Raw genomic sequence first — 140,878 nt, forward strand, 5'->3', positions numbered from 1 at the left:
AAAAAAAAATAGAAGTAGCTGAGACACTGGTCTCAGACAGCACGATTTCTGGGCTGGGTAACGATCCCCTCTGGGTTACATCCAGGGCTGACGCGTGATGGATGGAGAGGCAGCAGCGAGCGCTCAGCACCCTGCAAACACGCAGCACGCAGCGAAGATCCCAAAGTCAAGTGTAAATTTTTCTTAACCCTGGCTAATGGGTCTCCTCGCCTCCTCTGTTAGCAGCAGGATGGAAATGTAAGGCTGAATTCAGCTCCTCCATCCTCTTCATCCCTCTGACGAGGGTTCCTCCAGCTTCAGCTCACTCTGCAAAGAGTCTCATCAGCTTCGTGCTCCCCCTTCCAAGCTTCAGCCAAGGAAACCAAGCCCACTTAGAGCCTTTACCAGAGCCCCACGCTGCGCCACGGGGCCGGGATGTGACCCCCAACCCATGGACCAGGGTTCCTGCTCACCAGCATCGCTGCAGCGGCAGCCCATGCGCCGTAATTCACAGGGTTGTTTCAATCAGGGGATGATGGAAATCCTGTTTGCAATGTCCAAGGGAAAAATCAGGACAGCTGCGGGGAAATAAATCCCTCCCTGCACACAGAATTTTGGTGGTTTAGGGATATCTTCCAGCTACGTGCCCGGATCGACTCCGTTCCTGGGCACACCGACACTTTCATGTTGCCAAAGATGCCAGAAAAACATAATGTGGCTGGATATGGCAGCGTCACGTGGCCGAGGAAAACACACTCATCTCAATCATAAAGAAGAGTTAATTACATCTCCCCATTCTCCCTACGTTTTGGAGCAATTATAAACAGAATGAATCATTATGTGGCTGCTGATAATAATTTCCATTCCGCATCCCCGCTGGAGTGCAGGGTGCCCAACTGCTCTGGTGCTTGCAGCTTCTCCTAGAAAAAAAAAAAAAAAAAAAAGCAGATTTAGCTGGTTTTGAGCATCGTGGCACCCAAAGCAGAAGGATTTTGGGGAGAAAATCATGTAATAAATGGGGATGCCACCTTGGTGAGAAGCTTTCAAAGGGCAAGAGGCTCCTGCAAGGTGCTCAGCAGATGGTGGGGAAACGTTCTCCAAGGGGGATGGAGGCAGCATCAAGGTCACTGCTGACATGCTGAATCCTGAGCTGCTCACATCCCAGCCACAGCTATGAAAAATTAATTAATTTCTTCCTTTCCATCCACAGAAGCTCCGTCAGCTGCTATTTTGCCCTGGTATCTCCGGTTTGTCGGATGTTTCCTTTGGATTCGAGGAATAAATGATTAAACGATGTGGATGGGGAGGGGGGCTTGGTGCTGGCAGGGGGGTACACGCAGCTTCGGCTCCTTGGCCAAACCAAACCACGGCTGGGAAATGGTGCTGCAGCCTCCAAACTTGGGGTCCGCTTTGGTTTGGGGGTTGTTTTTCATCTTAGAGCAACAGGAGGCTCCAAATCGGGATCTGGGGAGGCAGGGGGTGAGGCTGGATAATGATATCCCTCCTGATTAATGCCTTCCCTTGGCTGGCTTCGTTAGTGTGATTACACTCGGGCCGTAGCATAGCAACAGCTAATTGTTGGTTGGATGCAGAGTGCATAATTCCCCGTATTAAAATTTTATTAAGATATAATTGCATTCGTCTTGCAGGAGCGGATGCTTCAAAGATGCCGCGAAGAAGCAGCGGTGCTGGCTGGGGCTCTGCTGGGCTCACCCCGAGCTCCGGTTCATGGGGTTTGGGTGACGGTTGGTGGGTTTTGGGTGACGGTTGGTGGGTTTTGGGTGATGCTTGACTCTCAGGACATCAGGTCTCAGGGCTGGGATGTGGGGGCTCTGGAGCGGGGCTCAGTGTTGGAGAGGGTTGGGTGAGGGCACCCAGTCTGTGACACCTCTTGCACAGAATATTGTGTGCAGAATATTCCCTGACAAATCTTCAATATAGAAATTTTCATCCTTTGGCGGATGAAAATGAGGATTCGAGAGGTGACGAAGCGCTGCTGGGGGGCTGCAATGGGCGGCTGCTATTGGCATGGGGAGCGGTTTGCAACCTGGTGTTCAGAAGAAACTAAAATAGGAGTTTGAGGAGGGAATTTTTTATGCTGAGGGTGGTGAGAGCCTGGCCCACGTTCCCAGAGAGGTGGTGGCTGAACCATCCCTGGAGACATCCCAGGCCAGGCTGGACGGGGCTCTGAGCAACCTGAGCTGGTGCAGATGTCCCTGCTCATGGCAGGGGGGGCGCTGGGGGGGCTGGGGAGGGCCCTGCAACCCAAACCATCTGTGATTCCGTGATTTACGGCTGCTGAAAGCCCTTTGCTCCCCTCAGCTCCCTCGAAATCCAGACAGAGAGGGAAACCTTAACGCAACTGTATTTATTACCAGTATGATCACGCTTGGCATATTCTATCACTAAGTGGTCCTGGTACATAGATATTATTCACTTAAATAATCAATCACTGCCAACAAATTACAGGATACAGGGAATGGAATTAGCAAAGTGAACTATGGATGTAAAATTCATTTGAAATTCAATTTAGGAGCAACATTAGCTTTCAATTAGTCTGCCCAACTGTTTGAGCATCATTTTGTCTATCAGATTTTTAAATAAATGTAATTAACCTTTGCTGTTAAATTGTTGTTGATTTCATCAATATAATTATTATGCGACTCCTAATATTTTGCTTGGATGATATCTCATTAGTCGGTGGTTTCTAATTAGGGAAACGAAGGACCGGTGGTGATTTCTGGGTCGTCTTGGTGGGGCAGGGGAGGGAGATGCTCCGGAGACGGGACTTTGCATGTGAAATTTTGAGTTTGTGTGTGAAATTTTGCACAGGGAGGGGACGTGACCAGCCCCTCCTGTCCCCAGCACAACTGGTCCTAAAGTGGTGGAGCTGGGGACCGAGGGGGGACAGGGACAGGGCCATGGGGCACAGGACCACGAGGGGGACGGAGGGTCCTGCAAAGGAAAGCAGCAGCATCCAGATGTTTGACACCCCCTGGGCACAGCTGGAGGGGCTGACAGCACCTTTACCCTGGGTTATTTGCAGAATGAAATTGATTTCTTATTTTCAGGCAGGAAAAGCTGTTTTTAAAGCCGGATTCCCCACAGGGAGGTGGGTTGGGCAGGGGGGAGCGAGAGGCTCAGCCCTGGCCACCGGATTCCCCTGCCCAGGAGATGGATGAGACGAGGAGCTAATTAAAGAGCAATAACTCGTTACAGCCCTGTTTGGAGCGCGGGGCTCGCCCCGTCATGGGCAGCCCCCGTCACAGCCAACAGCCCCACTATTGTTTTTTCCCCCTGAAAAAAACCCACCTTTGACAGTCACTCAGTTCCCACCAGTTATTTTTAACAGATGCAGTTTTTCCCCTTCAGCTCCGCACAGTTCTGCGAGGTTATAACTCAAGCTAATATCTGATCTATAGGACTAATTCTGCCCCTGTCAAAGCCGATGGAAACATTTCCATTGACGTCAGCGGGAGCAGGATTGATCTCTGCGCGCGGACTATTTGTTCCTGAGGTTTTAAGAATTCATTTCCTCCTTGCATTGCCAGAGACAGATAGCAGCAGTGGAGGCAGAGGAATCATCTAATAACCACATATTAATACATGAATCATCAGCTTAGAGCCCAGCGCGGGCGGAGGCTGGAAGGAGAATAACCGAGCTCGATAACGGGCTGGCGAAAAAACAATAAGGATTTTGCAGACAGGGCGCAGCAGCTAATTGGGAACATGATAATAATTGCAATGTAAATTTTTTTACGCTAGCATCCCAACCGCATCTTTTAAGCTCTATTTAAATGCATTACGGCAGACAGGGCCTCTGCTAAAATCCCTTATCCTGGGCTGAAACGAGAGCACCTGCGATATTTCGTTACCATACGCCTCGAGAACATTATTTACCTTTGGACAGACCCCGAACAGCACTTAAACAACCCAGGATACCCAGCGTGGGGCAGGCAGGAAGGGGCCTTGAAGTTTTACCCAGACACCTTATTTTACTTTTGCATTTTAATGAAGGAAACTGTCTTTTTTTTTTTTCTCTTCTTTTTTTAACCGTGCCTCCTGTATAGCACTTCAAGAACTTCTCACATGAAAGCAGAAAGATGTATTCTGCTCGGCCTATTATATCCACCAAAGGATGTAAAAGCATCGGTGGGATGTGGAGCTCATTTGCAATGGAAATTTCCCGGTGCGGCTGGCTCGGGTCGCCCGCTCCCCCCGCGCGCAACCAGGAACAGCGGAAGGCAATAACCTTCCATTATCTGAAAACCTCTTTGCATTTCACCCTATGATTTTGTTTTCACGGTGTGTGACAAATAAGACTAACGAATAACTTAGACAAAGGAGTGGGGTGTGTATGTGTGTTTATTGCCATGGAAACAACCTTTAGGCCAAGCTAAAAGAATAATTCTTTGAAGGCTATTCCTGCCCTGCAAAGCCACCAGAATCCCAGCGTTTGCAAGGTCCCTGCAGCACACGACCTCCCCCAGCTCAGGCAACGTAACCAAAGGTCAGCAGCCAATTTTGTGCTTTTTATACCCATTCTTGCGTACTGAAGTGCACCCCCAAAACGCACCCAGTGAGCCCCGCACCCACTGCTGCTTCTTTCCCAGACCGGCACCCCGTGTGCTGGGGCTCTTGTTGTGTTTGCACAGGAGACGAGAGTGAAGGACGGTGCTTTGGAACTGCGGGGTGAAGCGGTGAAGGTGGCGCAGCAACGCTGAGCCCTCGCCGCTAGTAATTACCTTCCTGGGTTTGCTAATGAGCGGTGAAGATAATGCTGTAATTAAGACACTCGCTGAGTGTCTTCTTACTTGGTTAATTTAAAAAATCAGTGGAAGGTCAATCCACCCTTTCCACTGGAGATCCTGAAACTTGGATTTTAGCCCGGGGAGTCTGTAGAGGTAGAGAAGACCTGGAGGCAGGTAGGCTTGGATGATGGATCTACGTGGAGTTGTGCAAAGCATCTGGCACTGTCCCACATAACATCCGTGGCTCTCAGTTGGAGAGACGTGGATTTGACAGGTGGACACTCGGTGGATGTGGAAGTGGCCGCTGGTCACGCTCAGAGTTGCGGTCAACGGCTCGATGTCCCAGTGGAGACCAGTGACGAGTGGTGTCCTCAGGGGCCAGCACTGGGACCGGTGCTGGTTAACGTGTTTGTTGGCGACATGGACAGTGGGACCGAGTGCCCCCGCAGCACATCTGCCCACAGCGCCCAGCTGAGCGGTGCGGTCGACACGCTGGAGGGAACGGACCGTCCAGGGGACCTGCCAGGCTGGAGAGATGGGACCGTGCGAACCCTGTGAGGTTCAACAAGGCCAAGCGCAAGGTCCTGCACCTGGGTCAGGGCAACCCCAAGCACAGACACAGGCTGGGCAGAGAGGTTAAGAGCAGCCCTGAGGAGAAGGGCTTGGGGGTGTTGGTTGGGGAGAAGCTCAACGTGACCCGGCAATGTGCACTTACAGCCCAGAAACCCCCCGTGTCCTTGGGCTGTGTCACCAGCAGCATGAGCAGCAGGTTGGGGGTGCGGAATCTCCTCCTCTGCTCTGCTCCCTTACAGTAAAGGGTTGAGGTGATGATTTCTGCATGGTGAATAGAAACAGGTAAAATTTAGTTCCCATAGTAAGTAGTTACCTTTAGTTCAAGAGAAAACTAGACAAAAACATGCAATAAAATTTGTAAAAGGTGAAGTTGGCAATTGCTTTGGAAACCAGGCTGCAGCTGCAAACCAGCCCCCTCCCAGGTCTTACTGACAGAATTCGCACGTAAAAGGAGGAGAGCCTGGGAGTGGGGAGACGTGTCCGCATCAGTGCACAGCACAGGTGGGAGATGTCAGCTCCTCAGGAGGAAATCGAAGGCCCCGCTGCAGGAAAACAGCTTTCTGCAGCGATGCTTAAAAAATGACAGATTATTTTAATTTAAAAAGACATTACAGATTATTTTAATTAAAAAAAAAAATAAAACCAAAGGAGCGGGCTGAGCAGCTGCTCGGTTTCTCGGCCCCGCCCCGATCCGCCGACCCACGTGCTCCGGGCGCGCCCCCGCCACGTGCGCGCGGCCACAGGGCGGGGCGCCGCGCAGCCAATAGGCAGCGCCCCGCGCCCCACAAGCCCGCCTCCCCGGTGCGCGCACCCCATTGGCCAGCGGCAGGCCCCGCCCACCCCCGCCGTTCTCGCGGGAAGTAGGGGCGGGGCCGGGCCGCCCGTTCCCGCCGCTCCCCCCGCCGGGGTTCCGCTGCGGTCGCTCAGCGCTGCCCGGGAGGCCCCGCCGCCCGCCCCGCCCCGCCCGCCACCCACGTCGGCGGCACCGCGCAGGTAGGGGCGCGCCGGTGGCTGGAGCGCGGTGAGCCCGTGACTGAGTGGGAACGGAGTGTGGGCAACATAAAGGGTGCCCGCGGTGTGGGCGAGGCGGCGGGAGCGGCCCCGCCGCAGGGCCAGTCTCCCCGGTGCCGCCGCCCCTCCCGCCCGCCGCTCCCCGCCCCGCCGGCGCCGCTGTCACGGCGCGCCGCGCGCCCCGCGCCGCGCTCTCCCATTGGCCAGCGCCCTGGCCGCGCCCCGCCTCCCTCGCTCTTATTGGTGGGAAGGCGGGGCGGGGCGCGGCCCCTCCGTGCGCTCCCGCCGGCGCGTTCCGCCGCCAGCGAGGCCCGTGCCCGCAGGTACGGCCCGGCCCGGGCTCCCCGCCGCCCCGACACCCCTGCGCTCCCCGGGAGGCCGCTCTCAGCCCCTCCGGAGGAGCCACGGCCCCGCGCCCCCTCCTCGGCCGCCCCTTCCCTCAGCGGGTGTCCGGTAACCGCGGCCTCGGGGCGCTCGGGACGGCGGGTTGTGGCATCCAGCGGCCCGGGGGGGCCGGGGAGGCGCCGGGGCCGCCCGGGGGGCTGGAGAGGGGGCCGGGGCCAGCCGGCCTCGCCCCGCGCCGTCGCGTTCGGCCCCCGTTGGGAGGTTTGGGATTTCTGGTGAGAAGAACGCAGGAACAGGGGCTGCGGTTTGCGGGGGTCCCCGTGCCTTCCACCCGCTGGGAGCCCTGCCGGGAAAACCTCCAGCTCAAGGTGAACCAAACTCTAGAGAGGAGTAATTACGCTAATTGCGGCCTCCCCGTCCCGGTAAAACCCGGCGTGTCCCTGCGGGGGAGGCGTTGTCTGCGTGGGCTTGGGGAATAATCATTAATTGTGTTTAATCACGCCGTGCAATCCAGCTTCTGCCGCCAGAGCGGGGGCCGGTGTTTTCGGAGGTGCCGGCCGCGGCTGGGGCAGCCTGTCCGGATGGATTTACAGGGCGAGCGCCTGGTCGGGCGCCGGGTTGTCCCCGCTCGGCTGTGGATGCTCTTCTGCTCCGCCGAGGCGTTCTGCGCATTTGTGTCCGTACCCAAGACGCCGAGGTGTAACAAAAACAACATGAAGGCTCTGGCAGTAAGGCTGAGATGCTTAGTCCGGTGTCCACAAAGCTCAGCTCAGTTCAGAATACTTTATTGTTCTGTAGTTTTTCACCGGGAGCTTCAGGTGCGTCGGACTTTGTCAACCCAAGCTCCGAGGCTGCTGCCACACCAGCAAACAGCGGGTTCCCTTTGCTGGGATCAGCAAACAGCCACCTGTACGCTTGTTTACGTGAAGCGTCGGTGCGACAGGTGAAATTATCTGTGTTCGGCAGGCTGCAGCTCAGTGATTTTTTGCGCTGGAGATTTGTTAGTACGTACAGTCACCCTCCTTAATGGGGCTTAATTCGAAGGGACACGGCCTGTGTGCCCCCTTCGTTTTGCCTTCTGGAATTCACACCCACTTGGACAGTGTGAACAGGAGAAAACCTCATCAACGTGCTCTCTGGGAAGGGGAAAATTAAAATAATACCCGTGGTTTTTGTCAGAGCTGGGGTGAGCGCAGGTGACTACTCGGATAATGAGGACAGCGCGTTCCAGGATCATACATATTGTGTCTTTTTTTCAAAATACAGCATGCAGATCAGCTGCTACAGACCTTGCATGTGAGATTGTGGAAAGTCTCTTGTAACGGAAGAGATTTTGGGTGCCGTGTTGTCAGGTGAAGTCACGAGAACGCAAATAAGACCTGCTTATGCCGCAGTTGCAGATTTGAGCGTCCGCGGGCTGTTCTGCTTCTGCATGTTTTGAGAATCCTAAGAAGGATGCACGACGGTACGATGTGACATTTCAGCTCGTGTATTATGCCTTAGAGCAAAATGTTAACGTTGCAGAGGCAAGTCCCTGGTGGGTTCCCAGGCGGTGAAGAGGATCAGGGCACACGCAGGACCGTGATCTTCCAGTTCTTCACGTGAGGCTTTGGGGAGGGCAGCACCTCCGACCCAAGAGGCGTCTTTGGCTTTTTAAGCCTTTTGGCTTGTTCATTCGATACAGGAATTGCCAGTAGTTAATAGTTCTCCTGGTTAGAGCCGGCCAAACAAGAAAGGTTTTTAAGGGCATTATGGACCTCTCAGCTTGGCCAGCTATCACAAACCTTAACAATATTTAATGTACCTGTGGAGGCATCTTGCCCTGCCACGATGTTCTTTGGCATATTGTGAAATCTGGGTGAAATACCACACTTGGTGTTTGTCTAAAGGCATTATTTTCACTCTGGTGAACCACTAACCCTTCTGATACAGCTGGTGACCGATAAATATAGTTAAGGTCAAAGGCATCTTGATTATCCAGGTGCTCTTTGTACCTTTTGGGAAAAAAAAAAACAAACTTAATCCCTTTTTTACCGAGTTACAGTGTAACTTCCCCAACTATTTTGTTGGCCCAGCTTGTGGGATGGCTTTTGATGTTGAGTTTAATAAGGCAGGAAAACTTGCTTTAATGAGAAGATAGCGGCACATGTCCCTTCAGGTGCTACCTCAGGAGGTTCTTTAACTTTTTCTGAGGTATGATGTTTGGGATGGTAGCTATTTTTTTTTTTTTTTTTTAAAATAAAAGTGTCCTACGGCTCCGCCTGGATGAATCTGTCCCTTTAGTGTCACGCAGCGTGTTACACAGCTAAAAATTAGTAGAGACCCGCAATGATTAGTACCTGGCTGGTGGCCCAGAAAGAGGGAAAGCCGGGGCTGGCCGCATCTGGCAGTAATTTTCTGTAAGACAAGCGTCCTTCGCTCCTTCATCGTCCTATTGATCCTCTAACAGCAGTGATCCCGTTTGTAACGCTGGGTCTATAGTGCGGGAGAAACAAGACGGGCACAACGCACCAAAAAAACCCCCACCAAACCAAAAAAACCTGCAACTTTCTGCTCCTTTTGCCCAACAGTCTTCAGCATTTTTCTTCTTTCTGTTCAGGATCTCCACTCCTTTGGTTAAAAAATAAAATATATATATATATATATATAATAATAATAAGTTGGGTTTCATGAGGTGACATTGAAAGTAGCTCGTTCTCTGTGAACATTTAATTGAGCCATAAGATAAAAAGGGCTGTACTCGCGGTGTTTCTCCGGCCGGTCGCTTTAGCGTCGGGGTGTGTTTTTAATGAAGGTTTCGTGTCTGAGCCACAGTCAAAACTTCAAGGTCTTGTTTCTGCAGCTTTTCAAAGTGAGTTGACTCATCGGTTCAGCCTTTGCTGCAGACCTAAAATGTCGGGAGATGTTCCCCGTTCACAATATTGCCGTTTTGTGATCCTTTCCCTCCCTCCCAACTCTAAAATTCTTATACTCCATAATAAAATTTGGGGAATAAACAGGGTTTGGGGAATATTTGCTCCTTCAAGTAAGCCTAGCGCAACTTTAGCTTTTCCGTAATTGCGCTGGATTTTTCCAAAATGAAATGTAAATGTGTTTTCTTATCAGCACTGGCTGTTTTCTGTGCTCTCCCCACTTCGTGCTCCAAAGTCGCAGCTTTTCCTTCTGTTTTTTCACCGTCTCCCCACCTGGCTGCTGTGTTTTAAGTGTTCATACTGAATTTGAAATATTGGAGGTGGCGGATGAAGTGCACGGTAACGAGATTCTTCGAATGAAAGCTCACCGCTAATTCCAAAGGAAATGAACTTTTAATTAGTGTCTTATCTCAAGTATGCCACCTTTTCTTTTTTACCTCGTTGATATCGCTTGTGTTCCCTGATACGGGAACCGGTCGGCTGGTGTCACATTATAAAATCTGATTTACAGCCTCTTGATTTCTAAATAAATTGCTTCAGCTGTGCTCTCAGGAGTTAATGTTTATTGTTTCCTAAAGTCGCACTTTTGGAAATGAAGATGTTCAGGGAATGCCCATGTTGCTGCCTGTGAAATATCTACGGTATAGATAAAAACTTGAGAGCGTTGAATATTGGCTCTTTTGGGAATTATATATTCCCTGTTTAATTATAATAAAACCCTTAGCGCAGAAATTTCTGAAGCAACTGTAAACGCCACGTAAAAAACCCCACGAAAACCCTTTTATGACCCCGGTAAGTTTGAGGGCAATGCGGTTTATTTTCGATTATGTTTCTTTTCAAATGGCCTTTCCGCAGCAATGTTAGTGTAAGAACAGGTAAACCAACAGGTCGGGGTTTTAAACTCGTGCTTTGGATCAGACGTGTGTGGGCGGGTTGGGTTACGAAGCAAAATCAGCCTAACGAAGCTGGTTGAGCAAAGGGGTTCGTGTCTGGCAGGGTCCCACGTTTCTGCTCGCAATTAAAGCTTTTCTGTGTCCCTCATAGGGCCATTTTTTTTGCTTAGTTTAGCACAGGAAACGAGGCTGTTGGTGCGTTTCTTTTCCTCTTTTTAATTGCGTTAAGGGATGCAGGAAATTCCGGAAGGTTTTGAAACAAAAGCGGTTTATCAGGAGCTCTTGGAGCCGCTGACGTTGTGGGGCTGCCCCGGGAGGGGAGGATTCAAGATCTTTATTTGCACTTCTCGGTGTTGGAGGTAGGGAAGGTCGACCTCGCCTCAGCGAGGGCGTTCGGTGTGTGAAAAAGCAAATTTGGTCCCCTTGAACTTCGGTTTCCATGCTGAAAGTGAAACGATTTCCCCATTTCTTCCTGGGTGTGGTTTTCCCGAAGTGCTTTTGCTGTTTTCCTTCTCGTGTAGAAAACAATGAAGTCTAAATCTGAACAGAATGAGCTTATTTTACCAGTTTTTATAGTTAATGAATATTTGAATGTCCTATAGAAGTCTTCTCAACAATACCAAAAGATGCCAGTTAATTCTTTCAAAAAACGCTTGAAGAAATAAAAACTTGTTTCTCTTGGTCAGTCAAAATAGGCTTCCCGACCCGGGCAGCCGGTATTTCCATTTAATTTCTGAACGCTGGTGGTATTCGCCTCATTTTTAGATAGAACGGGGTTGTTTAAATGGACCTGAAGGTTTTCCAGTCGGGTGGCCTTCGCACAATATTTAATTTTACTTCTGTATGCGTTCCAATTTTCCTGGACAGCTGTTGGATCGCCGTGTGTAGTTTGATGTTATACAACCTGTCCAGATACTGTTTTGACTGAATAAGAAATAATGAGTGGCTGCCAGCTTAATTTTCCTTCTAATGGTTTGTTTTAAGCAGCATTCGAACAGATATAATGATTAATCGTTGAGTTGTTTATTGAGCTGACTGTGGTTTGCATTTGCAAGGGGAAAAATGAGTGACCTGACGGGACGTGTTTAGTTGCTCAGCGTCTCAGGACTAAATGGAGAGAAGATGTGGAATGTCGGCAGAAGCCTCTGTAGAACCGATGTACTCTTCTGAAAATAGGGTTCTGCCTTGTGCTTTGAACTGGAAGGGACTTGGAAAATACGTTGTTTTTTTTTTTTGATAAGCGGAAAGATTTTTCTTGAGCCTATGTCATTTAAAAAGGTCGACTTTGATTTTTGGACAGCTGAGCTCCGACTTCAAGATGTATTTATTCACCGAGCTCTCCTGAATGCAAAGTTGAACACAGAAGGTTGTTGGTTATGTTGTCTTAGCTGATTTTTGTTAAGTTATTTTTTAAAATGAATAGGGAAAAAAAAAAGTTAAAGTGTAGTGTGTATCTCGAGCTGGAGGACTAATCGGCTCTTGCCGTCCCTGCTGTTTAATGTGGGCTTTCTTAAACACCCTAAGAAGCTTTCCTCTGCTCGCAGGGCTTTCAGATGTCTCGTCCTAATGATAAATGTCAACAAATGGGATCAGAGCATCTTCTGCTGCAGGAAGGGAGAAGTAATTTTCTCCACGTGTTGTGTGGTATATTTTTTTTTTTATATATATATACGTATACTCTTTCTCCATGTAGCTGAGGAACCAAAATAGGTCACACGTGGCAAAGATGACGAGTGTTTTGGCGATGGGCGGTTGCCAGTGGGATCCGCTGGCTGCTCTGGCACCGTCTGGTTGTGCCGGGAGGAAAATCCACGTACGGCAGCGCAAACCCAGGCCACGGTTGTTCCGGGGCTGAAGAAAATGAGACGCCTGGGGAGGATGCTGAGTGCGGCTGGAACCGTCGCGATTCTTTTAATCTGTTCTTAAACAGAGTTGCGCGCCTCTATTTGACACTATAACCGGTTTTGAGCGTGTTTTTTCCTTGCCCACGTGAGGTATTTGCGCTGGAGCCGCCACACGGAAGGTGAATTTCGATAAAATCCCGGTGAGATGCCAGTCCCACAATGGAGGTGTCGGAGACCTGCAGGTTTTGTGCGATGACAGCCACCGTCCTGCACATCCTGGTGGGTTTTGCTGTGTTTTTCATGCACTGGGTGTTCTTCCAGAAAAAAAAAAAAAATCTGGATTTCCCAGGAGGTTAAACTGCCAGAAAATCAACTCGCTTCTGGGGGGGTGGGGGAAGAGCTTCATCCTGCTCGGCCCTATGTGAGCGGGAACCTAAAGCCAGCAAGGTTTTGGGATTGGAAAAGGGTGAGAATCATGGAATCGGAGATGGTTTGGGTTGGAGGGCCCTCCCCAGCCCCCCAGTGCCCCCCCTGCCATGAGCAGGGACATCTGCACCAGCTCAGGTTGCTCAGAGCCCCGTCCAGCCTGGCCTGGGATGTCTCCAGGGATGGTTCAGCCACCACCTCTCTGGCCAACCTGGGCCAGGCTCTCACCACCCTCAGGGCAACAATTCCTCCCTCAGAGAATCTGGTCACCTCCACCGGCTGGACAGACCAGGATCTCCAGCACTTGGTGTTACAGATTTATTGCTTTCGCTTGCAAAAATGCTCCTTCCTTCTTGCTCTTTCATTTTTCCCACGCATCGCCACCTTGGGCTGTTTCTCACCCGAACGTGCCACTTTAGCTCCAGCCTGCTCTTGGGTTCGTCCCTCTGCTTGTCCCAGGCTTTTCGGGCACATTGCATCCAAGGGATGTGTTGCTCATCTCTCTCTTTTTAAAGCTATTTCCAGCGCTTCTCCCAGCAGACAACGAGCTTTCTGCACGTCCCCGCTCTGCAGCTGAAGCTTCGAGTATCTCGGTGCGTAAGAACGTGGCACCGCCACCAGGGCCCGCCGGGCCACAGCGATTCCACGCGATGGAACGTGGCGGGGTAACTGGAACTCCCTGCTGGGAGGCCTGGCGAGACCCACCGCGGCGTTTCGAGGGCATCTGCCGATTTCGGCATCCCCACAACGCGGGTTTGTGCCGCGAAATCTCACCGCGTTACCAGGGGGGCGATTCGTGGCGTGGATGCCCGCGCGCAGCACGTCCTGGGTGGCCGAGCAAAGTAGGTCGGTTATTTTTAAGTGTTATGATTAATTTATAAATGCCATTATTTCGCAGAGGTAAGGCAGGTCTAAATACTCAAATCCTGCGCGATGGGCGGCTGTTTGCGGCAGAAAACGGGTGCTTCGCAGCCAACACTTTTGCAAGGGAGAGCTTGAAGTAAGCGGAAAGGATTATTTTTAAGCTTTAAGCCTTGCGTGCCTGGAGATTTTTCTTTAACATGAAATGGTTTTAGAACAGAAAAAAGTCTTTCGTGGTATGTAATGCTTCCAAAACCCTTGGCAGATGGGGAACTTTGTTTCCAAACATCGAATGTTTTAGCTGTTTAATGCCTGTTTTTGAGCATGAGCAGCACTCTCAGAGAATGTTCATATGAAGCCTATGGAGAATTAGACTTTTAAAAGAATTGTTTCCGTTATCATGAAAAGTGAAGAATTAAGGAAAACTTAAGAGATTTTTTTAGCATCTTGCTGGGAGGTGAGAAAAGGCAGAGTTTTGGGTTTAATGTCTGTCAGGTCCTTTCCTCAGTAGTTACGGATTTTATTTCCATGAGATGTTTCAATAGTCTGGACGGGAAGGTGGTGTGTCCCTGTTGGTGTGACCTGGAGAAAGGCGGTCGCAGTGCACATCTTGCCCTTAAACTCATGTTTGATCTTTGAGCTACGTCTACAAGTAAATATTTGGTGCTTTGTATCTTGCAGAAGATGAATTTCTTCCCGAACTTTAAGCGGAGCAGGTCGCAGAGCTGAGAATTACAGCAAACACCACCAGTGAATGTTGCTCTTTAGACAAAGGATTTTGCCCGGTTCTGGGTTTTTTAGAAAGGCAAGTCTTGGCATCGGCATTCAGTAACGGTAAAGTGTCCTTGGTATTTGTGGAGTGTCAAATTTATGGAGTAATAGCTATGCAAACGGGCTGCCGCGACACTGTACGGTAATGCAGAGCCGTGACGCGTTCTTTGCTGTTGGCAAAAATTGGCTTATCAGGTCCTTACCTTTTAAAGATTAATTCTCAAGCCTTTTACCTAAATACGTTGAGGTGGGTGGTGGTGGTTGTTGTTTGTGTGTGTTTTTTTTTTTTTTTTTACACTTTACGGTATTAGTGGCTTGGGAAGATGAAAGCTCACGGAACCACCACGTTTTGATGACCGCTGTTCACGTTCAGAAGACTTAAGGTGATGCTGCATTTCTCTGACACTTCATAAATTGCCTCATCTCCTGACAGGTGTGTTTATAAGAAAGGGCACAGTATCAGGAAGTCAAAAAATTGATCTTTTCCGTGCCTGGAAACCCCAGGAACAGCCAGGTTTGCTGTTTCAGTGTTTGCTGGGGGTGTAGCGCATGCTCTTGCGATGGTGAAGCGGCACAGCGGGTTCTGGTTTCGTCAACCCAGCGTTCCCATTTTGCCTTAAATTCACCCCTGTCATCCTAAAAGCCTGTTTGCAAAACCTATGTAAATGAAAAAAAACCCACGACTATCAATCTTCCCCCTTTTTATAGGTGGTGTAAACGTTTGTGTCTTCCCTGACGTGGGTTATAGGGCGTGCGGGTCCCATCCCGTGTGTTTCACACTGCGCGCAGCCCAGGGGCACAGCTCGTGGCGCTTCCTTGGAGGCTTAATCCTTGTTCTGACAACCGCTTTAAAATGAACATCTGTAATGCTCCGTGGTAAAATGTTCCTTGCTCCAGAAGGACCATTGGCCAGTTAAAGTTTTCTTTTCCCACCCCCAAGCAACTACAATTAAACTGGTCCTACCAGTTCCAGTCCTTACGTTGTTTTATTTGAGCAAATGGAGTTTATTTTTCCCGGATTTGACCTGTGATGTGCTGCATTTTAATACTCATGGGATTGTTAGCAACTTCCCTGCCTGCTTGACAGTAAATTTCAAATTTTGCTGCCCCTTCTCCAAGAAGATTTAAGCTTTCTTTGCAAAATGTTGCAGCGTAAAAAATATCTAACAAGACAGATATCTAGATCAAAGATATCAGAATGGAACCCAAATCGGCTTCTTAATTGAATATTGATTTAAAAAAAAAAAAAAATTGGGGGGGGATGGTACAGTATTAGTGCAGCTTTGTTGCGTGTGGGTTCAGAAAATTAAGAATCCCACGTCAGCTTTGAATGTCTCATGAATATTAACGCCGTCCTCCTACTGAGCAGTTAATTGGGTGCGATCACTTTAACTACCTTATTTAAATTGAAAAGCGCTCTTAATAAATGACAAATGCCGGCGTGAAATTCGGGGTGTTTGGGGCACTGAGAGCAGGATTTTCTCCTCTGCCCTCTTCCAGCAGTTGGTATAATACGTAATAACCCCAAGCCCTGAGATACCAGGTTGCAGGTTCCGCGCCGCTCATCTGCGTTACAGAATAAATGTTGGGTTTTTGACTTGGATGGGAAAATGTTTAAAGGCAGCTGGAGGAGGAACCGTCCTGCCTGTGGTCAGTGTCAGAAATGTGCAGCAGCTGGAGGTGGAATGGAGATTTTTTTTTTTTTTTTCCCCTCTTAGTAGTTGTGGGTTGTAGAAACAACTCGCAAAATTCTGTTTTGTGGTTCACCGAAGTAAAATATGAGGTTTTATTGTTCTGTTTAATAGAAACCAGATAAAATCTTCCTATCAGGGCGTGAAGAGAAAATGTTATTTTTGTGGATTCATGAGAGTAATATGAACAAAATTAGTTAAACTGGTTCTGGACCGTCTCGTGGGGTGTGTCCTGAGCGCCTTAGGATGAGATTCTCGTGCTTCTCCTGTTTCGAGTCCGTCCTGGGGCGGCTGCGTCCTGGTCTCCTCAACACCGTTCGTCAGGCTGTGCCCTCTCGGGGAGCTTCGCCTCCTGTCACACCTCCCGGTATCAGAGATGGAAAAGTCTTTTTCTTCTGTGTGAGGCTCCCTCCAGGGAGCAGCTTCGAACTCTGTGCCAAAGCGGGATTTACGCCATCGTCCACTGGAAAGGCTGTGCCTCCTGGGGCAAGCTGCGGGCAGTTACAAATAGTCCTCTTTTTTTTTTCTATTTAGAAAAAAAAATTAATAGTAAAAAATAAATAAAAACCCACAGCAAATCCTTGCTGCTTTCATTGTATTTTAGGGTACTGCGTTCCCACAGTGTTCTATAAAGTGCTAGCCTGTACCCAGAAACAGAATTTCAGCTTCGGTCGGGAGTTTGGAATCGTGTAAAATCGGCGCGTTTGGCTGTTTGTGTTGCCATTCCGAACCCCCATTGCTGTAACACCATATTTAGCCCCAGCAGGTTATTAACACGTTATCTGATCGTGCTGCTGCGCTCGTGCTGAAATTGCAGGTTGCCGGCGAAGGCTCCTCATCGCCCGTATGTGAATTAACGGCTTGCCCAACTGTGCTGGAATCGCTATAATCTCAAAAATACAGCAAAAGGCACCCAAAGCTTTGTTTTGGTGCCGAAGCTGGGTTTGGAGACGTGAAGCTGAGTGGAGCAAGGCTTAAAACGAAGCAGGTGCCTTGGACCAGAGCGCAGAAACTTGTCTTTGCCGATGGCTGGGAATCTTTTCTGGATGTATTCGTAGAAGCTCTTGGTAAATGTGCGGCTGCTGAGCGTCCAGCTGCACTGAGATCTCCATCCCCTTCGGAGGCGCCGCGGGGGGTTCGGTGCCGTCGGAGCGATGTCCTGGTGCGGTGCGAGCTGTTTGTGTGAGCAGTGGGGTAAAGCGCCTGCTCGCTGCTCCCCGGCCCATCTCCTGCGGTGATTTCCAGGCTCTGCAGCTGTTCTTTCCGCAGACAGAAGCATAACTTGGCCAGATTGCCTCTCCTGGCCGTGTCCAAGCTGCTGCGATGATGCTCCTTGTTTATTCTCCGCTGACCTGTTGTAAGGGACCCAGGGGGACCCGATCCGTGTGTCGGTGTTGAACAGGGTTATGATGGTTTCTGGAACTTTACCAGTTATTTTAGAGGGCGATTCTCCTCGCCGAAGAGATGCAGGGAGATTGCTGCTGCTGGAAAATAAATGTGCAAATCTCAAGTGTCAATGGGTCTTGTGGCTTCTACGTCAAACACTCCAAACGTGTTCATCGCTTTTAAAACGCGGTCATGAGACACGAGGTAAAAGGTTTTTATGGGCAGAATCCTCCCGATGGGTTCAATTTGGGCAGGAACTGCATTTCTGCGGGGCTGGACGGTTTTTCTTGAGCTTGGGCTGGTTCAAATGGTGCCACGATGCAGCCCTGTTGAAGGAAATCTGGGCACCTTTGGCAGTAGGTGGGAGTTTGAGAGGAGGAACCTGCAGCGTGAGAAGGTCAATTAACTCCCAGATAGAAATATTGACAAAAAATGAGGTATTAAAAATCTAGAGCGCCCTTAGGAAATAACTGCAGAGAACTCCAAGCCATCATCTTCTCAGCGTGGGACACGTAGCATGAGGTTGGCACCATCTTTGTGTGCTGTCCCAGATGGAAATATTACTGTTTTCTCCTGTTAAAAACGTGGATTTCTGCTCTGGGAGTTGTTCCCATATGGCCAGAGCGCAAAATAGGCAAGTTCTCACCTTGGCACTTTAAGGCTGCGGGGTGAGCTCTTAAATAATAAATCTGAATGTCCCGGGGGAGCCAAGCGAAGGGTTTTCTGGTGGATGTGATGGGGGTGTACTGGGCAGCGTTTAAAAATCCATGTTGTGTGGAGGGTGGTTCTCATCCTGCAACCCGCTGTAAGGAAAATACATGTGGTTCTTTAGTGGGATCTTAGCTTTGTTTGCTTCAGTTTATAAAGAAGTGCCAGGAAAATGAGTATTTTGTTGTCAAGATGTTTTCAAGGCCACGCATTTATTTTTTTTTTTTTTTAAAGAGAATCGTGGAAGACGAGCTGACAATTTAATGGTGCGCGGTGCACTAATAAAAATGTCTGTGCGGTTGCGTTTAATCCTTTAAAGGAGAGAAAAGAAGCGCAGGAGTTATCAGCATTCAAAAGGCAAGACACGGGCTTAAAAGTATGCAAAGCCTTGGAGAGAGACGGGAGAAGCGTTCTGACTGCTGCGGAAAGCTCCTGACAGGCACGTCACATCTTTGAAAGTAAGATTTGAATTATTAGAGCTGCCTTTGTTTATTAAATAGAGCCTCCAGCCAGAGGATTATAGGAAGAAATACTGTGCAGGCTCACGTTGCGTTTGCATAAATTTTAATGGGCGATAAAATTTATTTTATTGAGCTAATTCAGTAAGAAAATTCAAATGGATTTTTTTGTTTTTTGAAAGATCCAGGTGTGTATTGGATACCTAAAGAAATAGACTTCAAGTGCACAAATAAGCCTGCTTTTGTGGAATCCAGTTTGCTTTTGGTGGTGGGTAATCCTTTTAAAACAGGGCTTCTCCAAGGCAAACTCCAACAGAAGAGGTTTTGTTTAATTTAAAATTGGGAATGCGAGGGAAGGCTGCAGAGGGCTAATAGGAGAGCAATTATACACGCTATTGCCAAGCTGAGGAAGGGCAGAGACCATTAAAATGCCATTTCAGGAGTTAATTATGTGGTGTTTCAAGTCGATGCTGGTGTCCCGATTTCCGTTTAATCCACATATAGCTTGTATTTAGGGTGTTGTGTTCATGACATCTCTTTTAAGGAACTTTAGGCCGCTGTGTTTTGAAATACTGTCCGAAAAAAAAAAAAAATCTTCCAGCCTCCATAGGATTTGTGCCTGTCGGATTTGATTAGGAAAAATGCAAAAGCAATAAAGGAGATGGAAAAACCTTAGCAAATATTTTGGGAGCGGCGCACACACCGTAAATAAAGCGTCGCAGTGGCATTTGCTTAGTTGAATCTCTTCTGAAGCTCATTTAATAATTCCAGCGCTCAGACGCAGGCGGCTGTAATTCGTTTCAAGGTTGGTCTCTGGCTCGTGTTTTATGAGCTTTTCCGTTTATGTTCTCCCACTTGCGCAGCTCCTCGGGTGAGACCGCGTGACGGCGTCGCTAAAACCGGGATCCTTTCCGCGGGGGTTTAAACGGGGGCTCGGGCGGCAGCTCCGCGCGGCTCCTCGATGCTCTTGATCCTCCGGTGATTCTGCACGTCAAGAGCTGAGCCTTGGAAGCCGCCAGCGGTGCCGTCTTAAGAGCCGGCAGGGCTGAATCAGGGGATTTTTACAGGCACGGGAAAAAATTCAACTCTGGCTGTTGCAGATCCTTAAGTACTTCAATTTTTACCCCCCCCCTTTTTTTTTTTCCTTCCTCTCCACATCTCCGCTGTAGGAAATCAGAGAGGGGAAATCGCTTTAAATCACCAAGATATTTTTGAAGTTGGAAGAAATCTGAGATGCATTAGAATTCAGAGACCTCCCTTTGCTTAAGGTAAGGAAAGAGCTGATTCTCCCTTTCCCCTGCTGCTTAAGCGTCTGTATCCGCTTAACTCTGCGGCTGGAGTTCCTGCGATGTGTGTTAAACCTGCTGCCGATGCCTAAATGGTTAAATGTTCATTCTGTTTAATAACTCGCAGCTGCAGGAGGCATCTGGCCGGGGGTTTGCAGGGGTGGGCGACACCCGGGGGAGGGACACGGGGACCCCCCACCCCGGGCACGGACGAGCTGCTTATGTTTGTTCTCCAGCTGAAGGGCCGTTCGTACCTAAAAACCTCAATTTTCAGAGGTTTTTATTTTCCCCGTTTGGACGGTAAGTGAGCTGGGTAACTTCTGAAGGATGCCGGTGGGGGGAACAGGGTGGAGGTGGCGAAAAATCTGATTTTAAGGAGGTGGTGGTTGCGTGAATTTGCTGGAAGGTGAGACTTGGTGGGCTGTAGTTATGTTACCATGGCATCCATAAATTACTCCAGTGCGAGGGCTTGTGAGTATCAATGGTGAATGATTCCGGGTAAGGTGGTGCGTGAGAGCAGGTCCGCATGCTATTAGCCTGGCTGTTTGTTTTTATGTGAGAAGTATGTTAATTACCTTCTTTTGTACCTCGTATGGAATTATTCATGCTGTAAGCATGAGCTGGATAGCACGGAAGAGGCAGCATTTTTAACCTGTTGTACTTGCAAAGAGCCTTTGGGATAATATATAAAATACACGTAGTAAACCGAAGCTTGGCTTTCTGTGACTCTCGAGTAGAAGTTTCTCCTCGTGTTAAATTTGGTGGTTATTTTTTGTACCTAGACAGTTTCTTTACTAGTTGTGGTGCGTCTTGCTGTGCATAACTTTAGGAAACGCGGTTTAAAAGGGGAGATGCCAGAACTGGAAGGTAGAAAATCTCATCTGGGGTTTCCAGCGTTGGCTCCTGTGTCACAGCTGAAAAGATAAAAGCTCTTTCGGAGCTGCTCCACCAGACGTGATTTCAAAGCATTTCAACATGATTAAAGGAAACTTTAAACTTCTGCCTGATAATTAATACATGCTGCTCTTGTGTGTTTAATCTGAAATGGGTAAGTTTTGTTTTTTGCAGGCTTTTGCTGCCGAGTTTGTGCAGCCCGGGGTGAGTGTTGCGGTGGATCTGCCGGGGTTTATTCCAGAATTTGATGTACAAACGTCAAGCGTGCACTGGGGGATGTGATCTGTCATTTCCAATTACTCTGTGCAGCAGGACTGTCTCAGGCACAGAACGGCTTAAATCCTCTCGTTACTTTTGAATGAGCAGAAAAGAGCATCTCTGTGAGCAATTAAAATCTCCAGTCAGAAGTAGGAAATGAATTTTTAACCAGAGAGACAAACCTGTTTGGAAATTAAGGTGGTGTCTGCAGGAAAGCATCCATTTTGTGTTATTGCACCGTGCCTTTCTATCCTTTGTGCAGCTGGAGTGGAAAACAAACACACCAAATCCCTTGTGGTGGTGGGTTTTTATTTTTTTTGTCGGTTGCTTAAAATGTTCGCTCTTCTATCACTCGCTATATCCTCCAAGTCTGCTCCTGAATTGTTTGACTTGTCCAACTCATCATCCTTCCCAGATTTTTTCAAGCTTAACTGATCGTAGAATATGCTTTTTATTAACATCAAGGCAATAGAATCTGGGAGAATACTCCTGTTTAGTAGGGGAATAAAGTTTTGCTGCCAGGTTTTAAATATATATCCTCTTAAAACATGCTTAGCAATCTGCTTATGTGAGCATCATGAGGTTTTATATTTAAAGTGGAGTGATTTTTTTTTTTTTTTTTCCTTTAGATTGAAAGTAGTTGAAGATGGGAACTGTGAGGGACAGATGAAATTAAGCTGCAGAAGCAGTGATGACAATCTCCAAAGCTTTAATGTGTTAATGTAGTTTAGGCACTATACATATTTAGAAACAGTCTAGATTGAATCCTGGAGAAAAAGCAGAGTTCTTCATAGACTTCTGTCTCGATCGTGTTTTCCTGTGGGTGATGGACAGTATGAAGCAGTGGTTTGAAGGAGATGCTAAAGATGATTTTGCTGCTGTTAGAACTGTATGGGATATTAATTGCCCTCAAGTTCAGCATTGGTTTAAAAAAAATACAGGGGAGGGTGGTAGATGAAGGAATGATGTCTGTGAAATCTCCCAGCTTTGTGTAGACTTTTTTTTTTTTACCTTCATGAATTATTCACATTTTCAAGTTTGGTATATTCCTGCATGTAATGTGTTTTAAATGACATTGCATCGGTTAACATGGTGACGGAGAAGATCTGGGTGGACTGATAATTAATCTACCAGGGGGAACAGCAGCAGAGAAGCTGTTGACGTAGAGCAAATGGTTTATTTTGTACAAACGAGGAGCATTTTAGCATCTGCTCAAAGGGTGTTTTGCCAGAGCAGGACTGGGAAGGTTTCTGGAGGGGGTATCTCAATTCCACACGTTGTCCTGGCCCTGGCTGGAGCCTTGGGATGCCCTGCACTACAAAGTAATAATTGATGGGCTCCCAGTGGGGTCGAAAGAAAATAAAGAGTGAATGCATTGAATTTCTGGATGGAAAAGGGAGCCTGTGGCATCTGGAAGAAAATAGGTTAGTATTAATTTTGGTTTTATGCTTGAATATTGACCAGTGGTTGGGCAGAAACTTGAGGAGAATACTCTATTCCTGGCCATGGGGCGTGTGCGCGGGTACAACTTGGTAAAGGAACTTTAATTGCTGGAAACAGAATGTTTTGCCTGCGCATCCACTCGTCTCACTCACTATTAGAGGCACCAGGTTACTACAGGTAGGAACAACTCACTGGATGCCCGCGAAGATCAGGTCTTGTCTTCAACTTCTGCGTCTGTCCATCCCGCGTGTGACGTCTCCAGGTCCATGTTGCCCTTCCAGCGCAGCAGGGTGCTCTAGGTTATTGTTGGAGGCTGATGCCCGTCGTGGAGGCTCCTCATCCTTGTTGGCGGCCACAGTTAATGTTTCCAGGTCTGGTTGTTCAATGAGCTATTTCTGTAATGATTCTGTGATGGTCTGTTATTCTCCTCGTGCCTCAGTGGTCTCACTGTTCAGCTGTAATAACGAGGTGAAGTCCTTCTGGGTTGCTTGATGTATGGTTTATTTTAGATAACCGGGTCTGTGCATCCACAGGGCACCTGCTGAAGTTCAGGATCCTCTCAGTAAAACTGGGTGGTGTTTAGACTGCAGAGGAGCTTTAAGCTTTTCATTTTGTATTTCTGCTTGGTGTTAATTGTGGGGGACTCCAAATGGGCACGTCCAGAGCCACTTCCCCAACGGGGTGTGTGGTGTTGGCTTTTGTGGTTTTGTACCTGTGTGTTGGTGGGTTTTGTTTTGGGTTTTTTTTGTTTTTTTTTTTTTTTCTGAAGGACCATCTTCTGTTTGGAAATTTCCCCAAGCTCCGTGTGTTTTGTTTTTTCCCCATGGAGATGAGCTGGGCTGTGTTTCGGGGGCTGTGTCCAAGCACACGCCTTTCTGTAGCTGCTGTGGAAATACCACATCACCATATTCTATTACCCTAACGTGGGAATTTGTTTCTCCAAGCAGATGGCAGAAAGGTGGTTTGGTGAATTCGTACCTACTTGAAATAAGTCACTAGATGTGTGTTAAACCACTCGCTTATTAGGCGAGAGCATATTACTGTAGATAAGTGGTGGGGTTAGATTAAGCTCAAACACTGAGGAGCTGGGCTGGTTCTGCAACTAAACCAGAACCAAACTGTTAAACTGTCTCACAGCTGTTGGAGCCTGCAAATAATCGGACTTTACAAAGGACCGTGATGGCCACTTGCTCTGAGAAATACTTGCCTCACAAAGAATTTTTCGAGTAAATTCAGTGTTTCTCCTATAAGATCTCTCTTGTGCTGTTTGCTGGTGGACTTGGTTTGTGGGGCAAGATACATCTGATGGTCACCGAGCTGATACCAGGTGCATGATGGCCTTTATTTGACCGTTGCGCACGGTTACATGCTGTCCCCAGTCTAGAATTAGTCCTCTGTCATGGGAGAAATATAGAATCACAGGATGGTTTGGGTTGGAGGGACCTCCCCAGCCCCCCCAGTGCCCCCCTGCCATGAGCAGGGACATCTGCACCAGCTCAGGTTGCTCAGAGCCCCGTCCAGCCTGGCCGGGGATGTCTCCAGGGATGGTTCAGCCACCACCTCTCTGGCCAACCTGGGCCAGGCTCTCACCACCCTCAGGGTTCAAACCCTCTGCCTTTGCAGTCAAAAACTGGTCTTTCAACCATGGCCTTCAGAGAAGATGAAATTATTTTTTCTCCTCCTTTTGGAGAAAAACACTTGGTAGAAGGGATAAAATCACTTAATAGTTTGCCAACCCCAATTCTGTGAAACCTGCAGCTGAGTGGTGTTTTCTGCCCAGCACTTCAGGCTTTGTAAAGCGTGGTCTTTATAAGCAGGTGGTTCTGCTCCTGCGCTGCAGCAGGTACCAGGTGCGGCAGAGATGCTCGTTCTGTTCTGCGCTGCTCTCATTGCCCCAGGAGGCAATAACGCTCCAGGTGTCCCGACGGGACTCGCTGCAGCTGTAAATCTTCGTCTTCCCACTGTTCTCACCTTGGCAGAGTGTCTCTGAGCATCGCCAAGTGGTGTAAATGGAAATAAAGCTGGCCCTGGAGCCAGCCGAGGGCTGGGAAACGTCGCCGTGCCCTCTCCGGGTTGTGCCTTGAGCTGGGTGCGCGGTTTCTCAATGGTGAGGGTTGCATCCAGCGGAACAAAAGGGAGCTGAGCTAACAAGACTAGCAAAAGGGAAACAAAAACATTTTTTTTGGTCGTGTGATAACCTGTTGTCTTCTCTTTGGCCAAGCGCTTCTTAAATTTGACCAGAGAAGCAGCACAAAATACTCAACGCAGAGTGTTTTAGAACATCTGATGCATTTTGAGGTTTCCATTAGTGCCAACTAATTACGTGGGCCATGTTGCTTTTGAGTTGCAATTGCATTGACCGATGTGCAGTAATTAGCTTTAATACACGTTTCCGTGTGTAGGGGAGATTTAATTGCTTGCTGGTTTTTGACGAAGATATTGCTGGTTTCCGTAATTGGGTTTCTCCTGTATTCTGCAAGTGCCTCTCAAGAACCAGCCACCACTCGAACAGGAAGATACAGCCACCGACAATTTCTTTGAGATGAATATGGCATTAGAATTCTCGCTGGCAGCTTTGCTAATGGCATTTTCTACGTCTTGCTCGCAAGGAAATACTTTGTCTTCACATCCATCTAACACCACGAAGCCTTACAGGCAGTAACGCAGTGCTGGATCCAGCTAAAATGGGTGAAGTAACCAGGAGTTTTAGCTTTTCCTGCCTTTACTTGGGAGGTTGCAGGCACCATATTTTCTGAAAATTATCAGCAACGCTAGGGAAAAAGTCAAAACTCTATTTGCATTCTTAATCAGCGCTCATAACGGGTAGAATAGAAACGCTTATAAGGCGTAAAATAGAAACGCTTATATATGCATAGAATACTGCAGAATGCTTACGTTTCTGCTTAAAATGTTTACTTTGAAAATTCTTTTTATTTAAATTTTGGGTAAAGCTGCTAGCGCAGAAGTGAATCCCTTTATCCCGTGTGCGCAGTCTCTTTTTGCAGCGCATGTTGCTGAATGTGTTCAGCATCAACGCCGCAATCAGCGCCGCTATTGTCAGCGCTTAATTGCGAACTGGATCTCTGCGTGTTTGCAGAATTCTTTGGCAGGGCCGTTGCCAGTCGCTTGAAAGAAAAGCCCCTCACAAAAAGCCCACTTGTGAGGGAATTCTGCTCGCGGTGCTACATTTGCCAGCGGCAGACCTGTCATTAATAATGCAAACTTCTAAAAGTAACTAAGATGCAACAATAAAGCCACAAACAAATATTAAATACACACTGAATAACTTATAAAATTTCAGATGAGGCTTTGCGGTGTGTTGCTAATAAACCATTTTTACAGTGGTGTGATGAGCTCCATCTGTAAAGTGATTTAAGTGTCTTCGTCTTAATGGCTCTTTTGCCTGTAGCGATGTTACGTGGTCAGGATTAATTGAGGCAGAGCATCATTGTCAGTCCTGACACATTCTTTCTTGATATATTTTCATTAGATTAATGACCTCATTGTAGGACAGACATAACCTGTCTATAAAGCAATCGTTATGTTTGTATAGAGATTGATAAAGCTCTTCTCTGTCACCGGCACCAGCTTTCTCCAATATTGAAGTTTTCCCCTCTATTTTCAGTGGAGAGGGAGGTTTTGAGGTCACCTCGTGCTGTTTCCAAACACTCTCGTCTGCGTTTCCCATTTGTAGAGCTGACCTGAGTGTCAGAACGACGAAGATGTTCGTTACACCTTTAAAAGAGAACCCGTTGAGTGGATTTTCATCAAGTGGAGATTTCCTGACGCTCGTTGAACGCTGGGGGATTAATTCTGAATATATTTTGCCGTGGTTAAACAATTGCATTTTCTTGTATTTTAGTCAAGATATTTTCTTTTCAGTAAAAGCTCTTCCTCCAAAGGGATAAAGGTATTAAAATCTTAAAAGGCTTCAAATTTAACCTCTCTAACTATTTGCAGAATAGAGATTTGTGGTCTCTAGAGTATCTCCTGGTGACCTGAGCATCTATAATTTTTGCTGTTCTGGGACACAGTGAATAGCACTGGTTGTTCTCTGCGAACCAGCAGGAGTTCACGTAAAACACTTTTATCAGAGGGCTGAACCAAGATATTCAAATACGCTACTCCCAGTTTAGAGCCGGAAATACTATATGTATTTTCTGAAATCTGCGCAGCAAAACCAGGTATTTATACTAATGTAAAAATAGGGAAACGTATTGCAGTTTGTATTTAGATGAGCACTTGAGGAACTGCAGCGGCAAAATCTGTTCCTTCTTGCTTTAACAACTAAAGGTCTTTTAGGAAACCTAAATAAAAGTGTCTCAGATGAGGAGGTAACATTTAATGGGATCATCTCCTCTTTTTCCCTGGCTCCTCTGTTGATGAGCTGCACATTTCATGGCTTAGAATAGATGGTGTGGAGAGGAGGGAGAAGATCGATGCTCGTCGTGTAACCGAGTTGCTTGGGAACCTTCCTGGTGTTTGTAACTTGTGACTTTGGGCAGAATATCCTCTGCGTGGGTTTTACGTTTCTGCCCCGGTGTCTTAAGAAAACACTTTTTACCGTCGGAAAATGCGTGGGTTTTGAGGGAAAAATAGAAAAGGCATCAATTTAGTCATAGACACGTCACTGGCTGCAGGTGACGTTTGGAAGGTCAAGGTTGCGCAGGAATTGGGTTCATCTTCAGAACGACTGTGAAAGGGTTTGGAGCTGGCTTGGGGTGTTTTCCCTGCAAACAGAATGTTTGCTGATCGTTTTGGAGATACTTTGCAATGAAAGAGTTCTGAATTATATTGAATTTACTTAAAGGAGCTTTAACAACAGCTTAACTTTTGGGGAGAAGCAAAGCAAACTTAAAATAGCGAACTTGATTCATCTGTCCTGTTGGTTCCTCCTGCCTTTGGAGCCTTGGGTGCGATGGGCTTGTGGAAGTCGCTGGGTGATGGTTCCCAACAGTTCCCAACAGTTTATCTAAAATAGAACAGTCGACTCCTCCTCCTGCACAGCAGAACTTGCATCGGGGAAAAACAGGTAAACCACAAAACTCAGTTGTTTTTAGCAACAGGAACAGATGCGTAAAGTAGGGATAATTTAACCTATTTTGGAAGAGAATGTTTTCCTACCAGTTCTGACTTGCTGTCCCGATACGTTACAGGTGTGTGTTTGTATGAATACATATCCATGTGTTATTTATGGGCATGGGAGATGGTCGTTTACAGTCCATTGGGCTTGGTCTCAGAGCTGTGACCAAAGACCAACATCTACCGCAAATCGTTCCCTTTTACCTGCAGCGCCGGTGGGATGGAGGGAATTGTGGCCTCTCTTTGCAAGAAAAATAAGAGAAAACTGCCTTTATCCTGCTTGTTCCATGTTAATAGCTGTTTGGGTTTTGGTTTTTTCCCGTAAGTGGAATTCTATAAGAAGTGGTGGGTAAATCTTGGGATTCTGAGGATTTTCATTGCGCAGTTTGTGTGAAAACGTCCCTGTCTTTGGAGGGTGTTGAATGCATCTTTGCTGATTTAAATGGGGTTATTCACAGTGTTTGCTGTAAGTCATTTGTCTTTGCCCTGCAACGGGGGGCAGGAGGACTTTGCAGCAGCTCTGGGCTGGTGCCTGCCCAGGTTTCCAGAACCGAAATTAAGTTCTTCCTGAAATCTGTAGCAAAACTCCTGTAGGTTAATTTGTGTAAAATAAGGTGAAAGAAGACAGTAGAGGAAAAAAAACTCCATGTTGGGGAGGTGGTGCAGAGAAAAGTCAGGATGCAAAGGTGCGAAAAAAAAGAACAAACTGGTCTGTTCCTTCAACTGTGTCTCCACCAGAATCCCACAGTATTTTGATTAAGTTGCATGGCAAGCTGCAAGCCAGTAAAAGGTCTACAATCAATGGAGCGGAAGAGCCAAAGATGAAGAAATGTGTGCTGATGTCAAGGGTTTGTTCGGTGATACGGCTTTTCCAAACCAAACCGCCTGTTCCTCTGGGAAAAACTGCAGAGCGCGATCCCGCTCCCAGTGAAATGGCTGAAGCAGACAGTAATCTTCTCCCCAGCTATTCACTTGTTAAAGTATTTGGTATGTTAGGAAGCAGAGGAGATTCGGTGCCAGGTCACCCGTCCAGCGGTGCCGGGTGGTCGTAGTGTGATGGGTTCAAGGGTTTGATGGGCACAGGTGTAATCCAGAAAGTGTCAGTGCAAGCGTGTCTGGCAGCCAGGCCGTGAGCTCAGCTCCTCTGGGGTGTTCGGAAGCGTTTAGGGACGGGAGTTATTTGGAGAATTCATTGACTGCTCGTGTGCTGAAATAGTTTGAAGACGAATCGTTGCTGCAGGGGCGTCGTTGAGCACAAGCATCTCGATGCTCAGTCTGTCCTCTTGGCACTGGAGGTACCAAACCCCCCAATCCCAACCCAGCAGCAGCTCCGAAAGCCCCATCTTGCTGCTTTTCTCTTTTTTTTTAATGCAGAAATCCAGCTGGGAGTATTGCTGGAGGGGCTGCGGCTAAAGTTAATCCAATCAAGCTAAGAGCCCGCGGAGGAAATAGAAACCGTCGCGTAGCCGCAGACCCAAATCAGTCTGTGCTTGTGAGGATGGAGGTTGTTCCGCTGCCAGTTATTCTCCTTAAAACACGTGAAATATCTGTTGTCCGGGTCTTCTGTTTAATGATATCGCTAGACGCTACGATTGACTCTGGGGTTCTTTGCATGAGACTGATCCCAAGCAGAAAAATTACGTCGTCAAGAGCAATAAGTTCAGGTTGCAGCTTTTCTATTCTTGTGGGCTGCTCAGCATCAAGAGGTTGAAGCAATTTGAGGGCCACTTCTTAAAGAATAGCGAGTATCCCTTTATACAATTACAATTTGGTGTATTGCAACAGGAAGAACAGCGAAAAGCTATCTGGAGAAGTGGAGCCAAAGAAGATCGTTAGAGTCCCCCTGGATTAGTGTTGACTGTAAATCTGCATTTGGAGCTGAGCGATGTCTCTTTGTAAATTGTTTTATTTCCTGAATATACGAAGCTGCAGTTGAGACATCTTCAGTCCCCTAATTATGGAGGTGGAAGCGAGGAGGAGTCTCGGTTACAAAGGCTAATGGAGAACAGTTTCCTAAGAAAGAACTGTTGTGTATAGTCAGGATATTTGTGTAAGTTTATGATTTCTGGGGTTTTAAGAACTCTTCTCTTTTAATTGCTATGACTTAAGTGGTCCAGCACCTGCACAGATGGGGTGCGATGGGAGGGATGGTGCAAACCTCCTGGAGCCGATTCTCACCTTTCGGAGCGAGCCGAGGACTTTGCCTGGAGACAAAGAGCCGCCTCCTGCGCACGGACGTTATCAAAAGCCTTTTCTCTCCAGACGGAAATGATGCAAGTTTCATCTTCCCAACCCATTGTGAACCCGCGGAGCTTGGAGCGATTTCAGCTCTTTCCCGAGGCCGCGCGAAGCGATCCGGCGCAGCCGTGTCCCGTCGGGCACGGGGCCGCCAGGAACCCCCGGGAGCGCTCGGGGTTCTCTGCACACACCAAAACCCATCAGCCCCTCTTTGCAGGGGCCTCCAGGACCCCCTGAGGGCAGGGGGAAAATGACCCAAACCCAGCTCGTTGTGGCGGGAGCGGGTTGGGCCCTCTCCTGATGACAAGAAGGTGGCAGGAGGGAGCAAAACCAAACTGGATTGTGCTCCCACAAAGCGAGAAATGGGTCCGTGGCATCCCAGAGCTGGCTTGGTGGCCAGAGACAGACCAGGAGAAAATACGTGACACTTCCATCTCTTTATGTTCCGGGACATTCATATTTTTTTTTTCCCCCCCTTTTTTTCTGGAAAGGCTCTTTTCTTTTTGAGGTTTGAATTGCTGTGTCTTGAGGTTGAGCTAGAGAAGGGAAACTTGCTCTGGAAGGGAGTCTGAGAGTTTAACTGTTTGTTAGGACTTTTTTTTTGGTTAGGTTAAGTGTGAGTTAACCTAAATTCTGAAACACAATCTGGAAAGCTGTGTCCACCAGGCCGCTTCCGCCACAGTACAAAAAGCAACTTCACAGGCCTGGACTTCAAGCTGTTAGAAAAGCTGAATAGAACCATTACTGTAATATCTATTCTTCATTGACTGTTTCTAAATCGTGTAAAGCACTGTGATTTTTTTTTTTTTTTTTTTTTTTTCCGTATTTCAATGCAATTCTTACCTCTTTACTAGTGAAGGACATGAAGAAAGGAGTTTCTGGAGGGGATGTGTGGACACGCTGCCTCTCCTAAGGATAAACCACTTAAACTGGCTCAAGTCCCATTAGACGGGGATGAAATTAAATCAGCTGCTCCAGGAAATGACATAAATATTCAATTTAAGGAAGAAAATAAAAAACCAAACCCACAACCCAAACAACAAAAAACCACACACACAAACAAAACAACAAACAGCTTTGTCTCGTGTTAAGAAACGGTTTTGGTACCCAGGCTGCAGCAGGGTCCTGCTGCGTCTCCAGCGATGCTGAGCAGAGCAGTTGATTCAGCTCCTGCAGCTCGCAAACCACGGCCACAGGTACCCCCGGCCCCCTGTGGGTTTTGCCCTGACAACCTGCTGGGGTTTAATTTGCAATGCAGTGGAACCTCTGGGTACTGGAAAAAAAATTTAAAATATTTTTTTAAAAAAACCCACACACCAAAGCCCTCCTGTTTAGTGTCTTCTCGCTGTGCAGCTGGCTAGTCCCATCTGAATAACTTGCATTTGTTGCTTCCCCCTCTCCGTGCCCCCCCCAAGACTGCTTAGTTTATTAAGCATCCTGTCTTCCCCTGTACTTAAATGCTTTCCCAGCTCTGCAAATGTTCTGGGCGATGGAGACTCATTATTAGTGGAAAACATGGAGCAGAAAGGGGAAAACCCCGCAGATGATGCTCTGGCCCCTTCCACTTGATGCTTTTGCTGGTGATCTCCAGGATGGCGCACAGGTCCGCAGGTCCGTCCTCGCCTGGCCTGGAAACTTCAGCGTGTAAATGTAGTGTGGTGTAACTCGGCGTTGCTGCGCTCAGTCAGGTCACACACCCCTGGACCTGCTCCTGCTGCCCCGGAGTGGCTTCTTAGGCTCGTTTGTGGTGGGTTTTAAAAGTAGAGGTTTAAATCATGGGTGAAACGCTCCTGTCTGCAAATAGTAGAAGAACTGAGCTCCTGAAGCTTAAAATATCAGTAGAATGCTTGTAAAACGTGAATTTATTTTTCAAGCAGGGATAGGCACACAAAAGTCACAAAAATGAAGAATTTGGCGCTACGGTGGAATTTCGATGTCTGGTATTTCCTGCTGCCTTTGGGAATGGAGTCTGTCTGCTCCAGCTGGCAACGCCGTTTCAACTCGGCCGTGGCAGCAGAGCTGGGGGCGCGGGGGGTCCCCACCAGGTCTCTGCTGCCTTTGGTCCCTGATCCCACCTTGTGCCTCTGAAAAAGAATTTGGAATTCTGTTCCTCACAGAGAAAAGCTGTCTTGACTGACCGACTTATCTTTTGTTTGCTAGAATTCTAAAGCTACAAATCTTCCCAGGCCCTTGTGATGTTCTGTGTTGTATGTACAAATCTATAATAACCGTAGGTGGGCATCCCAGTTTCGTTGGGAGCAAAGAACCGAAGGAATCTCAAAAATCAGCAGAACATGGGAGCCATGGACAAAAACATTCCATCTCTCCCCATGCAACAGTTCTCTGCACTTTGCTGACCTGCGTCTCTTCCTGAGGAGAAAAGGCTTCTCTGAAAACGTTTTATCTCTTCTCAGCAGTTGTTCTGACCTTTTCTTTCACTGGTGATTTTATTTCTTGTCTATTGATGTTTAATAGTAATCACCTCATGTACTTCAAAATAAATAATTCACTGTCATAGATATAGAAAATAATTCACGGCCAAAGCCGTTTGCTGTCAAGTAGCTTTCAGCATGCTTTTATATCGCTTCTAATTTTGTTCTGCCCTCCTTTTTCATCAGCTCTTCTAAGGAGCTGAAAAGTGGGATTAAAAAAAAAAAAAAAAAGGAGGTAAAATAAAAGGATATCTTTATCCCATACCTTATTACGTGCCCATGTGCATCGATGGGCTGTATGCTAAAAACCAGAATTAAGGAGTTCCTGTTGCACCTTAACGTGAAAGGCAGCTCAGCCTTTGTGGTGAACTTCAGTAAACCAGGATTTGTGACCCGGTGACCGCTGGGTGCTGAGCGTGAAAAGAAATCTCAAAACAGAAGGTTTCCAAACACGTTTGCCAGGGTTAATGCCGCAGTCTAAACATAAACTCTGCTGGGACACGCTGTTATTTGGAGAATGAAGTGCCAGACAGAGCTCGATTTGCAGGATTAGGAGAAGAAAACACAGCAATTCTCCCCAGAAAGAGACATCTCGGAGTTGAGATCCCGGTACCCACGGCGTGGACACCGTTCCCTGGTGCGGAGATTTTTTTTGGGTCGGAATCCTTAGAAATCGCTGTTCCAGAAGTGGGGCCGTGCGCGGGTGCTGCTTTATTTCAGCATGTGTCTGACTAACCCAGGCTGGAAAACCCACAGCCGAGCTCTCTGCCCTCGCTGTGTGTTCTTCCAACCCACACGTATGGAAAACGCGATGCTTTCTGGTGCTGCTCAGCTCATGTTTGCTGATATTGAGGTTCAGCTGCTGCTAATATGGCACATGATGAACTTTGAGGAAAAGTCTTTTCAGTGATTTATTTTTTCTAAGTGAAAACGATGAGAAAATACCTGTGAAAGCAATTATAATCAAAGCTTTAAAACTTCCTGGTAAAATCCCCTTAATTAAGTTTTTAAGTGGCATCGCTTATTGTTGCCCACGTCGTATTCTTTACTAATATTTAGTTGAAGCAGCAAAATGTCACTGAAACCTTTAATTCTGCATTTGAGTGACTCCTTTGTTGAGAACCATCTGCACGGAGTGCTAGGATTTGCTAAGCAGGAAAAATGAGGCATTTCCTCTAACTTAAAGCAGATTTTATTTATTTCATTGCTATAAGCAGTATTACTTCCTTAACCTCTGCTTTTTACATAGTGGGGAAAAAAAAAAGCCAATGAACCTGTATGTTGAGGCTATGTAAGAATACGGTTGTGAATGGTTTATGCCAATAATAAACTCTAAATGTAGGTGAACGAAAACTGAGGAAGTCGTGATTAACGGCAGAAATTACGTGACTCTCCTTAGCAATTGCTAAACTAAAACGTGCTCTTGTGAAGATGTTGGACCAGGTCTTCCAAGTTCATCTGCTCGATAGGAACCGTGTAGTTTTTAGGATGTACTCTCCAAAGTCTCGTGTCCACTTGTTTTGGGTGATGGCAGCGTTCAGAATAGAAGGGTTCTTCTATTTTTATTTGAAGGTTGCATGCGAGCAGGCATGCCAAATATTTGCCAGCCGCCCAAGTTGTAATTTGGTGCTCACCTTCTATTGAATTCTTGTCGGCGTTTGTAAAAATGAGTTGGCAGCAGCAGCGCCGGCGTCTCCGGCCATGAAACCCCATTGGGAAAGGAAATGCTGCTCCGTCTTTCCCACTAAAATGCAGGTTGCACGCCAGCCTGCTTGATGGCAGGAAGAAAATGATGATATTCGAAACAATCAGGATTTTTTAGTGAGGGAAAAAAAAACCCACCTGGTAGGGAAGAAACAAAGAGCACAAAGCAAACTTGGGGCTTTATGGTGGCAAGAAGAGTCAATGCGTCGCACGGGCTCGAGGTCACTGAGCTGTTGGCACCAGGGTAAAAGATTTTCCTTTTCACGTCAAAGGTCTCTCAGAGCGTACGCTGAGAGCAAAGCAGATAAACACAGTTTTTCAGAATGAAGGAAACTTGTGCTGCTTTGGCTGCTCCACACTTAGAGACGTTATTTCCCAATTCCTGGGCAGACCGAGAGCTCGGCTGCGGGTCACGGCATTGGGTGCAAGAATTTCCTTGCAGAATGTAATTGTTAATGTGAACATAACTGCGTGAGGCGACTTTCAAGCGTTTCTGATAAGCCAGTAAAATGACAGTGAAAAATCTCATTTTGATCCTAGGTTGTGTGTTCGCTTTCTGGGAATTTCCGTGAAAAACACATTGGTTTGTGGGATCCGCAGACGCGTCACTTGGCGCCAGCAGCCGGGCAGCTCCTCAGGTCTGCCGGAGGGGTTTTTATTGATATTGCCCTCTTTAAAAAAAAAAAAAAATGAGGGAAAGCAAGCTTCAGGCTTTCTGTTTTAGATCATTTGATATATGTTTGCACCAGGGACGGGCAAACGAGAGATCCAAATGACTTCCCGACATGAAAGCCCTGCCCTGAAGTGGGTGATGATACCGGGTGGGCTTCAAGGAGACATGGCACTCTTGTTTTGGTAAAGCAAAGGGTTTCTGTTATTATTTAAGTTCTGTTGCCATAAGCCACAGATGTGCGCAGGTGCGTAACTGCCTGGATGCTTTCTCCTGTGCTGCTGTGGTCTGCACACCTTAGACACTGGGGTTTCTTGTACGATTCCTAAATCCAGCTCAGAATTAGGTTGGAAGTCCTGTATCTGTGCATTGAAAAGCAGGGGTTTGTTTCTCTGAAATACCCACCAAAACTTTACTCCGGGTGTGGAGGTTTGGTAGCTCTCCACCATGCCATGAAAAGGGAAACAGGAGGGGAAAATTCTTAATTTTTTTTTTTGTCTTATCAGCCTTGAAGGCGTACGTGCACAATGCTGAGCCACAGAAAAGGGTTTCCAAAGTACACATGTTCTGACCTCTTGGGGCTAAACAGACCATGAGTTATGTGGCTTATCCTCTCTCCAGTGGCATGAGCAAAATGTAAATTACTGCCGCCGTGCTGGACCCGTCCTGGCGTCAGAGGAATTTCTCCTGAGATCTGAGTGATGAGTCTCCAGCCCGTTCTTTGGCCGGGGTGTCCCCTCTGTCCCCATGTCACCCGCACTGGGACACCTGAGCCGTCAGTACCGGGCTGAACATTATCCACGTGCTTAGAAAGCGCGTGCTTTGTGACTGTTTAAATGTGTTGCCTTTCTTTTCCTTAGGGTTTGACTATTCCTTGGCTTTGGCTTAAATGTAAAACGCCTTCGCACCTTTAAGATAAAGGTTAGAATGATTCAAGCAGCTGGTAGGTTCTGCAGCTTTCTGTCGGCAAAGTTCTCTTAGGATATACGGCATGTCCGTCCATCAGAGATAATGCCAAAAACGTGTGTGTTCTTTGTATGTTAACACATTTTCACAATTATTCTGCATAACAGAGCTGGTATATGAGAGTTTGGGGATATGACGTGAGGATCACATCTGGAACGGTAGCTGTTAAATGTTCTGTACCACACTCATTCCAATAAGCAGTTAAAGTAACTTTGGACAAAAATAACTGGGCTCAAATGCTTATGTCTTGGGAAAGGCAAATAGTTGCAGTGAAAACCATCGTGCTGTTTGGTGAGTGCAGGTAGCAGCAGTTCCATAACACACGTACACGAGAAAACTGCTGCCAGAGCAGCGCGGGGATGGGGATTTATCGTCACTTAAAATTGTGCCGCTGTCCGTCATCAGGATAAAATGCTTAATAAGTCAGTAACAAATAGGAGCTGACACGATAATGTAACGGTTGCCAGCGCTGGTGATTAAATGTGACCAGGCTGTGGGACTGGAGAAGCTGGTTGCAGAGAGAGCACGGAGGCTGCTTTAAAGGACAAAAATGGTGTTAATCAAGGTGTCTCACGTAAAAACTGAATAGAATAGGAGTAGAATAGAATAGGAGTAGAATAGAATAGGAGTAGAATAGAATAATTCTGGTTGAAGACCTTTATGATCATGGAGTCCAACACTGCCAAGTCCATCACTAAGCCACGTCTTTTAAACCCCTCCAGGGCTTTTTAATGTAAATAACGGGTTAAATGACACTCCCAGCTCTGGCAGGAGGGAGATGGGAGCAGGAGGAGAGGAGGGAGCGAGGAAGGACACGTGCTTGCTCTGAATTCCTTGGTGTGAATGCAGATGTTCCTGTGCAGGGCTGTGACCAGACGCCTGGTCAGGAGGGTGTTACTGGTGATCCAGAGGAACCAAACAACCTGGTTGCCCATTCTTGCCGGCCAGGCTGCACGGTGGGATGGAGCAGGCGATAGATCTGTGTCCACAAAGCAGCAAACGCTGCCTGCAGCCGTCTTATTCCGCTGCTATTTTGTTTGCTGTGAATGCCGAACCCGCAGCGAGAGCTTTCCCGACAGCCCGCTCATCACTGCTCACCCAGCAGCACCATAAAGAAAAAGGCGGACGGGGCTTCCCCCCTTTGGTTTGTTGTTGTGTTTTTTGCTTTATGAAGACGAATGGTTGGAATGATGCGTTTTCCGTTGTTCTAGGAAGGTAATAATGCGTTGCTGAGCAGCAAAACGAGCAGCTCTGCTGCCTGTGCCGGCTCCTCCAGGGGATCTGACCAGGAAAAAACAAACCAACCAACAAGTTAAAGACTGCAAGGCCAAAACTGAGCTACTTGGAACTTAACGATCCACAGAAACAACTTATCATTGAAGATCCGTACTGTGTATGTGTAAGAAATTATTTTGATTCAAAATCGTGTATGTACAGTAGATAGTATTTCCAGATCCCACAGCTGACATGTGGTCTATAATCTGATGTTGTACAAAGCCAAGTGTAAGTGTATCTTTCAAATGGCTTAACAAAACTATAAATTATTGGTATAGAAAAACATGTCTTTATGCTTATAAGAGTTACTTAAATTTAAATAATGCGATGAACCTATATTTTAAATATTGTGTGGAGCTCTTGTTGGTCAGCTGCCTTGCAAAGATAATGTAATCAGGAAGGCAGAGAAAAAGACATGGTAAAAGAAGTTGAATAAATCAGCCAAGAACAACCAGTTCTTAACAGATTAACCTGCTCTGGGTGATGTCCCTGCTCATGGAGGGGCTGGATGGGGTGAGCTGGGAAGGTCCCAGCAGCCCAGACCATCCTGTGATTCCGTGAATATAAGGGAGAGTGATGAAATAGTTTCATCTTTTGCTTCATTAATCTGTGTGGTAACAGTATAATACCTGATAGCTTGGAAAGAGGCCGTGTAACGCTTCTGTAAGCAGCAGCAGGATTTTGGAGTTATTGTTTGTGCCATTAACGAGGGGTTTAATAGCTTAATCCATCTGGAAAGCGAGGAGATTTATTAGACTGTACAATAAATGGGTTCGTAATTACCGCAGCAATACCTGCTAGCTGGTTTTCCTGATACGACCTGAAAGTGTCATGCACAAGTAACTTCATCTTCAGAGTTTTGTGGTGGTATTCTGCTGGATTTATTAGAAAAACAAAGGTACCTGGACAGTCCGTCCTTGGAGCCTGGGAGCCTTTGCAGCAGCTGCTCTGAAGGCAAAGAAACCTGGATAAAGCCACGGGGAACACCCTCCTGGCATCTCAGGAAAAATAGCCTTTTTCTCTCTAGTTGGGATTACAATTACTCTTGGATCTGATTTTTTTTAAATTAACACAGGCTGATGAACGCTTTCCAAAGCGCACAGCGAATGCGGGAGAAAGGAGACGGGTGTTTGCTGGGTAGGACCAACAGGAGCAGGTCCCGTGTTTTCAGTTGACTGGATCAACGCACCTTTAGATTCGTGCGTTTTTCTGTGGATTCACAGGCAAGTGGAGCTTGCAGGGGACGTCTGGAGATCATCTAGCCCCCTCTCCTGTTGGAAGCAGGGCTCAGGATGGGTTATCCAGTGCCTTGACGAGTCTTGGAGCAACTCATCCGCTTCCTTGCACTGAAGCCTGCAAGTCTTTTCCGATTTTAGAATTTTTTTCCAATTTTAGATCATAAAACATTCCAGATTGTGTGACAGCCAAAGGCCTGCGAGTCACTAAAATCCTGCTCTCGTGTGGGGAAGTATTTTGCTCTAACTTGTGTTGACTGTCCTGCGTGCAGAGAGATGTCTGTCTGTCCGTCTGTCTGTCCTGAGGGCTCTGAGCGACGTGCGGTTGCTCCCTGCGTTTCTCCAGGCAGCAGCAAAACCTCTTTGAAAACCTTCTAAATCTTGTAGCTGTGTGGATACCGGCACTGAACGTGCCCAATGCTGAAATTAGGTGCAAATCTCAGTTTCTAATACGAAATGATAATGTCAGTATCTATAGAAAAGTACTTTGACTTTTTGAATTAGCTGTTATATAGCAACAGACTTTGCTGGTGCTTAATAATAGATGTGTTGATACAAATAAAACTGCATTAGGCTCTAATTGGACTGGAAAAGTGTAGGATAAGCTGCTGGATATGGCTTCTTCATTTTATATTTCAGATCCCCTCTGTCTAATCACGCACAGATGGAGCACTGGAAGCAGCGAGGATTAGATAGTAAATCTGCGCTAAAGAGCCGGCGGAGGGGCTGGTAATCTTGATTCTGTTCTGGTAGATACATTCGTTTTTGTTTGTACAGACTTGTAATTTCCCAGCACTTAAGGAAAAAACAAGCAGTCTTGACAATGCGCCATGTATTAAAATACAAGCCGAGCACAGGCCCTATGCGAATCAAGTATAAATAAAATATTAGCAGCCAGGCTTGTCTGTTGGAAGCAGCTTGCCCAGGTTAGCGTTCTGATAAATTGTACGGGCTGCCAGAATGGGTTTTAATGTTTTTCCTCAATGCATAACACCTGCAGGGCCAGTGCTTTGCAAACCAGTGCTGGGGTGTGCGGAGGGGAAGCAAATGAAGCAGATGATGGGAAGGGTTTCCAAGGAGCCAACACGAGCAGGTTGAGGACGCAGGTAAAACGTGTTTGGGGAATGTGGAGCTGTGAGGAAGTCAAGTGATTCCTAAATAGCACGTTTTAAGACATAAGTGAGCTTTGGCAAAAGACCTGAAATTTTGATGTTGTTACAATTATCAAAAAGAATTTTCCGCAGTTAGTGAAAACAATTCCTGAGTTTTGTTTTTTCTCTGACAAAACATTGTCCTGACCGACCTGGATAGTATTTTGCTGTGTGTACTGAACAGGAAACAGGAGGAAAAGAAATCTGTCTGAGGTTTGTGTGCAACGGAGTATAACTTTTAGGTCTGGGTATGTATTGAAGTTCTGGTCTTGTTGCTTTATTTTGTTAAATTGTGCGGTGTATCTTCTCTTTAAATATTGAGTTTAACATATCTCAGATTGGCAGTCGGTGTTCGGGGTTGTTTTTCCTCTGTACTAAATAGCTTAGTCTGGCATAGAGGCTTCAAAGTAAATAGGTAGCTTATCGCTATTCAGCAGAAATCCCTGGTCTTAAGGAAAAATACTGTCTTTCTTCCTACCGAGCAAACACAGAGCTGGTGTGTTAGATTATTCGGGGACCTCCGAGACTCAGCGGGCAACTTACTTTTGATTATTGTTTAAACGCAGAGAATTTAAATGCAAATTCTTGAACGTGCTGCCAGCCGATCCATTCTTGGGAAACGTACTTTGTGGTGTGGTTTTTGGAGTCCTGACGCAGTTATTTATTGAGGAAAACATCGAGTATTTTTTGCCAGCTTAAAACTCTTGGTTTTTTGCTCATGCTGGTAAGATGGTTGTGGGACCGGGGAAGTCGGGCTCTTGCTGCACGTGATGCATCCTCTGGGGCTTTTAATTCAAGTTAAATGTGACTCATCTCTGTTGGTTGGAGAATCATCGATCTGGTTTATTAAAAGCTGATTCAGGCAAAGCGAGAGAAAAAAAATGACGGCGCTGAAGCAGCCACCGGCAGCTCATATCGCATGCGGCTTTGAAAGCGCAGTGTGTATCCGTGTCACCCTGGTGAAACGGGAATAATGGTTAAAAATCAGCAAAAGCACATGGCCAGCAGCGGTGTCCCTGTTCACATCCCTCCTGCTGTCACCGTCACCGCGGTGTCACCAGGAACCCGCACACGTGGGACCTTGGGGAGCTGGGAGATGCTTTAGATAGTTCTCGTGTCTGGCCTGGATAAAATGCATCAGCCTTTATGCAAAGTGCGGTGTCCGTGTCGGCCCGTGGCGCTGCTTTAATGGTCTTGCTTCTTTAACTCCGAATGCCAGCGAGACTGGACAAACACCTGAAGATGCGGTTTTTCGGAAGGGCAGGTGCTGGAGGCGAAATGCTTTTGTGGGCAGCAGCAGCAGCGCAGTCTCTCTGCAAAAACTAAATGTCACTTTCCGAAACAAAGCTGGGACGGTAAGGCCGAGGATTGCAGCAGGACACGTCCTTCCACACCCCGTGGTTTAAAATGAGTTTACCGCATCACCCCCGCGCGTCGCCCTCTGCGCTCCCACCCAGCACCCCCGGCCTTTCTGCTGCTGCGTTGCGGGACTTCCAGCAAGAAAAGAAATTGCGTTTGGCTCTTGTGAAGGGCCACGAACAGGCAAACTACGTAACAAGGATTGTAAGTTAAGTATTGTAGCTCTCTTTTGCAAAATGCAATATGAAAATGAATTTGTCTTCAACCCGTCCAGCTTTGCTGCACTTGCGAAGGAGCTCAGACTTGTTCTGCTCACACCAGAGCAGGATCCAAGTGACGAGGAGCCCACAGCAGCGCTGCTTTTGGGGCTGGATGGACAACATGCAGGCAGAGACCTGGTAAAACAGCTGAAATCAAAAGTGGCCGATCTTTCAGGAAAAAAAGCCTTTGAAGAAAACCCTCCCCGGTGACCCAGAAGCAGCAGGAATCTTGCTTTTCCGAGGAACTGTGGCTGCTTTGCTTCACCTTTTTGCAGCATTTACTAGAGAAGTTGCTGCTCCTCTGTTTCTAGATTTTATTCTTCTCTTTGCTTTTCCTTTTTTCTTCCAGAGTTGTTCAGACTAACGCAAGGGCTGTCCTGTTCCCTGGATATTGGGTATTTTATGGAGAGCACAGGGATGGTGCAGGAGAAGCATCTTCGTTTATGTCCTTGAAGTTTTACTCTGTGGTCTCAGGATTTTCAGAAAGAGTCCTCTTACTGCTATTTGACAGCAAATACAATCGTTGTCACATTATATAAACACAGTATTTTACAACGCCAAAGGCCAATTTAATGTCTATAGCATAAACTTTAAAAAAAATAAAGCTGAAGGACAGAAGTTAATGAAATGTCAGTGGTCAGATGAGTTCAAGAAAAGGCTCTGATGTTCAGTTAAAATGAGGTTTGGCTTGAGATCTTTGGTAGGTGCAGGTAGCGTGGGTATAAATAGCATGACGGAAAAGTCTGAAGGATTCGGCAGGCAAAAGTGTCACGTTGATCTCATCATCGCTGCCATGGAAAATCTGTCTCTGACAGGGGAGGGTGTGATCCAGCGTCTGCTGGAATGGGACTTTTTCAGACTAACACTCCTGCGTAACTCCCACTGAGGTATCTGAAAGGAGCTGGAATGCTTTGTTGAAATAGTCGTATTTTAATGGTTCTTGAAAAACGGAAGAAATGCTCATTTTCTTGGTAGCTCTGCAGTTAACTCCTGCACCTGGAGGGAGTGAAGCGATGAACCAGGGGATGACGGTTTGGGCTGATGCTGGTGTCGATCAAAAGGAAATGCTCACTGAAAAACAATGTGTGCGTGTATGTATGTATACACATATATATACATACATATCATCTTCTCAAGTACACAGACACCTGGTAATGGCCTGGACTTCAGGTCGGTTCTTACTTCTAATATATTCAACACAGCTTTGCAGATCAAGAAAACCTGTCTTATAAGTGATTTCCTGAGAGAGAGAGACACGGGTGTTTTTAGAATGCGAATGACCGGGGCTTATGTAGGAACCGAGGGCCAAGACTGGATCTGTCGTTCCGAGCGGCACAGCTGGGACTGTGGGTCCCCAATTCCCGGTGTGGAGAGCTGAGATTTGTCCTTTTCCAGGCATCGTTAATGCAGCAGAGGCAGCAAGGTTTTATTTTTGTTTAACCCGGTCATTCTTTATATGAAAAACAGTGTTTGGGAAGCCTTGACGCCTCGCCGCAATTGCCCAAACAAGTTTCTCTAACTGCAGTGCCCGTTTTGGGAGACATTTGAAACTGGGCATTCGCTCTGTAAGAAATGCTGTTTCATTGCATCTTTATTCGAATTTATATAATGATTTGTGCCACAACTATGTAAGTGTAACCAGTGTAAAACTAAACGATTATTAACTTATAGATGATTTGCGTTGTTGTCCAGCGCAGTGTAAGTAACGGCAGTTCATGGCTCTTCTGCAGCCGCTTCTGCCCCCCAGTAATTCAACACGGGAATTAAAGGAATTTTGACTTCTCAGAAGTATTTTTCTCAGAAGTATTTGCCCTTTAAAACCTGTAGTTTCAGTATTACTTGAGGGATAAGGTTTGACTTTTCTGATAAAGAGTCCATACCTTCAAATGCAGGTGGGAGATGTTTGGATGCGCAGCCCCGGAGCGGTGGGTACGTCACCCTGTGAAGTGCGGAGGAAACAAGCGTGGGGCTCGTGGATCTTTTACTTCATCCCTTAAAACTACTTTCTCGTGTTTTACTCTTTAAATCTTTAACGTATGGTATGATGAAAACCTTTTCATAAGAGCAGCAAGGGAATAAACCAGTTTAACACAGTCATTTCGTGGCTTTAAATTACCTCTTTCTACTGTTGAAATCCTGAATTTTTTATTTTTTCTGCAGTTGAATGAAAATCCATCTGTCCATTTAACATGTAATAAGCCTCTCTCCAGCACTGATATGTCTAGATTTTTTTTCAGTGGCTGGTGAGACTTAATGCGGCGGTTCTCTGAAAAGACTCCACTTTTCTTTCCGAGCCCTTTTCAGTTCATTTATAGTTCATAAAAACTAAATATTTCAGCAGCGTTGCCAGGAAGCCGCGGATGCAGCTGGACCTGACCTGCAGCATCTTCTGCAAAGCAAGCGTAGGAAGCGCTTTGTGCTGCTCCCAATTCTCTGTAAATAAAATAAAAGCTGTGTAGAATGACGTAGCCAGGACCTTTTCACAGCTATGGAGTCTTTTTAAAATCAGGGGGTAATAAGGATGTGAAAAGTGCGGTGATGGAGTTTCCCCTTCCCTCGCTCCCCATCCTCTGCTAATCCAGATGGCTTAATTAATTTTGAGTTTTATAGGCAGGGGTGAAGTGTGTCAGAAATGCCGTTCCCTATTTAAAAGTGAATTATCCCTCTGTGTAAAAAGAGCAGAGCGTATTTGTTGAGGTCATCTTGCAAGCATCATCACTAAAAATTATCTGCTGATGCAGAAAATTGGATTTATTCTTCTGTTAGCATTTCCATAAAAATACAATTATATATAAATTTATGTTCTCTAAAAGCTTGTAGTAAACTGGGCTTTCAGAAAATAAGACACTTACCTTTTAAAGTCCAGTTTTAAATGACCAGATGGTCATTTTATCCAGCAAACATAAAACTGGTGGGAGAGAATTGATTGTTGCCATTTTAAAGTGGGGGGAAGCGACTCGAGGTGAAACTCCTTTTAATTGCTGTGTGGGTAGCTCGCGCCCATCAGCAGAACAGCTGCAACATCTGCAGGACCATCCTGGCACATCTGGGGCTGCACGACCCCCACCGGCTGCAATTAAGCTTAAATTAAGTTAAAACTTAACTCAGCACCTCTGATACTGCGGCTTTACTGGGGAGGTGAAATTAAACTTGTGTTTAATAAGGATTTTATGAAGTGGATCTTAAATATTCCTGCGCATCTGAAAAAAGCACATCATTTGTTCGAAGGACATTTTTCCTCGGCAAAAGTTGGGTCTTTTGAGCAATTAAATCACTTCAGCTTCTGGATGTATTTTGGTGCTGCTCAGCCTTGCTCCTCGTCGGGCTGTAACGGGGCTGTCAGAGCACGTTTCGCCAGGGATGAGGGTTTATCTTGCAGAAAAAAATAATAAAATCCCAAAGAGAGGGTTTGGATGGTTTCTGTATTTTCCTGGGGGAGCAGGACCCGTGAGGCTCCGGGAGGGCCTGTCCTTGTTCCCTGTCCCTCCTTGGCTTCTTCTGGAGGCCGTGGCTGTAAATTCCTCTGTTACCAGCCCACTCACTCCTCCTCATGCACGTTACTGGTTTTAAAAGTGGGGGGGGGGGCAAAACCAAGCATCCATTTTTACAGAGGTAAGTCAGCGATTTCAGCTGTGCGAACTACAAATATTTCAAGGGCTGTTTTGTTGGAAATCCCCCTGTCCCGGTGCTGGTTATATTCTGCTGAGGATTTCTCCTGTGTGCCCAGGAGAGAGTTTGTTCACTGATTGCTGGTGGTTGCCGAGCATCTCGTTAACATCGAGCTGTTGATTTAGAAGCAGTTGCCTTGTGATCGCTGCTGTTCCTTTGCATTTGGTGAAACCATCTGGTGTCGCAGCCGGGAGGTGAATCACGGAGTCACAGGATGGTTTGGGTTGAAGGGCCCTCCCCAGCTCCCCCAGTGCCCCCCTGCCATGAGCAGGGACATCTGCACCAGCTCAGGTTGCTCAGAGCCCCGTCCAGCCTGGCCTGGGATGTCTCCAGGGATGGTTCATCTACCACCTCTCTGGGAACCTGGGCCAGGCTCTCACCACCCTCAGGGGCAACAATTTCTTCCTCATGTCCAGCCTGAATCTCCCTCCTTTAGTTTAAAACCATCACCCCTTGTCCTATCGCAACAGGCCCTGCTCAAAAGTCTGTCCCCGTCTTTCTTATCGGCCCCTTTTAGATACCGAAATGCTGATTTTATCATGAGCACTTCTGCCCCCGTAAGGATTGTTCAAAAGAAGACCGAAATAAAAAATGCGGTGTATCTAGCCTGAATCTTTCCTCTTTTCGTTTAAATCTGTTGACTTGGTACGTTTGATCTTGTTGCTTATGGAGAGCTGGAAAAACCCAAATTCTTTTCTAGGTACCCACTTCCACCACCTTCCCACTGCCGTGTGTGGTGATGCTTCCACCAGCTGGACTCCCCCAGGGCTCCGAGTCAGCAGAACCAACCAGCTCTAAACACCGTGTTTTAAACCCCTCTCCCCTCCCTGTTTTGCAGGTATGGTGTGAATATGCGTTGCTTGGCAGCTCGGGTCAACTACAAGACTCTGATCGTCATCTGCGCCCTCTTCACGCTGGTGACGGTGCTGCTTTGGAACCGATGCTCCTCGGACCGGGCCGGCCCGTTCCCCCGCGGCCTGGCCGAGCGCCGGGCGGCCGCCGAGAGCGACGCGGGGCGGGCGCAGAGCGAGGAGGCGTCGCCCCAGGAGCAGCAACGCGCTCCCCCCGTCGCCGGGGCCTTCAACAAAGCCCCCGGGCCCAAGTACGAGGAGATTGACTGTCTGATCAACGAGGAGCACACGGTTAAAGGGAGGAGGGAAGGCAACGAGGTCTTCCTGCCGTTCAGCTGGGTAGAGAAATACTTTGAGGTTTATGGGAAAATTGCGCAGTACGATGGTTATGACAGGTTTGAATTCTCTCATAGCTACTCCAAAGTATACACACAGCGAGCACCTTACCACCCCGACGGGGTCTTCATGTCCTTTGAGGGCTACAACGTGGAGGTTCGGGACAGAGTCAAGTGCATAAGTGGTGTCGAAGGTTTGTGCCGAGTATTATATTGGGTTTTTTAATAGTCGAAATGCTTTTAAAAATCTGCTGCCATCACCTGAGGTGCAAAGTGATCTTAATCTGGTCGTGATAGTCTCGATAAAAATACTTTGAGAAATCGTGCGCAGTCTCCACTTCGTGCCAAGTCCTTCCAGCTCCCGTCCTGCATCCGGGGGGTTGGACTAAATGACATTTAAAGGTCCAAACTGTTCTGTGATCTCTGGTTTTACGGGTTGCGGCAAACTCCAGAGGTGCCAGGACGCTTCTCTGACAGTGCTGCTGTCAGGTTTTGGCATTGCCATTGGCACATCTGTTAGGGAGCCACACTTATTATAAAACATAAAATTACAAGAAAAAAAGCCTGCCTCTGTTTTCTGAGGAGGCTCCTGCTCTGGCAGGGGGATCGGACTAGATGATCTTCCGAGGTCACTTCCAATCCCTAACATTCTGTGAACATTCTGTGATTCCGTGATCCCTGCAGGCACACATACAGCCCCGTGCTCTGAGCAGACGCCGCTGCCAGCAGCCATGGGACAGCCCGGCTGCTCGGGCAGCTTAATATTCAGGGTTTTATTTGGGGTTTAACAATATCCCGTCTCCCCGCGGTGCTGGAGGTGCGGCAGCCGAACCTTCCCCCCCGGGATTAGCTCTTGGCAAAGCTCGTCCTGCGCTCGATGCGGGTAAATCGGGTCCTGCGAAAGGTCCCGCTGCCCACAGCAAGGGGAGGAGGTTTCAGAGAACGGTCAAAAAGCTCTTCAGCCACCCAGGTGTCCCTGGATAAACTTAACATACGGTAAAACCTTTCCAATTTGCGTTTTTGCTAAGCTGTGCAACCAGTAATTAGTACACAGGGTCTTCCTGTGACTTGGCAAAGATTTGATCGCAGAAAATTCTTGTCAGGTTTCATATTAAAAACTTAATGACTTTATAAAATTGTTATAGAATGTGACACTGCGACCCTTCAGAAATTAAAGACCAACTTTCACTTAAGGAATAAAATACATTAATTTTCGTACATCTCAGTGATCGGGGATGCTCCGTGTCGATACGAGCTCTTCCCACGACGCGGTCACTGCAGAAAGCTGCCGTGTCACACAGTTAATTTGTAAAGGACTCACATAAACAAATGCATAGGATATGTCAGTCGTGGGGGTTTTTCTAAGGTTGCTCTCACATTTTTATTATTTTTTTAACTTTTATCGTCATTGTATCTGCCAAAGGAGGGAAACAGGGCACTTTTTGTGATGGTTTTCTGCAAAAAGCTGAAATTCAGTAAGAACTAAATGAGAATTGGGACCGATCGTGCAGCCTCTTGCCCCGCAGACAGTGCGAGGTGCTGCCGAAACCATGGGAGAGCAGCGAGTTTAACGCTCGACGACGTGGTTATTTATCTACAAACCTTGCTTTTTGGCAGCCTGTGATTTAAGAGCTGTAGTTGTGGAACTCGGGGCCAGAGCGTGGGTTTTGCAAAGGCAATAGAGTTATTGGCGTCCAGCAAGCAGGTCGGAGAAGAGAAATAGTTGTAGTTTGTGAGGCAGGAGTTTTAATATTAAAACACATTCTCAGGCACGTTTTGCATCATTCCAGCCCTAGAAATTCTCATATTGCTGCATGATGGGGAAAAAAAATCACGTTATACTTTCACCTTCTCCCTTTCTGCAAGGTTAACGTGTTGTTATGTCCTGTGACCTGGAGAATTTAATCTTGTCATCTTGTATAAATTTCAAGTGAAGCTCTTACAGCACATTTCTTTTTTTGCATCTTTCAGTCTCGATGAATGCACCCTTAACTGAAAATGTTTAGCATTAATAAGTGAGTTGGCTTCCAGGAGTTGAAATAATACACGGTATTTAAATATTCCCTGGGATGGTTTTCTCTTTAGGCAGCACTAAGCCATCACATCTCCATCAGTCACATTTATTAATAACGCAAAGCACCGAAATATGTATGAAAATGTATCTTTTTATATTTAAAGTAATCTTTTCATTGTACCACGTTTCTGAAGAAATTGGTTTCTAAGCTTGACATTGCCAAGGGGGAAAATGGTGCAAATGTCAACTTGTTTATTTTCATCTGCCTTTTTCTTTTCTTACACGCATGCGAAGGTTTACAGAGCTAAATATCCTTGGTTTCCTGCTAGAGGGTCATGGTGATATATTCCCACTTTGGATTCTTATTTAGAGACTGGGAATTCTTTCCAAATAAAACTCAGGACTTCAGGAGAATCCCGGGTTTGTCCATATTTTAAGTATCGTGTGTTTACTTGCTCACAGAGGTCCGTGTGTAAGTCAGGGCTATGTTCAGCAGGTGTTGCCTGGAGAGCCTGGCTGGTTTCTGCAGGTTTGTGGACGCTGAGGAAATTGCTCTGTTAGCATGAAATAACTCTTTACCAAAATGTAATAATAACACACTTAATTTGCAAAGATTTATGTGACATTAAAGGGATTGCGTTAGATGTAACATCGGTTAGAGATTTAGTGGTCTCTGGGGCAGGGGGAAAAAATCTGTTAGGGCATTTTAAATGTATGTTATTAATAAGGTAAGTATGATGCTTCAGTAAACAATTAAATGAGAATGTATGGAAGACCATAAGGACTTGTTTACAATTCAAATCTGCCTTTTTATTTGAAAACGTGCCGATAAAGCACTCATTTTCCCTCCTCTCTCGCAGGCGTGCCGTTGTCCACGCAGTGGGGACCTCAAGGCTATTTCTACCCCATCCAGATCGCACAGTATGGGCTGAGTCACTACAGTAAGAACCTGACGGAGAAGCCGCCTCACGTCGAGGTGTACGAAACGGCCGAGGACAAGGACAAAACCGGCCGGGCCGCCGAGTGGACGGTGCCCAAAGGCTGCTCCCTGTCCACAGTACCCGAAAAAACCAAGTTCACCAACGTCAAACAGTTTGTCGCGCCAGGTGCGTTACCCCAGACGCGCGGCAGCTAAGTCACATCTCTTAATTTTTTGCACGCATCGTACCAGGGGAGCTTTAACTCACTGGGATTTATGTATTTTCATTTATCCTGCGTGATTTCCCATCCTTAAGATCTCACCTGTGAATGTCATCTTGTTTCTGTACCTCTGGAGTTTTTCTTTTCTTCTGTTTTCCCTCCATTGCTGCTTTTTCAACACTGTTTTAACGATAAAATGGGTGGATGTACACACGGAGGGCAATGAGATGCCACAGTCACGTCTCCTGAGCCTTTCAGCCTCTATCTCAAAATAGAAGCAAAAAAAACCCCATGCTATGGAACCAGTTGTGAATCCTGGGAACTGGCAGTGACGTGCGATAAGCAGATGTTGACAGATGATAGATAAGGGCTATTTTCAGCCCATAGCGAGCGCAGCACGTGCAGTTACCCACCCAGATCCCCCATCTCTCTTCTTTGGGATCCAGCTGTTTTTGCAGAATTTGGGATCTCAGTTCTGGTTAACCGAAGCGGGTGTTTGCAGAGGACGGCGAAGTTCTGGAGCTGGGTACAGGTGCTCTGCTTCACCTGCAGACAACGCAAGGTGCATTTTGTTGCCGTCTCTTGAATTTACTGTTTTCTGTTTAGTACTTTGCAGAGAAATTCATTATTTCATGCAAGAGTTTCCTTTGTGCTAGGACAGGCTCATTAATAAGGATGTAATGTATTTTTCCTCAATCAATACCCATTAGAATTAATGAGTCCATTACTTAAAGAGACAATGAAGTAATTTTGAGTTGGCACCTTAGGCCTGGGTCTCTAGGGAAAAAATTGTCGAACATTCTTATGTCTTTGTAGTAGATAAATACGGGGAGAGGAAAGGCTAAAAGATCTGTTATGTATTCTCTCCTCATCCTTTATTGATGGCAGAGTAATCTGGGGGCTCGGAGGCCGTGGTTCGCATCCACTCGTCTTCGATGGCCTTAAGTAATGGATTTATATGCGCTTATGGCAGTGCAAACAACAGGCAGCCTTTAGTTCTCCTTTGCTTCTTAAAACTCTTTTTTTCCCCCCTCTATTATAATTCCCTTCATTATCACGCAAGCATTTATTTGCATGGAACCATAAAACTTATTGACAGGCTTTGCGAGTGAAGTTTTTTAATTAGATTTTTCACAGGAGCAAAATGCTGTGTAACAAAGTGCTCGGTTTCTTCTCCTGAAGCAGATGCTGTTCTCCAAAACTCAGAGGAGTGAAGCTTTTACTTTAAAAGGCTGGAAAACGTGACATTTAGTCGAAACAATAGGTCCCGTACAATAGCACCGTACAGCATGGGGTGTGGAAATTGTTTTGATGCAAAATGCCTTAGATTAGTTTGGGAGATGGGGAAAAGCCTCTGCTATGCAAAAAACAACTGACCATAACTTGGGGTTTGCACGTAAAAACGTTTCTAGGGGATAAAGGAAACAATTGCTGCACATGGGAGACTTTTAGTCTATAGAAAGCCGTTCATTGAAGATGTTTTTAAGTGTTTATCATCCCTCTGCGCCTTCAAAGCTACAGGATTTGCACACAGCCTGACAAACTAATTAGTCCTTTGATCTTCTGGTGTAGTTTTTTGGGGAGGAGTTGATTTTACATTTTAAAATCCAGCCTGCGAGAGAACACTGGATTTCATTATGTGGTCTTGCCTAGGAGCTTTATTTAATACCTTTTTTTTTTAATTAAACAGAGTTTTACCAATGGAGAGGTTAATAAATACTTTAACACATTAGTCTTTCTATATTATTTTCTTTTTTTCCCCCCATTAAACTACTCAGCGCACTGTTTTTTGGCGCTGTCGGGTTGGCCCCGTTGGTGGCTCTTTCCCTTACCCCCGGTCCTGCGGGTCTCCGTTGCATTTCTCCATCGATCGGGTACCAGAAGATCTGATCAAGCCATTGATCGAGCCCCTGGCACTTCTGCTCCGCAGCAAAGTGCTGCTCCGCGTTAATGTGGGATGCAAACGAGTTCTCTCCGGTGCTGCAGGAGTCGGCCTTCACTCGCAGATTTACTTTTATCCTTAATTAAATAATATATGATAGTGTGCAGAAAGAATGATTGAATTATTGATGGGCTGGCCTAAAAGCTTTTGGATCCCGCTTGGCGAGAGGGTTTACCTCTGGAAGCTGCACTTCGTAGCTTAAATGTTCTGGAGAAACGAGTGCTTTACCGCTGAACGAGGCTTTTGTTTGTTTTGCAGAAAATACCGAGGGGGTATCTCTGCAGCTCGGGAACACCCGAGATTTTATTATTTCTTTTGATCTCAAATTCGTAACAAACGGGAGCATTTCCGTGGTTCTCGAGACGACGGAGAAGAACCAGCTCTTCACCGTGCACTACGTGTCCAACACCCAGCTCATCGCTTTCAAGGACCGCGACATCTACTACGGCATCGGGGCCAGGACGGGCTGGAGCACCCTCACCAGAGACCTGCTCACCGACCTGCGCAAAGGCGTCGGGCTCTCCAACACGAAAGCCGTCAAGCAGACCAAAATCATGCCCAAGAGAGTGGTGAGGCTGGTGGCCAAGGGCAGAGGCTTCCTCGATAACATCACCATCTCGGCCACCGCTCACATGGCGGCTTTTTTCGCCGCCAGCAACTGGCTGGTGAGGAACCAGGATGAGAGGGGCGGCTGGCCCATCATGGTGACGAGGAAACTGGGGGAGGGCTTCAGGTCCTTGGACCCGGGCTGGTACTCGGCCATGGCACAAGGACAGGCCATCTCCACGCTGGTGCGGGCCTATCTCCTGACCAAGGACCAGGCGTTCCTCAGCTCGGCTCTGCGGGCCACGGCGCCCTACAAGCTGCCGTCGGAGCAGCGCGGGGTGAAAGCCGTCTTCATGAACCGGCACGACTGGTACGAGGAGTACCCGACCTCCCCCAGCTCCTTCGTGCTCAACGGCTTCATGTACTCCTTGATCGGGCTGTACGACTTGAAGGAAACGGCCGGGGAGAAGCTGGGGAAGGAGGCGCGGGTGCTGTACGAGCGGGGCATGGAGTCCCTCAAGGCCATGCTCCCCCTCTACGACACCGGCTCGGGGACCATCTACGACCTCCGGCACTTCATGCTGGGCACGGCGCCCAACCTGGCGCGCTGGGACTACCACACCACCCACATCAACCAGCTGCAGCTGCTCAGCACCATCGACGAGTCCCCCATCTTCAAAGAGTTCGTCAAGAGGTGGAAGAGTTACCTGCGCGGCGGGCGGGCAAAGCACAACTAGAGCTGGCGACCAAACCCCGGCCCCGCTGCCTCCCCGGGGGCAGCTGCAAAGGCTGATTCCTAAATTTTCTAGGGACTGTTTCAAAGAAGTGATCCTTAAAACTGATCTCCTGAAACCATTGCATTCCAGTGGGAAAAGGTTTGGGTTTGATGGGTTGGATTCGGGAACGTCACCTGTCCTTAGTGCTCCACTATCTGCACAAAGCAAAACCCCTTTGTGCTTCTGAGTTTGGGGACAGTTTTTGTTTGGTTTGGGTTTGGTTTGGTTTGGTTTTTTTTTACCTTTTTGTAGGAAAATATTTGCAGAAGCCATACAGGTCTCTAAAGTCCAGCACTTGCCTGAAAAGTCAATCTGTGGCCTCTTTTAAAAAATGGAGTTATATGTGTGTATGTTGGAACAGCGTAACAGATCATGTGGTGTAATGCCATAAGTGTGTATTTACTTGTAGCCTGGGTAGTGGACAGTGTATCTTTTTAAAGGTTTTTTTTTCAATACGGATTATTTTCTTGGGGTGAAAGATACACGTTATTTTTTTTTTCAGTTCTCTGTCTGGAGATCCTTTAGCTGCGTGGTTTCTTTACAGACGTGTGGATGGAAAACACGCAGACCACGCGCAGGCTTCACGGCCACGTCACGTAAGCACAACTCAGTGGGACTCGGGGACTCGCGGAGCCCGTGACCGTGTCACCCCCTTCTGCAGAGCCAAATTTGCCATCACCCCTCGGGTTTGCTGGTGCCACCTCCTCCCCGGTAGCTGGAATCTTTTGTCCTGGAGCCCGATGTTTTGTACTGTATTTTTTTAATTCCATCAGAGAGGTTTCTCTAAGCTGTGGCAACTTCATTCTTGTCTGGAATTCCTGAGTGTGACCTGGAGCTCGTTCTGAGCAGTGAGCAGGAAATTCAATTGGAATTCATTAAGCTTTTCCTGTGGTGATTTTCATTTTTAACCTGCTTGACTATATCAAGCATTTTAAAAATTAAAGTCACCCCAGAGGGCTTTCCAGCTCCACCTGTGCTTTAATACCAAGTTTCCCCTCCGCCGACTGTCTTACTCGTGGTGTGAGGGCTCGTTACGTCTCCAGCGCTGCCTTCCCGGCCGTGCTTTGTTCTGGTGGCTCTGCCAGGCCAGCGAGGGCACCCGGCGATAACCCAACACGTGTCCCAACCCAAACGCTTCCACTGTGCTGTTGGCATGCAGAAGAAACCAGACGGTTTCTTTTCCCTATTTATCCATCCTTACACCCACAGTTAGTCTGTCGTCTCGGTGTGTAGCATCCTGGTTGAGCCAGAAGAATAAAACCATCCGATGGCATCATTAGATCAGGGGTGTTTCATTTGGTAGTGCAGCAAATGTGGGTTTTATTGGCTTTTTTTGGTGTTTGCTGTAAGTCCCAGACTGGAAAGCTCCTGGCGTGGGAAGGACGTGGATGAGCTTTGGGGGTTTTTTTCCATTCATCCTATTAGTTGTACATGTAGGTGGGGGTTAAGCTTAAGATGTTCCTACTGAGGACAAAGTTCATTTGAATCACAGAAAGGCTGGGCACAAGGACAGTATGCATCTTGATTATTTCTTTTTTCTTTGTTTTTTGATGCTTTTTCTATTTCTCGCGGATATTTTAAACAACTTGTAATTACTTGATCTTTGCAAACGCGTGCTACGATCACATCAATTAATATGAGAAGTGGATGTCACAGGAGGAATTTCAATACCAAAGGTAGCAGAGGTTACTTTTTTTTTTTTTTTTTTTTAATGTACATGTGTATACACACAGACACACAAAACCCAGAAAATGTGCTTCCTTTACAAACGACTGGTCCTTACTGCAACACAGAAACATCTTTCTCCTGCATGTTTCCTCCATCTTATGCCCGTTTTGGGTTTGGAGAATCCAGCGAGACTCTTTGGGTGCCGCTCTAGAGATGGCATCGGTGCCTTACGGAGGCCACAATTTCCTCTTTTTTTAAAATTTTTTAATTAATGCCCGTTGAAAAATGGCCGCATTGCTGATGTTTTGGTGCTTTGTGAGAGCTGGCCCGGCGGCTTTGGCCATGCCAGCGCTGTCGGTCCTGTCACATCACCTCGTCCCCGACATCTCCGTCGTGTTTTTGTTGGCCTTAGCACACGTGGAAATTAAACCCAACCGAAGAGAGTCAGTTTGGGGAATTCTCCTGTTATTTTTTTGAGTTGTGCAGTGGAAAGAGGATCATTGGACATCAGTGCCCATAACTTCATCGAATTCACTTCAGTTGGGTTTTGTTTGTTTGTTTTCGGTCTTCAAACTGACAAAGGTCTTAGGGACTAAGACCCGTTTAATCTTGCCATGGGGCTTTACTGTACATAGACTTCATCGGAAACATGGGTATATGCAAACCAGTGACACAAGCACAACTGTACCGTGTGGCAGTGCTGTTTTCCTCGGCCTTCCTGCAAGACATTCACTGAAAGCTGCTATTTTTGTTCACCTTGCAATTGTACTTTATTTTTCCTACTTTATTTTTTTTTTTCTGTTACATGTGGGGTATACACCATGTGTTAAATATGCAATAAATTGTTTACAGGATGCCCTTGTGAAGGGTAGTCCTTTGTAAAGCTGTACAGACTTTGCAGGTTAAGCACAATGTGCACACGTTAGTTTTATATACGGCGAGACGTGACTTTTTGCAGAGGGAAAGGTTCTACTATGTTTATATACAAAGTAAATGGATCAACGTTTGTGCTTAATGTAAAGCTGCTTTATAAGACTGTAAAATAAATTTTTTTAATCTTAAGACAAAGGTGAGGCATTGTCATTATTTCATTTGGTACCTTCTGCCCTACGTGTGGTTGCAGATGAGCCCTGAGGAGCAATTGTCTTAATGGTTCTGAGATGCCTCTTTTTAGGGAATTCTAGAAGGTTTTTACTCTCAGAAAGATGGAAAATGTTCTTTTTTCAACAGTTAAGAGTTTGCTGATTTAAGGTAAGGAGCACAGATCTACGTTCTCTGCTCAGGTAAAGTTCACACAGTATGTTGTTGCTGGTGTGAGTTATTTCCATTAAATGCGTCTCATTTTGGGTTCATATGATTTTTTGGTTAAATAACAATTTTAGCTAACTGTTCACTAAAAAATGCTCTAACAAAGACAAAAGGTGGATCTGCTGAGGTTGCTGTAATGTGCAAGAAATGCACCACTCTCTTAATTCCTGTTTTCAACTAAAAAGATGCAAGTCCTATCAAAATTCCCCCAAAAAATTGGATCTGAGGCCACCTCTGTCTCAACCACTCCACACCTGAAGTGACGTTTCCCACCTTAATGCAGAAACACTGTTAAATCGGGGCTCGTCAGGGGAAAGTTGGTCCCTCCTCGGCTGTAAGTGTGACCTGCACCAGGATGTCCCGTGTGATGTGGCCATGGGTAATTTTGCGTGACTGAAACGCACGGAGCAAATCTGCAGCCGGGCGGAGCTTGGGGGCTGGTTCCAACCGCCTGGGTGAAAACATTGATTTTCGTGATTTAGCAGTTTGTTAAAAATGTATGAATTGAAAATAGAAGTCGGATTTAAACATGTTGTCTTGGTGATGAATTTGAATGTTTGCTGCTCGGTTTGTGGTGAAAGGAGATACATTTACCATCTGCCCGGAGTGATTGATAACTCCCGCGGATGTGTCGTGCTCCCTGAATGTTAAATAGCTGCTTCTGGACTTTACTAATCTCTTCCCCAAACAGCAGGAGCCATTTAAATGGCAAGCGCTCAGTGATTCGGCTGGTTAAGCGAGGTGGAGTTGTGCAACGGTGAAGTTCAAATGTTGAAAGACATCCCAGAGCTCCCCGGCTTCGGTCTTGGGGACGGTAAATATTTTAACAGCTCATCTTTTTGACTTTGTCTCTCTAAGCAACTTGCCGAGGACCTGTCATTGGGTTGAACTGCAGACAAACAACAACCCCGTGAACGCTCCAGGCTCGGGGACAAGTGGCTGGAAAGTGCCTGGTGGAAAAGGCCCTGGGGGTGTTGGTGACAGCGGCTGAACATGAGCCAGCGTGTGCCCAGGTGGCCAAGAGGCCACCAGCATCCTTGCTGGGACCAGCACCGGTGTGGCCAGCAGGCCCAGGGCAGTGACCATCCTGTGCTGGGCACTGGGGAGGCCAAACTGCGAATCCTGGGGGTCAGTTTTGGGCCCATCACGCCAAGAAAGGCCTTGAGGTGCTGGAGCGAGTTGAGAGAAGGGAACGGAGCTGTCAGCCTGGCCGTCATCGGGCGCTGCTCCCTGGCCCTGCGCTTCCTGACCGAGCCTCTGCCCAGAGAAAAGCCACACGGCCGTTAGGCTTTGGCTCCAGAGAATATTTGTGCTGCTCCACAAGAGACACCCGAAACATTGAGGGTATGGTATGAATGAGGAGGAGTTTATTTGCCTACGCTCTCTGAGAAAATGTTATTTGAAATTTTTCTCAAGAGCGAAACACATTGCACTGGGTTTTGTACATATTGCTTTAAAGCTGGGAGCCAATTATGACATGCTTTTAACCAAGTTGCTGTTTCACCGCAAGAAATATTTAGAATAATCAACTTTTTTTCTGTAAAAGGGAGATAAGTGCCAATACTTTCCAAAGCACTTGGCATTCATCGGGTCTGCCTTGCGGAGCAATCAAGGTGGCAAGTGAACGTGGATGACGCTGGTGACACGCATGTCCTTGTCATCAGTTTGGACTGACAGCCAAGACTCCCTGGTGAAGGCAGGAGCGAGGGCTCTCCCAGGGGCTCCCTAACTAAGGTTTTCACCTTGAAAGTGCCATTAGTTAGGGGATTAAAACCTCAAATAATTGTGCAACGCAGCCTTACGCTAAACCCAAGTGCCTGACAGGGGTGGGATTGGGAGAGACCAGTTCGCCTGCATTTTACATTCTGCTATTTTTAATTGTTACCCAGAAAGAGTTATTCCAGAAGAACTCTCCACGGGACGTTCTTCCAAAATAGCTTCTTTTTGGGTCCAACTGCAGTGTGTAGGTAAGTCCTGGGAAATAAATTCCCAGGGGAGAGCTGAGTTCCCACCTGTGCAATACCTGCGGGAGGTACAGCAAAGATTCAATACGATCAAGCTTCTTGATAATCATACGGGTGTGTCATTTGTTTGGTGTCTAATTACCTCTAGAAAGGTATAGTTGATGCACATTTGAGTGACAATACAACAGCTCATTAAATATCTTCTGGGACAAATAAGTCTTTTGAAAAATAGCTTTCTTTTGAAAGATGACCAAGATTTATATTAATATTTATAAGCGGTGGAACATAATTGTTTATTCAACAGGTTTGTTTCATTAAAAGAGAAAACTAATATAACTATCACACTGATATATGCTAACCTGATTTGTATAGTTTCTGTGAAAATTAATCACTTCAGAGATAATTGCTGATAATTGCAAAGCTTATTTACCTTGCGTACTCATGCGGCTGGGAAGGAATCTGGCTCGGCGTGTAAGACGTGATTTAAGAGTCTGTAAAATTTACATGAATCATTACAACTTTTTCCTTGGTTGTTTAACTTTGGAATTTGAGAATTCCTCTCATCCTCTTCAGGTGACATCATTTGTAGGAAAACTACATTAAAAATATAACGCCGTATTACACTTTATTACCATAATCCCTCTGGATCCTGCAGCGCTTTTCACAACCCCTTGTCTGGCACCTGCTTTACGTACTGAACGAGTCAACGTTTGAAGCAGCACAGGTCAGCCAGATTCCTCCTTCCGTTGGAGACAGGCCTTCAAAAAGCTACTCAATGTACTAGATTTTATTTACATACAGAAATAAAGCTCTGTGTCGAATCGTTACAAGTAATACAGGAGATTTACTTGCTGGAACATGTTTCGTTGTGTGTCTGCGCCCAGTCCAGAGCAAATCACAAACAAAACCATCAACTTTATGACCAAATCCCAGAGAATATCACTCGTCTGCTCTTCTTTACTTTTTTTGTTAAACAAACTTTCCTCCTGTGAGGAGGAAGAAAAAAACACAAAGAAACCCCAACGAGCCAGGACACTGGCTTCTTCGGATAGCGGTCACACTGAAAGGAGAAAGACCGCTTGTTGGGATTTCTTTGTATTTTTTTTTCCCCGTAAGGGAGTAAACTTACTTGATTCAGTTAATTTGCACTAAAACTGAGAACTGACTGAAGTCTGGGCCCCCGGAGGCCTCGGCACGGCGGGGCCCGGCTCCGGCCTGCAGGCCCAGCTCTGGGCCCGCCCGGGCCCGGGGATCGCCACAGGCCTCAGCGACGCCTCGGGGCTCCCGGCCCCTCCCTCCGGGCCCGGGTCCCACTTGGCTCCGGGGCTCCCGGGCCCCCGCCGGTGTCTCCCTGTCCCGGGCGGCCCCACCGGGCCCAGCAGGGGGCGCCCGCGCTCCGGGCCGCGCCGGTTGGCGTCGCCATGGCAACGCGTGCGGCCCCTCGTCTCGGGGAGGGGCGGGTGGACGGCGTCGTCGTGACGTCACCACGCCCCGCACGGTGACGCACGGGGGCGCGGCCGTGCGCGCTGATTGGTTAGATTTGAATCACAGCAGCGCGCGGGCTGCCGGTTGCAGGCAGCGCGGAGCCCGGGCGGGAGCGGCCGCTTCTATCGCGACAGCGCGGCCCCGCGGGCACGGCGACATGAGGGCGGCGTGAGTCCCACCCAGCCCCCGCCCGGCCGCGCGGCCCCGGTCCGGTCTCGTTCGCCGCGGTCCGGCCCGGCGGGGCCGCGCCTCACGCCTCCCTTCTTCTCCCGGTAGGGCCAGGACGCCGCGCAGGCCGGTGCCCAAGAAGCCGTCCAACCCCAGCCTGAAGGATCCCGTGGGGGTGAGTGTGGGGCCGGCTGGCGCGGGAAGGGCCGCGGCCCCCCGGGGGGGAGCCCCCTGGGGCTGGGCCGGCCCCCCTCCGCTGGGGCCGCTCTGAGGGGCTCCGGGTCCGTGTCCCTCCCGTCCCCCAGGTGTACTGCAGGGTGCGGCCGCTCAGCCGCCCGGACCAGGAGTGCTGCATCGAGGTGATCAACGAGACCACGGTGCAGATCCACCCGCCCGAGGGATACAGGATATTCCGCAACGGGGAGTACCGGGAGGTAACGGCCCGGGGGCGGCGCGGAAAGCCGCGCGTGTGTCCTGCCCTGGGGCAGGGCCGGGGGACGGGGCTGAATTGGGCATAGAGGTGCTTTTACCTGCTGTCCAGGTCTCCTGCTGGCTCGGAGGGGTCTCTTGCAGTGTGTAAATCAGCAGTTTGTGCTTCTTGAAAAGCGAATTTTCCAAACCAGAAAACCACTTAGAGCACAAATGCACCCTTAGCTATCAAATATTTTCTCCTCTGTATACCAAAAAATCGCTTCTGCACGGTGGAGGAGGAGGGTAAAAGGATAAGCTGATGGAAAGTGGTTCTAAGGTATGAAAAAATGAAGTGTTTTGAAGCAACAGACTTCTGGACAGAGATACTTAAGGTTTAGGGCGGTTTATCTTCTTTCCTTCAGACACAGTACTCGTTTAAAGAAGTGTTTGGCACCCTAGTTGTTCAGAAGCAGCTTTTTGACGTGGTGGCTAAACCTCTAGTAGAAGATCTCATTCGTGGGAAAAATGGTAAGCGAGAACTTGTTCTCTTTTCTGTTTGTTACTGTGCAGTTTCTTCTATTGCTGTGATTTCGTATGTCTCAAGGTTTCTTGGCTTGTGTAGGTAGGAACATGGATGTCTTGTTTGCAGTGGAGCAGTTGTGCTTCAGCTCCCCTGGACAACATCCTCAGAAGTTCTTCTTGCCTTTTGTTACTTCTAAACCCATTTACCTTTGCTATGATGTGCGTGTTGCTTGTGTCAAGGTCTAATATTTGTGTATACTCTTAACTGGAGAAGCATTTTTCTGTAGAAAAGGATGACTTGTCCACCTAAACAATGACTACAGAAATAAATCAGTTTGTAGGGCTTGATTTCCTGGGCGTGATTTGATATCACAGTGCTGGTCCTTGAACTGTTTGGGTCAGGTCAGACTCCTCATCAACAGTCAAAATAAATCAGGTCTCCACGTCTGGGATTTAGTGATTTCCTTCCATTTTGGCTTCCGAACGCGCCCTCCACAGAGAGGATGATCGGTACTGCCAGGAGCCATTATTTCTTCCAAATACACTTGACCCAAGAAAGACAGGATGTGTGATTGTAGTGACTTGTTTTGAGGCAGCAGGCATGATTACATGAATGCCCTTTCCTAGGTCTGCTTTTTACGTATGGTGTGACTGGCAGCGGGAAGACACACACCATGACGGGATCTCCTGGGGACGGAGGGCTTCTCCCACGCTGCCTCGACATGATCTTCAACAGCATCGGACCCTTCCAGGCCAAGCGATTTGTGAGTGGGTTTGCACTGAATTCTCTGCGCTGTCGCTTTTAACAGCCTAAAAACGCTAGGAAAAAAAAAAGTCCCATTCAAAGTGTTTATGTCCTGTGTAGGAGGTGGCTGGAGCACTTTGAGAAAACCAACCCAAAAAAACCGACTCCCATGAAATTTGAAGAGTGGGGCCAAGGAGCCAGGAGTAGTAGCTAGGGCGGACATTTCATGAAGATATATGACCCTCCTTATAATTGTTGTTCATTCTTTAATTAACTTTTTTAAAACAATAAAAGAAAGAGGAAGCTTCCTGAGTTATGGAATTAAATCCATCCACAAAATAAAAAAGCCCCAGGAAACCATATCTAATCTAGGCAATGTGAAACTTTTCTTATGGCCAAATATCTCTGTGGTTTTGATACATAAATATATTCGAAATCCTACTGGAAGGCTTTTCCTCAGTAGCATGCTCGCTTGGAAGCTTTTATGAAAAATCATTATCTTGGAAATATCTGTTTTCTGTCAGATCTACTTCACATTAGCCAGAAGATTGAGTGTTAGTGAGGGGCACGGTATTTCCTGCTTGCTCGACAGCTCGATAAAATAATTTGTTTTGCTGGCCAGCAGCTTATGTTCTCTAGTGTTTGTCGTTATATTGTCTAAACATGCTCACAGGTTTTTAAGCTTGATGACAAGAATGGTGTGGATGTTCAGTGTGAAGTAGATGCTCTATTAGAGCGCCAGAAAAGAGATGCCATGCCTGTTCCAAAAACTCCATCTGGCAAGTAAGTAACTAATGTAACATGCAGAATGAATTTAGTTAATGTAAGTGATATTCTGAAATTGTGGTTTTAACTTACTTTGGTTTCTTTATCCTTCCTTTGAAGAAAGGAATAAAAAAATATTAGTGCAAAGCTAGTGTGTGTTGTGTGGTTTGAGCAATTGCATAAAGTGTTTACACTAGAAGACTTAACCCAAAGTCTACTTCTTGTGCCTGTTAACCCATGAGTAAAATGCCGTGACTTCACCAAGGGGGAATGCTGGGAAGTTACGTTTAGGTATATTTTGCAAAATAATGAGATTGCTGAATAGAGGATAGAAGTGTTGACTCTCCAGGAATTTTGCAAGACACTTCTTACTGCACTGAGTACAGCGGTGTCAGAGGAGAGTTGATCTACTGACACTTTCCGAGTGCTTTTTTATATCTAGTGTGACTGGATGCATCGTCACTAATTGTGAGCGTTACACTTCCACACTCCAATCGTACTATCCGTTAGCAGACTTGCTCTCTAACCGCATCTCTGGCTGACGCGTTAGCTGGCTGCGCGTGCTCCGCTACAATAACTTATTTTGTGTGTTCAACAGGCGACAAATAGATCCGGAATTTGCTGACATGATCAATGTGCAAGATCACTGCAAAGTGGAAGACGTTGATGAAGATAATGTCTACAGTGTCTTTGTCTCCTATATTGAGATCTACAACAACTACATATACGACCTCTTGGAGGAAGCTCCATTTGAGCCTATAAAACCCAAGTTAGTTCTATGAATACCTTCAATTCTACTTCAGTTATGTTTTTGCGGGAACTACAACATGTCTTTGTGGCTGCATTCTTGGCCGGTCTGGCTCAATTTGTGGAAGTCACTTCAAAAATCACATGGAAAAGGGGATGGCCAAGGAGTCCAGACTGTAGTATTTAGGTGTTCCAAGCACTGATGGTTGTTCTGTTGCTGCTAAGGCTTAGTGCTCCCTTCCTCCTTATAATGGGAGGTTAATAAGCAAATATTTAATTTATTAGGCAGTGTGCTGTATCCCACTGAGATTTGAAATCTATTCATGGTGTTTTGTGAGTACTGTTCCTAGCAGGTGACAGCAACTTGAAGGGTAAGCCGTTCCATAGCTGACGTTTTTCTCCTGGAAAGAGTGTATCGTGCAAAAGATGTTATTTTGTTACTTCACAGTCAATGCAAGTTTCATTCTTATGAATGAAATTCTGGGTGTTTTCGGAAAGGCATGTGCTTGGCTGATGTCTAAAATCAGTAAATCTTGAGACCTTCAGAAAAACTGTCTGCAAATTAAACTTGGAATATATATATATTTTTTTTTTTTTTTTTAAATTCTAAACCCATTAAAGAAAACCCTAGACCTATCCATCAGTACATGTGTTAATTAAAGAGTTGGCTGGTATACAAAGACTAACTAGAGCAAAACATGCTATTGGGCTGAAACATCAAGAGCTGTCTCCAGGGTACTGATTTGAAATGAGTTTGAATGTCTGTGAATGCTTTTCGGAGAAGAATAGAATTATTTGCTTTAGTCCTATGCTTATGTCCAAAAATCAGCCTACGAAGAATTTTGGACTGTTTCTATTTATAGAAGCTACAGTGTGTTATATATGAAAATATTTTAGACATAAGCTGAATGACTTAATATTTTTTTTAACCCTGTTTTTTTGGTAGGTGGAACAATTGCAACACTCCCGTGCGAAATGGTGACTTTATGTATGTGCATAAGCGTATTATTCCCAATACTGAAAAACCAAATTTTCTTTTAGTAGAAGCAGAAAATAAACCTGGACTGGCTCCCTATCTCTTCTTGCTTTACTAGTGAATATAGAGCGCTGTCGAAGCCGTCTCGCTTCTGTGTGCATGTAGAAAACCGATAGCTGCCATCCAGACCCGTGATTTCCAGTAACAATTGCAATTAAACGTAGCTTCTAAATTAAAGCAGTAGCTGAAGTGTAACTAATCTTGGCTGAATGTGTGTCCGTGTACTTGCACTTCCCCTTCCATCTGCCATGTGGATAATTGACATAGTCTGAATTTTGTACTTAAACAAAAGAAAATGTGCATGACGCGGTGTATTGTTGTACAGAAAACTCCAATCAGTGGTTTTTGTTTTGTTTCCTCCCTGTCCTTCAGACCTCCACAATCCAAAATGCTCCGTGAGGACCAGAATCACAACATGTACGTCATGGGATGCACAGAAGTAGAGGTGAAATCTACAGAAGAAGCTTTTGAAGTATTTTGGAGAGGTAAATCTTGGAATATAACTTGTTAAATTCCCTACAGATGTGTAATCCTTTATCATGCTGAAACCAGAATAGGCTCTGCCAGGTGGCAAGTCTGTTAAATAAAAGAGGTTTTTGGAGGGATTGTTTTTCTTCTGAACAGGTCAGAAGAAGAGGCGGATTGCAAACACTCAGCTGAATCGAGAATCCAGTCGCTCTCACAGCGTTTTTATAATAAAGTTGGCTCAGGCACCGCTGGATGCAGATGGAGACAACGTGCTACAGGTGAATTCTGGGGCAGGTGACTAAATGAGGATTGCGCACACGTATGTGTGTATATGTAGGTTAGAAAAGGTGCTGAACCTTGCAGCATGGCCTACCAAAACAGTTACTGTGTCTCAAGTGTGTGAATCTTGCTCGTTAGCAATTTCATTTTGAAGGAAATAATAATTAAGTTTTGAGTCTTTGCCAGAATTAATTTAAATGTGTGTGCTGGCTCGGGTTTTTGGGGATCGTTCCCCCCACTTTGTTAGAAAGAATATAGAACTAATCTTCAGCCTAACGTGATTTGTTTTCTGGAACAGGAGAAAGAGCAGATCACTTTAAGCCAGCTCTCTTTAGTCGATCTGGCTGGAAGTGAAAGAACTAATCGAACAAAAGCTGAAGGGAACAGGTTGCGAGAAGCAGGTACGTATCACCTTTAGACAGATATCTGGATAATTTATTCTTAACTAAAACTGCTAAATTATTTGGGAACATGATCCAAATGGCTGCTTACAGAGGTTTTTTTTTGTTTTGTGGCTTGTGTTGGATTTGTTTTTTAGGTAACATTAATCAGTCACTAATGACATTAAGAACATGTATTGAAGTTCTACGGGAGAACCAGATGTATGGAATGAATAAGGTATGCAACCTATTACCTAATCATCTTTGATTTGATGAAGATCTGGTGTGATGAAAGCTTAGAGGTCTTTTGTGTATTTTAAGATGGTCCCGTACAGAGATTCCAAACTGACGCACCTCTTCAAGAACTATTTTGATGGCGAAGGAAAAGTGCGGATGATTGTGTGCGTGAATCCGAAAGCTGAGGACTACGAGGAAAGCCTGGTAGCTTCCATGCAGATCTTGCCTCATTCCTTCCTGTTCTTTTTCCATGTTTATCACTGAACTACTGTACTTGTTTAGTAGGTGATAGGAATGGTTATTTGCACACTAGTAATCAAATATAATATAAGGCAAATGTGCCATCCAAGTCTTATTTTTCCTCTTAAAACTGACAACTGCTACTTGCTTGTAAGATAGGGCAAGTTTCTCCTATTTACAGAAGTCCAAATACACACCTGTACTTAGGTACTTAATTGTACTATGACAGTTCTTACAAAAACTTGAGCATCTTCACCGTTTCATTGTTCTTTGGGGGCTGGAGTCGGGGAGGTGTTGCTGGGAAGGTTTTGGGATGCTCCACTTCAGAATCGCAAGCTATCAAGCTGGGAACTACTTGAGATTGTAGCTTGATAACATGCCCTCTAATGCTTTTATTGACCTGAGGTACCACTGTCAAACTTACACGGGGCCACTCCTGGTTGGTTCTGTAGTTAAGCTGCTCCGGTTCTTTTGCAGCAAGTCATGCGCTTTGCGGAGATGACGCAGGAAGTGGAGGTTGCGAGGCCCATTGACAGAGCCCTGTGTGGGCTGACGCCGGGACGGCGCCTCAGGAACCAGGCGTTCCAGGAGGAGCTGTCGCGCAAACTGGAGATGCGGGGTGGCCCCATAAATGAAGGTAAGTGCTAGGTGATTATAGGTTTTTCTGTTGTTAGGGTCGAAGGCTGTTTTAAAACAGATTTTTTTGAGCCTTGAAAGTGCAAAAGGAACTTCACAGAACTGTTGTTGTGAGCCTTCCTGCCGTAGGTACCGCTCTTTTTATATTGTGAGTAGCACTGCAGTATGAACCCGGTTCTTGTGTTAAGTCTCAAAGTAATTCTTTGTTATTGGTGATGAGGTGAATTCACAGTCCCATTATTGCAGCTCCTGAAAGGAAATTGTGCTGAGGCTGATATTTTGGTTTTTGTGTGCTTAGGGCCTACTTTAGAAATCAAGAGTTGCCTGGGGGCATTATAAAGCAATGAATCAAGGATGTATTATTTAATCTTAATACTGTCATTTCTTCTGAAAACTTCTAGTTCTCATTAATTATTCTAAGTTCTGGCTGCTTTATGAAACTTGTGAAATGATCGATCTGTGGCTGGCTGTTGTCAAATGGAATTTTCCTGTTCTTTAGCTTGCTGACAGACTTTCTTGGCTTTCAATCTTGCAGAAACAGAAGAGCAATCTGTTGCAGAAATGTTTTTGCAGAGCTTACCCCCATTGCCTTCGTGTGAGCTATTGGATGTTAATGACGATCAAACGCTTCCAAAGCTCATTGAAGTCCTGGAAAAACGCCATAAACTACGACAAATGTTATCAGAAGAGTTTGCCAAAAACGGTAAGAATTTGAATAACAGCATGGAGCTAGATTTTTTTTTTTATGCCCTTATTACTATTCAAAGGATCTCTTCTGTACCAACAGGAAATAAGTATCTTGTCTAGACTGATCATTTAAAAAACCTTTTTTGAGGTAATGAAATAGGTGGTAGCATTAAATTGATAGAAGAAAAACGGAACTGCTTTTGGTATCATGGAGATAGGGTGAGAAGATAAAATATATTGATTCTCTTGCAGTGCTCACATTTAAAACAACGCTGCAAGAATTTGACTCCAGTGTTATAGCCAAGGAAAACTATATTCAAGGAAAACTGTCTGAAAAAGACAAAACAATAGCAAGACAGAAAACAGACCTAGAACGCCTGGAGAAGAAAATTAAAACTTTGGAATACAAGGTCAGTTTTTTCATTGTCTAAAGTTAAGCACAAAATGTGTTTTCTGTGTGCTGTTTGTCAGGCTTCTAATGTCAGAAGTTGCTTGAAAGATGGATATTAGAAACAAGATTAAAAGTATTTTGCAGGGAGCTTTACTGAACACTTGTAGATTTTTGGTTTTCTAATGAGGTGATTCTTAATACTTGAAAATAGGACAACTCTCTTATAAAGTTGTCAAATCTCTGAAATTTTTTGGAACATGGACTGTTTATCTGGGCACGCTTGTATAACAGCTGATATATTCTGGTGTACAGTAACAGAAAAATATAACTGGCGATTCTGGGCTGAGATGGTTGTGCTTCTAAGCAGCATAGCCAAGTCCTTCCTCTCTTCCTCCAGATTGAGATTTTAGAGAAAACTACAACAATTTATGAAGAAGACAAGCGTAATCTTCAGCAAGAGCTAGAAAGCAAGAGCCAGAAACTGCAACGTCAGGCTTCTGACAAGCGCAGGCTGGAGGCACGGCTGCAAGGCATGGTGGCAGAAACAACCATGAAGTGGGAGAAGGAGTGTGTGAGTACACTACCCATCTGTTAGAAATGTGTGAGGGAGCAACGCTGAGGGGCGCGTTCTCATCTGAAATTCAAAACTCAGCACTATACCAGCTACTGGGAAGAAAATTAACTCTATCTCAGCAGAAAACAGGACTTTTTATATAGTAGTAGCACGAAGAATGAGATGTGTTTGGCTTTAATTACCGACTTGAACACACATTTTGAACTTTCACAAATACGGTATGGTAAGATAAATTTCTCAGCTGTCTGGTGCAGCTAGAGCTCTTCAGTGCTTGGTCCATTCATTTCTGTATCTGGAATTTGCTCTTTCGGGTTTGTGGCACTCTGAGGAGTGATGCTCTTGCCCTGTCAGTAGAAGCCTAATGTCAGGCTTTCGCCTTTATCCTCATGCAAACTCTTGCTCAGTTATGCTCTTGACAAGCAATAAGGAAAAGAAATCTGAGAGATTAATTTTTACTACTGCAGGACTGTTTACTACTTCAGGATCACTGGCAGAACTATAGTTAGACCTGCTCCCATTTGTCATAATTTAGGAAGCAAACTGATTATGACACTAAACATGGTAGTATTTTATAATCCAGAAAGTGGTCTTTTAGTATTGATATGTCATTATTTCTTATAGCCTGTATCTCTATGGGGCAGAGTTTCATTCTATGTGGAATATGCAATTCTCTTTAGGCTTTCAGCACAATTACTTGTGCTTTCGTGGAAGGTACTTCATGCTTTTCCTCCCTTCCCTGGGTAGGAGCGTCGTGTAGCAGCGAAGCAGCTGGAGATGCAGAACAAACTTTGGGTCAAAGATGAAAAACTGAAGCAACTGAAGGCCATCGTTACCGAACCAAGAAATGAAAAGCCGGAGAGGCCTTCACGGGAGAGGGACCGAGAGAAGCCCATTCAGAGATCAGTGTCTCCGTCACCAGTGCCTGTAAGTTGCCCTTAAATCACTTCTTGATATAGGGACAAGTATATTTAGAAGAATGAACTAAAATGCAGGGCACTTGTCTTTTAGTGGCTAGAAAATAGTTCCCAAGCCCAGAATTTGGATAACTAAACTTGCTTTGAACTGTCTCCTGTTGTATTTATCAGCGCTCTTTATTTGTGCTCTGCCTTCTAATGCCACCAGTGTTGGAAGGAGACCTGATCCTCCTGCTGTCACTGCAACCCTTGACCTCTCCAAACCCATTAGCTTGACTAGCTGAATTGCCACGCTGCACGTTGTCACTGTTCATTGTTTTATTGTCTTATTGACACACCTGTATGTTCACTGATTTCTTTCCTGTTCTCTCTAGACTTCTAGTAACTTTCTTACTCAGGTTCCTAACAGCCAGCGGCCCGTGAGCAACCCGCAGCTGCACAGACGTTCTAATTCTTGTAGCAGCATTTCTGTGGCCTCCTGTGTCATGGAGTGGGAGCAGAAAACCCCTTCGCACAAGCACACCAGTGGCACTTCTAATGCGAGGAGTAGACAGCAAGAACCAGAACAAAGTAGAGACTCTAACACCTCAGACAGAAGGCGAGGGATGTGCTGGACTGGAGTCATTGAGGTTCCCAGGCGTAGACATGAGCTAGAAATAGAAGAGGATCAATGCTGCAGGGTTAGTGCTGCTCCTGTCAAAATCTAAACGTAGTATTGCTTAGTCTGGCTCAAAAGCTCATTACAACTGCTCTTTTACATCCAGCACACCTAATATAGATTGGAGTTTTCTGCTAAATGTATTTCTCGGAGAACAATATTTTTTCTGAGTTGAGTCTCACCACTCATTCTATTTCTCATCTTGACATTTTAAAAACTCCTTAAAAGCAATGTGTGTGTTTCTTGCTAGTGCATAGATAGCACTTGTGAGGAACTTTGAACTCGCTAGACCTTTTCTCTAGCTGCGAATGTCCTTGTGTTTTAAATTGTGTCCGTCTCCTCCAATCTATCTCACAGCCTGCAATGTACCATACTCTGTTTGGGCAGCTTAAAAGGTGGTTTATGAGCCATATCTGCAAATATCTACTGGAAATAGTGCCTGGACCAACATCTCGCTTGTGTAACTGTTAACTTTAACTCTCTTAGAATAGTCTTCCCTAATTTTCACATCTGGGGCTTTGCTTACAGGCGAGAGACTTTTTTTTTTTTTTCCCTCATTAAACTGATGCGTGTGCATGTTTGTATCGGTGGTGACTCCATCATGTTGTAGCACAGTGGCTCAGGCAAATCAAAGAGAATTTACAACCACATCCTCTCGAGAGAGCTCAAGAGGAGGAAAGTTTATCATGGCGTGATTAATTTTTGATGGTTTTCTCAAAATGTCTGTCACTTGCTGGCCTTTTGAAGTCAGGGACCTGCTTTTAAGCAAATACTCTTCCAATTAATTAATACACGAGCTGCTGCCAGCAGAGTGAGGGGTGTGGGCTTTGCTGCAGTAAAATGTGAGCAGCCGTACCATGCCCTCTCCTTGGAACACAATTTCTAAGGCATCTTGGCAGAATTGCTTCAAAAAACTGTCAATGGAAATAAGTCCTTGCCCACTAAAAGAGGGGAAAAAAGTATTGACTTTTTTTTGGTTTCAATTTTAACGGAAGATTTTTGCTGAAAGCCACACTTCCCTATATATGTTTAATTTTACGAGCTGCTTTAGACTTGTAAGAGGTTGATCTGTGAAGGCTACAGCCAATCTCATGTCTGTCGGTCAAAGAAATCTGAACTGACGCTCATCACCTGAAAATACAGCGGATGCGATTTGAATTCATAGGTTTGGGTTATGTAACCTCACCGTGAGTCAGAGGCCTCTCAAATTAGTGTGTCAGTGGAACAAAGCCTGCAAATATTATTTCAAAAGCCCATTCAAAGCTCTTGAAGGCACCCGGGTTTTTAAACAGGCTCCCAGATTTTTTTCTGATTTCCCTGAGCAACTGACAATAACGTTCCTAAACTACAAATATATGAACATCCATCATTTCTCATGGGTTTCCAGCAGCGGAGCTCAGAAGCGATAGCAGCAGGGCAGGGGACGCTTCCTCTGCTCTGTTTGCTCACAAGTGTCGTGAGCCCTTGTTGGAAACCCATACTCAGCCTGCTTGCTTTGCTGCCTCAGAAATTCATTTTGATCCATGAATGCATCCAGGGAATCAAAAATTTCTCTTTTCTGGTTGGTTAATATGTTTGTAACAATCTGGTTTGATTTGGAAACTTGGGGGGAGCATTACCAAACATAAAGATGTCCTCCCTGAGGAAACTTTGCTATGTATGGAATGCAGCAGGTTGGATAACACTCAGCTAAAATTTACCAAAAAAAAAAAAAAAGGGAATTGGCACAGAACTAATCCATTAATACTTTTATGCAAGGCTCTCGGTCATGGTGCCTTACACGGCACACTCTGAAAGCACCTTAGGGACGAAGCTTTGATCTCCATACAAACGCATCTTAACCAGATCTGCACCGTTCCCCTCTGCTAATGACGTCCTCCGAGATTTACCGTGCGCTGATTTCTTGTGATTCTCTCCTGCTCTGGTCAGAACGCGCCTCCGGTTCGCCTCAGACACAGACGCTCGCGCTCAGCTGGGGAGCGCTGGGTGGATCACAAACCACCTTCTAACCTGCCCACTGAGACGGTCATGCAGCCGCACGTCCCCCACGCCATCACGGTGGCGGCTGCCAGCGAAAAGGCGCTGGCCAAGTGCGACAAGTACATGCTGACGCACCAGGAGCTGGCCTCTGACGGGGAGATTGAGACCAAACTCATTAAGGTAAAGCAAAACTCGCAATAACCTTGTCAAAACCTATTTCTGGCAGTGCATTTGTGGTCCGGGCTTACTGGCTTGCGAACGGACACGTTTGACTCGAGCTGCCGAGAGATGTGATTTGAAAGTTTTGCGCTGTTGTTTTCAAGGCTCCCCTTGGCTTGTTTATCCCAGTCACTGTTTTCCTTGGAAGTAATTAAGTTTGTTTTTCCTCTAGTAAAATGCAATAATCCATTTGTAGTGAAAGTTTCTCAGGCTTGTGGCTGCAGCTAATCTGGTGGAGTCGGTCTTGTTGGAGCGATGTTATTTGATTTCCACTAGCGGTATGAGTCAGCTTGCTGCAGTGACGGAAGCTCGAATGCTCCAGGACATAATTTCTAGTAGTCAACTGACAAACAAATTGGTGAGACAGCCTTGGCTTTGAACACTTGCGATGTTTGTGTCCCAAAACACCAACTGTACCTACCCCAGGCAAACCGAGAGCTCTTCCTAATTTGTAGCAAGAAGCTTTGGGTTCATTTTTCCTACAGCCACAGACCTTCCAACATTGTCTTGTCTTTTTTAGTTTTAAAAAAGCTCTCACTTCTGTGAGGTAACCTTGTAGTTTCTAGAGATATTTTCAAAAGCAGAGTCTTGCACAGCTGATAACGTACGTGTTCATGCTGTGGAACGGAACTATTGAAACGAATCCTGTGACATGATTTCTGTGGTATTACTTGGTCATCGTGATCATACAAAAATCTTTGTCACTGTAGTGCATGATCATCAGGTAGATGGTGTTTACTCTTTATTGTCCTGTGTCTGATAAGAGAAGATATATCATGGGGAGAGTGTACTTGTGCACATGTGCTTGCTGGCTAGAAACCTGCAAGAGAATGACAGTTTTAATGTGAAAACTGGCCTTGTAGCCATCGTGCTGACCTAGTGACTGACTGTACCTTGTGAACTGCTTTTGTTTTCCAGGGTGATGTTTTCAAAACAAGGGGTGGTGGACAGGCTGTGCAGTTCACAGAGATAGAGACTCTGAAGCAAGAATCTCCAACTGGGTGAGTCGTGGTCTTAATTTTAGATTCTGATGCTGCTGGAGATGGGGAACTCCAACAGCGCATCTGTAACTGCTTCTGGTCCACATTATGAAAGAGAAAATTGTTGCATCTAACTTGAAATCATGTAAAAGTAACTCAGAGAGGCCTATAGATACTGTAGCTGCTTTTAAGGTTGGTTTGCTGCTAAGAGCAAGGTATTTATTTAGAAAGTATAAAATGTATTCTTGTTTGTGAGAATCTGCCAAAATATATGAGGGTTGTGACTATTTTTTTCCCCACGTATACTCCTCTTTCAGTCGAAAGCGAAGATCATCCCCTTCCAATCCTGACCCAGCTGAGGATGCTACAGACTCTGCATGGACTGATGTAGAAACCAGAGTAAGCTATAAAGAAAGGGGACATATCATGATTGATCTGGATGAGAATTTGGGGTGATGCTGGGGGGAGGGTTAGCAATGGACACTGATTTTCTGTGTCCCCTCAGTGCTCTGTGGCAGTGGAGATGAGGGCAGGATCAGCTCTTGGACCTGGATATCAGCATCATGCTCAGCCAAAGTAAGTGCATCTCTCCTGTGCAGCTGGGCTATTGCATTCTCTTTCCTGGTAACGTCTCAAGTGTGAGAACTTTATTTTTTTTTTTTTCCCCCCTTGACCTTGCTGTCCTTCCCACTTTATCTTTGGGGTGCATGTCTCTTTAATACTGTAAGATAAGCAGGCTTACTTAGTGCTGGAAACTAGTGACAGAATAGATCTGTAGGAGACTCTAAGCAGAATTATTGTCTTTTGGGTAAAACAGTGAGCAGAGTGTCGAGTCTGATCTTGTCCTACCTTGGCTGTAAGAAGCTGGAGCTGTAGGATGCCCAGCAGGTCTGGAGTGGAACAGGGCGAGGAGTGGCGGTGACAAAGCACTGAGCTGGATCCCTCTCCTGTCCCCCCAGCCTTTATCAGATGCTGTTATAGTAAAGAATACTCGTTTTTGTATGTTTAGATAAATTTAAATTAAATGATGTTATTTCAGTATGGTGTAGGGAGGAGGGAACTGAGGCAGCCCTAGGATACACCTAATAGTATAATTGACCGTAGCTAATATTTCAGCTGCTACCTGCTGTGTAGTTAAGGTGTGTGCTCGGGAAGCATGGGCTTGTGCTAGAAGAAACATTCCTCTTTTTCAAATGTAAAGATAAGTCTGAATTCTTCAGGGCTGTCTTATTCTTTAAAGTGTGGGGATCAATAACAGTGACACATGTGAACACCAATTACCAAATCCGAAGTCCCAATTTCTAGCAAAAAAGTCCAAATGATCCTGCAGTTTTTAAGACTGGTGCCCAAAACTTGAGCCCTACATCTAACAAAACACTTCGCTGACTAAAGAGATACTTTGGATAAGATAGTTTTGTTAAAGTTGGTGTTGCAGAGCAGAATTCAATCTCCAGGTTTGGCCTGCCAATTGCTGGCAGTGCTGCCAAGTCACCCGGGCAGCTTAGGGGAAGAAAACTTGGAGTTTTGCAAGTAATGTTTGCAGGCAGGAGAGAGGCCTGGAGGGGTAAAGAGGTTTCTCTGAAGCCAAAATCAACTGAACTTGTTGCTATTGTAGAACTATGGCGAAAGGGTGTTTTGGAGAGTAGTTGAAGTCAGTAATCCCTCTTTCAGATGAAGTGACAAATATGCACCTGTTAGACACTTTATCACATCTCTTACTAGAAACTGGGACCTGCTCAATGTGGTTACTGCTACTTGCAGCCTTCCTACAACCTTGTAATATTGTAGTAAATGCTTTTGTTTGCCTGTGTATTGAGTTTGAGCTTCTATTTATCTAAACTTATTAAATAATTGAAATAAAACTTTGGTTTAGGCTCATGGCTGTTTAAAAAAAAAAATGGCAAAAATCCAACTGTTTCTTGATAAATAAGCTCTTGAGTTTTCTGATGTTAATTGTAGCATTTTTTAACATGGGACGTGTGAGACTTTTGCATGCAGCAGAGCAGGTCAAGAGGCTGGGAACTGCTGTTAAGGAAAACAGCTGCTGTGCAAAATCTAGAAGTTGCTTGTGGCTTTTGTTCTTTTCTCTTTTAGGCGAAGAAAGCCATGAACTCATTGTACTGCCTTGGAATCCTCTTGATTTTATCAGTCACGTAAAGCCTCTACCCTTGATAAACTTAATAAACTGCTTTGTTTTCACGACAGGCTGATGTTTCTATGACGGCCTGTGCTAGGCAAGGGTCAAACAGGAGATACTTTTTTCCGATCCCAAAGAAGCCCCTGTGTGGGGGTGTGTATTTTCAGTAGAAGCCCCTGTGTGGGGGTGTGTATTTTCAGTAGAAGCCCCTGTGTGGGGGTGTGTATTTTCAGTAGCTGTAGGGGGTTCTGCCATTGTGTCCTCTGGATTGTGAAGAACTCCTGTCTCGTATGTATGAAGCCCTTGTTATTAAGCTGTATCTTTATAGGCTAATGACACAAGGCTTTTGCCTTGCATATTTTGTTCAGGTTTTTCTTTTTATAGTGCAAAATACTTCTATTCCGGTCACTCTCTGTTCCTTGTCAGGTCCTCTGTTTTGCAGAGGCATAAATGCTGCTATTTATTTAGATGCAGTAACGCACTTTAACAGTGTTTCTATGCCATTTCCTATTTTATTATATCTAGCACCGGCTTGGTAATATGGATTTCTTCTTGGAAGAAATACCTTTGATTATTTAATATGCAAATCAGCTTGTGAAAACAACTTCAATCTTCAAACCTTCCCAGTGACGAAGCAAGAATACTGAGATGATGAGTAATGGTGACTTGACATCAGACCTACTTTGTTTTGTAGTGCAAGTAAATTATTAGAAGTTTTACGTCTGTAGATACGGGGGAAAAGGGTAATTTGCTCACAGATATGGTGAGAACTTTATATGTGTGGCTCTGCAAACATGTTAAAATAAATACTTTTTTTCAATGGCTCTTACAAACTGTGTTTGTGTTGCGTATGGGTGTGCTAAGCTGCAGAAACTAAGGTAAAGCACCACAGCATCTTGACTATATCTTGTGCAAAGGGCTGGGGATAAATGCACCTTTTGGGAAACTTCTGAAGTTTAAACCAAGGAATCTGCTTGGATCCCAGGGCAGCTTTTGGACAAGCTTACCTTCGTGCCTGCAAGTTGCTTTCCAGGGCAGTTGCTTCCATTTTGAGCAACTGCCTCATTAAGATAGTGAAGCTTTGGGCTTTTTCCAACATAAGAAAAAGCTTTTGTTACAAAGTAGTTTAAAAACCATTTTTTATAAGGCCATAGGGATTTGGAGGAAAAAACTGACCAATATGAGTGCCTGTTTGTAGCTGGTATAAGCAAATCTATTTTTTAGGTGATCCATGAAAAGCTTTATATTCTAAACAAGCCCCATCTTTTCCATGGCTCTCGTAGGGCCACAGCTGGAGCAGAGACCTGTAGAGCAGCAGTGACAGCTGGTGCTGACACCATCCGCTGTGGTGGGCTGGACGCTCACCTGGCTTAATTGTAATCCCTCCGCAAAAGCAGGAGGCAGAGCATCGTTCTCCTGCCTCCTTGAGCAGGCAGCGCTGCTATGGTTTTGGAGACTATGCCATTGTCTGTGTGGCAGGTGTTTGTGTGTGTTCAGGATGCTGTTCGAAGTAGTTTTGTTTTTATTTGCTGCCTAATTAGTTAAATGCAATATCTCAGAATATAGCTAATATAGTGTACAGAAGAACCAGCCTGAAGAAACAGCATGGGGTTTGTTGAAGAGGCTTCTGCGAACCGGAGCTCGAGGGACAAATGTGCCGGAGCGGTGGGAAGCGGTTCTGCCGGAGCTGCGTGGTGAGCTAATGCCACTAGATGGTGTGAAATAACCATCGCGGCTGGATCCCTGTTCTGTGCATGGGGCAGGAATTCCCTGTCCACCCTGGGACACCCCTGACCCTGGTGGGTCCCCTGCACCACCCATCGCTGCTGCCTGGGGGAGGACAGGGGTGGGAAGGGCAGCTGACAGAAATGACAAAAACTTCAATAAGGCCTGTGCGCCTATCTTTGGCATCTAAATTAACTCCTTCGCATGCACTAAAATAATTGTTCTACTATTAATGATGAGCAAGCTGTCAAAGGCATTATCTCTGATTTGAATTCAGTCAACCTGTCATCAGTGTAAGTTCTATTGAAAGTGTTACTGGGGAAACCTGGGAGGGGGAGACATGAGAAACTGATATTCAGAACTTTGTGAAGTTAAATATTTAGCTACAGAATATGGCTTCATTTGGGCTGTTTCAAAAACAATGGGAATGAGGCATTCTCAAGTAGCTCTCAAAATGCTGGTTTTTATATTGCTGGTGGCAAAGGATGAGTGGCCAAAGTGCTTATTTCTCAGTCCTTGCCAAGTCCTGTATTTTAACACATTAAGTTTTGCAAGAGCTTTGTTCAGAAATTTTGCATTTTGCAGGAGAAAGCTGTCGAGCACAAAGAAAACAGTTGCTGCAGCCACCTCGGCCTATCATAAAGATTAATCGAAAGTACAAATAGACTTTGGTGAGGAGGAGATCTGTTCTTGCCAGTGCTGTGAGGAGGGTGGCAGCCTGGGAACAGCTTCTCAAGCTGTGACTTGTTCCTCATGTGCCTCAACTGCCCTTGAGGTCGATTGCTGAGCTAACTGTGCAGCCCTGTGCCGCGGAGCTGAATTGCAGTGTTGGCTCACGGCTGCGCTGGTCATCACCCCTGTGCAGCCAACACAGCCTACTGCACCTCCCTAACTATCTTAATTAGTTACATCTTTAATTACTACCTGGTGGAAAAGGCCCTGGGGGTGTTGGTGACGGCGGCTGAACATGAGCCAGCGTGTGCCCAGGTGGCCAAGAGGCCACCAGCATCCCGGCTGGGACCAGCACCGGTGTGGCCAGCAGGCCCAGGGCAGTGACCGGCCTGTGCTGGGCACTGGGGAGGCCAAACCGCAAATCTGGGGGCAGTTCTGGGCCCTCACGCCAAGAAAGGTCTTGAGGTGCTGGAGTGAGTTGAGAGAAGGGAACGGAGCTGGTGAGGGGCTGGAGCACAAGGGTGATGGGAGCGGCTGAGGGAGCTGGGGGTTCAGCTGAGAACAGGAGCTGAGGGGAGACCTTCTGATCTCTGACCTGCCTGAAAGGAGCTGGGAGCCAGGGGGGGTCGGGCTCTGCTCCCCAGGAACAAGCGCCAGGACCAGAGGAAACGGCTTCGAGTTGCGCCAGGGGAGGCTGAGGTTGGATCTGGGGAGCAATTTCTTCCCCAAAGGGCTGTGGGGCATTGGAACAGGCTGCCCAGGGCAGTGCTGGAGTCACCATCCCTGGAGGGGTTGGACAGACGGACATGAGGTTCTCAGGGACATGGGGCAGTGCCTGGGGTGGGGGAACGGCTGGACTCGATGATCTTGAGGGGCTTTTCCAACCAAAATGATTCTCTGGTTCCATGTGCCCTCTGCATCCATGCCAGCTGCCACGAAAGGCCGTTCACCCACGGGGCAGAGATGCTGCTCCTCTCAAGGTGTCCGCAGCGCCCTGGTGGACCCTCCTGCTGTGAGTACGGCAGCAGCACCTTATTTCTGGATGCACTGGAGCGGCCATGGACAACCTGCGGCTGGGGCTGTCGCTGCCGTCCCTGAGGAAAGCGAAATATGTGCTGGCCGATTCCAGCGAGGTCGGGAAGAAACACGAGTATTGGCCCAGCCAACATGAGGTTCTGCTCTTGCCCTTGGTGTGTGCAGAAGCTGGTACTTGGTGGTGACGAAGGTGAGGTGTTTCTGTTGGGTTTTTTTATTTGTTTTTCTCCCAAAACAAGGCTGGATTAGCAGCGTTTTCTAGTGGGACAATGTCCCCCATCCAGCCTTGTTCTGCACCCTCTGCCGTGGCTCCAGCCCTCGCCCCGTGTGCCTCCTGCCCCCCCAGCAGCACAGTTGCTGCTCTCAGGAGTTTTCCCTGTTTACAGGCTCAGTCTGATCGCTGTCCTGAGCCGCAGCGATGCCGTCACCTCCAGGCACTCCCTTCTCCACGGATTCATCGCGGTTTAGCGGCTTCCTGTCACCCTGACCAGGAAACGCAAGAGACGGTGCTGACGGACGGAGCAGCTTCAGCGGGGGAGGCAGCTGCTGCTTCACCGCGCTGGGAGAAATAAATGGTGCCCGGACGTATTTCCCAGACTCGGGTGCCTGTTTGCGAGGGAAATCTCGGCCAAACCTTTCTGGGTGTGAGAAGAGGCTTTGAGGATGCTTGGGAAGAGGGTCCTTCTGCAGGTGAGGGCTGGGGGCTGCTGGGGCGGGGACGTGTGTGCACAGGGCTGGATGTGTCCTGCGTTGGGGACATGGGGGACCTGGCTCTGTGACCCGCCCCAGCACCCAGCTCTGCTCCCCTCAGCTCTTTTCCTGCTGGGAAATCAAACTGCCCTTTGCACGGTGCCCTCAAAGGTACCAAATCAGCCAGGACCACCCCCAGCACCACCGTGCTGGAAGCACCTACACAGCCTTAGTTCTGCAAAGCCCATTACTGGGACTGGAGAAAAAAAAAAAATCTAAATGGCATCGCTTGGGTGGGGAATACTAACCCATTAATTTGATCATAAAGAAGCCTTTTTACCGAAATCCCCAGCGCTCGCGGGGCTTGGCTGGATCTTATTAAACACTCCAATATTCCACTGTAGCTTTTTGTTTTCCCTGGGCCATGTTTGAACAATCAAATGTCAGCAGAAGCAGCTGGTGGTAAATGCCATTTCCCTCTGCCCAGGGACCACAGGACTGGCCGCCGGGCACTTCACCCAGAGATGAGCTGCTTAGAGAGAATTAAATATTAATTTGGGTGTTGCTCCCAGTAATGCACTGGCGCGGAGCGGGGCCGCGTCCAGCCGTGCCTGGGCAGGCAGTGCTGCGCGGGCAGCTCTGGGGAGGTGATGATGACGATGCGGGGGTCAGGAAGCACTTTCCAAAGGCAGGTTTACATCTGGCGGCGTTCCTGTGCTGGGGCTGGAGAGGAAGGGCCAAGGGTGATTTTCCCCGTGGAGTCTCAGCACTCCAGCCAGGGTTTGGCTCCTCTCCTGCAATGCGGCTCCTCCTCGGCCCCTGCTGCCCTCCCGACTGGTTTTCTGGAGCCCATGTCCCCGCTCTGGTCCCCACAGCATCCCCGCTCCTCCCTAGGGCTGCTGCGCCTCCATGTCCTCCATAAATTTAATAGTCACGTCAGCGCCGGTACATTCTTCCATCTCACATGCCCTGTAAGCAGAACATGTCAGCATGCTCATTTTGTAATTACAAATATCAATTAAGGCGGGCTGGAGCCAGGAATGTGTTGGATGAGTTGGGCTGTGCCAGCAGCAGGGGGCTGAGGGGGCAGGGGGCCCATAGTTTTTTTGGATGAATTTAAAAATTTTCAAAAGTTTGGGGGTTTGGTTTATTTGAGTGCAGGTGCAGCACTGTTCCTGGGGCGACCCCACCCCGCAGCAAAGCCCCCGATCGCTCTTGTTGGTGTGGGGTTCTCGGGGGCTCACGGTATGTTTGGGGAGCCTGGGGTGCTCTCGGGGAGCCGCTCACGGGTGCAGGTCCCGCTGGCAGCGTGTGGCATTAGCACCCACCAAAGCTGGTGGCTGTGGGACACGCTGCAAACTCGGCACCAGCCCTGGGTCACCTACGGACATTTTGCAATTCTGCACACCAGGCACATCGTGAGCTTGGTGCCACTTTGCTGTAAACGAGCACAAGGTCTGGAGCCACGGATTGTCTTCACGTAGAATAGCTCCAGCTCACAGCACCAATCTTCACGGACAACTTAACCCCCTTTTCTGGGGACAAACCAACCCAGAGCAGTGGAATAAACCGTTGCACTTGCATTCTGCAGTTGCCACCTTGTGAGTTGTTCCCTGTCGGTATTTGCACTGAGGAGACAGCGCTTGCGGTAGACCGTGAATAACATGGTGAAGAATTAAATGTGTGTAATTAAACATCTGGGCTTAGGGCTAAATGAAATATTAAGCAGTTCTCCCGTTAGCAGCTCTGCCGTGATGCTGCCAGGGGTGTCCCTGTGTCACCTGCCCAGGGGAAGAGATGCTGGTCTGTGCTCGCACGGTTACTTAGGAGTATTTCATGGTTTTATTACAGCGTGCCAGCAGACTTCATCCTTTCCAGATAATTTGACCATCTGCAGCTCTTAAACCCAGACTGGCGAGAGGGTGAATAGAGTAAATCTGTATCTGGGTCTCTGAGGGCAATGGTTTGGAGGGAAAAAGCCCAGGAGATGGTATAAAACACCCGCTCGGTGCCAAAAGCGTGGGGTGTGCAGAGAGGCGGCGTTTTCCCCTGCTCGCTGCTCTCCTGGCCCATAGCCCAGCGGGGCCAGGGCTGCGGGGGTGACATCAGTGACAATCTCCCCCCGGAGCCGAGCTGTCCCCTGCCCTCTATCTGGGTGCAGATGTGTGTGTGTGTCCAACCCGGCTGTGGCCTCAGCCGCCCTGTGCCTGCCAAGCAAACCCTCATTTTGTGCCAATTTGCTATCAAAGCGGGGAAAAAACACTGCAGGAGCTGTCGGTGACCTGGGGACACCCAGTTCTTCAGGACACAGCTCATCCTCCGAGCCGTGCCCGGCTGGAGCATCTTCCTTGCACGGCTCGGGGACGGCTTTACATCCAAACCAAGGGGAGGTTTAGAAACCCAGCCCCGCGTGGGCTCACACCGTGGTGTGAGCATCATCTTCCTCGGGCATGCGTCCCCCCGCATCCCCGGCTCATCCCTGCCGGGGCGAGATTGTCCCCAAGCTCCTGTTTGCTGCCAAGGACAAGCTTTGTGGCAGCAAGGGTTCTGGCCACGAGGTTTGGGTTCGGCTGCAGGATCTGGCCCTCGGCACAGGGGTCGCTTCGTTAAGGAACCTGTTACCGGACCCACTGGTGGAAATCCCTGTGCCCACCCTGCAGCTGCCTCTTGTTGGTGCGAGGCTCTGAAATTGGGAAACAGGGACGATCTCGGTGCTGGGACATCCCTCCTGGGGGGTCAGCACCTGAAAGGAGGTGGCAGAGCCCTGGGGAAGCTGTGCCAGCAGGGGAGGGTTAACCCCCTTACACCCAGGAAAGGGCGTCAAGAGACTTGTCCTTGTGATTAAAATGCACGTTAGTGCTGCACGCCCGCCAGCCCTGGTCTCAAATGACCCTTCTTGCTGCTCCCAGCGTGTTACGCCCAGTTCTGGTTCTTCCAACCACTTACTAGCAGGAGCAACGCCCGTGCATTCCTCCCGGCAACCCGCCGTCCCGCCTGCCGCTCTGTTCAAACATTGTGAAACGCGGTACCAACGGCTGCCGTGAAAGCAGAGGCTGTATCTGGGGGAAAAGGGAAACGTGCGGGGTTTGGGGGTTCTGCAGCTGGTGCAGATGTGGGGAGAGCTGGCGGCCAAGGGGACCCCATGTCCCGGCCAGCAGTGACCCCCCCATCCAGCCGGGGATGATGCAAGAGCTCTCTCCAGTTTGGGAGCCCCCCCTTCTTCATCTGCGGCGGGGGGTAACTTTACGGGCTCCATGGAGACAGTTAAGCAAGTTTCGGGTGTTTTCCAGTGCTGCAGCGGAGGGCCCTGGGAGCTGAAGATGCACAGGGAGATCTGGGAGTTAATATTTTTTCCTGCCCTTATTCCGCTTCCTTGCAGCCCGGCTGAAGCTTAATCCCCAGCGTGATCTGAGAGTGTTTGGCCACAGTTATTTCCGGTCTTACTTTCTTGACTTTTTTTCCTGTTCCACTAAAAGACGAGCCAGAATTAATTTGCTCCTCAGCTGGGAAAGCAACCGGCGGGGTCTGACCTCGGCCGGCTCCTTCCCCCCCGCCCGGCCGTGCTGCGGGGAGCGGGGAGCCGGCGGCTAAGCCAGGCTTTGGCAGAGCGTCCTGCCCTTCCTGCCGGGCCGCCGGCTTTGGCAAACCCGCCCGGGCCATGTGGGCCGTGTTTGTACACAGATGAGTAACACGCTCGCCCGGGGCCAGCGCCGGCAATAACGCAGCATCCGACCCAGCCCTGCGCCCGGGAGCTGCGCTGTAAGTACCGGCCCCTCGGCTTCTTCGCCTGGGATTATTTCACCTTGTTGCTTTCTGCGCTGTCCTGGGGATGCTGAGGGTTTGCGTGGTGGGAGCTCGCCTGTGGGGAGGTTTTCAGACGTGCTGTGAAAAGATGAAGGTGTGACAGAGCTGCGCGCGATGAGGCCAGTAGTAAGTTGCTTTTCCCTGCCCTCCCACGGCACCCACAGCTCGTGGCTGTGCTGCTCGTTTGCAGAATTTATGGAAGTTTTGCTCAGCAGCGGTTTAGGAGCGGGACGGGGCGCTGGGACGTCCCCCCAGGAGGATGGGTGAAAGCGCTGGGTCTGGCAAAGAGCTCGAGCACGTGCCTGGAACGCCGCGGTTTTGGAAAGCCCTGGGCTCGTGTGTGTGCCCGGAGCTGGCTGCTCGTCCCGGCACATCCCAGCAGCAACAACCACCTCCAACGCCTCCGCTGTCCTGCTGGAAAAGGTCTCGGCGTGTCCCGGGCTGCCGAGCGCGCCGAGGAGCCCAGCTGCTGCTTTCACCATTCAACTCGTCTCTGTCCTTGCGCCGCCGTAAGAAAGTCATACAAGTTAATAATTAACAGCTAAAATATTTTTCCCTCCATTGAAGGACACGGGGGTTGTGGGGGGAGAGCTGTGCTGCGGGGAGCCCAGACACGGCAGAGGGACAGTGACAGGGTGACAGGGGACGTGTCAGGGCTCCTCTTGCCAGAGACAAACCGCAGGCTTTACGGGTGAGAGCTGGTGCCAGGCAGGAACCTTCCCTGGGTGAACGCGGCACAAACCAGGGGCTCCCGGGCTGGACCTGCACCCTGGGGTGCCCGACACCCCTCCACGGGGGGCTGAGGAGGAGGAGGAGGAAGAGCTGTGCTTGCAGCCAGCCAGGTGAGCCCGCAGCGCGAATAACCTGCTGCTTGTTTGCAGAAGTCAGGGCTGCCGTGTGCACCCAACCCTCGTCCCACGCCGCTCCCCGGCCGGGAAAAACGAGAGGAAAAGCCAGGACCGCGGGGTGTGCCGGCTGCTGCGCCCTGCAGCTCAGGGACTCATTTTGCTCTTCAGAACACAAGCTTTTGGTGAAGCCTGGGCCCGGATCTTCCCGCGCGGGTGCATGACGGGGACCAGCTCCTGCTCTGGGGATGCTTTGCCCGGTTGCACCCGAGCGCACCCAGCCCGGGGCTCCCGTCCAAGGGCTCTTTGCAAATCAGGACTCCCACAGCCCCCGCCTGCCTTTGTGAAGAGCCTGCGCCACGTCCTCGCCTTCGCCGCGATAAGAGACGTTATTTTTGTTCTGGCCCATCATCACCTTCATTTGTGTTTGTATCAGACGTGCGGCGGCGGTAGGAAAAGGCCGAGCTCTGTGCCAGGCTGCCCTTTATTTCTGGAGGATGAAAATAACCAACGGCAGCTCTCGTTCCTCGTTCCCTGCCGTGGTTCCTCACTCCCCGTTCCTCACTCCCTGCCCTCAGAGGGTTCAGGTCCCTTTTGCAGTGCAGGAATTCCCAGGGGATCCCGGCGGGCTGCAGGCTGCGTGTCCCTTCGAGGCAGCACACCTGTAGCACAGAGGCTGAGAAAAAGCTCCGGATCTAAGCCTGATCTTGAACTAAAGGCATTTCTAATTTTACTTTTTATGTCGGGTTTATTGCTCTCCTGCCTCGTTAATTTTTTCCCTCCTGTTAACCGCCTCCCAGCCCCCTCCCTCTCCGGGGCACTCCCTGCACAGGCGTTTGGCCCGGGCTGGTTTGCACCGTTTGCACCGGAGTTGCTCGGCTGCACGGGGAGGTAGAGTATGGCGGGAGGAAGAGCAGGGGAAGACGAAGGGTCACACCAGGGCCCGGGCAAGGGCAGCAAAGGGGTTTAATTTGGACCGGGGTGTCCCTGCAGCACTGGCAATGTGTGCTGACGGCTGGAGCTCGGTGCGTCCTGGTGTGAAGCTATGGCAGGGCTGAGGCGGCCGAAACGCCATCCCAGGAGCAGCTCTGGGGATGCTGAATCCACAACCTGGCCCTTGGGCTCCTTTCTCGCCCGGCTTCCGCCGGCCCAGGCGGTTCCTTGCAGGAGGATGCAGGAGATTATATTTTTTTTTTCGCCTTTATTTGACAGAGCGGAGGTGGAGGCGGAGGGGACAGGGGCAGCACTGCCGGAGCCATCAGTGGGTAAGAGATGGAGATGTGGGGGCTGCACCGTGGGGCTGGGGTGTTCGATGGGGAGCGGGGGGGGAAAAGCAGCCCGGACGCTGCCTGGGACCCTGTGTCCTCCCCGAGTCCCCGAGGGGACCTGCCTGCACCGCCAGCCGGCACCCAGGGCTTTCTGTGCGACCTCGAGGTGCTCTGGGGACGTGGGTGCTGTTCCCGCATCTCCTCTGTCTCTGTTGGGGTGATAACAGGGGGCTCAGTGCCTCTGGGTGGTGGGCACAGGGACATGCTGTCCTTCTTGTAGGATGAGAGGAAACGGCCTCAAGTTGCACCAGGGAGGTTGAGGTTGGATCTTGGAACAATTTCTTCCCCCAAGGGCTGTGGGGCATTGGAACAGGCTGCCCAGGGCAGTGCTGGAGTCACCATCCCTGGAGGGGCTGGACAGACGGACATGAGGTTCTCAGGACATGGGGCAGTGCCAGGGCTGGGTTATGGTTGGAATCCATGATCTTGAGGGGCTCTTCCAACCAAAATGATTCTGTGATTCTCCCCCTGCCCCTTTCGCGTAGAGGTGGTACAAGGGGACCCCAACATCCCTGCAGGGATGGATGCCGTCCCCCATCCCCATGCCATGGGAACCCCCCAGGAAGCGTTTGCCATGTGTGTGTTTGGGATCCCCCATGGGGACACTGTGCCACGTCCCCACAAATGCTCATCTCCCCCCAGGCCACCCGTCCTGACTGCAGGGAGCATCGATTCGGCTGCCACGGGGCAGCTGCATCCCTGTCCTGTCGCTTCCCCAGCCGGGGGTGAGATGTGGCCGGGGGGGGTGTGAGGCACCGCGGGGCTCGTCCCCAGGGCAGCTGAGCCGAAAACATCCCTTGGAGCCGGAGCCCCGACCCGCGCGATGCTGAGCCTCAAGTTACCCCGGCTGCTCAGCATCCACCAAGTGCCCAAGGTCAGAGAGGAGCTTCTCTTCCCTATGCCTGGGGCTCGGTGGGGCCTGGGGAGGTGACAAGTGGGAGCAGCGTGCTGGGGTGGCCTTGTGCCCCCAGGGGCAGTGATCAGCCCCTCCATGGGACCACCCCCACGGGGGGACACGGCTCTGTCCTCGCAGCAGGGTCCTGGGTCCTGAATCATGGGCACCCTCCTTTCAGCAACCTCCCTTCTCTGATTTGTCCTGCCTTCTCCTCCTATTTGTCGTCCCTTCTCCTCCAATTTGTTGTCCCTTCTCCTCCGACTGCCACCAGCACCCATCCTTGCCTTGCAGGGGTACCGGGAGCAGGGGATCCTCTTCGGGTATCGCCCCCCCCGAAGCTCGGCAGCAGATTGCCTCCTCAGCGTCTTCCAAATGACAAACGAAACCCTAAATATTTGGACACATTTTGTGCCCGCCTGGTAGGTACCGTGCTCCGGGTCTTCAGCATCCATGGTGGGACGGGGGCACCCAAGGGTGCGATGTTGACCGTCCCCCACCCACAGGTACTTCGTGTGGACGCTGGTGGGGCGGCTGCGGGGGCCGGGGGGCTGGGAGGACCCCCAGGCCCGGCCCCTCCTCGCCTACCTGCTGACCTGCTGCATCTACCCACTGGCCTCCAGCTGTGCCCACACCTTCAGCACCATGTCCACCCACGCCCGCCACCTCTGCTACTTCTTCGATTACGCGGCTCTCAGCATGTACAGCCTGGGTAAGGACGGGCAAGGGCTGGAGGTTTCATAGAATCACAGGATGGTTTGTGTTGTAGGGCCCTCCCCAGCTCCCCCAGTGCCCCCCTGCCATGAGCAGGGACATCTGCACCAGCTCAGGTTGCTCAGAGCCCCGTCCAGCCTGGCCTGGGATGTCTCCAGGGATGGTTCAGCCACCACCTCTCTGGGAACCTGGGCCAGGCTCTCACCACCCTCACTGTAAAAAATTCCTTCTTCATGTCCAGCCCGAATGGTTTTTTCCCCAGTTTCGTTGGGTGCTGGTCCCCAGCTCTTCCCTGGGTCTGCAGGAACTGCGGCACAGGGAGGTGTCAGGGATGGGGCTGAACCCCGGGCGCTCCGATGGCTCAGACCTGTGGGACGAGCAGAAACAGCAGCTGCTTGTGTGTTGTTCCTGCTCCTCTTCCTCCTCCTCCCTGCAGCCCCGCGCTTGGGAGGGACCGTGACCCACCTCTGACACCGCCGCAAATAATGTGGGGCTGGGTTTTGTACCTGGCAGCACTGGGACAGAGACCTGGCCGTGTGACATTCCTTGGTGTTTGTATAAATAGAAAAACACACTAAAGACCACTGCTGCCAGTGAAGTCGGTGGCACCTCTACCTTCATCCACACCCCCCTTTCCTCAGAGTCCCCAACGCCAGTTTGGGGGGTCACAGCTGTGCCCAGGAGGGTGCTGAGGGTCCCACAGGACCTGGCACTGACCGGGCACCTCCCGCGTCCCCAGGGTCCGCGCTGGCGTACTCGGCGTACATCTTCCCCGCCGAATGGGTCAACAGCGCCTTCCACCGCTGCTACGTCCCCATCGCCGTGTTCAACACCGTCTTCAGCACCAGCCTGTCCTGCTATTCCAGGTAAGCCGACGCTTTTTCTGCCGGCATTGCGTAATCATTAGTATTATTAATAAAGCTTTTCAACTACAGGCTGTTCTGTAACAACATGAGCCTTAAGCTCAGGAAGGGGAAGAAGAGGATGTTTGGTTTGGGAAACGCATTGCACGCTGGCCCTAGGAGGGTTTGATGATCAAAAACACAAAACAAATGAAGTAGCTTTAATTTTTGGAAGTTCAGAAGGTAATTCCTTATGGTGCATGCCTGGCAGGAAGGTACCCACCTCCAGCACCTCGTTTGGGCTGTTGTTTTTCTAATGTAACCTGCAAAAAGGGGTGGGCTCCAGTGCCCCCAACATTTCAGTGTGTTTGGGTTTAAACATGAGCCCGGTCCTGCCAAAGACGTGTCAGCCCGAGTGCTGCATGGCTGTTTATGTGTGTGTGTTTATATGTGTGTTTATGTGTGTGTGCAAGGGATTTGCAGAGGAGGAACCTCAACCTTCTCGCAGCTGATTGCATCACTTTTAAAGCACAAGCAGCGTTGCGTGCACAGTATTTTGTTCCTGGATGGCATTAGAAACTTGTTTGGAATAACTCAGATGTCTGAAAGACTCAGCTGATTCCCAGCAATACATGCTGTGCTAGATCTCTATCTGGATGGGGTTTTATTTAATTCCTGGTAGATACCTCCCTGAAGGCTGTGTTTGTAAAGCACTTGTGCCTGTCGTTGCGACAATACGCAGTTTGTTTTGCAAAAAGTACAATTCCTGTTTTCCCAAGCAATGCGAACCATTTGGCATTATTCCTTCCTTCTCTTTTGGGGTGTTTCTGTATTTTGGGGTGTTTCTGTATTTTGGGGTGTTTCTGTATTTTGGAGTGTCTTTGGCATGTGGTTGCTCTTTGGCATGTGGTGATTCGGACCTACCCCTGGTATTACTGAGCAGTACAGCAAAATCAAGGATCTCTCTTGGATCACTTTGTGGATGATGCCAGTTTGGGCTTAGTATTTTTTCCTGATATTCCTCATTTCTTCCTCTTTCTTTTTGTCTCTTTCCCCACCTCTTATTTTTGTCTTGTGCGTCTCTTTATTGTCTCATTAGATGGGTTTAGCAAATGAAGCTCACTGACCATGTGCTAACCCTAGTACTTGCCACTTGAAGATAACCCTTAGGAAATATCAACAACTTGAGATCAGTTCCAGATTAATTTGGATTGTTTAAAAAATAAATGGACCCGTAAATTCATTTGTCAGCATCTTCCACTACAAAACTGTAAGTACAGTTATGTCATAGAATCACAGAGTCACAGGATGGTTTGTGTTGCAGGGCCCTCCCCAGCCCCCCCAGTGCCCCCCCTGCCATGAGCAGGGACATCTGCACCAGCTCAGGGTGCTCAGAGCCCCGTCCAGCCTGGCCTGGGATGTCTCCAGGGATGGTTCAGCCACCACCTCTCTGGCCAACCTGGGCCAGGCTCTCACCACCCTCAGGGGCAACAATTTCTTCCTTCTTCCTCATGAATGAATGAGCCCCCGTAATTCCTCACCGCACCCTGCGCACGCTAGGTCACATCTGGGGACCGTGTCAGCCGTGGGGCTGCCGCATCCCCGTGTCCCTCTGCACATCCCACATGTGTCAGCATCGCAGCTGCATCTGCAACCTCCGTCTGTCCCCTGTCTGTGTGTCTGTCTGTCTCCTTTCTCTTCTCTTGCAGCTTGAGGCTGCAGAGGGTGCTTGGTTTTGTTCCCCCCTCTGCTTCAGTGCTTCCCTGGGTTGTGTAAGTGGCTTGTGCCGGGCTTAACCCCAGGGCGCCCGAGCCATGGCCAGCGGGTTGGGGACAGGGATGCGGTGGGTCTGGCTGTCCCCAAGATCCCCATGAGGCCACCAGCACCTGGGCCACCCCGGTCCCTCCCGCAGGGCAGTGTCGCCCTTCAGTGTCACCCTGGGCTGAGTCACACCAGCCAAAAGGTCCCTCCGCGGTGCAGGGGCGGCTGGACGGGAATTGTGCAGTGGGTGGTGATGCAGCGAGGCGGGCGCACTCGGGGGGCCCTGCCTGGGCACCCCCATTCCCCCCGGCTCGCAGAGGGCTCGGCGGCCGCACAGGAATGCTGTTGGGCTGCTCCAGCAACTGCACCCCGGGCAGGGCTGCTCCAGCAACCTGCGGCTGCCTCAGCGGCCGCCGTGGCACTGCCAGGGACTGGGGTCACTGGGGCAGAGAGAAGGAGGACGCCGGGCTGTTTCTGAGAGGTTCAGATGAGGGAAGGGCTCCAGACCCCGGCTGAGCTCCTGCACCGCAGCCAAATGCAGCTCAGCGTCTTGCATGCACCTCGTGAAGGTGGACAGGAGCACAGGTTAAGGCGGAGGAGGATGAGCAGGAGTGATGAAGGCAGGGACTTGTCCTGGGGCATCTGGAGAAAGGCATTTACTGAGCTGCTGCATGGAATTGCATCAACTTCTCAGTAAAATGTTCCAATCCTTGACGGCTGGTTGGTGAGTCAACAGTAACAATTTTTGGTTGGTTGGTTTTTGCATCCTGTGCCTTGGGAACATTGAATTGCCAAACTGGGAAACGTGCAGATGCACTGAAATAAGTGGTTTTATCCTTTATATGACACCAAATACCCCTGTCGCTCTGAAATAGCGTCTGACTGCATCCCCCTGCCCTGATGCAGGAGGAGCAGCAGCACGAAAGGTTCTTTCATGCTTGAGGATTCAACATCTCCCTGCAGACACCCCCATGAAAGCAGAAAAAAAACCTGGATGGGATTTTCACGGGCAGAACAGAGTATGCCTGTTGGGTACAAGGCCGAAGGAGTGGGAAGGTGCATGGGAAGGGTGAGTGCAGCAGGATGGGAGTACAACACCAGCAAGTGAAACCCTGGTAGGAAAATACAGCAGGAATCCTGCAGAAATACAGGAGAAAATAGAGCAGGAGGCATCTCAGCATCATCATGATCTCTTCTGAGCAAACCACAAGCGTCAAACCAAGGAGGAGCGAGACAAAAGCCCTTCTGCAGTTAGTGGGTCTTGAGCATGAGTTGAATTGTTGGGGTTTCAGCCCATATTTGGGGTCATAGCGATAGAGCCCTTCTGCTTTGCAGGCGGGTGTGTTGGAGATCTGCTCAAGTTACTCTCTCTGTTTCCACATTGGGCTAAAAACCTATAAAAGCTGGTGTTTCCCTGGCCCAGTCTGCTGGGGGCTGCACCAGCAAGTGCTGCTGGGCTTCCTCGAGCTGCCCTGGGCTTCCCCTCCCCAGTTTCCTTTGAGTTGCGTCCCCTGCGTGGCAGGAGCAGGCTTGGCTTTATAATGTTTTATAAATACATCCTATATTTCAGCAGTGCTATTTCCTGGGGAACAAAATTCACAATACTACTCCCCACACAAACATGGGCTTTCCTCTTCATATATAGTGTGATTATAACCAATAGGCTGCTTCTTCCATTATAAAGGTGATGTCATTAAAAAGTAACTTGTTAAATGAATTTACTTTGTGTTTCGGTAACTCTCTCCCTGCATTCTCTGAAATGACAATTGCGAAGTCTTGGCAGGATGTAAAAAAGACGGATGCTGTGACATTTCATGCATTTCTGACATAAGTTGCAATACAGCTTAATTAACAATCAGTGCTAATGGCAGCCTGAGTGCTGCATTACCCCCAAAGCCTCCCAGCCCAAGGCAGATGTGTTCTCCTTGATTGCTGTGCCCAGAAAGCTTGATTCAAAACAAGAGAGTGAAAACTCAGTTAAAAAACAACTGCAGGGGCAGCAGCTGTTTAAAGACCAGCCCTGTTCCTGCCTGCTGACGGATAATGGTTAACGAGCAAGGGTGAATGAAGCAAAGTCAGCCAGGACCGTGTAAAAAATGTTGTTTGCAGAGATGCACCTGCAAGAGCCAGAGTGTGTAAGAGGGGAGGGTAGCCCCGAAATCCTTCCTGCCCCAGCTCAGGGTTCAGCCAGGGAAGGTTTAGCCACGTAAGCTGAGGGTAGTCGCAGTTTTAATGTAATCAGCAGACAAAAACCATGCTGAATTCACAATAATCCATGGGAGCATGTATGTATAGTCTGTATATTGCAGTCTGCAGTCCATATACTGCAATCCCCAGTTGCCACCAAACAAACAACGGACTCCAGCGTTAACCTAATCTGACATTCGGCTCATCTGCCATGCAAAATACTTTGTTTTCCTCGAGGTTTCTGGAGGTGGAGCGGCCCGGGCTCAGCAAGGCGTCGCGCACCCTGGCCTTCGCCTACCCGTACCTCTTCGACAGCATCCCTCTCTTCTACAGGGTATGTACAGCACCGAGACATCCGCTTGCTGCGGGGCTGGAAACATCAGCTGCTTCATCTTAGCCTGAAAATATTTGGGAAAATATGCCAGCCTTTTTTTTTTTTTTTTTTTTCACAAAGGAAAACAAACTCCAGCAGGAAAAGAGATTTGGTTATTTTTTCCTGCACCTATTGATTGGTAGATTCCTTCCACTTCAAAGCACCACGCTCAACCTTTGCTCGTGCTGGAAAGTCACTGCCTTTGAAAGCTGCGAGTTTTCCAGTCCCTAAACTGGAGCGGGGTGGGAGTTTTGCTGCTCTAAGGATGGGAAATGCAGGACTGGGATTTGCAAACTACGGAGGCGACAGCTCTTGTATCGGGCCCTGGGTCCTGCAGCGTGTGTTCGGGTGATGGGCAGACAGAGATGATGCGGGTTGAAGGAACTGTGCTGCCGCCTTTAAAATTGTGTTTTTTTCCCTGTTTCCTTCGCTGGTACCCCTGTGTGGACACGGCTCTGCAGCTGTACCTGTGCGCGGCGCAGAGCTGCACAGACGCTGCCATCCTGCTCCACTACAAACACACCGCCCTAGCCTTCCTCACCTGCTTCATCTTCGCCAGCCACCTGCCAGAGCGCCTCGCGCCAGGACACTTCGACTACATTGGTAAGGGCCAACAGGCACAGCTGGCATTGTTTCCTCAGCATTTTCAGGAAGAAAAGGCATAAATGCACGAGTGACTCCCAAAGGTTAGAATATATTCCTTGCTGGAAATTCCAAATGTTGTTTTACATACAGGAGACCGCAGTCCTGCCAGGTAAAGCAGGAACAGCTCCAGAATTGTGCTGGTTCTAAAACGTTTCATGATTGTAAAGCACAAGTGTGATGGGAGCGGCTGAGGGAGCTGGGGGTTCAGCTGAGAACAGGAGCTGAGGGGAGACCTTCTGATCTCTGACCTGCCTGAAAGGAGCTTGGAGCCGGGGGGGTCGGGCTCTGCTCCCCAGGAACAAGCGCCAGGACCAGAGGAAACGGCCTCGAGTTGTGCCAGGGGAGGTTGAGGTTGGATCTTGGAACAATTTCTTCCCCCAAGGGCTGTGGGGCATTGGAACAGGCTGCCCAGGGCAGTGCTGGAGTCACCATCCCTGGAGGGGTTGGACAGACGGACATGAGGTTCTCAGGACATGGGGCAGTGCCAGGGGTGGAGGTATGGTTGGACTCCGTGATCTTGAGGGGCTTTTCCAACCAAAATGACTCTGTGATTCTAAGGAGCTAGTTTCTCATGCAAACCCCCTCCCCTGTGGCACAGCGGAGTGTCACAGTGCCATGTCAGGGCTCTGCAGGAGACGGGATGGCAGCCCCGGCCACAGTGGGGTTCTGTCTGTTCCGCCGGCACGTTCCGTGTGCCAGGACGGCAGCACAGAGCTGCACGTCCCATTGCATTTTGGAAAGGAAGATCTCTGCACTCTGGGGGCACAGCGATAAAAGCCACAGAAATTAGTGGAATAAATATTTAAAGGCAACGGATGCAGGGTGGGAGATCTGCTGAGCCGTGGGGTTTCTCGGTGAGTGCTTCTGCCTTTCTCACAGGGCACAGCCACCAAGTTTTCCATGTCTGCGGGATCGTCGGCACACACTTCCAGCTGGAGGCCATCCTGACGGACATGGCGGAGCGGCAGGGCCGGCTCCTGCCCCCCTCGCCGCTGCCCTCGGCCCTGCAGACGCTGGGCTCCATGGGCATCTGCGCGGCCGTCAGCCTGGCCGTCATCGGGCGCTGCTCCCTGGCCCTGCGCTTCCTGACCGAGCCCCTGCCCAGAGAAAAGCCACACAGCCATTAGGCTTTGGCTCCAGAGAATATTTGTGCTGCTCCACAAGAGACACCCGAAACATTGAGGGTATGGTATGAATGAGGAGGAGTTTATTTGCCTACGCTCTCTGAGAAAACGTTATTTGAAATTTTTCTCAAGAGCGAAACACATTGCACTGGATTTTGTACATATCGCTTTAAAGCTGGGAGCCGATTATGAAATGCTTTTAATCAAGTTGCTGTTCAACACAAGAAATATTTAAAATAATCAACTTTTTTTCTGTAAAAGGGAGATAAGTGCCAATACTTTCCAAAGCACTTGGCATTCATCGGGTCTGCCTTGCGGAGCAATCAAGGTGGCAAGTGAACGTGGATGACGCTGGTGACACGCATGTCCTTGTCATCAGTTTGGACTGACAGCCAAGACTCCCTGGCGAAGGCAGGAGCGAGGGCTCTCCCAGGGGCTCCCTAACTAAGGTTTTCACCTTGAAAGTGCCATTAGTTAGGGGATTAAAACCTCAAATAATTGTGCAACGCAGCCTTACGCTAAACCCAAGTGCCTGACAGGGGTGGGACTGAGAGACACCAGTTCGCCTGCATTTTACATTCTGCTATTTTTAATCGTTACCCAGAAAGAGTTATTCCAGAAGAACTCTCCACGGGACGTTCTTCCAAAATATCTTCTTTTTGGGTCCAACTGCAGTGTGTAGGTAAGTCCTGGGAAATAAATTCCCAGGGGAGAGCTGAGTTCCCGCCTGCGCAGGCGATGCGTTTGCCGGTGGGACGGGAGTCACTGACCTCCCTCCTGCACCGTCACCTCCATCCCCTGCTCCCACCTCGGCTCCTTCTCAGACCTCATCAAACACCAACAAAGGACAAAACACCCGCACCCGTGAGATGACGACGAGGATTTCCTCACAAGCACGCTTAGTGCCGAGTGCTTAACGCGGGTGTGAAGCTGCCTGTGGGCAGCCGGGCTGCTTGGAAAAGGCGTTTAACACCTTAACCAGGGTGACGGCTGAGAAATTCCCGGCTGTCACATCGAGGTGTCCTCTCCCGGGGGTTTCTGGAGGCAGGACACGGGCTGGGACGGATGGCGGAGCCATCACCTCTGAACCTCTCACGATTCTGCTCCCACCCGCAGAGAAGAATGTTTTTCTTTTCAGGAGTGAGCAGGATGGGGGTGTCTGGGGGGAATAAAACATCAGCTGAGCAAGAAGTGGGAGTCTGTAGAGAGGTGAGCGCTGTCGGGTGAAAGGTGGGATTTAGAGCAGCTGAGCTGGTAACGCATGCGGGGCCAAAACTGTGTGATTTGAAAGCATTTCCAGAGCTAGACCTGGCTCACCCAGCAACAGCCCTGAGCTCCGGCTCCTGCTCCGTTTCCTCTGCTGCTGCATCTGGATTTCACAACGAGCCGCAGGGGGAGCTCGGCCGGGGGCTCCAGCGATGGAACCGGCGCCTTGGATTTACCCAATACCCGTGGGAGGTACAGCAAAGATTCAATACGATCAAGCTTCTTGATAATCATACGGGTGTGTCATTTGTTTGGTGTCTAATTACCTCTAGAAAGGTATAATTGATGCACTTTTGAGTGACAATACAACAGCTCGTTAAGTATCTTCTGGGACAAATAAGTCTCTTGAAAAATAGCTTTCTTTTGAAAGATGACCAAGATTTATATTAATATTTATAAGCGGTGGAACATAACTGTTTATCCAACAGGTTTGTTTCATTAAAAGAGAAAACTAATATAACTATCACACTGATATATGCTAACCTGATTTGTATAGTTTCTGTGAAAATTAATCACTTCAGAGATAATTGCTGATAATTGCAAAGCTTATTTACCTTGCGTACTCAAGCGGCTGGGAAGGAATCTGGCTCGGCGTGTAAGACGTGATTTAAGAGTCTGTAAAATTTACATGAATCATTACAACTTTTTCCTTGGTTGTTTAACTTTGGAATTTGAGAATTCCTCTCATCCTCTTCAGGTGACATCATTTATAGGAAAACTACATTAAAAATATAACGCCATATTACACATTATTACCATAATCCCTCTGGATCCTGCAGCGCTTTTCACAACCCCTTGTCTGGCACCTGCTTTACGTACTGAACGAGTCAACGTTTGAAGCAGCACAGGTCAGCCAGATTCCTCCTTCCGTTGGAGACAGGCCTTCAAAAAGCTACTCAATGTACTAGATTTTATTTACATACAGAAATAAAGCTCTGTGTCGAATCGTTACAAGTAATACAGGAGATTTACTTGCTGGAACATGTTTCGTTGTGTGTCTGCGCCCAGTCCAGAGCAAATCACAAACAAAACCATCAACTTTATGACCAAATCCCAGAGAATATCACTCGTCTGCTCTCCTTTACTTTTTTTGTTAAACAAACTTTCCTCCTGTGAGGAGGAAGAAAAAAATACAAAGAAATCCCAACAAGCCAGGACACTGGCTTCTTCTGATAGCGGTCACACTGAAAGGAGAAAGACCGCTTGTTGGGATTTCTTTGTATTTTTTTTTCCCCATGAGGGGGTAAACTTACTTGGTTCAGTTAATTTGCACTAAAACTGAGAACTGACTGAAGTCGGTGGTTTAAGCGACACTGAGCTCACCGTCTGGAGGCCTTTGGAGCTGCTCCCCAGGGTTAAACACAAGTTACTTCATCCTTTACCCCAGTTTCCCCCTTTGAATTAGATTCTTCCTTCCCAGGAAGAACACCTTCAAGGGACTTGTTCGGCCAGGCTTTTTATGTGCGTCTTCACATTTCGGGCTTTGTTTTCCACCCTTAAGCATTTCCGACAGCTTGGGAATTAACGAATTTACCTCCGGGCAGGTGGTGGCTCAGCCACAGGGAAGCCCTGGGAGGGTGAACTTTGCCGGATGACACCTCTGTTCCTGAGCCCCCGCCTTTATTTACAGCGAACAGATAAACCGGACAAACGCGAGCCCAGACACGGCCGGGGAGCGGCTCCCACGGCCCGGGCCCTGAACTCCAGCGACGCCTTGTCTCTGTCCCTGCTCCAGTGCACGGCGGGGCGGCTGCTGGCAAAGCGGCGCCGGCTGTGGCGGCGGGGCCGGCGGAGCCGCTCCCCGCGGGGCCCCCGGAGGCCTCGGCACGGCGGGGCCCGGCTCCGGCCTGCAGGCCCAGCTCTGGGCCCGCCCGGGCCCGGGGATCGCCACAGGCCTCAGCGAGGCCTCGGGGCTCCCGGCCCCTCCCTCCGGGCCCGGGTCCCACTTGGCTCCGGGGCTCCCGGGCCCCCGCCGGTGTCTCCCTGTCCCGGGCGGCCCCACCGGGCCCAGCAGGGGGCGCCCGCGCTCCGGGCCGCGCCGGTTGGCGTCGCCATGGCAACGCGTGCGGCCCCGCGTCTCGGGGAGGGGCGGGTGGACGGGGTCGCCGTGACGTCACCACGCGCTGCGCGGGGACGCACGGGGGCGCGGCCGTGCACGCTGATTGGTTAGATTTGGGTCACAGCGGCGCGGAGCCCGGGCGGGAGCGGCCGCCTCCATCGCGAGTCCCGCCCAGGCCCTGCCCGGCCGCGCCGCCCCGGCCCGGTCTCGTTCGTTGCGGTTTGTTGCGTTCCGACCCGACCCGACCCGGCCCGGCCCGGCGGGGCCGCGCCTCACCGGGAGGTAACGGGCCGGGGGCGGCGGGGAAAGCCGCGCGTGTGCCCCGCCCTGGGGCAGGGCCGGGGGCCGGGGCTGAATTGGGCATAGAGGTGCTTTTACCTGCTGTCCAGGTCTCCTGCTGGCTCGGGGGCGTCTCTTGCAGTGTATAAATCAGCAGTTTGTGCTTCTTGAAAAGCGAGTTTTCCAAACCGGAGAACCACTTAGAGCACAAATGCACCCTTAGCTATCAAATATTTCCTCCTCTGTCTATCAAAGTGTGGAGGGGAGGGTAAAAGGAGCAAAAGCAAAGCTGGCAAATCTTTAGGCTTCTTAAAGGACTTTTTCATGTAGGACTAATTGAAAGAAACCAGCCCTAAGCTAAACCAGACACAAATGAGTTAAGAGTTGATTTATCCCCAACTTAATCTGGGTGATAAAAGCAATATTCCCTTGTTTATATCATATATATGGGTGAAAGCTGTAGGTTATGTATAATATATGAAGTGTAGAAAAGTAGGTAGCAGGTCACAAAACCATTCATATTGTTGCTTGATCAATACAAACATTTCTTAAAAGGGGACGGTTTAGGTCATGAGCACAGAATGAGGAGCCAGAGTAAGGCAGCACTGAACAGGATTTGGCAGTGAAACAATTAATGCAGGTTCCCAACAAGCTGCAGGAACTCCAAGGGAGACAAGGTCCTAGTAGTTTAAAAAAAAAAAAAAAAAAAGTTAGTTGGAATGCAGAATACTTTGTTTCTGATTTCAGTCTGGGATGTTCTTGCAGGCGGTACATAAAGTGATCTTCAAAGGCTTAAATAAAATACACAAAGGTTAATTAGAAGCTTAGTGAACAGACTTTTGCTCACAAACTTGAAGTTCAAGTGTTTACACAAGCAGGTGTTTCAACTGAAAAGTGACCAGATTCACAGAAAAAAAAAAAAGTATATTGGAAACTGAGGCTAGGCTGGAAAAAGACACAAGCTTAAAACAAAATGATTAAATGCTGGAACAACTCGACTTTGGCCATTGTGGATGTTCCTTTGCTCAGTGCTCGTGTAGATGATGGTGGGAGCTCAAACAGAAATTTGAGGTTGAAGCTGTAAATTGTGAGATTCTCTGGTTGCTGGGGGCTCAGGCTCTGTGATGGTTCTGGTTATTTCTGGACTTGAACTCTGTGAGAATGAGAGAGTTGCTGCTCTTCATTATGCATGTCTTATTCTCAGAGTAGTTCCATTGGAGCAACTGCCTGTGTTCAAACATTGGTAAATTCCTAAAGTAGAATCTTTATCATTCTGATAAGCTGATGGAAAGTGGTTCTAAGGTATGAAAAAATGAAGTGTTTTGAAGTAATGAACTTCTGGACAGGGATACTCGAGGTTTACGGTGGTGTATCTTCTTTCCTTCAGACATAGTACTCTTTTAAAGAAGTGTTTGGCACCCTTGTTCAGAAGCAGCTTTTTGACATGGTGGCTGAACCTCTAGTGGAAGATCTCATTTGTGGGAAAAACAGTAAGCGAGAGCTTGTTCTCTTTTCTGCTATATTAGCTATATTCTGAGACATTGCATTTAACTAATTAGGCAGCAAATAAAAGCAAAACTACTTCGAACAGCATCCTGAACACACACAAACACCTGCCACACAGACCATGGTATAGTCTCCAAAACCATAGCAGCGCTGCCTGCTCAAGGAGGCAGGAGAACGATGCTCTGCCTGCTGCTTTTGCGGAGGGATTACAATTAAGCCAGGTGAGCGTCCAGCCCACCACAGCGGATGGTGTCAGCACCAGCTGTCACTGCTGCTCTACAGGTCTCTGCTCCAGCTGTGGCCCTACGAGAGCCATGGAAAAGATGGGGCTTGTTTAGAATATAAAGCTTTTCATGGATCACCTAAAAAATAGATTTGCTTATACCAGCTACAAACAGGCACTCATACTGGTCACTTTTTTCCTCCAAATCCCTATGGCCTTATAAAAAATGGTTTTTAAACTACTTTGTAACAAAATCTTTTTCTTATGTTGGAAAAAGCCCAAAGCTTCACTATCTTAATGAGGCAGTTGCTCAAAATGGAAGCAACTGCCCTGGAAAGCAATTTGCAGGCACGAAGGTAAGCTTGTCCAAAAGCTGCCCTGGGATCCAAGCAGATTCCTTGGTTTAAACTTCAGAAGTTTCCCAAAAGGTGCATTTATCCCCAGCCCTTTGCACAAGATATAGTCAGGATGCTGTGGTGCTTTACCTTAGTTTCTGCAGCTTAGCACACCCATACGCAACACAAACACAGTTTGTAAGAGCCATTGAAAAAAAGTATTTATTTTAACATGTTTGCAGAGCCACACATATAAAGTTCTCACCATATCTGTGAGCAAATTACCCTTTTCCCCCGTATCTACAGACGTAAAACTTCTAATAATTTACTTGCACTACAAAACAAAGTAGGTCTGATGTCAAGTCACCATTACTCATCATCTCAGTATTCTTGCTTTGTCACTGGGAAGGTTTGAAGATTGAAGTTGTTTTCACAAGCTGATTTGCATATTAAATGATCAAAGGTATTTCTTCCAAGAAGAAATCCATATTACCAAGCTGTTGCTAGATATAATAAAATAGGAAATGGCATAGAAACACTGTTAAAGTGCGTTACTGCATCTAAATAAATAGCAGCATTTATGCCTCTGCAAAACAGAGGACCTGACAAGGAAGAGAGAGTGACCGGAATAGAAGTATTTTGCACTACAAAAAGAAAAACCTGAACAAAAATATGCAAGGCAAAAGCCTTGTGTCATGGATCACCTAAGCCTATAAAGATACAGCTTAATAACAAGGGCTTCATACATAAGAGACAGGAGTTCTTCACAATCCAGAGGACACAATGGCAGAACCCCCTACAGCTACTGAAAATACACACCCCCACACAGGGGCTTCTACTGAAAATACACACCCCCACACAGGGGCTTCTTTGGGATCGGCAAAAAGTATCTCCTGTTTGACCCTTGCCTAGCACAGGCCGTCATAGAAACATCAGCCTGTCGTGAAAACAAAGCAGTTTATTAAGTTTATCAAGGGTAGAGGCTTTACGTGACTGATAATAATCAAGAGGATTCCAGTGCAGCAGTACAGTGAGTTCATGGCTTTCTTCGCCTAAAAGAGAAAAGAACAAAAGCCACAAACAACTTCTAGATTTTGCACAGCAGCCGTTTTCCTTAACAGCAGTTCCCAGCCTCTTGACCTGCTCTGCTGCATGCAAAAGTCTCACATGTCCCATGTTAAAAAATGCTACAGTTAACATCAGAAAACTCAAGAGCTTATTTATCAAGAAACAGTTGGATCTTGCCTTTTTTTTTTTAATAGCCATGAGCCTAAAACCAAGTTTTATTTCGAATTATTTAATGCTGCCCACAAGATATGTATGGGAACATGACTGAAAACAGTCACAACATGAGTGTGGTGTGTTTAGAATAACATTTTTTGAAAAAACTGTCTAACCGCTTGGTCCAGCCCTGTATCTGTAAACATATAAATTGAGAACTGTTAACAAAAGAGAGCTCAGCTCTGCCTGGCTCTGCTCTCGCTGCTAACGAGAAGTCTGTGCTGTTCCTCATCGCTGCACACTCTCCCCATGATATATCTTCTCTTATTACACACAGGAGAATAAAGAGCGAACAACATCTACCATGATGATCATGCACTACGGTGACAAAGATTTTTGTATGATCACGATGACCAAGTAATACCACAGAAATCATGTCACACAAGATTCGTTTCAATAGTTCTGTTCCACAGCATGAACACGTACGTTGTCAGCTGTGCAAGACTCTGCTTTTGAAAATATCTCTAGAAACTACAAGGTTACCTCACAGGAGTGAGAGCTTTTTTAAAACTAAAAAAGAAAAAAGACAATGTTGGAAGGTCTGTGGCTGTAGGAAAAATGAACCCCAAGCTTCTTGCTACAAATTAGGAAGAGCTCTCGGTTTGCCTGGGGTAGGTACAGTTGGTGTTTTGGGACACAAACATCGCAAGTGTTCAAAGCCAAGGCTGTCTCACCAATTTGTTTGTCAGTTGACTACTAGAAATTATGTCCTAGAGCATTCGAGCTTCCGTCACTGCAGCAAGCTGACTCATACCGCTAGTGGAAATCAAATAACATCGCTCCAACAAGACCGACTCCACCAGATTAGCTGCAGCCACAAGCCTGAGAAACTTTCACTACAAATGGATTATTGCATTTTACTAGAGGAAAAACAAACTTAATTACTTCCAAGGAAAACAGTGACTGGGATAAACAAGCCAAGGGGAGCCTTGAAAACAACAGCACAAAACTTTCAAATCACATCTCTCGGCAGCTCGAGTCAAACGTGTCCGTTCGCAAGCCAGTAAGCCCGGACCACAAATGCACTGCCAGAAATAGGTTTTGACAAGGTTATCGTGAGTTTTGCTTTACCTTAATGAGTTTGGTCTCAATCTCCCCGTCAGAGGCCAGCTCCTGGTGCGTCAGCATGTACTTGTCGCACTTGGCCAGCGCCTTTTCGCTGGCAGCCGCCACCGTGATGGCGTGGGGGACGTGCGGCTGCATGACCGTCTCAGTGGGCAGGTTAGAAGGTGGTTTGTGATCCACCCAGCGCTCCCCAGCTGAGCGCGAGCGTCTGTGTCTGAGGCGAACCGGAGGCGCGTTCTGACCAGAGCAGGAGAGAATCACAAGAAATCAGCGCACGGTAAATCTCGGAGGACGTCATTAGCAGAGGGGAACGGTGCAGATCTGGTTAAGATGCGTTTGTATGGAGATCAAAGCTTCGTCCCTAAGGTGCTTTCAGAGTGTGCCGTGTAAGGCACCGTGACCGAGAGCCTTGCATAAAAGTATTAATGGATTATTTCTGTGCCAATTCCCCTTTTTTTTTTTTTTTTTGGTAAATTTTAGCTGAGTGTTATCCAACCTGCTGCATTCCATACATAGCAAAGTTTCCTCAGGGAGGACACCTTTATGTTTGGTAATGCTCCCCCCAAGTTTCCAAATCAAACCAGATTGTTACAAACATATTAACCAACCAGAAAAGAGAAATTTTTGATTCCCTGGATGCATTCATGGATCAAAATGAATTTCTGAGGCAGCAAAGCAAGCAGGCTGAGTATGGGTTTCCAACAAGGGCTCACGACACTTGTGAGCAAACAGAGCAGAGGAAGCGTCCCCTGCCCTGCTGCTATCGCTTCTGAGCTCCGCTGTTGGAAACCCATGAGAAATGATGGATGTTCATATATTTGTAGTTTAGGAACGTTATTGTCAGTTGCTCAGGGAAATCAGAAAAAAATCTGGGAGCCTGTTTAAAAACCCGGGTGCCTTCAAGAGCTTTGAATGGGCTTTTGAAATAATATTTGCAGGCTTTGTTCCACTGACACACTAATTTGAGAGGCCTCTGACTCACGGTGAGGTTACATAACCCAAACCTATGAATTCAAATCGCATCCGCTGTATTTTCAGGTGATGAGCGTCAGTTCAGATTTCTTTGACTGACAGACATGAGATTGGCTGTAGCCTTCACAGATCAACCTCTTACAAGTCTAAAGCAGCTCGTAAAATTAAACATATATAGGGAAGTGTGGCTTTCAGCAAAAATCTTCCGTTAAAATTGAAACCAAAAAAAAGTCAATACTTTTTTCCCCTCTTTTAGTGGGCAAGGACTTATTTCCATTGACAGTTTTTTGAAGCAATTCTGCCAAGATGCCTTAGAAATTGTGTTCCAAGGAGAGGGCATGGTACGGCTGCTCACATTTTACTGCAGCAAAGCCCACACCCCTCACTCTACTGGCAGCAGCTCGTGTATTAATTAATTGGAAGAGTATTTGCTTAAAAGCAGGTCCCTGACTTCAAAAGGCCAGCAAGTGACAGACATTTTGAGAAAACCATCAAAAATTAATCACGCCATGATAAACTTTCCTCCTCTTGAGCTCTCTCGAGAGGATGTGGTTGTAAATTCTCTGTGATTTGCCTGAGCCACTGCGACGGTGCTACAACGTGATGGAGTCACCACCGGTACAAACATCGGCCGTGGAGGCGGCCGCTCCCGCCCGGGCTCCGCGCCGCTGTGACCCAAATCTAACCAATCAGCGCGCACGGCCGCGCCCCCGTGCGTCCCCGCGCAGCGCGTGGTGACGTCACGGCGACCCCGTCCACCCGCCCCGCCCCGAGACGCGGGGCCGCACGCGTTGCCATGGCGACGCCAACCGGCGCGGCCCGGAGCGCGGGCGCCCCCTGCTGGGCCCGGTGGGGCCGCCCGGGACAGGGAGACACCGGCGGGGGCCCGGGAGCCCCGGAGCCAAGTGGGACCCGGGCCCGGAGGGAGGGGCCGGGAGCCCCGAGGCCTCGCTGAGGCCTGTGGCGATCCCCGGGCCCGGGCGGGCCCAGAGCTGGGCCTGCAGGCCGGAGCCGGGCCCCGCCGTGCCGAGGCCTCCGGGGGCCCCGCGGGGAGCGGCTCCGCCGGCCCCGCCGCCACAGCCGGCGCCGCTTTGCCAGCAGCCGCCCCGCCGTGCACTGGAGCAGGGACAGAGACAAGGCGTCGCTGGAGTTCAGGGCCCGGGCCGTGGGAGCCGCTCCCCGGCCGTGTCTGGGCTCGCGTTTGTCCGGTTTATCTGTTCGCTGTAAATAAAGGCGGGGGCTCAGGAACAGAGGTGTCATCCGGCAAAGTTCACCCTCCCAGGGCTTCCCTGTGGCTGAGCCACCACCTGCCCGGAGGTAAATTCGTTAATTCCCAAGCTGTCGGAAATGCTTAAGGGTGGAAAACAAAGCCCGAAATGTGAAGACGCACATAAAAAGCCTGGCCGAACAAGTCCCTTGAAGGTGTTCTTCCTGGGAAGGAAGAATCTAATTCAAAGGGGGAAACTGGGGTAAAGGATGAAGTAACTTGTGTTTAACCCTGGGGAGCAGCTCCAAAGGCCTCCAGACGGTGAGCTCAGTGTCGCTTAAACCACCGACTTCAGTCAGTTCTCAGTTTTAGTGCAAATTAACTGAACCAAGTAAGTTTACCCCCTTACGGGGAAAAAAAAATACAAAGAAATCCCAACAAGCGGTCTTTCTCCTTTCGGTGTGACTGCTATCAGAAGCAGCCAGTGTCCTGGCTTGTTGGGATTTCTTTGTATTTTTTTCTTCCTCCTCACAGGAGGAAAGTTTGTTTAACAAAAAAAGTAAAGGGGAGCAGACGAGTGATATTCTCTGGGATTTGGTCATAAAGTTGATGGTTTTGTTTGTGATTTGCTCTGGACTGAGCGCAGACACACAATGAAACATGTTCCAGCAAGTAAATCTCCTGTATTACTTGTAACGATTCGACACAGAGCTTTATTTCTGTATGTAAATAAAATCTAGTACATTGAGTAGCTTTTTGAAGGCCTGTCTCCAACGGAAGGAGGAATCTGGCTGACCTGTGCTGCTTCAAACGTTGACTCGTTCAGTACGTAAAGCAGGTGCCAGACAAGGGGTTGTGAAAAGCGCTGCAGGATCCAGAGGGATTATGGTAATAAAGTGTAATACGGCGTTATATTTTTAATGTAGTTTTCCTACAAATGATGTCACCTGAAGAGGATGAGAGGAATTCTCAAATTCCAAAGTTAAACAACCAAGGAAAAAGTTGTAATGATTCATGTAAATTTTACAGACTCTTAAATCATGTCTTACACGCCGAGCCAGATTCCTTCCCAGCCGCTTGAGTACGCAAGGTAAATAAGCTTTGCAATTATCAGCAATTATCTCTGAAGTGATTAATTTTCACAGAAACTATACAAATCAGGTTAGCATATATCAGTGTGATAGTTATATTAGTTTTCTCTTTTAATGAAACAAACCTGTTGGATAAACAGTTATGTTCCACCGCTTATAAATATTAATATAAATCTTGGTCATCTTTCAAAAGAAAGCTATTTTTCAAGAGACTTATTTGTCCCAGAAGATATTTAATGAGCTGTTGTATTGTCACTCAAAAGTGCATCAATTATACCTTTCTAGAGGTAATTAGACACCAAACAAATGACACACCCGTATGATTATCAAGAAGCTTGATCGTATTGAATCTTTGCTGTACCTCCCACGGGTATTGGGTAAATCCAAGGCGCCGGTTCCATCGCTGGAGCCCCCGGCCGAGCTCCCCCCACGGCTCGTCGTGAAATCCAGATGCAGCAGCAGAGGAAACGGAGCAGGAGCCGGAGCTCAGGGCTGTTGCTGGGTGAGCCAGGTCTAGCTCTGGAAATGCTTTAAAATCACACAGTTTTGGCCCCGCATGCGTTACCAGCTCAGCTGCTCTAAATCCCACCTTTCACCCGACAGCGCTCACCTCTCTACAGACTCCCACTTCTTGCTCAGCTGATGTTTTATTCCCCCCAGACACCCCCATCCTGCTCACTCCTGAAAAGAAAAACATTCTTCTCTGCGGGTGGGAGCAGAATCGTGAGAGGTTCAGAGGTGATGGCTCCGCCATCAGTCCCAGCCCGTGTCCTGCCTCCAGAAACCCCCGGGAGAGGACACCTCGATGTGACAGCTGGGAATTTCTCAGCCGTCACCCTGGTTAAGGTGTTAAACGCCTTTTCCAAGCAGCCCGGCTGCCCACAGGCAGCTTCACACCCACGTTAAGCACTCGGCACTAAGCGTGCTTGTGAGGAAATCCTTGTCGTCACACTTGTGCTCCAGCCCCTTCCCTCCAGCCCCTTTCCCAGCTCTGTTCCCTTCTCTGAACTCGCTTCAGCAACTCAAGGGCTTTCTTGGTGCGACTTGGCAGTGCTGGGTTTACAGTTGGGTTCGATGATTTTAAAGGTGTTTTCCAAGCAAAATGATTCTGTTATTACCTCCTGTGATTGGCAGCATGGATAACTTTAAAGATTGAAACCTAACAAGTGAGAAAAAGCTTTGTGAGCTGCCCCGGGTTGATGTTTGAGAAGAAACAGACCTTGCATGAGGACCTGGCCAGATCTCATGGAGCCTGTTCCCTTGAGCGAGGAGGAGACAGGAGGAGCTCAGCGTGCCCGTCAGGCTCAGTCTCCTAGGCCGGGTCTAGCAAAGCTGCTCCATCAGCAGAGCTGCCTTCAGAGCCGTTCCATTGCATTCCTCCAAAGTTGTTCTTCATGTCTTTGCATCTTCTTCACGTATTTACTCTCGCACATAGCACTGGCAGTGTTTACTCTGCAAAGATTCCTCTAAGACTCAGCTAAGCACACAATTTACTCAGCTAACAAGGCCTGGCATTTATTGTGGGGCTCTTTGTGTGCTTGTCGTTCTTTAGTCTCCGTTGACATTCAGTGGGAAGCGTTAAAACAAACAGCAGCACACAGTAGGAGGGTTGCCCGTACCAACGCTCCACTGTGAAATAGCTGAACGAGGATGTTGGCCAGAGCTGGCTCCCACCAGTCTGCTGTCAGGAGGAGGGAAAAGCCTTTTTGAAACAAGTGGGCTTTGGGGAAAGAAAATTTAATATTTGGAAATTCAGTCTTTTTTTTTTTCCTTTGCAGAGCATGTATACCTTTATTTTTCCTTTGAGCTTTGCACTGATTGCAGCTAATGCTTCCCAAGAGCGGTTAAGGAAGTAGCCCTATGGAGTAGCCCAGATTTCAAGTTTCTAGCAAGCAAGCTTTGAGGGGTTTAGCCCTCAATTTGTTATCACGCAATAACAGAGCGATTTCTAGAGGAAGGGCTCTGAACCCAAGGGCGTCTCGCAGTCAGCAGCAGGAATGTTTGCTCGGGCTGTTTGCTCTGTGCTTGGCCCACTCGCCTCCCCGTTGGGATGCTTCAACCCGTTGCTGAGGAGAGCTTGGCTGTACATGAAAACAGCAACCAAAGGCATGATAATTTATGTGATTAGTGCTTTTCTTCATTGCAGGTCCTTGCTTCTGCCAGTCCTCTTGGCCAACAGCATCACACCGTACCCCAGTGGGATGCATCACACCATTTTGCAAAGGCTTGTAGCCTGCTGGTGACAGCAGCTCTGCGGTGCTGTTGTTCTGAGGCTCGTTTCAGTGATTTCTGGTCCAGCTAGCTGGAAGCCTGCGGAATTTCAGCACTTCCAGTCAGCTGCTGCTTCTGGAAGGGAGCTGACGAACAGCGGATGCCCTGCTCTGTCAGAGAAGAATCCCCGTCGGTTTGCTTGTCCTTTAGTTCCTCGGCAAGCTCGCGTTTGTCAGGAAGGCAGAAGGGAATTCATGTTTACCTTTTGAGGTAAGAAATTCCTACCACAACGGGCTGAAGTCTTCAGCTAATGCTGCCTGATCCCCCTGCCAGTTCTGAATCGTCAGAGTTTCCTACTGGCAAAAGGTGAAGGCTCTGGACTCTGTTGCTTGGATGTTCTTGGCATTAATTGGCTGCAGCCTCTGCTGAGTAATGAAAAGCAGAAGAATAACAGGCAGGCTCAACCCTGAAATTGTAGACGCAGGGAGCTGGAGTGAGGCTGTTCTCAAACTGGGGCTGTGCCAAAGTCTGCCGTCAAAAACAGGTTGAGATAGGGTAGGAAAGTTCAGGACACCAATCTTCTTCCAGGTCGTGCTCTGCCCCTCTGCGGCAGTGAATCACCGTAAGGATGGAAGTACCAGAGCCTGTGGGATTAGCTGAGCTCTTCCCAGGGAAGTTAACAGGGTTTTACAGCCTACCCCACCGGCCTGCCTGCTCTTCCTGCCAAGTGCTTTGCAAAAAGAATATAAAAGGTGACTGCACTCTGCTGCTGTACAAAGCGTTCTGGCGGAGCGCGGGCTGTGTGTCAGGCAGGCTGCCAGGGAGGAAAGCGCTGATGTGGAGAAGCCGGGTTGCTTTTGGACCTGGCAGCTCCTGTGTGTGCTTCACACTTGCGTGCTGACATGCTCCAGCCCTGACCCGAGTGCGGCAGCTGTTCTCAGCTCCGCCGGGACTGTCAGTCTGCAGAGCCGCCCGGCTGGGCTGGTGGAAGCTGTTTGCAGAGAAGGATCAAAGGCACGGCCAAAAAAACTGACTATCCGGGAGTAACGGAGGCTAGCTGAGGTGGAAGTCAACTCTTGCTTCGAAGTTGTTGCAGAAATGTGCCCAGGTGGCCAGGATGCCACCAGCATCCTGGCTGGGACCAGCACCGGTGTGGCCAGCAGGCCCAGGGCAGTGACCGTCCTGTGCTGGGCACTGGGGAGGCCAAACCGCAAATCTGGGGGCAGTTCTGGGCCCTCACGCCAAGAAAGGCCTTGAGGTGCTGGAGCGAGTTGAGAGAAGGGAACGGAGCTGGTGAGGGGCTGGAGCACAAGGGTGATGGGAGCGGCTGAGGGAGCTGGGGGTTCAGCTGGAGAACAGGGGCTGAGGGGAGACCTTCTGATCTCTGACCTGCCTGAAAGGAGCTGGGAGCCAGGGGGGGTCGGGCTCTGCTCCCCAGGAACAAGCGCCAGGACCAGAGGAAACGGCCTCAAGTTGCGCCAGGGGAGGTTGAGGTTGGATCTTGGAACAATTTCTTCCCCCAAGGGCTGTGGGGCATTGGAACAGGCTGCCCAGGGCAGTGCTGGAGTCACCATCCCTGGAGGGGTTGGACAGACGGACATGAGGTTCTCAGGACATGAGGCAGTGCCTGGGGTGGGGGAACGGTTGGACTCGATGATCTTGAGGGGCTTTTCCAACCAAAATGATTTTGTGATTCTAACATCTGTGCTTTGGCCCGTTCTCCCTGGCATGTGGCACAGCCTGTGTTGGCAGAGCCGGGTGGTGTCATGTGGGGACAATGCTGGGAGCAGCATCCGAGGGCTTGTGGGTGATGAAAATCACCTTGATCCTCACTGCTCCAGGCAAAAGCGCTTCTCTTACTGGGGAGGGAAAACGGCCGGTGTCTGGGAGAGCTCAGCAGCGTCTGGAGCCACAGGACAGGGCTTTATCCTTGTAAACAGGGCAGGTGTTTGTGGTGCTGGCAGCAATCCTCCTGCAGGCAGGACCTGCTCTGGCTGCCTGGATGCCGTATAAATAATGATCTTTTCCAATGAGCTTTTCCAATGAGCTCCATGCTTCCCAGAAATAGCGTTTGTCTCCGATGTCTGCCTTGATTTATGTCGAGTTCGGATGTTGTTAAAAATAATCCACCCACATACTAAAACCATGTTGTCTCTGATTATAGTCAGCTTTGTGGATGAAGCACCTATAAAAAGATGAAAGGAAGGGTGCTGGGGTGCTGGTGGGGAACAACAGTTGTTTTTTCTAGGAAAGACGTTTGTCCTTTGGCCAGAGCCGGTGTCCAGGGACAGGGCCGGTGCTGGCACAGCAGGATCACCCCACACCAGCTCCCAGGGAACAGCAGGGGCTGATTCCCATTCTGCCCCTGCAAAGAATTCACGTTGGCTCCCTGAAACTGGACATGCAAGGGTTAAACGCATCATTTAACCGATGGTTCAGATGAAAACTCTTAAATTAGGAGTTCTAGATGGTAGTGCAGAAGCCTCCTGCTGCACAGCTTGGTCGCTCTGGAGTTTTGGATACTTGGATTTGTTTTTAAAATACCATGAGCTGCTCTTGTTGTTTTATTAGGAAAAAACCTAGAGCCTGTAAAATACAATTCCCTAGGATAGAAGGCTAATCCTCTTATTTCTACACATTTCTGGATGATTAAATGGCTGGATTATTTAAGTAGTGATTTGTTACTAGATTGCATCATCAAGGAGATCTAAGGCATAAATATTAGCTTTGGGCTTTTGGCTCTTTACTGTTGAAAGGGGTAGAAGGTGTTCTGCAGACAAAAGCCAGAGAAATTAAATTAAATGAGCATGTGGAGCAGCGGGTCACGGCGAAGTCCCTAAACCTGCATTGGCTCGCAGAGCTCTAACCTTTCCAGAGAACGCGTACAGTAAGTAACATCAGCTTTGCCTAGTAAATCCTGTATCCTGCTGTGTTTTGAAGTGAACCAACCCTTCTGCTCGACTTGGGATTGTTTCTGAGACCATTTGTGAGCTGCTGGGGCTTGGAGGAGCCTTTTCCTTGCGCTGCTCCGAGTCCAGTTGTGCAGCCTCTGCTGGGCTTGGGTCTGGGGGGGCTTGCACCAGCACCCGTGGGGTTTGTACCAGCCCCTATGGGGCTGCCTCCCCTTCCCACTGGTGCCGTGGGTCCCGTGGGGCCACTGGTCCATGCACAAGAAGGACGAGGTGGCAGATGGTGCTCGGTTGTGTTGTCACCAGCTCTGCTGCTGCCACCCCCACTCTGCCTGCCCCAAAACGCCTCTGGGACCCCCGCACTGGGGGATGCAGCCTTGGAAGGACGGTGAGGAAGATGTTGGGAGCGGTTAACGAGGATGCTGGAGATGCTGTGGAGAAGAGGGGATGTGTGGAGCACCCACCTTCTCCCACCAGAACAAGAGCCCAGGAAATGGGCGGCTTGGTTGAGTCCTGCCATGATGCCCGGTGACTTTTGGGGAGATATCTGCTATTTAATGATAATTTTGGGGCTTTGCTGCTCTGTGTTTGTTTTAGTATCCTCCAGCTGGAATCCCCCAAGTTATTCCCAGACAGCCTGTAAGGAGAGATGGGTGTTAAGGAACGTTTTTTCAGATGCACTGTGGACTTTGGGAACGGTATTGGAGCAATACGGAGGGTTTAGGAAGAACATTTGTTCACTAGGAAATGTGGTTTGTTTGTAGAGAGAGGAAGGTGAGTGTGTGTGGTTTGGCTCTTGATTAGGGGCAGCAGATCTGGGATTTTATTTCTTCATGTGATATAAAATCAACTGTTTTGAATGTTCTCAGGCCTGTTGGCTGGAGGGATGATAAGTGGCTGAAAATCAAGGAGCGCAGTTGGCAGGACAGGATTTCTGTGAGGGTTTGGGTTCCTGAGGCTTAGAAGAAACGCCGTTGGAATGAGCCAATGAAAAAAAAAGTTACAATAATAAAAGTATTGTAGAATAATACCGATACTAAAATTAGTATGAGCAGGAAGAGTCTTTTGCTGTGGAGTTGAAACCGGAGCAAAGTTCCAAAGCACAATTCCTCAGCCGCTCCAAGAAATTCAATTGAAAAATAAGACAAAGTAAATATTTACTTGAGCTTGGACTATGTGAATGCATTATTGCATTGGGCGTTCTGAGCTCTGGTACGTTGATACTTTGATCTGTTGTGATAATGAACCCTGTGAGCGCGGGGCTGGAGCCCCCGCCGTACCCGGCACGTGTCGGGGCTCCCATCGCTGGGCACCCCCGGCTGCTCTGGCACCTCGTTTGAACACAAATCCTGCTTTTTTTAATCAATGCAACCTTCAATGCAAATGAGATTCCAAATAATAAGCAATTAACTTTATCAAATCGACATTACGGTTTCAAACAAAATGTCGACGCCACCTTTATAAACAAGGCAGAGCTGCTGTTTGTGGAGCCAACTTGGTAGGAAAATGCAGCAAAACCCAGAAAAAGAGTAAATGGTCTTTTCTTTTTGGGCTGTGGTTCCTTTGCTGCTCTTCAGAGGGGCTGGGGATGTCGGGGTGATTCCTCCCATCCCCCAGACAGGGCAGGGATCACAAAAGCCGTCGTGTTATTCTGGGTAAAGCTTATAGATAGTTTGATTTTTTCTTGGTGTTTAAGTGGAAAAGCAGCGTTTAGCTGATGGTGTTTCCAGAGGTGTCAAATCCGGGATGAGGATTCGAGCCTGGATTTCCACCTTCCTCTCAAGGGCTGGGTTTGGCACCTCGGGTTTTATAAAGAGAAAAAATAAGTTATGGATTAGAAAATGTGTCTCTAGAGTGGAGGCCAAACCCCTGATTGATGCATGGCCTCATAAAAATGTGAAAATTTGCAAACTGGGGAAGTTCCTTTAAAAAAAAAAATCCAGTGTAGCTAAAGAAAAAAGTGTTTACTCTGACATATGGAAAGAAAATCACTTTTCTGTGTGCGTTGGTGACAGTATTGTATATTTTCTTGTTAATCAAGAAATGAAGTTACTGATTTACCTCGCGGGCGGAGGTTAATGGCAGCAATAAGGATAAAGTTAATCCTCCCCCCGAAAGCACAAATCTGAGATTGTGGCGTCGGGGCAGAATTTAAACATGTAAAACTGGAAAGTCTCTGCCCCAGCAGTTCCTGCGAAGGAAGAAGGAAATACGGGCTGTGCTATGACTTTATAAGGAATTATTTTCGTAAGGGAAACAACCCATTTTATTGGCATGGGTGTTTCTGTGAATGTCTATTTATTTATTTAAACTGCAATCCAGTGTTTCTGGCAAAGGCCACCAAAAATTTGGCGACAAAAAGCAAGTGTTAAAATTCTGTGGACCAGCAGCTCAGGGGTGTCTGCCCCAGACAGTGGGTAATACGGGCAATTAGAAGCTTTAATGCTTTGATGACCCAGGTGCAAAAAGAGTATTTTTATTTTTCTATTTAGAGTCCAGCTACTCAAGAAAATGCCAATGGGGCTTGTGGCCTTTTCAATTCATAGAATCATTTGGGTTGGAAAAGACCTTTAAGATTATTGAATCCAAAATTCACCTCTGGGCAACAATAAACAGGATAAAGCTCAATTTAAAGGATAATTTCTTGGGATTGGGAAGAAAGGGGAGGGGGGAGGAGAGCAGGTCCCACCTGCAGTGGGGCTGCTGCTTTGGGGCTGTGAAACCATTTGAAAATACACTTTTGTTCCAATCAAAAAATCCATCTTCTAGTTAAGATTAAAAAAAAAAAAGCCCCAAACCCACACATTAATCTCATCAGTGGAAATAATCACATTGGGTCTATGATCTTAATCTTTTATGCCATCCACATCTGGAAAAGTAATTCGGGGGAAATAATATAAACTTCAGCTAAGCTGTATAAACCCAGGGAGCGATTTCATCAAGCGACGGCTCGGTGGCCCTTTGTCCCCCGCCTCCCTGTGACAATATTGACTTTCTAACACCGACACTTTGTTCTCTTCCTTCCCAGGACAGCCGCTAAGTGCTGCTAAACCAAACATCACATGCTGTGCGGGGCTCCGACAAGGTTTGCAATCAAGCGCTCTCTAATAACCGCTTAAATGCTCTCATCAAGCTTGTCCTTGCTGTTTGCTTTAGGACACGGTGTTTTTTCTCTCCCCTCTGGATTTATTCCACACCAGCGACAGTCAGAGCTGGAGGTCACGCAAAGTAAATGCAGGTGGTGGGGTTTTTTTCGCTCCCTGGGTTGACTCTCGTTGTTGAACTTGCTTTTCTCCATCAGCTGAGTGGAGGTGGCTTGAAAAGCATCGCTTTGTGTTAGTTTGGGTTTTTTTTCTGAGGTTGGGTAATCTGCCCTGAATGCAAAACCTTTCTCTCCTGGCAGGTTTTTCAAAACCAAATGAACAGTGACAAGAGAAATAACAGCTTCTTTAGCAGGAAGAGGGGAATCCACACCATCCGTGCACAATTATATCCCCGCTTTGTGCAGCCTCCAAGGTCAGCAGACACTGGACCAGTCGCTTGTGAGAGGCTGGAGAGTGAAGCAGAAAAAAACAAATGGCCGTTTGTCCCCGTCCCAGGGCAGCAACTTTTCCTCCACGGGTCCCCGTCCCTGCCTGGGGACACTGAGGGTTGATGCTGCTGCTGCCTGTTGGCTTCTCGCTTTGCTTAAAGCTGCTCTCTGATCTCCGTGCAGCTGCAGCCTGCGCTGTACGTACAGCAGGTATCGTATGGGTATGTGCAGCAGGTATTGTATGGGTACGTACGGCAGGTATCGTATGGGTACGTACGGCAGGTATCGTATGGGTATGTACAGCAGGTATCATATGGGTACGTACGGCAGGTATCGTATGGGTATGTACAGCAGGTATCATATGGGTACGTACGGCAGTTATTTTACAGGTAGGGCTATAGGGTACCAGTGGTTGCTGAGTTATCCCCATGGGAGCAGCTCCATCCTGTATGACCCAGCAAGCCATGTCCTGTGTGCTGCACCCCGTTACTTCCACGTTAGTGTTGGAAACGGGAGCTTTATGACCACATAACGTTTTGTCTGAGTTTTTGCAGCTCTTGAGGCTTTGCAAAAATCTGTGCCCTGTTGTCCTGAATCGTGCTGGGCTCCCGTAGCTCATGTTTTGGTGGGGATGGCAAAAGAAAAAGCAGCCTGTCCACCCCGGAGATGTGCTCAGCATGGGTCTGTATGCAGGGCTGTGCCTCTTGCAAACCCTCTGGAGCCCAGTGGTTATTCTCCCTTGCAGAGCCAGGCTTGCCAGCCCACGTGCATGGCCCAAAATCAAAATAACTGGTTATTCAAAATTAGAATAACTGGTTATTTCAATGAGCTGACCTATTGCTGGGGAGGGGATGGGGAGGAAGATGCTCTGCTCAAAAGCACCTTGCCTATGAGAGATGTGCATAAGCTCATGAAAGGTTCAAATACGGCATCCAGAATGACTTCTGCTGTTAGCGGGGGACAGCAGAGCCAAACCCCTCTGTCCCCTCTCTGCCCCGGCTGCAGTGATGCTGCTCAGTCCCATGTCCTGCTGGGCTGGGGAGCAAGTGCTGGGCAAGGACCCCCCCTGCGCCCGCCTCCTGTGTGGCACAAGCAAAACGAGTTGGTACCAGGACTTCAAACACCCAGCATTATTGTGTGGGCAGGGGAATGGTCCCCCATTCTCCCCTCAAAATATGCTAGAAATTAAAATAACCCTAACAAAGCCATACAGGTTTATCCTAATGCACCCAGAAGACCAAGCTGAGGCTGCTGCTGTTTCTGTGCTTTCCATGGAAGATGGGCTGGTAATGTCAGCTTCACAAACCTGCTTGTTTTGCTTTCTTTGTCCTTTTCCCTGTAAAGGTTCCTGCTCCCGCACCGAGAGCTCTCTGTGCACACACCAGGCAGCTGCTTCCACGCACTGCAGTCCCCTGGGGCTTCCAGTTAATATCAAGGTGACTTTTCTGTTGTTAGTGGGGGGATGCATCCCCTGGGTGATCCCAGGGTGAAGGATGCAGGTGGGATGTGTCTCTAACACACCAACAGCAGAAGGAAAGAGCTCGAGAGCAAAACCAAGAGGTGTCAAACGAGCCCAAACACCATGCGGGTCCGTGCAGGGCTCCTGGAGTTGTCCGGCCCCCAGCGCAGCAGGAGCAAGCACTGGGGCCGGGGAGCGGGGCTGGGTTTCCATCAGGTGGCCATTTGGCTGCTTCGTTTTTGGGTTTTGTGTATTTTTTTGCTTGTTGGGTTTTGGTGGGGTTTTTTTGTTTGTGTTTTATTTATTTATTTATTTATTTTTTCCCTCTGGGAAAACCAGACCTGGTCAAAACACACAAGAGGGGAAAGGGGGTTCATCTGGGGCTGGGCTGCCTGCTCCAGGATTTGCTCAGGGTGGCAGAATGGCAGGAGCGAGTGTCTTTTGGGTTTGGAGACTGTGGGTTTGGCTCTATGCAGTTACCGTGACCAGCCTCGCTCAAAATAATCAGGTTATGTTTTTCCATTTAGAAACAAGGGAAAACGCTGTGTATTTTCTTGCTTTCAAAGAGAGGATTTGCTCGAGCTGAAACCCTTGTGTACTATGCAGGGTCCCTGCACGCTGGGTGCTTTCCAGAGGCCAGAGGGATCCTGGTAACACAGGAGATCCTGGTGTGACACCACCTGAGTCCCCTCGGTGCACCTGAAAGCGATGGGCTGATGATGATGATGGGCTGAGCGATGTGTTTGTATAAAGGGGGATCAGCCCAGCACAGGGCCTAGGTGAGACCCCATTGCAGACTGAGCCCTCCTGCTCTTTGGGTGGTGCTTTAACATGGCTGGATGCAGAAAGTGAGTGCTTCTGGGCTGCGCCTGAATTCCCCATCATCTCATCCTCTTGGGAGCAGCTTCCAGAGGCTTCTGCCTTGTTCCAGGGAGATTTCACACTCCTGTGTCCCCCTGAGCCAGGGGGGCCGCCAGCTGCTCTGCTCATGCTGGGGTCAGAGGCAGAGGCTGGTTCTTTCCATCAGGTCACAATTTTACATCCAGTCAAATGCTCATTAACTCAATGCTGTTGTTTTTCTCAGCTCCCAGTTTCCTTCCCGCAACTGGCTGCACTGGAGAAGCAGTTTTCAGGTAAGGGGGATGGAAAAGCACCAGCCCTGGCTCCCCAGTACTGTATTAAATCCACCCCCAAACCAGTTTCCCAGCCCAAATGGTGCAGCAGCTGCTCTGGATGTGACCCAAACCCCCTGTCCCAGAGCACACGGAGCTCCCGGGGAGCACCCACCTCTCCTGCACCTTGGCTTGACGGTCAAAGTCTTGTTAATGACATCTCAGGATTAAACCTCCCCTCTGTTTTTAATTTGAGGAAAAATCTGCTTGCATTTTACAGGGAAGCTGCCACCTGAGAGGGGACAAATCTGGGGGTCCCCATCCCTCTCCTGCTGGGAACGCTCCATCCCCACAGCCGATTGATGCGGGGCTGGGATGAGGCTGCAGGGTTTAAATCACCGGAGAGAGTGTTTAAATGGGAAATCAGTAAGTGATGCACGAGAGATTGATTTTAAATAATTTTTATGGCCGGGGACTTCATGCCATTGTCAATATTTCTGCATAAATGATGAAAAACATTAAAAGAGGGGAGGTGTGCCTAGATAAACCTTGGGGCCGGGGGGATTGGAGGGAGGGGGAGCGCTGCAAATCTCGCTGCTGGCAGCCGGAGCTGCTGACACCCCGTTTATTTTCCTGTGCTGACAGCACCAGCCCCTTCCTCGCTGGCACTACCAGCAGCCAGGCACTTATTAAAGCAGCGCTGATTTAAAGGGAGGGGAAAGAAAAAAAAATAAAGAGGTTATGATAGGAAATGATGAGCTGGGCAGATTTTATATCCCATCCCTAAGTGGCATTTGTGGATTTGTAGCAGCAGCAGCAGCACGGCTGTGCCCTGGCTGCAGAAAGCCAACGGGAGCATCCCAGGGGATGCGGTCCTGGCCACTGGATAATGTATATTATGTACATTATATGGAGAGGTGCCCACTTTCACATCCTCCATCCTGTCACAGCCTCCCCAACAATAACCAGGCGGTAGCTGGCACCCAATGGAAAAACATCCATTACCTTGGTCTCTGCAATCAAAAGCCATTTATAGTAAATGTGTTTGCTTTGTACTGAATTACTCACAATGCTGCCAAGTACAACCACACCAGCTGTTAATTAGAGTTTAGCTTTTATTACCAAAAAGTCTGCTCTGTTGATATGGAAAATGGGAATAAAAAGTCATTTAACCTATTGTGATGTGAAAATAAACGATGACTTGTTGGTTTAATTAAATAGTCTATTTATCTAGCCGTCAAAGTGTTTGAACACACACAGATTATGAGCAGCATTACCCTGGCTTGTCTCCTGTTGTCGGAATAATCCGTGTTGTTTGAAGTGACAGTTACCTGCTAAATGGCCCATTGAACTCCACATGGATCTCTCGCAGAACAGTCCGATGCATGACTTGACTTCTCTGAGGTTTGTTGGGTTTCCTTTGCACCCAGGAACTGCCGCACCCTTCCCTGCATCTATGTGTGTGCGCACGTATTTTCTGCTTCCCAGGAACATTCCCCTGGGCTCATTTGGGATATATCACGTGGAATAAGTCCTGCTGGTGTTTCCAGTATGGGCTCCATCTTCATCTTTTGCATCCTGATATTTAGGAGAAAGCTGATAAAGGAGTTTTTCCATGATCAGATCTGATGACCTTTATGTTTTCTTGCCTTTTCTTTGTCCCTGCAGTGCTGTCTTGGATCACCAAGAAAAAACACAACGAACTGGAGAACTGGAATACAGGTTTGAACCCAGCGCATCAGGACCTCCCCAGGGTGAGGCAGCCGTGGGGATGGAGCGACCCTGGTTTTCCTGGGGGGAAAAAGGGTGAGGAGCAATTCAGATGTCGAAGGGAAAAATTGATTTTGAGGCCCAAAGGGAAATGTGGTGGTGGGAAGGTACTGAAGATCGCTGCGGTGCTCCCGGGAAGGTGAGAAGCTCTGCACGGCGGCTCCGATGACAAAGTGGCATCTCTGTGCCAGGGCACTGAGCAAGGCAGGAAGGTAAATCCTGGAGTTGCCAAGGCACAGCTCTCAATTACAACACGAGACGGACACAGGGAGCTGGTGCTGGTGCGATTCAGGTGACTCAGGAGCGGGCTCAGGATTCAGCTGTCGGATGGAGCTTTGGAAGCTGCCCGAGAACACGGTGCCTCTTCCTGGAGAGAGTTCAAGGATCTTTACTCATCCATGGCAGAAATGCCTTTGTTATTGTTACTTTTCCTTCTTCCTCTTACGGAGTATTTCACCGTCTGCCAGTGCTGGAGGGAGGATTTCTTGCTGGCCAGGCCAGGGAGGAGAGCAGTGGGTCCCACCAGGGCTGTGGAGAGATGCACATGATTTTTTGTCTCAGGTGCCTGTTTGTTTAACACAAACCAGACCAACCAGTGCCACTGGAAACGTGTTTTGATCCTGGGGACAAGGGGTTGTGCTCCTGGCACGGTTCAGGGGTTTCTGTCTGTCCCTCCCGCCACATCTCCACCCATCAGTCCTTCCCTGGCTCCTGGGGCTGCTGTTGGGATGTGATGGTGATGAGCAGCCTTGGCAGCTGCTTTGCACAATGTGGTGACACATCTGCATGTTGCAGCTCTGCCATCATGCTCCCATCAAACAGGGGCCGTGCTGCTGGCCCGTGTCACCTCCAGCCCTGTGCCCGGCTTGGTGCAGCCCGCAGCTGGTGGCAAACGTCCCCACTGTGGTGGCAGGAGACACCAGGCGCAGGTGGCTGCTCTGTGTCACCCCGCTCCTGGCTTTGTCCCCAGCTGAACTAGCGCTGGCAAGATCTGGAGCAGGGTGTTTGCCTGGGTGGATTTGCAAGAAGCAGCTGCCAATTGACAGCAATGACTCTTTGGGCAGAAATTCCACTAATCTCAGTTTTGCAACATTTTCCCATCCTGGGGAGCTGGGAGAGGAACTGCCTGAAGATAAATGCACTGATGATGCCACACACATTGTCCATTGATCGTTCTTCCAGACACGGGATGAGCAGGATGCTCTGACTCTGCGCTGTGCAGCCGGCTAAGGAACAGCTTAATTGGAAATGGCTCTTTTTGGTGTCAGCTCAATGTTTCCTCTTTAAACCCTGCAGCAGTGGCTGGGAGCACACGCGTCCAACGCAGAACTCTGTCTCCAGGAGAGCGCTAAACTTGTCACAGCTGTTTACTTACGCTTTCGCACTGTTTGTGTAGTCAGAAGTCTTGATCTCGTATTTATCTCCTATTAAAACAGCTACAGTTTATAGTTTAAACACATTAATCATTTCCAAGCTTTTAAAGGGCTTTTAAGTGGAGACACTGCTTGTGTTTGCCTTTTAATTTTTATTTCAAGTCTCCCTTCTGTATCAGAAGGCAAGTGCTTTAAAGGACATTGAAGGAGTGCAGTCTCATATAAACTGCAAGCTGATAAGTATGGCCCCATGCTAAAAAAAATGTGGAAAAAAAAAAATACTGCAGGGACTCATGCTTGGGAGGTTTGGCTCTGGGTGGGACCAGCGGCCGGGTCCCCGTTGCTGGGGCTGGTTTGCTCTGCTGCAGCCTCACCTGGGGACAGGTCCCTTTTGGAGGGTGCAGGGCTCCTTGGGGTGCTCCTGGGTTCCCAGTGCTGCATCTCCAGCCCCAGGGAGCAATTTGTGGCCTTGCAGGTGGTGTCATGGATATGTCGGGGTGATGCTGCTGGCTGGGGTTTGTGTGGTCTGGGTGCCAGGGAGGTGCTGATGTGTTTGGTGGTTGGCTTGGCTGAGCTGCTCCAAGGCTTCAATTTAGGTTTTTGCAGTCCCCGGGTCTTATAAATAGACATTGTGGTGTTTTAGCTGAGGGTTAGAGCTGATCAGAAGTGCTGGCGAAGCACGATCTGTCTAAGGAGATAACTAATTGCTGTTTGGGGTCTGCACTGCTGTTTGGTTTATAACCATCCTGCCTCAGCCCTGGCAGAGAGGTACAGGCTGTCACCATGAGCAGGGACATCTGCACCAGCTCAGGTTGCTCAGAGCCCCGTCCAGCCTGGCCTGGGATGTCTCCAGGGATGGTTCAGCCACCACCTCTCTGGCCAACCTGGACCAGGCCATCACTGCCTAGGGATCCCTTGAGCTTTTTTTGGGAGCTCCATCCCCAGCGGGACATGCAGAGCCCTTCTCCTTTTGCAGCAGCCGGTGTAAAATGACACATGAAGGGCTAGTTGCATTTAAAGGACATCCCAGAAGAAGCAAAGCAAAGTCTGCATGCGTTTCATGCAGGACCTGGGAATTCCCCCGTGATGGTCAGGAATCAGCTCAAACCGCCCGTCTCAGCCCAGGAGGTGGGTTGGTGGGTGGGCAGGGGAGATGAGCGAGCAGCGATCCCAGCAGGGATCCAGCAGCGAGATCTGGCAGATGATGCGGGTTTGACGTGCTCCCTCGAGGGCTGTGGCTTCCCAAACCGGCACATAAATCACAGCGAGGCTTCGCGAGCCCGGTGCTGGTGGCTGCTGGAGGCAGCGCCGTGCCAGCGCTCTCTGCGCCTCAAACCAAAACCAGACCCTGCTCAGCACGAGGAAATTCCCAGTGAGAACGAGATCCCACTGAACTGAGGGTGGAACCCAGCAGAAACCCGCGGCGTGGGGTTTTGACACGGCTCTTTCCACCCCAGATACCCATGAGTAAACTCTTTAAGTTTCTTCTTAAAAATATGATTGCATAATTATGCTTTTGCACCAGCTTTTCTGTGCTCCTTTGGCATCTGCAGGGAATGTGACCTGAACTCTGGAGCTGTAGCTGGGAGGTGGGAGCAGTTTCTCCCCTGAGAAAACTTTACACACCTGAGAAACTGAGTCGGTGAGTTTGTCCCATATATTCCCTTTTGGCCCAAAGCAGGGGAAAAGCCCAGATTTCTCACCCTCCTGTTTCACACTTCAGTTGCGTGACTGCTGTTTCTCAAGAGTTTCTCCACTTTTGTCTCTTTCCGTAGCTCTCCTTGCAATTTGAATAACGCTATGGATATCTTTATTAACTACTGTATCATAAGCAGCTTTTCTCCAAAGTGTTCCCAGACTCCTGAAGTTTTGACCTGCAATGTTATCATGGCAACAGTGAAAGGAAAGACAAGAAATGGTTTGAGGACCGAGTCTGAGGGTGCTGGAAGCACCTGAGGGCTGCACAGCGATGCTCCGGTGGGGAGGAGCAGTCGGTGCGTGGGAGGAGAACACATCCCCGCACACGAGGAGGTTGGTGCTGCTCAACCTCTGCTCCTTCGCTCCTCGCGTTTGCAGGATCAGCCCCTGAATGAAGCACTAGCTGGTCACTAACTGGTGTACTGGTGCTGCTGATGGGATTGGTGTCGTAGCTCCAGGAGATGCCAAAACGGAGCATCCGAGGTGAACCCCCTCTGCATCCTCCCATTTCTGAGCTGCATCCCCCTGCTCAACATTTGGATTAGATATTGGGAACAATTTCTTCCCCAAAGGGCTGTGGGGCATTGGAACAGGCTGCCCAGGGCAGCGGTGGAGTCACCATCCCTGGAGGGGTTGGACAGATGGAGATGAGGTTCTCAGGACATGGGGCAGTGCCAGGGCTGGGGGAATGGTTGGACTCAATGATCCAGAGGGGCTTTTCCAACCAAAATGATTCTGTGATTTTATGTTTCTGGAAGGCACAGCTCAGAAGGTGACTTTCTGCTGGGAAAGCCGGTGAGATCTGCACCTTCCCGGGCGATCCCACAGCCGGCACAGCCCCCCCGAGCAGGGACGGATCATCTCCCACCCACCAGCGATGCTGAGCCTGGAGGGACCTGTTTGCATCTTCCCAACGCTCTGCAAATATCAGCTAATTAAGTGGCAGCAACCTTATCTAAAGGACACTTGTGCTGATGTTGGTCGTGACCGCAGCAGGTAACGGGGAGGATGAATTCTCAGCAGTCATTTGCAAAAAAAAAAAAAAAAAAAAGGTGGTGTTTGAGCTGGAGAAGGATTTTAGCGAAGTTTTTATTGGCAGCTTTTGCGGGGAGCGCTCCCTGCTGCCTGGCGGGGGTGGCCTGGGGCTGCGCAGCCCTGGGGATGGGGACACCCCCCTGCGAGTGGCGCATCCTCGTTCTCCCTGTGAACTGGATAGCTGCTCTCTGTGATGTTTATTTTAAGCAGTTTTGCTAAATATTGTGAATTATTCCTGTTTACTCACGGGTGGTGATCTTGAAAGTGATCTAAGAGGTTCAAAGGAGCTTTCCTAGAACTTGCAGTGAGATTATTTCTGCTTCTCTGCAGAAATCTCTTGGTTATAAAAGGTGACGGGCAAACTGGAGCCTGGGGATGTTCAGCTCTCCCCAGGCTGGTGATGCTGCTCGCACATATTCTTATTTTACGGAGTGAAGGACAAAGTGGCTGTTTGACAGGGGGCCTTAGTGCAGCGAAGGGCCATGTGCACATTGTTATTTTGTGCCTGGTAACTCAAGATTCCCTCTTGCTTCCTTCATTAATTTTTAGGAAATTCTTTTTTTTTCTTGCAGTAGAGGTCTGTCAGTACACTGAAAGACTTTTTTTTTTTTTTTAAAATAAAATTATCAGAAACAAGTGCAGCTAGAGGTTAAGCAGTAGATTTGCAGCTACAAGACATCTGGGTTGTGCCAAGCAGTGAGGGGACTTAGAGTCTCACTTATTGCTTTAATTGCAGAGAAATTTTGTTGATTTTTTTTTTTTCTTTTTTCTTTTTTCACAGCTCAGCACAGCATATAGAAACAATATTATTAGGACAAGATTGGCAACAAAATTCAGGCCTTTACATTGAAAAATCTGTCCTTTAAGTGCCTCCCCAGCTCCTGCAGCTCTGCAATTGTAACAAATGCTCTTTCCATAAGATGTCAGTGTGGCACAGGCGTTCAGATGCTTGTTTGTTCGCTGTGCAGTAATCCATCACCAGCAAGCCGCGCAAAGCCATCTTCTGGACCGCCACCAGGTTTCAGCTCATTTACGGCTCCCAGCATTAATTTTTTCCATCGGTGGAGAAATTGCTGTGCTGATCCGGTGCTGTGAACAGATTGCTCACCCGCAGCGTTAAAATGGGTTGAGATGTGTCTGGCCAGCCCAGGTCTCCCCTCATCCCTCCGCGTGTCGGGGACTTTTGTCCTGTGGACTCCACTGGGCTTCATTCACACCTCAAAAAATCCAGCCTTGAATGCTCTTTCCACCATTCTATGCATTTGAAACAATAAGCAGGAAAAAATGTTGGTGTAGTAATAATATTCTGGATATATTTTATGCACCAGAGGTAACCAAAATACGGAGAGAAAAAAAAACCCCTTACTTAGTGATGCTTTTGGCTGCTGTCTGACTCCAGTGGTCCATGAGGAAGGGAAGGCAGGACTCCCAAAATGTGGGTAAATGTGGATATTTGGGCAATGTTTTCTCTGACCATTTCCTGGGATATTCTCCCCCAGAAGCCGAGGTGTGGGGACAGCAGGAGTGGCCTCATGTCAGGCCAGCCGAGTGCTTCACTGCCTGAGACACCGGTGAGCCCCGGGGAAGAAATGAGACTTATTAGGAGAAATGCAGCCTTAGAGCAAATGGGGAAACCAGCCAGGGCTCCAAGCCACAAAACAACCCCACAAGGCTGCAGCTCTGACGCAGCAGGAGTTTTGTTCAACTGCGTCGTGCTGTTTTCACGCTAGAAGGGTTTTGGTATCAAGATTTGGCTCCTAACGTGGGACTGAGCTTGTCACTAGAGCTGTGTGCCAGCTCCTCCTGCTTGCCCCAGCCTCAGTACTCCCATGGAGATGCTGGGGTGAGGTCCATGGTGATGTCTGTGTTGCTCTTCATGGTGATGTCCGTGATGCTCTGTTACTCTGTCCATGACTCTCTCAGTGATGATGGAGTCATCATCCCTGGAGGTATTTAAAAGACATATAGATGAGGTTCTTAGGGATATGGTTTAGTGCCAGAATTAGGTTAATGGTTGGACTCGATGATCTTGAGGGTCTCTTCTCCATGGGCTGTGGCCACCAGCCCAGGCAAAGGGGCGAAGGCTGCTTGTTCTCCCCGGCTTGGCCACCTGCGGGCAGGTGGGCTGGTGGCAGCAGCTCCTGTGCTCCCGGCATGGGATTAATTGCCTCACTGACGAAGCTGTGCTTGTCTGAGGGTTCTTAGCTGTGGATTTGTTAGGAAGGAGCAGCTCCGCAGGCTGCTGAAGCCCGCGGAAAGCCTCCTGTTGACCTCATTAAGGGCTGGATCGATGCCGAACGGCAGACAAAGGGCTCTCCCTGCGCAGCGCTCAGCCCCCCCTTCCTGCGGCGAGGACTCGGGGGGCCGAGGGGATTTATTTTCTCTCTGGGTAACGGGCACACTTGGATAGCTCAGATATTGGATAGTCCTTTTCCTTCTCTAGTTTCAATTCGATATTTAAATCCAGTAATATGTGTAATAATCTGCATGTCTGGGATTAATATAATGTTATATGTTTCTTGAAAGCCTTTCTGATCCCACAGTTAATTTGATCTTTTATTAACATTAACTAGCTCATGTGGTGTCCAGCAATCCCGGGGAGTGCGCTTTCCAATACCAACAGATGACAAAGAGATGAAAATATAATAGCAGATGAATTCCTGCTTTACCACAAAAGCAGCAACGACAACAAGACTCCAGCAAAGAACGTTCTCCTGCTCGGAGAGTATTGTCTCACAGGCAGAGCACGTACTGCTGCGAACGGCAAGGAATACTTATTGTTGAGGCTTTGAAATGGTGAAGGAACTGATTATTGAAAGGCGGATCTCTGGCCTAGGAGCAGCCTGCACTTAACAGCTATCGACGCACGAGTGCCAAGAGGAAAACGTTAACCTCCCTGGTGCCAAAGAGACTCCACGGATCCATTCTTTGGCCGCTGCGCAACATTATAAAATGGAAACAATGGCATGTTGGAAAATGGCCATTTCACTGCTAGAAATGCTGCTCCTGTGCAGATGCCAGGGCTCTGCCTCTGGCAGCGACACGGTTCTGCCGGACCCAGCTGGCGAGCAGCGCTGAGCCCGTCCCTGCCCACCTGGGCGATGGGGCAGCATGGATCGCACCGGGCTGCGCTTTGGGGGGACTGCGGCACCCGTCCCGCTCCAGGCACCCCTGCGTCGCCCGTCCCTGCATCAGCCATCCCTGCAGCATCCATCCCACCACAGGCATCCCCTTCAGCTGCCACATCAGCCCAGACCCCAGCAGCTCCGAGGAGCAGCGGGTACGTGAGGGTGCTGGCAGTGCCTGCTGCCAGTGTCCTCCTGCTGTCCCACGCCACTCGGCCAGCTCAGCACATCCACCCGCAAGCTGCAGTGAAACCTGGAGGAATCCAGCAGTTTCACTAATTTCCAATGGGATTTTTGCTGGTACAGCTCACTTCTCTCACTAAACCCAAGTGGTTCGGCGCAGTTTGCCATCTCTGACACGTCCCCATGCAGGGATAACACCGGCATTGAATCCAGATGGGGAAGGCTCTGCTCCGGCCGCACAGAGGGAACCCATTAGCAGCACACCGTATTCCAAGGAATTCCTTTTCAATTTCCTTCCCAATTATACCACTTATCCCCAAGCACTGAACCCTCCCCTGATCTCCGTTTGGTTTTTTTCCGCACTAACTCTCCTGAACTTGTGCATTTTCTTTTCAGTCCTATTTTGGCAGTTTTGCAGCCTGGACGGTCTGTGCCCATGGGGAGCAGGTCTGTGTGGGGTGGTCTGGTGCCTCTTTGGGGACGTGCTGGAAGATGGACCATGGGGTACATGGATCACAGGGGCCTTTTGGGGCTGGTTCGTCTTTAATACAGAGTCCTACAAAAATATGGCACCCGCATGGTGCTCACTTTTCATAGAATTGTTTGGGTTGGAAAAGACCCTTAAGATCATTGAGTCCAACTGTAAGCTGAATCTAGCAATAAACCATGTCCCTGAGACCCTCATGTATACGTCTTTTAAACACCCCCAGGGATGGAGACTTTTAGTGGCAAATTTGGCCTTGAATATCCAGCATGGGCATTTTATTCTACGTACAACCAGCCCTGCTCTTGCACGCTGCCCGAAAACGAGCACGGTAAGTGATGCACCATGGTGAATTTTGGTAATAGCGGAGGCTGGCGAAATGCTGGTTAAACACCAGCGTCCCCAGGGCAACGCACCCCATTTGCACGCTGTGAAATCAGACCAGTGCAGGCTGTAAATGCAGCAAAATGGCATTAAAAAAGGAATTGGTATAAACAGGACGGCAAATGGGGTTTTCACTGGTTTAGTGAGAAGTTAGCAAATGAGCTGGAAAAGTCTGGGCTCTGTTTTCTGAGCTGTAAGCTACAGTTAAAAGTAAACTTTCGGAAAGTGTGGTCTCCTCTGAGGTCTGCGCCGTCGTGCTTTCCAAGCCTCAACTGTTTTTGCTGGGCTAATAAAAGTTATGAGAGGCGAAGGAAAAGACATAGTGGAATTGGGTGATGTGGGAGCCAGGACCTGAGCTGAAACTTCAGATCTAGGCCCAGCTTTAAATAAACCAGACCAAACCCCAGCTTGTGGCTCCAGCGTGGGCAACATGCAGCAAACAGCAGTGAAAGCCGTGAAGCTGGCGGCCCCGGGAAGCTCCATCCCCTGCCGATTTCCCGCAAGGTCTTTAAAATATTTCAGGTATGGGTCTGGTTTTAATTTGGGTTTTGTGCTTTAAGATGCACCAGCGTGCGCTCAGGGAGGTGTAAGGGGAGGGCGGGTTGTGGTGGTGAAGCAAAGGCAGAGGAGGTGGAAAAATCGTAGTCTGGGAGAAAAAAAATGACTTTTGCATGCATCTGGGGAAGGTTGCTAATTAGTGCAGAGTCACCACACAAGGGGCCACGCATGAAAGGTAGAAATCAGCAGTGCTTGGGTTTGAAGTAGCAAGGGAATATTAACAAGATCCACTAAACTTCACCTTAAGACAAACCCATGAAGAAATTCAGGATTTAGTGCTGAAAAACGCTCCCTGAGCGATGTTCCTGCCCAGCTCTGCAGATGCGGAGTGCAGGTTGAGACGGGGCAGGGCAGACGGGCTGCGCAAAAACAAGCTCGAGCACTTGGAACTGGTGCTATAGTTAAGTCTGGGCTTTAAAATAACCCACTCCCAGCCCACCTGTTCTCAGCACTTGCACTGGCTTTCAGGATTCTGTGTGTTTATGGACATTTGAGCGCTTGGGGTGCAGGTTTTCCCCATCCCGGGGAGCTGAGGACGGCAGCACCAAGCTGGGCTGGACTTTCCTTCGCTGGAGTCGTTCCTGTAAATAAGAACTTTGGTGCATGTAGAATCAGGGTTTGGGGAATGCTTGTGTGTTACCCAAGCAGGACCGACCCCCTCCCCAAACCCACCTTTGGGGTAAAGCTGCTCCAAAGCAGGTTTTCTCATCAGCAGCATCATTGCTCAAACTCGACCCGGTGCGTCCTTATTGCTCCAACGCACGCCCTGTTACGTCTTATTGTTTAATGGGTACTTGGCACATCCTTGGGATGAGCCTGTCTGGGACCCATCGGAGATAAACTCTCCCTCCATTAACATCAACTGGAAGTTTTTATGGGGTTGATGAAAAATATACCCAGGACGAATCATTGGTTTATGTCTTGGAGAAGTAAGAGCTAAGAGGCGTCCAGACAGGCGGTGAGAGAACCATCAGCCATTAACGGGAAGGTGTAATTTGTCTCTCGTCCTCCTTAACACCGGGCTGAGGAATACTTTCTAGGTAAATACAGCGTTCAGCTGTCATCTTGGTGTGGTGGATAAGGGCAAATCCACTTCCTCGGCAGATTATAATGATGCACATTAGCCACCCAATTTAGTGAAAAATATTGTTTTCTCCTAATTAAGCAAATTGTTGCAAGCTAGGCTGCTGACTCCTGGGGAAGTTACAGTTTCTGCCTTCTAGGCTTGCTGACAAGAGAATAGATTTATCTCCAATTCAGATCACTGGAGAGGGTTCTTGGTATTTTATTACCACATGCAACTTTCTGGCTGTTACTAGGAGATTAATGGAGAAGGGAGGGCGGGGGTGAGGGGAGTTCAGCAGCAGTCTGTGCATGACAAATATTAATTATATTTCATTTCATATGCAGATGATGCAATCAGCTGTGCAACACTGGAGATAACACGTTTGTCTAGGTTTGTTTTTTGACCTTGAGAGGCCATGTTTCCCCCCCCCTTTCTTCCTACACATCAGAATTCACGTCTTAATTACGCTCTGTGATCCGAGTTCACTTTCGCAGGCGCAGATTAGCGGATGTTAACACACGGGATAGACACGATAACTACCTGCAGGTCAGCAAATCCTGCCCTGGAAGGAAAACCATGCGGGACGGTCCCGCTGCCCCGGGGAGAAGGAACCACAGAATCGCAGGATGATTTGGGTTGGAAGGGACCTGAAAGATCCTCTTGTTCCACCCCCTGCCGTGAGCAGAGACGTCTTCACCCGGGTCGGGTTGCTCAGACCCCCGTCCACGCTCTCCCTTCATATGTCTGTTATGCATATATGTATCTGTATGTATGCATATATGTAATTAGAAGTGTCTTCAACTGTCCTGTAGCAAAAATGGAGCTGGTGAAGGGCACGAATTTTCTTAATATTCCAGCCAAGCAGCTCTTGGCTGGAATTCCAGTTTTTTATTAAAATTTGATTCAAAGCCTTCATCCACGGTAGTATTTTTTCTGTCTTTAAGATCTTAGTGCTTATAAATGTCAACACCCCTGGCTTTTATTTTGTTCCGTGAACTCTCGCGGACTCTGGGAAGCAACGGTGGTCTATTGTTCTAAGGAGCTGCCGGCCCCGGGTAGCGCCTGGTGAAGCCGTCCTGGTGCTGATGCACTATAAATAATCATAATGTAAAGAGACGCTGTCAGCTTAAATACATCAGGCTTGTTTGCTCACAGAGTGGCAATTTGTTCTGTCATTTATCGTTATGCAAAGTGAGGGTAAAATAGCAATATCCTCATCTGCTAATAGCTTACAAGCGGCTGGGCAGAGGGAGGTGGCCGGGCAGAGGTGGGTGCAAAGAGCTGGGAAACTCCTGGTGTCTGCACCACGGGCTCTGACAGCTGATCAGCGTTTAAAACTCCTCCACTCGGGCGTTTTTCCTCACTGCTTGTGTTTCCCCAGCCTATTTAATTTGTTTTTTCCAGCCCTTTGCACCCTGGGCTCCTAATTTTTCTCGTGCTCTTAGGTGAAGTTATTGTGTGATGGGATGGTTTTATATTAAAGCTGCTTAAAGGTGCTTTGCCTTGCATTTCGTCTGTAGCTAGCAGTGTTGCAAAAATGCTCGGGGTGCTTAACACGTGAATGTTGAAGTTATTTGTTCCTGCAGGAGCCCGCGGGTCACCCGTCTGCTCTCAAAGCCGCCGGAGCCGCAGGACCGATGTCCCCAACCCCGGCACTCGCACCCTGCAAGATGCTGGCGGAGGTGAGAGGGGGATTGTTACCCCAGCGAGGATTTTGAGATGTAAGAGATGCTGCATATCAGCTAATCACCTGGCAGGCAAACAGATGAACTTTAGTAAGTGGCTTATTAACTAACGAGGGGTTTTCCCCGTTGGTGTCGGCGTGGGTGATGCTGCCTGGCACTCGGGGACGATGAGGTGCCTGGGAATGGGTGGATTACACTGAATTTCTTACTTCTTGTCCTGACCTACCCCCCAGGGATCCCAGGCACCAGGTGAGCTGGATCTGGCTGTTTCCAGCCTGTTCTGGCTCTGATCCCCCAGAGGGTTTTTTCCAGGTAAATCATATGTGAATGTCTCTGGGATGAGCTGACGCTGTTTCCTCTGGCTCCTCGTTGCCTGAGGGATCTGCTCCGGGCGATGCTGACACGGTTGCTTAAACGGTACCTGCAAAAGTGGCCTCGGCTTGTGCGAGGAGCCCCCCAGGTCCCCCAGGTGCTCAGCAAAAGCGGAGGAGGATTTGGGCTCCCGTTGCTGTTCTCAAGGTCAGAGTGAGGTGGGTTTTGGGGACGGTTTGGTCTGGTAGTGTGTGTTTCTGATAAAAAAAAGGAGCGTTTAAGGCCACATAGCGAATCCCCTGGTTGTCACTTTGCTTCAGAGTGAATCTACAGCGTGTGCTCGATATGCAGAGCCACTGGCATGTGGGAGTGGGATTTAGCATCAAACGAGCCATAAGAAACAGCGGCGACAGCCCCAGCTTCCCTGCGGTGCTGGGCAGCGGCTGGGATGCAAACCCGAGTTCCAAAACTGGTGGTTTTGCACCATTTCTCTCCAATGGATGTCCCGGTTGAGCATCCTCCTGCCTGGCTCTGCCCTGGGTTTGGTCCCCAGCCCTGAACCCCGAGCATCCCCCAGCAGCATCGGGCTCATCCCTTGGGACACTCTGCTCCCCTGGGAGCAAACTAATCCCTCGAGTATTTAATGGATTCCTCTGCCTTCCCCTCACAGGTACGAGTGTTTTCCTAACCCGTCTAATTCATGCAGGCTTGTTTTTTCCACTGTGGATTTTTTTTTTCTCCCCTCCTCTGTGCACAAACAGACAAGATAGCTTAAGAGCTCTTATCTGCAAAGGGGAAAAAAATAGTCCTAATCCCCATTTAATAACATAATATCAGCAGGTAACATGTTCAATATGGCAGAAGAACTCCAGCACCAGGTCAATAGGGTAGCTATAATTTTTAGCAATAAACAAAGCCTGCTTTTAATTACTTCTGTGAAATTGCTTGATCCATGCATGATTAAATATTCATTCTGTGTAACTAGACAGTTTCTTTGTATATAGATCCATATTAAATTTAGCTGGCATCCTGCCCACACAACACATCTAATAAATTCCTTTTAATGTGCTGCAGCTTTGAAGATGTTTTCCCTCCCCTCCTCCCCCCATCTAATTTGTATAAATAGCTGATGTCTCTGCCTTACCTGGGCGACTGCGCACTTGGGATACACATGGAATCTTTTAGGAAGGGAAATGATGGAATTTAGGGGAGACATGGGAAAAATAAACCTTCTGATCGCTCAGTGATGGATCTGCTAGGGGAAAAAGTGACTCTCAGACCTTGTTTTTTCACTGGCTTGCCAGCTAACTACTTTGGCAGCGTGTACAGGAGGGAAAAAAAACCCAGCCTCCTTTTAAAGTAAAGCCAGGGCTGATGTAAATATTTATGTAATATTTTATTACAATCTGAATTTACTTCTTGATTGAAAACATTTCCTAGAAACCTTCTGGAAAATCAAATTAATATGTAATTTAAGTGTCTTGATTTTTTTTTTTTTTTTTTTAATAGTGGTTTTACTGGGAATGCTGGTGTCCGTAGGTAGGGCAGAGGGGCTGGGTCTCTTGATGGGCGATCGGTGCGGGATGCCCGTGAATGTGTGGACCTTGCCTGGATTTCAATCCCTGCTCAGGAACAAGCCGCATCCTTGGGGACCCTCGTCCTCCCCGGAGCTGGGGCAGCTCAGTGTCCCCGGCAGCTAACCCCCGCTGCTTTTGCTGCCTCTTTTTAATTGCACGAAAGCGCATTGCTTGATATGGCACGATGCAGACCTGAGCCAAGTGCGAGCAAGCGGGCACACGCATCTCAGCCGCCGGCTGCGGGAATTAACGGGTTCGGGGTGTTCATGTAAACGCAGGCAGCCCAGCGTCCCTCCCTCTCCCTTGGCACCGGGACGGGGCTCCCGGCTGGCACCGGCGGCTGTGCCCCTGCCAGAAACGCCTTCAGCCCCCTCTGCCAGGTGTGTGGGCTCTGGTTATTGCTGCTGCCACCAGCCCCAAAGGTGTCAGGATTTGCAGGAATGGGGCGATGGGTGAGCGGCAACGGGGGGGACAGCGGGTGCTGAGCTGGGCGAGGAGCAGGGGGAGCACTGGGTGTCACTGTGTCTGATCATGTTCAAGGCACTTGGGGCCGAGTCTGGTATCAGCTGTTTGGATGGGCTAAATTCAGGAGTCGGACTTTGGCTGAAAACCAGTGACTTTTCATTTAGCCCAGCGAATCCCTCCGGCTGAAGGCAGTGGGCTGTGCCTGCATCCCGCCCTGGGCTGCCTGTCCGTGCCATCACCCCGCTGGGCATCCCCTTGGATCTGGTGGGGCCAGGGGGCCCCAGTTTGAGAGGACTTTGAATTCCTCCCCCCTCCAGCAACTGGGGCTGGTTGGGAGTGTGAGCAGCTTTGAGATCTTGAGCTGATGGGAATTACGGAGGATAACGATTTCCAGCTGATGAGTGTGATGCTCTCAGGGTCCCTTTTGCATCTCCCATCCCACCTGTGGCACAAAGGAAACCCTCCCCTTCACCTTCCTCCCCTTCACCTTCGCCTTCCTCCCCCTCACCTTCCTCCCCTCCAGCCGCTGTGCAGGCGGGGAGCAGTGATGGAGACACCCAGCTGTGACTTAAAGTCTTCAAGTGATGACAAAATAATTCGCTCAAGCAAACCGCAGCTATGATTTGTGCTTCTGTGTTTCCAGAAAGAACAACAGGGTGGCCGTGCGATCCGTCGGTTGTTTGGGGACAGAGAGGACCAGTTGGCTGAGCAGCTCCAACATCAGTGACGCCTCCAAGCAGCAGCCGGGGGTCCCGCAGGTGCATCCCGGGACCCCGGTACGCGAGGGTCTCTGTGTCACCAGCACCCATCGCTTCTCCCGCGGAGATCTCCAGGCCAAGCCTCCCTCCATCCGCCTTTGTTTTTCCACCACAAACCTCTTTATTGATATTGCAAATCGAATGAAATAGCTAGTGGATTTTAAAATTAATAACGTCTCTGTTGCTGTCATCAAGACTGCATTGTTTAATGAAATCTAATTCAGCAGAACATAATTACTCAATGGAAAAAAAAAAAAATCTCTTAAATAATCAAATCTGTGCTGATAAAGCCACATCCAGTCCTGCTTCCCAGTGCACCAGCCAAAGCAGCGATTTGTACCCGCAGAGCCCCCCGGCCCATGGGACGGGGCTGGGCACGGAGCTGCTGCCACAGCACATCCCTGCTCGCCCTGCCCAGCGACACCGAGCTGAGGAACAGTCCAGTTTCTGGCTGAATTCACAATATTAATTAGCGAGCCTGCATTTCAGACTAGAACTTGTTAAGTGTTATCTTCTGTGGCAGCAGCTTCTTTAAAAGACTTTCTGCGCTTTTCTCCCCCTTTACTTTTAATCTCACATTCAGGCTTTTCCAATCAAAACAAAAGGATGTTTCATCTAATGAGGATGCCACTAGTGTTTAGGAAGCATTATTTTTATTGTATGGTACAAAAAAAGAAAAAAAAATCATTGGAGGCCCAATACTTAAAGCTGGAGTAACAGACTGCTTTTAAATTTGCCTATAAGGAAATATAGGACTTGTAATGAGCAGGCAACTGAACTAAATGGCTGGCGAGCCAATTAGCTTGCTTTAAAACATTGTATTCATTAGAATGAAAATAAAGCCAAACTTTTTAAAGATAATTGCATCTTTTAAATATCAGTATTCTTGATCCACGGTTGTCTCATAAATATGCATTATTGTATAATCCTTTAAAAACACACGTTCCCATTAATAGGAGCACAAAAAGTACTCTAAGTGTTTGAATTTATGACATGAAATGAAACAAAACAAAACAAAGGTAACAAAAGCAAAGAGACTTGATTTGAAAAGCTCAGCCTGGCACTTAGCTCTCCCGTGGCATGCCCGAGCAGCGTGGCGTGCCCGGCGCCGGAGGAGGTGACATCGGGAGGCGCTGCGGGGACAGCGGTGGAAGGGACCGATCCTGCACCCCTGCAGCCCTCGCTGAACCGTGCGGGATGGACCCAGTGGCACCAGGACCTGGATCGGCACCAGGAACCACAGGTAAGGGACCGTCGGGCTTTGGCTGCTGCCGGCAGCACTGGCCACATTGGCTTTTGGTGCGTCCCCCCCGGTTTTGGTCACCTAACAGCCACCGAGTCCCCTGCGGTGAGACCAGTGACCTCTGTGAGCATCCTTGCTCAAAGCTCCTTGGGCTGAGAGTCTTCAGCCCAGCTTTAGCAGACTTAGTCCTGAGCCTGAATATGCAATTAATGGTGCAATTAGCAGCTGGCACGTGTGGGGGTGACACTGGGCTGCTCCGGGTGATGGCTGATGGTGGCTTCCCACCCCGGTGACCTTCGCTCTCCCTCTCCGGGCTGTAAGGTTTTCTCAAGAGCACATTGAGGTTGTTTTGACGTTAAAAATGTGATTTGCAGCCGCAGACCCAAGGGCTGGGGCTTTGGGGAGATGCTGTGCCCAGACCCTGTCCTGCGTGGCCAGGATGTCTCACACCCTCAGCGAGCAGCAGCAAAGCCGGAGGTGTCACAGGTGTCCCTGTGCCCCGGCCAGCTGTCCGTGGTTACGATGGGGTAGCCCAGGAGCAAGAGCTTATGGTAAATTTGGGCCAAAGTCGTGGCTTTTCTCTTGCCGGACCCGCTGTGGGGCCAGCTGCAGCGTTCATAGAATCATAGAACCGTTTGGGGTGTTCACGCTCTGCTGTGTCATGCCCGTCTTTCCTGTACTGAGCCGAAGGTTTGACCTTGAACCTCACAAGCTGCGTTCCTCCCCGGTGTGTACAGAGAGGCCCTCTTGGAAAAAAAGAAAACCTGATTTTCCCCAACACTCCCTGTCTGTTGCAAGCATCCTACCTGAACTCTGGTGTCCTGGAGAAATACGGGATAAATGTTGGCAAATGCCGCTGCTGAAAACCCGTCTGTGGGTGCAAGGGGAACGTGGGTTTGTTGAAGCCAGTGGAGCTCCGGGGCTGCGGGTGCCCTGGATCTGATTAATTTGCTTGGGGGGGCAGAGAACAAACCCCCCCGCACCACTCCCGGCAAGCACGGCTCCGCAGCTTCTCGCTCGCTCAGACCATGTCCTGACTTTGTAACCCAACGGAGAGCTTGCGATAAATTACCTGCAGTGGGAAAGTTTGAAACAGTCTTAATTTTGCAGTTGTGCCATGTCTGGCATGACAGCAAAATGAAGGTGGTCCCCAACCCCCTCTAAAGCATCCCTGTGTGGCAATTAGGATGAGCAGAAACTAATCAGATATTTTCTTCCTTTTTTTTTTTTTTTTTTTTTTTTTTAATGAGAGAACATATAAAGGGGGTTCTATTCCTGGCAAGAGAGTGGTTCTGTGTGTGAGGATGATGGTGGGTCCCTCCGGCAAAGGGAAATATTTTTCAGGAGGGATTTCACGTCACCTGGCAACCGGAGGGGCCAACACCGCATCAATCAGCGGTGCTAAACACAAAAGCGCTAGGGTGAATAAAGACAGAAATTGTAAATTTAACTTCTCTTTCCCCCCTCGAGGTGATAAGTGCTCCAAGCTTTGCCGAAACGTTGCGCTTTAAGACTAAACTAGTGTAAGTTACTAGCGTGTGCAATTTGGAGCTTACGCTGTAAAAACCAAACTTAGGTGTCCCCGGTGGCTTTTTTGTGTCTCTGGGAGAATTAACCTGTGAAACGAAGGGTGTCGTGGGCAGAGAGCGATCTGCGGTTAGTGCCTTACCCAGGGATGCTCGAACCGCTCGGGCGTTTCAGTCCTGCTGACCCTGCACCCTTAGCGATGGATGAAGGTTTTTCCCCAAAAAACCCCTGTGATTTCAGGCTGACGTCCACCTCCACCTGCTCTTCGTGTGGTGTTGGGAGTTGGTTTCCACCTCAAAAATACAGGTCGCTGGATGGTGCCGTGAATGTCCTTAGGCCGTGTCCTGCTGCTGGCGAATCCCGCGGTGTTTAGTCCTTTATCCCCCAGGACTGGCCTCTCCGCGGCTTTTGCTGCACCAGGAGGTCGTTTCCCTCCTGCTCTCTCTCTCTGTTTACCTGCAAAAATCAAGGTTTAAAAGACAGACTTAGCTGCCAGATGATATACGAGTTAATCAGCGTATGTCTGATATTTTGAGAACATAAAGCGTGTGCATTAATATGTTATTGTTCTATTATAACTGGAGGTTCAGCCTGACGAGGCGGCACGACGCCGGCTGAGTGCAGCGGGATGTGCAACCAACAGCATTTTCCTGCTGCTTATTTTTCCTCATTATTCCACTAATAAGTTGTTGTTATATGATAAAACAGGATAATTACCAGCTACCTTTTGGAAGGCAGCTATAAGCAACGATTGCAGACTACATAGAGGATTGAATTTATTTTTTTGCCATTTTGCTTTCTTTTCCAGTCTGTCTCAGGGTGAATAGGTTCCTGCATTTTCTGCCATTTTCTGTTCATTCTGGGCTTTTTGAGGAAAATGAAGCTTCAGAATTGAGCATCTTGTCTATTTGGTGACATGAAAATGCGTTGAAAATGTTCCCTTGGCTGGGAATGAGTCGGCCCCGGGCAGAAAGATGATGCTCTTGGGGCTGCGTCCAACACCAGCTTCGGCACCGAGAGAAGGTTTTTTCCTTCTTTCTGCCCTTCTGGCGTCTCCAAAAGTGAGTTTTTGGTGAGAGGGCCGGGCTGGGCCAGGGCAGGAGCAGGGGACAGCGTGGGGTGGCAGCGCCGTCCATGGCACCGGGCACCTGGAACCGCTCTTGCCTCAAATTCCCCTGGAATTAGCCATGTAAATTACGCTAGCAAAACACATGCACAATTGGCTGGTCAATCTGCATATGCAATTACCAAAATTGCATATGTAAATGGCACAACTGTGTGGAAAAGCTTCCCGTGTGGCTCTGAGGAACACGTGCTCCTGGTCATTGCTCCACACTTCTCCCAGTTACCAGTTTTGCAAAACGCTCGACTGTTTTGAGAAATTTGGCTCAAAGCTTTTCCCATTTTTGGTTTGAAACTCCCAGAAAGTGATGTCCTGAGAATAACAAAGCTCGAAGAGCTGAGATCCCCGGTGATGGGATCTCCCTCTCGCAGGGGCTGGCCTGAATAGCCCAGCAAGGGATTTAGCACACACCAAAGCATCGATGCTTTAACAGCAAAATCATCTTGTTCTTAGCTGCTGCTGCTGAAGGAGGTGGTGGGGGAGATGCATTATTGGGCTTCCTTCCAGAGACGTTTTGCTTTATGGTTGGTTTTGTGAGCTGGTGTGACTGGAGCCACCCTCTGCGTTGCTGAGTGCTACCTATGTAGGGCCTGGCGTTAAAGAATAATGTTAATTTTTCTTAAGAGCTGGCAGTGCTAATGACTTTTTTTGATTTGTTCTTCTTGGCCAGCAAAGAACAGACATTTCCTAAGTGAACATGCAGGACTTCCATGGGAGGAGAGGAAGGGACAGGGATGTGACAGCTATGGTGACGTGGCATTTTCAGATGGGTCACCCCTACTCAAAAAAAAGCCATAAATCTCACTTTTTGTCAAACGGGGCTTATCTTGGTTTTTCTCTGTGGTCACTGGGAATTTTCTGGTGACTCGTGGAGCTGGACGTGAAAAGGATGGTGCAGGGTGAGGAGCAGAGCAGAGCTCTGAGCATGGAAACCCTTCCGAAACGCCAGGACTTGGCACATCCTGAGCTCTGCCCGGGCTTTGTGCAATTGTAAACCTGCGCTACTTGGGTTTAATAATTAGTCAAGGCTTTATTTAAGTCCAAGTCCATCGCTACACTGTGCTGCAGTAGTGACTCATCAGATACGTTCTTACAATGTGTACACTGTAATTTTTATTAGAAGGTACTTCTAAAGCAAAAAGCTGATCGTTACCTGTTTGTATTCAAACCCGTCATTAGTTACTATGTATCGTGGGTCAATACGCAGGCATAAAACAATCCCTTTTCTTCTCTTGCAATGATTAACCCATCTATCTACAGCGTCTGTTTAATATCTCTTAATATAAACAGTCGTTATTTGCAAGTATAGCCAGATGGGCAGATAATTTAAAACGTAACTTAGAATCTATTTTAGTTTTTAGAGGCCTAAGTTAAAAAAAAAAAAAAATCACAGAAATGCCCATGCAATCACACGCCCAATTTGTGTGCGTAATTACCTTGATTACATGTGTGCTTGTGGTAATTGTCACCACAGATGGTATTGGGATGCATGAACGGTCACTTGTGCATGCAAAACCTCTCCGCATACCACACCAGGGTAATTGCAGATGCAAATTAAATGTATATCTGGGGCTGCAGAGCGCGGCGTGCAGGGCAGGAGCCGGGGCCGTCACCTGGCCGTGCCGGGGTGGCTGGTTCACCACGTGGGGACACCCCGTGGGAGGTGACAGGTGGCTGCAGGGTGTCCCCGAGGCAGCGGCTGCGCGTCCGGCTGGGAAATGCCACGGGCAGCAAGCGGGTGCTGGGGTGGTGCTGCCTTTTATGATAGGGGATCACCCTGTCTGCCCTTTGAGTGACAGATTTGCCTTCAAATGCCTTTTTCAAGGTGTTTTCCCCTGCAGAGCATGCAGGGCAGCTGCAGGGAGCGGCAGCTCTGGGTGCCCTGCGAGCAGGGACAGCCCTGTCCCTCCCTGGGGACCAGCGCTGGGCTGGGGACCTGCACGAACCTCTGGTGATGGGGTGTGCCCTAGGCTGTGTCACCCCGTTAGTGCATCCCTGGGCCACCCTGTTGTTGCATCCCTGGGCCACCCTGTTGTTGCATCCCTGGGCCACCCTGTTGTTGCATCCCTCGGCCACCCTGTTGTTGCATCCCTGGGCCACCCTGTTGTTGCATCCCTCGGCCACCCTGTTGTTGCATCCCTCGGCCACCCTGTTGTTGCATCCCTCGGCCACCCTGTTGTTGCATCCCTGGGCCACCCTGTTGTTGCATCCCTGGGCCACCCTGTTGTTGCATCCCTCGGCCACCCTGTTGTTGCATCCCTGGGCCACCCTATTGCTGCATCCCTCGGCCACCCTGTTGTTGCATCCTTGTGTCACCCCGTTAGTGCACCCCTGTGCCATCCCACTGGCACATCCACGTGTCACCCTGTTAGTGCATCCACGTGTCAGTCACCTCATTAGCGCGTCCCTGCGTCACCCCGTTAGCGCACCCCTGGGCCGGCAGCTCTCAGGCTCCCGCTCACCGCAAGGCCCCGTCCTCGGCTTAGAAGAATTAAAGCTGCCTCGTGCTGGACTTAGCAGGGGAGCGGGGAGAGACTTAGGAGGCAGTCTATCGAAAAGTTATTATTAATTTTTATTGCTGCATGGATTTAGAGATTTGGAAGAAGATAAATTCCAAACAGCCATCCATTACCAGCCCGACGGTGTAGCTTAAAGATAACATTTACATTCTGACGGTGTTTATATATATCTGATCCCACTCAATCTGCTCCCTGTGCAAACTTTTTGCCACCTTCAGAAGGATCAATACCTACATCAAAGGTTATATGAAGGTGGCCAGATTCTTTTAAGCTGTTTGCATAGCCCTCAGTTTACTGTGCTAACACAGCCTGGTACTTCTTCCAATAACTCTGTTTGCCTTGTATTAGGGCTGTTTGCTGAAACACCTAGCAGAATCCAATAGAGGACAGACTTTCTAAACATTTGGTCACATCTGTCAATCAATAACACCAATCGGTTTCCTGATACAAACAGCAAACTCTGCCAGATCTAATATTTGCCCAAACTTTTACTGACTCTTGCTGGTTTTAAACAGTAAAAGGCAACCGAGGAGACATTAGTGCAGAAAGGTTCTTGCTAATATTTAACTGTGGGCAAACAGAGAATAATTCCAGCAATGAAAGGAGCAAAAACAAACAGTGTAATTATTGTTCCCTTTTTATTTAAGATAATTTGCTTAAATGTACAGCTATTATCTGTTAATATGGTGAGGCGTAATTAGAAGGGACCAGCCCCGGGTTTGGCTGAGACACACACAGGCACACAGCAGGGCAGATTTCAACTCTTGAACCTTGCCCCTTGGGCTGAGAGCGTGTTTGTGCAGGTGATCTTGGAGCAAACGGGGAGATGTTATCGGGCTGGAAAACACCTGACTCGAAAACAAGACACAAAAAAAAGAAAAAGTACTGGGAGGACTCCAGGCAAATCTGAATTCCTAAGTAAAACAAAGAGGAACAATAGAGGCCAAATGTTTTTCTGGAGTGACTGCCAGGCTGGGATGGCCAGATGAAAATTGGCCCAAGTTCATGCCATAAAACCAGGAGATGCTTTTCATCTGCAGCCGAAGGAAATCAGAGCTGGGCCAGCACTGATGCCCAAGCACGAGCAGAGCCATGGGCAGTGGCCAGATTCAGCCCGCGGTGGGGAACCGGGGACCCGAGCGGGGACCTGGGAATGGAAACACCTTCATGCTGGTCCCCGGTTCTTGGTAAGGGGTCCCCAAACTGTGACACCAACCCTAGGGGGTCCCCACGCTGTGACACCCCCGTCCTGTCCAGGCGGCTCCTCGTGCTGATGGGGAGGTGGATCATGACAACGCAGTTCATCTTTAATCCATGGTGTTTTGGAAGGAGAGCAAGTGGGACAGATAACGACCTGCAGAGCTTTCCTTTTGGGTAACCAAATATATCCTTGTGATAAGTGACAATTTTTCTAAAAGCTGCTCTTTACAGGTAAGGTTCTCCAGCTCGGCTGCCTCGAAGCATCGTTTTCCCCAGAAAAGGAACTAACTGGGCTCTGATTGAGAGCGAAAAACACCTGAAAGATGCAGAGAACAATATTTTATCCAGCTAACAGCCTTTTCATTTTGAATGCATGGAGTAACAATACACGCGCCATGTAGTTGCATCTCTAACGCTTTGTTTATCGCAGTGCTGCTAAATATTAGATAACGGTAGTTAGAGAACAGGTTTTCTGGGGGAAAACAACAGAAGCAGAGAGAAGTCTGCTGCCTGGCATGGAGGGACAGTCACACTGCAGGGATGGGGACAATGCTCCCCAAGCGTGGCCTCAAGTTGCGCCAGGGGAGGTTGAGGTTGGATCTGGGGAACAATTTCTTCCCCCAAGGGCTGTGGGGCATTGGAACAGGCTGCCCAGGGCAGTGCTGGAGTCACCATCCCTGGAGGGGTTGGACAGACGGACATGAGGTTCTCAGGACATGGGGCAGTGCCAGGGCTGGGGGAACGGGTGGAGTCCATGATCTTAGGGGTCTTTTCCAACCAAAATGATTCTATGATTCTATTTGATGATTTTGGCCAAGGGCTAGAGAACAATTTTTTTTTTTTTTCTCACAAATGCACAATGTTGAGAGTTATGGGTTATAAATTACGAAGCATTGTGACTTGAATGGTCGTTAAGTGAATTCACATGGTAGAGTAGTGTGTGGGCAAAAGGGGACTGAGCTCCTGTTTGTTCGTTGTATCTCTTAATGAGTTCACGAAATAAGGTTTAAACGGCGGAGTACGTTGTCCTGTAAATTTGAGAGACCTGAATGACTGTGGCAGTCCCGTGGTGGGATGAGCCCTTCAGCAGAGCTGCGAGGGTGCAAGCACCACGTCCCGGCTGCTGCGGGTGTCAGTCTGGGCGAGGGACGTGTCAGCACGTGCGCAGGGACTGTGGTGGGGAGCTGCCACTCGCAGACACACGTGTGTGCCGTGCACGGCAGAGGTGCCCGTGGAGAGACTCAAAACTCATGAAGTTTTAAGGAGCCGAAGCTCTGGAGAAGCCACGTACGGCACAGTGCATGGCAGCTGATGGCCGTGGCACCGTGTCGGTGGCAGTGACCCTGTGTCGGTGGCAGTGACCCTGTGTCACTGCCTGCCCAGACAGCCCCTGGCAGCTGATTAACATATTAGGTGCTCAGAATGTTGCAGAATTTGGGGCTTTGGGAACCTGAAATAAACTCTCTCCTTTTTGTTCAACGTCAGGTGGAAGGATTGACACGTTGGGGATGTGACATGTGTCGATGGTCACACGCGGTGCCCTGACACACAGGTCAGAGGCTCCTGCGGATGGGCCTGGGAGAAATACTCACCTGTGGAGACGTGAGACCCCTGACCTGAGCCCCAGCCCCGTGAGTGAGAACCTCAGCGTTGTTTACATCCAGGCTGTTCTCATCTGCACGTTGAAAATTGGCTGCATTGCACCTGATTTTCCTTACCAGTTTATTGCTGGATAGTTTTCTAGACACCAAGATGAAACAGAGCATTGCATCTCGTTTCGTACCATCTACAATATATCTCCTGAAGAATGTTCGGAGTGTTTTACTATTGAGCAATTAACCTGGCTGCTCTGGGTTAGAAGCTGCTGAGCATCCATCAATCACGAGAAAACTCAGCAGATGGGAGCGGGGAGGCC

At 48.5% G+C, this 140,878-nt stretch overlaps 3 protein-coding genes across 6 annotated transcripts; all 3 read left to right on the forward strand.

The window, feature by feature from the left end:
* Positions 1–6,248: 6,248 nt before the first annotated feature.
* On the forward strand, positions 6,249–54,834 carry GLCE (glucuronic acid epimerase). Of its 4 annotated transcripts, none has more exons than XM_065641561.1 (5): positions 6,249–6,296; positions 19,779–19,877; positions 45,370–45,911; positions 48,592–48,837; positions 51,072–54,834. In XM_065641561.1, exons 3-5 carry the CDS (start codon positions 45,383–45,385, stop codon positions 52,094–52,096), a joined length of 1,800 nt encoding a protein of 599 aa, XP_065497633.1. In that variant the 5' UTR covers positions 6,249–6,296; positions 19,779–19,877; positions 45,370–45,382; the 3' UTR covers positions 52,097–54,834. The 4 variants fall into 4 exon arrangements, with proteins under 4 accessions (XP_065497633.1, XP_065497635.1, XP_065497634.1 ...); XM_065641562.1 differs by lacking the exon at positions 6,249–6,296 and adding an exon at positions 6,942–7,027; XM_065641563.1 differs by lacking the exons at positions 6,249–6,296; positions 19,779–19,877 and adding an exon at positions 6,600–6,637.
* Positions 54,835–58,717: 3,883 nt separating this feature from the next.
* KIF23 (kinesin family member 23) lies at positions 58,718–73,796 on the forward strand. The gene is made up of 24 exons (XM_065641641.1): positions 58,718–58,728; positions 58,837–58,903; positions 59,034–59,162; positions 59,562–59,667; positions 60,289–60,425; positions 61,080–61,189; positions 61,770–61,940; positions 62,865–62,906; positions 63,327–63,439; positions 63,579–63,700; positions 64,000–64,102; positions 64,240–64,319; positions 64,403–64,522; positions 65,036–65,195; positions 65,730–65,897; positions 66,134–66,291; positions 66,670–66,843; positions 67,591–67,764; positions 68,159–68,440; positions 70,348–70,578; positions 71,536–71,618; positions 71,915–71,996; positions 72,103–72,173; positions 73,692–73,796. Exons 1-24 carry the CDS (start codon positions 58,718–58,720, stop codon positions 73,705–73,707), a joined length of 2,910 nt encoding a protein of 969 aa, XP_065497713.1. The 3' UTR covers positions 73,708–73,796.
* Positions 73,797–81,568: 7,772 nt separating this feature from the next.
* PAQR5 (progestin and adipoQ receptor family member 5) lies at positions 81,569–94,515 on the forward strand. The gene is made up of 9 exons (XM_065641804.1): positions 81,569–81,615; positions 83,718–83,770; positions 84,476–84,707; positions 85,020–85,147; positions 85,232–85,437; positions 86,179–86,305; positions 90,467–90,563; positions 91,064–91,205; positions 92,127–94,515. Exons 3-9 carry the CDS (start codon positions 84,657–84,659, stop codon positions 92,372–92,374), a joined length of 999 nt encoding a protein of 332 aa, XP_065497876.1. The 5' UTR covers positions 81,569–81,615; positions 83,718–83,770; positions 84,476–84,656; the 3' UTR covers positions 92,375–94,515.
* The last annotated feature ends 46,363 nt before the right edge of the window (positions 94,516–140,878 follow it).

The sequence above is a fragment of the Caloenas nicobarica genome, chromosome 10, assembly GCF_036013445.1.
Source record: "Caloenas nicobarica isolate bCalNic1 chromosome 10, bCalNic1.hap1, whole genome shotgun sequence".
NCBI classification, from domain to species: Eukaryota; Metazoa; Chordata; class Aves; order Columbiformes; family Columbidae; genus Caloenas; species Caloenas nicobarica.

What these genes read in the sequence shown, in the direction of transcription:
- GLCE (XM_065641561.1), top strand. Translation starts at nt 45,383, where the DNA reads ATGCGTTGCTTGGCAGCTCGGGTCAACTACAAGACTCTGATCGTCATC. An exon ending in GTGCATAAGTGGTGTCGAAG is followed by an intron (nt 45,912 to 48,591) that starts GTTTGTGCCGAG and finishes CCTCTCTCGCAG; the next exon opens with GCGTGCCGTTGTCCACGCAG. An exon ending in CAAACAGTTTGTCGCGCCAG is followed by an intron (nt 48,838 to 51,071) that starts GTGCGTTACCCC and finishes TTTGTTTTGCAG; the next exon opens with AAAATACCGAGGGGGTATCT.
- PAQR5 (XM_065641804.1), top strand. Translation starts at nt 84,657, where the DNA reads ATGCTGAGCCTCAAGTTACCCCGGCTGCTCAGCATCCACCAAGTGCCC. An exon ending in GCATCCACCAAGTGCCCAAG is followed by an intron (nt 84,708 to 85,019) that starts GTCAGAGAGGAG and finishes CTTGCCTTGCAG; the next exon opens with GGGTACCGGGAGCAGGGGAT. An exon ending in GCATCCCTCTCTTCTACAGG is followed by an intron (nt 90,564 to 91,063) that starts GTATGTACAGCA and finishes ACGGCTCTGCAG; the next exon opens with CTGTACCTGTGCGCGGCGCA.
- KIF23 (XM_065641641.1), top strand. An exon ending in AGGACTACGAGGAAAGCCTG is followed by an intron (nt 64,523 to 65,035) that starts GTAGCTTCCATG and finishes GTTCTTTTGCAG; the next exon opens with CAAGTCATGCGCTTTGCGGA. An exon ending in TTGAGACCAAACTCATTAAG is followed by an intron (nt 70,579 to 71,535) that starts GTAAAGCAAAAC and finishes TTTGTTTTCCAG; the next exon opens with GGTGATGTTTTCAAAACAAG.